Genomic DNA, 144,179 nt, shown 5'->3' with positions numbered 1-144,179 from the left:
GGCCAGGAGAGGATTCACAAACCCGGGAGTTGGATGTTCCCGATGGGCAGCTGGCACCCCTGCAAAGGAGGTACTCCTCCCTTCCTTCCTGCCTATTCATCTGATATAGCGAAGTAGCAGGCTTGCCTCCTTCATTCCACACTCCAAAGCCGCATGTATTATTGTGGCAGATCAGAAACAGGCCCTTAACTGGCGATTAAACTGTTAAGGGAAATCAACCTTGAGGGACCATTGAGATTCCAAAAGGAAGCAAGTAGCATTTCTGCTTTGGTAAAAGAGTGTGTAAAGACTCAATAACCTGAAGAATTCCAGGCTGTCTTGAGCCAAAACATGGAAGAACAGCAGAAGAAACTCAAAGAAAAGAAATATTTTTAAATCTTTTATGCTCCCCCCACCCCCACTAGAGCTGTACCTTGAGTGCCCTGCCATCCATTCTTAATTTGCACATTCGTTTAGATAATACCACCAACTTTGACACCTATGTGTTCTTTTGTTCTGTTGTCTGTGACATCTTTTGATGATCTGCTTCTATCACTGCTTGTTTGTCCCTGCAACCACACCACCCCCTCCACTTCTCTCCCCCACCCAACCCAACCCCCTCCCACCTTAAACCAGCTTATATTTCACCCCTTCCTTGGATTCACCTAGTTCTGTCGAAGGGTCATGAGGACTCGAAATGTCAACTCTTTTCTTCTCCGCCGATGCTGCCAGACCTGCTGAGTTTTTCCAGGTAATTCTGTTTTGTCAAAGAAACCATGCTTGATGACAGAGATTGAGATGAGGCGAACAACCTCTGAAATGAAAAGAAAACCTGTTAAAAGACCTTCACACACTACAAGGTTCCTTCAGCTCAATGTTTGTATCACTGGAAAGGTATGAAGAGAAATGGAAAGAATTTAGCACCTCTTTGATCAAACTGAAGGATGAGTTGGCAGAAAAGACACAACAATGCTTAATTTTCTAAGGAGCAGCAAACAAATGCAAAAAAGAGATGGAAGAGCTGAAGAATCAGCTAAATGAAGCCAAAGAGGCTTTGGAAGCAAAAGTCACAGAATTTCCTAAGAAGCAGACAGATGAAGAAATTCTGTGAGACACAACCATTAAGTTCACTCAAGTCAAGCTTGCACCTGAGATTAGATGGGCAAAAATTGAAACCTTGAAACCAAAAAGGAGGCTAAGATTAAAATCAGTGCTAGATATAAGAAGGCATGTAGAAAGAAGACATAGAAACACAAATAAGGCTTTAAATCTGGCAGCATGAGTATACTTTTGTACATAGGCCTGGTAATCAAATTGCAAACGCTGATGCACTTAGTCTTTTGCTTTACAAGAAAAGGATGTGGAAGTTTCAGTTCCAAAAGAACTTGTTTCGTTGTTGCATTTCTTAGATTCATCACCAGTATGTGTTTGACAGGTTAGAGACTGGACAAGTAGAGACCCAGTCCTGTCATAAGTATGAGAACAATGGTTGATCACAAGAGCCAGTACCTGACAAAATGAAACCGTACTTCAACAGAAGGCATGAAATAATCAGCTAGGATGGTGTCTTATTGTGGGGCACACGAGTGATAGCACCTCCAAAGGGTAGAGACCCATTGCTAATTGAACTACACAGCGCACATCCAGGAATATCTGGAATGAAGACCATAGATGCAGCTACCTATGGTGGCCCGGGATGGATAGTGAAATAGAGATCTTAGTAAAGAATTGTGTGCAATGTCAGCAACTGCAAGAGTTACCTTCAGCAGCTTCCCTACACCCTTGGGAATGGCCAGGAAGACCATGGTTGCAGTTACACTTTGACTATATAGGACCTGTCATAGGAACAATGTTTCTGCTCATTGGTCATGTCCATTCAAAATTGATGGACATCTATGAGATGAAATCACCAATGTCATCTGTTACAATTGAAAAGTTACGTCAAAGTTTTGCCATGAACAGACTACCAGAAGTGGTCATTTCTGATAACACACAGCATTTACGAGTGCTAAGTTTCAGCGCTTTATCAACGTTAATAGTATCACTCGTAAAAAATTCACTGTACCACTCTTCCTCAAATGGACTGGCCCGAAAGGGTGGCTCAAACATTCAAGGCTGGCATGAAGAAATTAACTGGAGATTCCTTAGCAATCAAGCTAGGCTTTCTTTTCCATTATAGGACCACCCCTCACACAACAACAGGTGTCACACATGCAGAATTATTGATGAAACACCATCTCAGGATGAGATTGAGATTAATAATGCCAAATTTAAGGGGGAAAGGTGGAAAGGAATCAGGGAAGTCAGAAAACTAAACACGACTGGCGAGAGGAAATTTACCATGGGAGAAACAGTATATGTGAAAAACTTCGGAGAAGGACCAAAATGGTTACTGGTGAAATAAGTGCAGTGACTGGACCTCTATCTTATCATGTGGGCATGGAAGACCGAGTCATACGGAGACATATGGATCATCGAAGGAAGAGAGAGATTATGCACCAAGAAATTATTCCACGTGTTAACGTCCAGGTCAATGTTTCCAATTGAGACAACTCAATCTAGTATAGCTGTGTCTGAAGTATCTGTTGTTCTTTCAAGATTGGAGTTTACAGATCTGCAGGAGTCCATTGATGCATCTGATGTTCAGACAGCCCTGGAAAAGGAAGTTCCTGACTAGGCATCTGAAGTTGCAGAGCTGAGATGCTCTACACGCATAAATAATTTGTTAAAGTTTCAATCCTAAAATTCAAGAGTTTTGAAAATGGAGATGCAGGAGTTTTAGTTTGGTCGAAACACAAAAAGTGTTTGAAAACTGTTTCCAAATTCCTGGGATGATCTGTATTCTGACAATGACAGCGCTCACTCCAATGTTAGATAGGAATGTATTGATTATGTAACTCCCTGGTAGAATTTAGAGACTGATTTTTAATTTCTTTGGTGTATAACTGTTGTATAAATGGTAATAAATGGTATGGTCTGTAAATTTATGTACAGACTTAATAGAATTTAGGATCCATTTGTGTTTAATTTTGACAGGTCGACAAGTAATATGTGATTGATTATGTCAAAGCCTTTGGGCTTAATTTTCCCAGGCTGTGGTAGTGGACTTGGAGGCAGGGGGCCAGGAAAATAGCGAGGAACTGCATGGAATGGTTTCCCAACACATTCCTGTAGCTTTCCCAAAGGGTAGGCTGGGGAATGGATTGGCTGCTCAGTCCATGGAGGTTGACAGCCAATAAACATTGTTTAGGCCCCAATTAGGGTCAGTTTTGCAACATTACTGGCACTTCGCTGGATGTAAGGTGGCCTCCTGCTAAGTGCAAAGATTGCCAGCTAAATGGAGATGACCTGCCTACAGCAAGCTGAGAGAGGCGTCAGAGCTAGAGGCCCCATGCCCTAGTGATGGAAAGACACCAGGAACTGGAGCAGTTTCCCCTCTGCTCTGAATGGCCTAACAACTTTGACTTTGATAAGTTTTTATTTGCGTTCACATTTCTAAGGGTGTTGCGGCACCTGCATAATATCCAACCTGCTTCTGCAGCACCCACTTCTCCCGATGGGGCTGTCGGGCTGCAGAACTGCTGACCCTCTGGCAGCAGAATCACAGTATTGTGATGGTGTAGAAGGAGGCCATTCGGCCCATCATGTCTGCACCAGCTCTCTGTGCATTTTAACTTAGTGCCAATCTCCTGCCTTTTCCCTGTAACCCTGCACATTGCTTCTATTTAAATAATCATCTAATTCCATCTTGAATACATCAGTTGAACCTGCCTCCGCCACACTTCCAGGCAGTGCATTCCAAAACCTAACTACTCATTGTGTGAAAAAGTTTTTTCTCACCTCACATTTACTTCTTTTGCAAAACACTTTAAAGCTGTACGTTCTGGTTCTTGATCCATTTACAAGCGGGAACGGTTTCTCACTGTCTACATTGTCCAGACCCCTCATGATTTTTACAACTTACATCAAGCCTCCTATTAGCTTTCTCCTCTCTTAGGGAAACAGTCCCAACTTCTCCAATCTTTCCTCATAACTGAAGCGTCTCATCAGTGGAACCATCCTCATAAACCTCTATTGCACTCTCTCCAAAGCGTTCACATCCTTCCTATAGTGTAGCGCCCAGAATTGTACACAATACTCCAGCTGAGGTCTAACCAGTGTCTTATATAAGTTCATCATAACCTCCCTGCTCTTGTACTCTATGCTCCAATTAAAGAAGCCAAGAATACTGCATGCTTTAGCAACAGCTCTCTCTGCAACAATTCCAGTTATCTTTTCATAGATAATTATTTAAAATTCCTTGATAATCACATAAAACCTGCACAAAGTAAAAACAGAATAAATTATTTTTCACTTTTTGCTAATTGCATCATTAGGCGACACCACACACATACATACACACACGCACACACTCTTCACTTTCAGGCTGTCAGTAGTTGGATACTTGCATTGCCTACTCCCAGTGTGTTAACAGTACAGTTCAAAAGTGCATTGATCATCCCTGTGACTCTCAGTATATGCAAAATATTCATAAATATGGAAATTATATTTGTAGTATTTTCCCATTTTTTTTATCCTCCATTAAATCTTGCTGATGAATGTTCCTAGAGGCAACACATTTTTATTCAGTATATAATTAAAGGCCTGATAGCTCTTGTTGAATGAGAAATCTAAAGTTGTTTGGAAGCAGGTTTCAGTTTATGGTTGATTAGGTAAATAGCTGTGGGCAGCAGACATGGCAAGATCTACCTGAAGGTGGACCTGAAAAGGGCAAAATCTCAGTTATGGACTGTATTTTTTGTCCTGAGTAATCTAAGTTCAATGTAGTGTCGTAATTTCCTGCGTCTCACTTTGCTATGACAATCTTGGAAACACTGCAAATAGTTTCTCTTCTTACATTACTGTGTAATTAAGTTGGGATGGTGTTGTTGCCTTTCATTTTTACATCTCACTTTTTTCACTTACCAGTTATTTTTTTATACCTTGCTCCTTCCTTAGAAGCATTGAGGTTTACAGTACAGGAGGCCATTGGGTGCAGCATGCCTGTGTCAATGCTTTCATGACAGTAATCCAAAATTAACACACTGGCTGGAGTTTTCAGCCACTCACGCCGGCGAGCTCTTCCGGTCCCACCGATGTGAACGGGGATTCAAATGGCTCGCCGGCCCCACCACTGAGGAACCCACCCTGGGATGGAGGGTGGGGAGGCTGGAAAATTCCGGCCACTGTTTTGCACACTATCAATCGCTGTGTGTTTCCCAATACAGGCCACCGAACAGTGAGAATGAGACAAAGGTGGAGATCTGCAGACAGTTCAGTGAAATATATAAGAACAACAGAGCAATAATATTTGCTGATTTCACCTACTTCAAGACAGTTTGGTCGAAGTGGGGAATACTTTTTAGAATGCAGGTGGTATTGCTTCTGCGATCAATATGTTTCCAATACATCAAGACTTAACAATGCTTGATTTAGATATGGTACATAAATTATCGCAAACGATTGATGAAAGAATAAGAATTGAGGAATATTGACCACTCACAATATAGTTAAGGCAAAAATGGAAAAGAATGAGCTACCTCTGGACATCCATTTCAGGTGGGTAGCCAGCTGGTGAAATTTAAATGAAGTCCAGCTGATAAAATAGACTGGACGTACACTGTATTTGCTGGGCGTGTGGCCAAGGACCTCCATCCAGGAGCTAAAATTTCCTTTTATGTGCCTATTGGGCCATTCTAATAATCCTGGGGTTCTATGCCTTGTTTCTCTCAGCTGCCCCTGTGCATGGTCACCCACTCTCCATTGTATTTTATCCCCATGGCCTGAACTGTCCAGTGCTACCTCTTGGGAGCACACTCTGGAGGTTTATGGCATGGACATTTCATGGGCAGTTTGCTCGATTTCCTACTATTACTTTTGTGGGAGAACAGTCGAATTGTCAGAGGAATGGTGAAAACGCCTGAAATATGCTAAGGCATCTGACCCTGGAATTTTGGTAGTGTTAGGGCTTATTCATGGGGAAAGTTGAAGCTTCCTCCTGTCTCCATCTGCCCCCACGAGAGCCAGAGAGGAATTTCAGGGCTAAGCAATCCAAACTGCAGTGGATAGAAAGGAGCATGAAGAGAATTTGTTTTAATTAAAACAGTAATTACCAGCTCGAAAATGTAACTTAATGTAGAAATAGATAAAAGAATAATGAAGAATAACAACATAGTGGGTAAGAAAATTGAGTTTTTTTGGCCTTATCATTTAATAAGGTATTTTTCATAATTTATCATAGCTAGGTATGTGCCTGCTGCTGCTGTTAACTGCAAATTCCAATTAATTTCTTTTGGTTTCTCTAATGATTTGAAATTGATTTTAGCAGAGGTACATTATAATGCAAAGTATCTCGCTTTGTTTTGGAGAAAGTGAAAGATCCCTTTATTTCAAGTCCATATCTATTTACAGAATAGAGTCAAGGACTGTTCAGATTAACATGCTTTTCAAGTACATTGACGGAAGCCAGAAGTCGGTAATGAGATAATGCCTCGACAGGCTAGTCTTTGTATTGACTGGCACCACCTACCCTTTAGTGCAGATTGGAAGGCTACTTCATGGAATTTGCTGCTGTCTGATAATTCCATTGAATTAATCCCAGACTTACTCTATGAATTGTGTGGTGTGTCCCATTAAAACTTCTCTGCATCTCACACAAGTTTAATTCCATGAGGAATGAAAGCAATAATTTAGGATGAACATGACAAAGAGATAATTTTATGACTCAACTGGAGTTCCTTGACATTCTTTCACGGCAGAGAATTGCCCAAAAAGCTCGACAAAAAAGTTATAAATGGGTATATTTTCAACGGCATCAGGCACAATAAGCTTTGTCAGTCTGAAATGTTGATCAACTGAAAGAATGTGTTTATATAGTTCCTATAAAAATCTCAAAATGCAGTGCACGTAGATTTTTATCGAATGGCAGCCACTGTTACGCACAAAGTGAAACAGTCAGTTTTTCATTTCAAGATGCAACAAGCCCTAAATCTGTGATGAATAACCAGATAATCTGTTTTAGATGGTGTTGCTTGAAGTAAGAATATTGGCCTGAGAAGAGACTGTTTTTCATCTTGTGCTTGGGATCCCTTATATCCACCAGAACAGGCAGCCAGAGGCTCTGTTTAATGTCTCAGCAAAAGGGTGACATCTCCAGCAATGCAGCACTCCCCCCCACATGCTGCACTGAAGCAGCATCTTCTAATATGAATTGGTAAAGGGCTTACACTTAGTAGTTGCTGATCCAGGAGAGCGATTGGCATCAACTGATTCAGGCAAACGTGATACCAAATGATCCAGGGAAGAGAGTGAAACTGACCTGCCCAGGGGGTTACACAATTAATTCTGATCGCTATTACAGTTCTGATTGCTGCTTTCAGATGTAACCAACTGAATACCCTCATATCTAATGGTAGCCACCAGTACTAAGTTACAAGTTTTCGAAGAGTTTAATTCAGCATTTAATGTCTCTGTTCCCACCTAAATTTATACAATCCTGAAAACTTCATTTGTTATCTTTAGGTTTGACCATTCCAATGAACTGGCTGGCATTTCACTTTGTACCCTCAGTAAATTTGAGCTGCTAAAAAAATTGCTGCCTCAATTCTAAAATAACTCTGAAAATAATTGAAAATAGACTATAATTATCCAAACCGAGAGCTGGCAAATACAATACATTCAGCGAGTTCTCAAACAATCTTGCTAACTTATTGTAGACAAGGTACTTTCTATTCATAAAAAATATTGGCTCATTCAGTGTTTATTTTTTATTCATTCACATGATGTGGCCTTCGTTGGCTGGGCCAGCATTTATTACCCATCTCTAGTTGCCCTTGAGAAGGTAGTGGTGAGCTGCCTTCTTGAACCACTGCAGTCCATGTGATTTAGGTATACCCACAGTGCTATTATGGAGGAAATTCCAGGATTTTGACCCAGTGACAGTGAAGGAACGGTAATATATTTCCAAGTCAGATGGTGAGTGACTTGGAGGGGAACTTCCAGGTGGTGTTGTTCCCATCTATCTGCTGCCCTGTCCTTCTAGATGGTAGTGATCATGGGTTTGGAAGGTGCTGTCTAAGGAGCCTTGTTGAATTCCTGCAGTTCATCTTGTAGATGGTACACACTGCTGCTACTGTGGGTCGGTGGTGGAGGGAGTGAATGTGCACAGGGTGTCACTTAAGTGGACTGCTTTGTCCTGGATGGTGTCAAGCTCCTTGAGTGATATTGGAGCTGCACTCATCCAGGCAAGTGGAGAGTATTCATTCAGACTCCTGACTTGTGCCTTGTAGATGGTGGACAGACTCTGGGGAGTCAGGAGGTGAGTTACTCATCGCATGATTCCTAGCCTCCAACCTGCTCTTGTAGCCACAGTACTTACGTGGCTAGTCCAGTTCAGTTTCTGGTCAATGGTAACCCCTAGGATGTTGATAGTGGGGAATTCGGTGATGGTAATGCCATTGAACATCAAGGGGTGATGGTTAGATTCTGTCTTGTTGGAGATGGTCATTGCCTGGCACTTGTGTGCTGTGAATGTTACTTGCCACTTGTCAGCCCAAGCCTGCATATTGTTCAGGTCTTGCTGCATTTGGACATGGACTGCTTCAGTGTCCGAAGAGTCACGAATGGTGCTGAACATTGTGCAATCATCAGTGAACATCCCCACTTCTGACCTTATGATGGAAGGAAGGTCATTGATGAAGCAGCTGAAGATGTTTGGGCTGAGGACACGACCCTGAGGAACTCCTGCATTGATCTCCTGGAGCTGAGATGATTGACCTCCAACAACCACAACTTTCTTCCTTTGTGCTAGGTATGACTCCTACAAGCAAAGAGTTTTCCCCCGATTCCCATTGACTCCAGTTTTGCTAGGGCTGCTTGATACCAGACCCGGTCAAATATGGCCTTGATGTCAAGTACAGTTATTCTCACCTCACCTCTGGAGTTCAGCTATTTTGTCCATGTTTGAACCAAGGCTGTAATGAGGCCAGGAGCTGAGTGGCCCTGTCAGAACCCAAACTGGGTTTCAGTGAGCAGGCTATTGCTAAGCAAGTGCCACTTGATAGCACTGTTGATGACCCCTTCTATTACTTTACTCTTGATGGAGAGTAGACTGATGGGGAGGTAATTAGCCAGGTTGGATTTGTCCTGTTTTTTGTGCACAGGACATATCTGGGCAATTTCCCACATGGCTGGGTAGATGCCCGTGTTCTAGCTGTTACTGGAACAGCTTGGCTAGGGATGCAGCAAGTTCTGGAACAGATGTCTTCAGCACTATTGCCGGAATATTGTCAGGCCCCATAGCCTTTGCACTAAACAGTGCCTTCAGATGTTTCTTGATATCATGTGGAATGAATTGAATTGGCTGAAGACTGGCATCTGTGATCCTGGGGACCTCCAGAGGAGGCCGAGATGGATCATCCACTCAGCACTTTTGGCTGAAGATTGTTGCGAATGCTTCAGCCTTATCTTTTGTGCTGATGTGCTGGGCTCCCCTATGATTGAGAATGGGAATATTTGTGCAGCCTCCTCCTCCAATGAGTTGTTTAATTGTCCATCACCATTCATGACTGGATGTGGCAGGACTGCAGAGCTTAGGTCTGATCTGTTGGTTGTGGGATTGCTTAGCTCTGTCCATCACTTGCTGCTTACGCTGTGTTATAGCTTCCCCAGATTGATACCTCATTTTTAGGAATCCCTGGTGCTGCTCCTGGCATGTCCACCTGCACTCTTTATTGAACCAGGGTTCATCGGCTGGCTTGATGATATTGGTAGAGTAGGGGATATGCTGGGCCAAGAGATTACAGATTGTGTTTGAGTACAGTTCTGCTGCTGCTGATGGCCCACAGTGCCTCATGGAATCCCAGTCTTGAGTTGCTAGACCTGTTCAAAATCTATCCCATTTAGCAAGGTGGGAATGCCACACAACACAATGGAGAGCATCTTCAATTTGAAGGCGGGACTTCATCTCCACAACGACTGTGCGAAGGTCACTCCTACTGATACTGTCATGGGCAGATGCATCTGTCGCAAACAGGTTGGTGAGGATGAGGTCAAGTATGTTTTTCCCTCTTGTCGGTTCCTTTACCACCTGCCACAGAACCAGTCTAGCAGCTATGTTATTTAGGTCTTGGCCAGCTTGGTCAGTAGTGTTTCTACTGAGACACTCTTGGTGTTGGACATTGAAGACCCAGAGTACATTCTGCATCCTTGCCACCCTCAGTTGTTCTTTAAGTGATGTTCAATATGGAGGAGCACTGATTCATTAGCTGAGGGAGTGTGGCATGTTGGAATCAGCAGGAGGTTTCCTTGCTCATGTTCTGTTTCATTCCTTTTTTGAGACTTTGTAGTGGTTTGATACAACTGAGTAGCTTGCTAGGCCATTTCAGAGGGCAGTTAAGAATCAACCACATTGCTGTGGGTCTGGACATGTAGGCCAGACCAGATAAGGATGGATGGCAGATTTCCTTCCCTAAAGGACATTAGTGAACCAGATGGGTTTTTACAACAATCGACAATGGCTTCATCATCAGACTTTTAATTGCAGATTTTTATTAAATCCAAATTCCATCATCTGTTGCGCCTGGATTTGAACCTGGGTTTCCAGCGCATTACTCTGGGTTTCTCGATAACTAGTTCAGCAACAATACCATTACGCCATTGCCTCCCCCTTAAAGAAAATGGCTATCATCAACAGAAAGTGCAGAACACGGATGGATGGAGAGGCAAAGAGCCCAACTTTTCACCCCTTCAGCTATCATTATCTTAAGTATAGACCAAGGGCTCAAACATCCTCATGCCATCAAGTGTTTATAATTATATATGTCAGCTTGAACTGGAGCCCAGGTAACCATCCAGACCACCGCCCCAAGCTCTATTTCTAGATTAGGGTAATGTCTTAAGAACCTTCAGTACCCAGGTATCTGAAATGTTATTTGACTTTTATGATTTGGTACTTGGAATGCAAAAGGAATGTTTCACTTAATTGGAATTCTGTCCATCATAAAATTAGTTAAAAATCTAGCAATTATATTTTCTAAATCATGCACCTTCAGCTTAATTGCATCTTTAAGATGGATTCATGTGCTTGAATTCATTACTTTATTTGGGTTCTTGTGATCATGTCTCCTGTTTAGGATTTAATTGGTGAATTTAATTGGTGACAAACTTAATGCCATGCATTGCACATCTAATTCAGAAGGTTCTGGGGGTGTTCTTATGTACAGTAGAAGGCTAAAGGAAGATGTAAAGTAAAGGTTTGATGTTTAAGCATAGTGAAATAACATTTTTTAGGCTGTGTTAAAGTTGTAATCTAATAGCTTAACTTTCTGAGAGAGAGGAAGTAACAGTATAATGATATTTGTGCAAGGTTAATTAAGATAAAATAATATTATAATGCATTAGGAAAGAATACATTGACTACAAACCCCAAATGTGAAGCTCAGGCATTCCAGAGGAAGGCAGTACAGCAAATGCTAAAGCAGCCAACCTACTACAAATAATTTGAACAAATCCACTGTTTTATGTTGTTTACAATTCATTTGTTAGTTTCATTTAAGTAAAGCCATGGCCTTTATTTTAACTCTGGCAGATGAGTGATGAGGTGGGTTAGTTCATTTGCTGCTTTGAGAATGATGCTGAGGTACCATTGGAATCCTACTGGCTGACCTGCAGCCCTTTCTAGTAGGATGTCAGTAGGAAGAGGTGGGAAACCATGGGAAACCCAACAGGTAAAAGGAGGTCAGAAGGGCTAACTCCATAAAGTAAATGCCTCAACAGAAGAGCAGGAGTGCCTCAATCCTCCAGGCACAACATGGCCTACCGTATAAATGAGCCGCCGCCTTCAAGATTTCCCCTAATGCTGTCATGATCACTGACTTTCACTGATTTCTGCCCCAAAAGCCCTGCATAATCGTTAGTTCCACCATGGCATCTCCATTTCTCTTAACTGCATAACATTTCCCCTTTCTTCACCTATCATCCGCGCATCTCTCAACCCATGTGACCTCCCCACTACAAAACCGTCACCAGCACTAAACCTACTTGCAACTTTTCTGACTTGACAGGGTGTGGGCTCGCATGTGGAGAGAAAGCATAAAATTGGGTGGGATGGGGGGGATTGCTATGTCCATGGCCCACCTGCCTCCACTGATATTTTATCAGTGGCAGGGTAGAGATCGGGTGGTCTGAGTGCCCTTGGTCCAATGGAGACCTTTAATTGGACAATTAATGGCCAAATAAACTCTGGTGCCCTGGCTGCAGGCTGGGGAGGGGTGGGGGGGCGGTGGGCGGTGGTGGGGGGGGTGGGGGGGTGGGGGCGGCATGCTCTCAGGCACCCTGTGCCCAAAGGAGAGTCTTCCCAGTGGGAAGGGCTGCCCCCACTTCAATCCCCTACCTCCTAGTCTCTGCCTTCTCTTCAGCCCCTCCGATTTGCTCTCCCGTGCCCATGTGCTTTCTGCCATCCCTAATTGGGCGGCAAAGTGGAGTTACCTTACTAATTTGTCATCTCCCATAAAGTTAAGCTGGCAAGTGCTGCCAAATCACATGGAGTTGTAACCCATAAATAGCCCCGATATTGGGTTCTTGACATCCAGGGGTACTCTTCAGCTCAAAATACCCAGTTCTCTTAAGGGGGCATGCTTTTAGTGTGGCTTCATGCTGGGAACAGAGTTGCCCCTTAAATGCTGTGCTAATATTTGGAATGAAAGGTCAAATTCATCTCTGCCAAAGTCAAAGAATCAGGGGATTGGCTGTTCAATATTATAACCCTATCTCTGACTTGCTGTCCATCCATGCACAGCTCCCTTATGTGAGTCTGGGATCAGTGAAACATTCCCAAGAGTTGATCTCTTGGGTATTCAGGTAATTACAATAACCAAGCCCAGAATCAGTTGTGGTTGCTAAGTAACCTTACAAATTGTGACAGCAATATAACTTAATTGCACTGAAATATGAAGGAGGAACATTTTCTACTGACTGGCTTATGTAGAGATGGTTAAATTTGCATCCTTTGGCAACAGTAATATTATTATTGATAACATCCAGTAGTTTTCTGTATACATCTGAAAGCAGCTATGGTCTGGCAAAAGTAAATGTTGACACTTCATTAACTGAAGGTACATAAAAGTATACAATGAGGCTCATTGGTTAGATCTAGGATGGGGAAACAAAACATATATTTCAAAGAGCAGATTTCTTAGAATGGACAAATTTTAAGAGTGTCTGACAGCATTAATCAGACCCATGTTATTATGTTTTATTTGCCCTGCTACATTTTCAATAACACATTGAATTCTAGGAGACTGGTTTGAGTGGAACAGGCATCAAGAAAATAACGTGACTTGAGTCAAATCTCAGGGAGCAAGTAGTATAATAAATTTTTAGCATTGAAAGTAAATGTAAAATATCTTGTTCATTTTCCTTCTTTAAACCCAGTATTCTAATTGAAGTATTGGTGCTCAACATTTGGAATTTAAGTTTAAGAATAAAGAGGCTGCTAATTTTACATCACAAATGACAGGTTGTGATGAGGACAGATGTGTTCTTTTCACAACACAGCAAATTAATCTGTGAATATTTTCCTTACAGGAAAGCAAATGTGAATCTTAAGTAATTAATTTTATTTGTTTCTGCCCTGGATTCAACAGATTGTTAGCCCATTTATTAGGATGCCATGTTGCCTATCCAAATACTGGTTGGAGCATAGGGTGGAATTTGACAGGGACCTAAAAGGTCAGTCATAGTGCAGAGCTGACCCACGATCCCAGGGACTGCCTGGAAGTAATTTAACACTGGGGGCAGCGTTAATTGCTTTAAGGAGGGATTTCTATCTCATCATGGTAGGAAGTCCCAGCTTAGAAAGTTGCCAGCCAATCAGATAGCCAGGAGACCTGTGGCCTTAGCGGTGCTAGCTGTGGGCAGTGGTCACTGTTGGGACTACAGGCAGTCCCACCATGCCGAGGAGCCCTGGTAAGTCCGGATTTGGGGCTCTTGATGAGGGGGCAGAGTGGAGTTCAGGGCTGGGTTCAAGAGGCCAGGGGTGGGGATGGGGAAGGAGGTGGGGAAGTGTTGGGGGAATGGGGTAATTACCTTGGGTGGGGGTGCCTCCGATGGACCCAGAGGGCTCCAAAGGAAGACCCCCACTTTGTCTGACATTAACCAATGCAATTAAATCTGCCGGCTTCCTACATAGAGTGGGCTTCCCCTGATACAGGCAAAATACCAGCAGCAGCAGGATGAGGCCCTTAGGTGGCCATTAAATGGCCAATTAAGGGCTTCAATAGGGCCAAGACCAAGGGCTGATACCTCTTCCACCCCTTGTAAAATTTCAGACAGGTCGGGGTGGGTGGGTAGGCGGGGGGAAGGCTACCTGCTGGATTTTACGTGCTCCCACCTTCAAACCTGATGGTGGGGGAGCCTAAAATCCAGTCTATAAGAACAGGCATCAACCATTCAGCCCCTTGAACTGGTTCTGCCATTATATTAGAACACATAAATGAACTCCCTTATGATTACAACTGGTATCAGAAGGGTATTAATCTGGGATAATTTATTTGCTGACCATGTGCAGTGATTTTCCTTGATCATATGTTTGGAGGATGTTGCTATCTCTGTTGTGAACTGTAGGTTTGAAGGACTGATCTTTACCTCAGCAATTACTTGCAGATGATCAGAATATTACTGCGATTAGGTGACTCAGTTCTCATTAAGAATTTTATTATGCTTTGTTCTCTTGAGTGGTTACAATAAAAAGAAATTAAACTGAAACATTGACTGCAATTGCATTTTTTATCATACTCCCATTCCTCTGATATTTTGCATTTTTTCTTCCTTCCTGAAGGACTCTTGCTGTGGTAGGATTGATGAGTTCTGCAGTCCTTCTTTTACCATTCCTAATGCCTCAGACTATGCAGTGTGTTGAAAACCATTGTTCTAATACCAACAGCCAATCCAGATCAAATAGGTACACACATTCACCCCTTTCATCATGATTCACTGAATTGCCATCAGAAATAGGTATTTTGGCTAATGCTTTTCCTCACTTGAGAAAACTATCAATCATAATAAATGCAATTGATATGAGAACTCTTCCTTGAATTGTATATCGTAGAAAAATCATGGGCCAGGATTTTACGGCCTTGCCATGGCATGTCTACCCCCGCCCCCGGCGGATGCAGCGAGCCATTTAAATCTCCATTCAGTTCAGCGGATTGTAATATCCCGCCGAGTGGGAGGAGCCGTCAAATCCTGGCCATGAAGTACCTCTGAATTCTGCAGCCAGTGGATCAAACATTAAGCTGAAATATTTGTGTTAACATGTTAATATGCACCTGCCTTTCCCAGCGGGATTGCATGAAATGTAGAATTCATAGGGTCCGAAACGATTTTCTGATATGGTGCCAATTTTGTTGGTTTTAATCACCAAACCACACCTGCCTCCCCGCTCCCAAACCCACACTATTTCACATAAACCACCCCCCTTTTTTTGAGACTTCTATAATTATATAATTTATTTAAGCATTGCAATATGAGTTATAGCCAAGAATCCAGTGTATCATTACAAGAAGGTGTAATGGTCCTTGCACTAGGCTCAGCTGGGATCTTATGTAAGGGGAACATAAGGAAAGAACTCACACTGAATTAAAGACATGTATGTGCTTGGTTTTGACAGGAAACTGCATGTAAAGAAAGCAGTCACTATGAGAAGATGAGAATAATTTCTGAAGAAATTGAGAGTTAACTGCAGATTCTGCTCTAAGTTAGTTATTACTGTCTGAGATATGTTTCTGCTGTTTAAATTTGTGCATGAGCAATGAATAAGGCTAAAGATTAATCAAAGAAAAGTTGCCCACATATCATGGGGTAGCTGCAGATTATATCAAGGAAATTCTGGGATTTGGCTAAAAGAAGTAGTACCTCTAATCAAATAAAAGATGCTTTTAAGAAAAAATCATTACTCTAAATATTGCAATCAACCCATCTCAAGGTGAAGTGTGTGCCAAATCTTAGCAGCAGTTATTTCTGTTGGTCCGAACAGCTCGACTTATTAACTGATCTGTTGGTTCATAATTTTCCTGCACACATATTCATCAATCCAGAAGGAAGGCTGAGACAAGATTTTTGCCTTTAGCACCGCGTTTTGCTTTAGGAGTGCTGAAGATGAAATTTTATACTTATGGCCCTTGGTAACTTCGTATATGATACTTTATTTTGGTTTCATTCACATTATGTGGGCTATCCTGAGACCCATCATTTACACCATTCGGTCAGCTTCAACAATCCTTTTGCAGTGCCTATCAGCTTTGATCTCAGCAGAGCTACTGGCTATAAATTCTACAAATTGTTACCTAACTGTACTTCTGTTCCAGCCCGTGGATTACAGTTAAATGTCACATCAGCTGGCATTTTGCCCAGACAAAGTGAGAGTAAGAAAAGACATTCATGAGAAAATAAAAGGAATCATTTTGAATTCTGAACGAATTTTGGTATAAACTATGCAGTGATCCTCCCTGATTTCAAAGCAGCTAAATGCCAAAATTTCCACTGTAAGTTTCATTACTTGTTCCTATCTTTACTAGTTAAAAAGTAATGTGAAAAATGCGGAGCTGGTGATTCATTTATACACTTAAATTGCCTAAATGACAAAATGCCCCTCGTTTTCCACATACTGTCTAACAGGAGTTAAAATGCTGAACTCGTCCTTCTCACTCATCTCTGCACCCTCTTGAATGTATCAAAAGCCCACTGAAGATATGCTGTCCAGACTTGCACACGTAATTCCTCACATGATATTCATGATGACTAGAACCATTAATTGACAGTAACTAAGTGATTCAAATTCCTTTGTTATTACATACAATGCTGAGATTTTTCCCCACTACATATTGTAATCAATGGTTCATTGCATTTATATTTAGGACCATTGGTTTCTGATGCCTAAATCTGCACATAGTGTATTAGAAACCTGGAATTCTGTCTGTGAAAGGCTGTGGATGCTAAGACAATTCAAGCTTATAATGACAGGTAAATGACAGGTAATTGAAGTTGAGTTGCAGATCAGTCATAATCTAATTGAATGGCAGAGTAGTTTCGAGGGGATGGATGATCCTACTCCTGTTCCAAATGTTCCTATGAATTGGGTGGTTTCCAATTTTAATATGCTAGATTCCAAGAATTGTATTTCTGTTTCCATAATCAAATACTGTCTTCTGACCATTTTACCAGGAAAACTGCAAATCTGTGGTATTGCAAATAAGCTATACAATTTGTTGCAAAAGCCTATTTTAACATGTGGTAAAATACTCCCAAATGCAAGGCATCAGGTTCTAACAGAGGACGATTTAATTTTGTCATAAAGTGGAATTGCTCCATTTTTGTATGTGTTTTTTAAGAATGTAACATTCTATAATCCTGTAATTAGGTCTCTCTTGCATTAGATGTGATAACCTAATTATGTTACCTACAGTTGGCGCTGAGTTTGTTCTTTCATTCCATGACCTGGAATTGCTAAAAGTAAGAATACATTGTTTAGTGAAGTAAGAGAACATGTGAAATACTTTGCTGTCAACACAATCGTTAGTCTGAAATAAGTATTGAAATTTAATATTGATCACTGCTCGAACAATGAGATATGAAACAAAGCAAGGATTTGGAAAATAATTTTCAGGAAGACTCAGAAATCACTCTGTTTTCCAAATGGTAAACTTTAGTTTGTTGCCAGTTGTAGAATTGTAGATAAAATCAAGTGAATGCAGATTAATTGCTTAATTTAAAAAAAAGTCCTAATGGGTTGAGCAGGAGTTTTCTGGGCCAGTTGGCAAGTTATGCTGTAAGTCACGCTGAGGCAATATACTTGACATGAATTTATGGCATAATTTGCTGGGTAGCTGATTTGCATCTTCAAATTATGTTGCACTTAAAAGTTATACAAATTGGTCCCAGTGAATCTCCACTCCTCTTCCATAAAGGTGAACAGGGGAACGTCCTGTGGGATGGCCATTGCAGATACTTTGCCCAGCTAATTGCATTGTGAGAGGTTGTGATGTTGAGGGAGTTGGGCTCTGTGGTAGGGGTAGTTTGGAAGTTGGGGGGGGGGGGTGGGTGGTGGGTGCGGGGGAATGTAGAGTGATGGCCTAAGATGCTTGCAGGACCCTGGACAGAAAACTGAAGATATCTGTAAGAAAAAAAAAAAAGTTTTGAAATAAATCACTGTCAAATTGAAGAGATGATTCAGCAGAACTTTCCGTGCCCGTTCGCGCTGGGCATCATGGCAGGCATGAGCACACAATAGGGTGAGGAGGCCAAAAATCAGTTTCATGGTTTGCGATCGTCTGCACCGCCCATCCATGGCGGGCCACATTTCCCACCGCCAGATATCAGGAAGTTCATTTTAATACACCTGCATATCATTATAAGCCCTGCTTACCGGAATCATCCCCCCATGCTGGATCGTCCGGGCACGGTGTGTGTATTCGCAACTGTACATAGGCAATGTGCACCTGATGAGCTGCACTTCGCTTGGGACTTCGAGGTTTGTTTACCTACCTTGACTTGGGCAGCACTCATGGTCGTCGGTGTCAGGCTTCGCAGCCAGCTCCACATTACTTTTGGAGGGCACATGGGCAGGTCTCTACCGACCAAAACAGCTGTAGGGCAGGGGTAGCTTTTCAACGGCTGCAGAGCTATGGCTTGCTTGTGGAAGGGGGAGATGGAGACTCAGGCAAGAGAAGAGGCTGCAGGGTGAGGGCTGTACTGGGGAAGGTGGGGTTTCCCCATGGTGGGGGCACATGTTGATCGGTGCAAATGGCCTCAAGATGATGAGGGCTGAGGAGGCAATTTCCAGACAAGTTGAGGCCAGATGGAGATGTGAGGGTATGTGTGAGAGAGTGAGTGGTGATGTCCCTTGAGCTGGCAGTGAGTGAGATGCCAGTGACTGTGTGATGGGCTTGAGTGTGTGAGCTTACAGTGATGAGATGGTTGCCTTACCCTGATGGCACGGATGAGATCATTCATCCTCTTTATGCACTGGATGGTCAACCCCTTCTGTGCAACATAGGCACTGACCACCACTGTCACTCTCTCCCAAGCCGGAGCGATGGACCTCCTGCAGCCAGAGTGGGGGTAGAGGACATCATGGTGGGTCTCCTAAAGGCATTCCAGTGACAGGTCACTGAACTCTTTTTGGCTTTCAGAGCCATGTCTTTACTGGAGCAGTCCTGGGCTGCAAGCATTGAGAATTGTGTGCGCAGCTGCAGTTTAGATATGGCACCCAGAGTGAGGAGACAGTGAGTTAACGGCATGCAGGGCGATTCAGAGGCCACCTGGCAGTGTTTCCTGTGGCTGCATAATTAATGAGGTGGGAAGTGGACGATATGGTGTGAGAAGCTGTCGTTGCAGCCAATGGGTAAAATGTCCTTTTTCCTGCTTGCTACCGCACTTATTACAAATCTGGGACAATTCCGCCTGAAGCTGCAAAATTTGAATAGCCCTTGCAGGCTGGGAATCAATGTGAGAGCCATAAATTTTGCTGCTAGCAGGTGAACCCAATTCCACTTATGCCTCAATTCTCAGCATAACTGCACAAGTGAGTAAATTAGTGCAAATCCAGGGAATTCATGCTCACAACTATTTTGATTAAAGCTGAAGATATATCATTGAGCTTGTTGGGTTTCAGCAGAGGTCCTAGTGAGATAATACAGAAGTCTCTGGAAAATACAGAGTACTGTGAAAACTGACTTAATTCAATCACACCATATTTTCTCCTCCGTGGAAATGATTTTCAACTCGTGTAGATCTCCTAGTTGGCTGTCATCACCCTTCAACTTCTTCCTTTGCTATTGTACATGATTGCTATTGTGCACATTGATCTTCCTAGGCTTCCTTGTTTATGAAGTAGGGAGACTGTAGCAGGCTTAATTCTTGCTGTCCTGTCCGTGGTCATACTATGATCTTGCAAAAGCAAAGTTACCACTGCAGTGATGAAAGATGAAACACCATCTCTAGTTGGATTCCTCAATCTGATCCTAAGGCTTCTTCTCAGTACATCTGTTTTGGCAAAACCTCTGTTTGTTGAACTGGCTTATTTAGTTAACTTGAAGAATGCAAAGCAGGGCAACACTTGTCAGTTCAGTTATTCTACGTTATTGACAATAAATAGATCTGTCAGATATTTACATTTCTGACACGCTGGTGGTGGTTCAAGCAGTTGAAAGTTGCCCCAAATAATTCATCAGAGACAGTACTACTAAAACATATGTTAACTGAATCTGAAACTGAATCGGAACTTCATCTGATTTCTCAGGAAATTGTTGCACATTTTTAGTGAACATCATCTGTTCTATCTGTCATGCCCAGTAAGGGCATGTCAAATTTATAACTTTTAAAATATGGAATTTACCCAGTGTACTCTTTTGGAACTGACTTTTCTTTTAAAATGAGCAATGGCCTGGATTTTCACCAGAGAATGCCTCCGTCAGGCAAAAATCCCAGAAATGGCTGAGATTTCCAAATCCCGTTCCTGAAGCAGACATTTCCCATTTTCTTGGGGGACTGGACTGGAGATGGGTCAGGCTTTGTGCATGCAGCTGACCATTTAAATCACCAGCTAACTCCACTGCAGTGGACTCTTGAAATAGCAGGAGTGTGGAATCTGGGATGTGCAGATTAGAACGGGTAAGAGGAGATCTAAACACAAATAAAAACAAAAAAACTCCGGATGCTGGAAATCCAAAACAAAAACAGAATTACCTGGAAAAACTCAGCAGGTCTGGTAGCATTGGCGGAGAAGAAAAGAGTTGACGTTTCGAGTCCTCATGACCCTTCGACAGAAGATCTAAACTTGGTGGATTCTCATGTACAGCCAGGGTACCCCTTTGGATGCGTAAGGTTCTTCTTTGGATAGGGTTCCAGGGCACCTTTGGGAGAGGTAAGACACTCTTTGGGAGAGTTAATGCACCCTTTGGGATTGTTAAAAGTGAACATGATTATGCATTTTTTTACACACAAACTTATTGGAACTGGCACACTGTAAACAACATGTGTGAAGCCTGGCCCGATTCCAGTCCGGCCCCCATGAAGGTGGGAAATGCCTGGACAAGGAACTGTCCAGCTATCCAGGAGATGCCCAGCTGTCCAGGAAATATGCAACTGTTCAGAAAATGTCCATCCTTCCAGAAACTGTCCAGCTGTCAAGCAAATGTTAAGGAGCTGTCCAGCTGTCCAATCTGTCAAAGCTATCCAGGAAGTATCAAAGCTGTCAAATGTGTAAAAGTTACCCAGGAAGTGTTAAAGCTGTCAAGGAATTGTCAAATGATGCTAGGTGAGTTGGCATGGAGGGCATAAGGGCTAAGGCTGTTGGAGGGCATGGGTTGGTATGAATTGGGACTAATTTAGCAACAGGGGTATGGGATGGGTAGAGGGACATTAAGTTAGAATAGGGCTGTGAGGGGCCATGGGAGAGTGGGTAAAGATAAACTAAGTTGACATTGGGGTATGGAGGTCATGGGGGGTGTTTCAGTCTGTCCCCACCACCAGAAATCCCACCTGCAGGTGGACATTTTTAAAGGCTGGGTTCATTGAGCCAGGAAATCTCCCAACTTGCCGAGCCCAACCTGGGAGCAAAAATCTGGGCCTATGTGCTGCAAAATATGACCGCCAACGATCTCCTGAACTGATCTGTAAATTCAAAAATTGCCACCATGTCTCTCAAGGACAAAAGGATACATTCCAGACTAAGAGGTGTCAAAGACCATCCAAAGGACATTGCCGAGTTGAACGGGTCTTTGGGAAACAAAGTTGGTGATTGTCTCCCCCCCCAACCTCCACCCTAACTCCCACCTCCCTTTGGATGAATGTCTTCAAACAATAAACCAAGGTTGTGTCTAATTAACCTGATACCAACAGCATATTTGGAAAAGGGAACTGCGAGAAGCCACATAGTAGGGCAGCCATAATAATCTCCTGTTTTAATCTTTAAATGCAGGCTGCAGAGACACACCAACAGCAGCAGAAAGGGCAATAACCTCTATGCCTTAAGAACCAGAGACTGTAACATCATACGGTCTCCAAGCCTGCTCCTTTTTTGGTTCACCAATACAGCAAACTGACCTCCTGGTAACAAGACTACAAGCAACTAACTTTATGACCTATAACAATTGAACTGTTAAGAGGATTCAGCCTTGAATAAAATAACTAAAGACACTGGCAAAGGTACAGGGTTATAAAATTTTCAAACTAAATTTATTGAACCATGTTTCAAAATCACTAGGATATGAATGGCACACTCATGGCTGATGAACAAATGAATAACATCATGCAGGACCTAGCAATGAAAAATAAAACTTACAAACTGATTTCTCAATTCACTTGTGTCCTCATTTTATAAATACCCCCCAGAAGCTGAATCCTCCCAATCAAGTTTATGTTTTAACTTTTAAACTATAGAACAACTGGCCTCTTTCATCCAGCTCCCTGTCTTATTTTAAACTATGAAATCAAAGGTTTACACATTCGGTTGTCTGGATGATAGCCACAAAGCTGAATCTTCCATGTAGTCCTCAGCCTTGCCCTTCAATCCCTTTTACTTTAACTAACAGAAAACACCACTGTTATCTTTTACCCAGGCCTTCTGTCTCTAATTCAACCAGAGAAATCCAATACTTCCCCTCCAGCTCTCTGCTTTAACTCACAGAGGAGACTAAAAGGTTACACATTCCTGAATGGTACTCACAATCTAGCTGGTTTCTTCTAGTCCCTGTTCACATCTGGAGCATTGAGCCCAGGGAAAAGGCATAACTTCTAATGCTGCATTGTTCCAGTGAAGCCCAACGCAAACTGGAGGAACAGCACCTCATCTTCCGACTAGGCACTTTACAGCCTTCTGGACTGAATATTGAATTCAACAACTTTAGATCTTGAACTCCCTCCTCCATCCACACCCCCTTTCCATTTCTTCCCTCTTCCTTTTGTTTTTCCAATAACTTATATAGATTTTTCTTATCCCACCTATTTCCATTATTTTTAAATCTATACCTTTTATGCCCTGTTAGTCTTTCCACCCAACCCCTACTAGAGCTATACCTTGTGTGTCCTGCCATCCATTCTTAATTAGCACATTCGTTTAGATAATATCACCACCTTCAACACCTCTTTGTTCTTTTGCCTGTGACATCTTTTGATTATCTGCTCCTATCACTGCTTGCTTGTCCCTACAACCACAAACCCCCCCCCCCGACTTCTCTCCCCCCACCCCACACCCCCACCTTAAACCAGTTTATATTTCACCCCTCTCCTAATATTACTCAGTTCTGTTGAAGGGTCATGAGGACTCGAAACGTCAACTTTTTTCTTCTCCACCGATGCTGCCAGACCTGCTGAGTTTTTCCAGGTAATTCTGTTTTTGTTTTTAACTTCTAATGTGTTGGCCAATGTCTGGCTGTATAGCAAGAAACAAAAGAAAGGTATGCCTTTCTTCTGTATATGTGTTCAGGACCTGTGGTAATCAGAGATTGATTACTCCCTGTATGGTCAGCTCTGTGAGTGCTCAAAGGTGATATCACCCCTTTTGGCAAAGTCCTTATGGACTGTTTTAAAAACCTGTTTGACTATTACAAAACTTGCAAAGATGCCTAGCATTTTACATAATAAGCGTCACCCAAGTGCACCTTCACACTGTTTCAATGTTTCCTGCTTTCCTGACCACAATGATAATGTACAAGATCAGAAGAAGTTTCAAGGTTCCCGTAATGAGATTTTTCCTGTCAATGTCTTGATAATTATAGGTATTTGCACCACTGGATTGCTTGCAATAAAAACCAACACAGAACTGACATCTTATAATTACAGGCTTTTGGATTTTTTTATTATTTATATTCTCTTTTAGGATATTCCACACTGAAGTGAATTGACCAGGTTTTCCTCACTATCTTTTCACTCCCTTAACCCTTGTGTCCCCACGAAGACCAAGCTAGCAAATATAACAGTGGCCATTCTAACTTTAATGTATCATGCCTTATGTACAATCTGTTAGCATAACAGGCCACTGAAAACTAATCAGTTACAGTCTCATTTCAGGGATGGAATGCAGGATGACAGGCACAGTAATGCATGCCATCTGTTTATTTTGGACCTGCATAGCTATATGTTATGGACAGGGCGAGAGAGAACTATTGCAATACCTGTTCCCCTTCCCCACTGTCCAAAAGCTTTTTAGAGGAAGATGTGTATGTGCTTTTTAACACCTGAGATGTGGATCATTTGAATAACTAGCAGCAAGTTTTTGTAGGTTTAAATAAAGAGGATTGTATATTCATGTGTTCACCTCAAAATCTAACACTATGGCATTTTCTCACACAAGTCACATCCCCAACACACTTAGGCCTTTCAGTCCATAATTACAGACCTGCTGAAAGTCCAGCTAGTCAAGAAAACCCTGAGAACCACTTCAGCACATCTTTCTGGCCATTGAACTTACCAAAACTGCACTTCAGGAGTGATGATGTTTTTCCCATCAGGTCTGCAATGCATGTTTTCCAGAACAGAAAAGTCACATGAATTGTTAATTATTCCTTTTCTTTATAACTTGTAAAAGTGCACTAGTCTCTTCAGCTATACTTTCATTGAGTGTGTTTGTGTGTGTGAATGTGTGAGAGAGTACCATAGTGTTAGATTTCACGGTGAGCACATGAATAATCAATCCTCTTTATTTAAACCCATGAAAGCTTGCTGCTGCTTATTTAAATTGTCCACATGGTCAGGCATTAAAAAGCACCACATCTTCCTCTCAAAAGCCTATGGACAATAGGGAAGGGGAACAGATATTGCAGAAGGGGAACAGATAGTTCTCCCTCGCCTTGTCCATAACATGTGGCTATGTAGATCTGAAATAGACAGATGGCATGTACTACTGTGCCTATCATCTTGTACTCCATTGCTTCAAACTGTAAGCAACTACTTTTTTTTGGAGATACAGCCAACTAAACTATTTCCTGATAATGTTTAGATAAGTTGCATATATTTTCTGAATAATGCAGTGCATATTTTAATTCAGTAAATCTCTGTTATTTATAGTATGAGGTAAACAGAATTATGAAATATTTATGTCCAGATTTATCATTTATAATTAAACAGAAAATTATGATTAATGGCCGTGGGTATGCTTGGAGACTGGTTACTAGTTACCTCGTTGGGGGTGGGGGGTGGAAATCAATCTTGGGGTTATTGCCTTTGACTATTTTCACAACTGATCTAACCTTTAAGGGAATGGTCCATAAATTTGCCGATGATACTAAAATTTGTGAGAGACACAGAGCTGAACATGGAAAAAATACTTTTGCAAGTGAATCTAAATATGCTGGAGGAATGAGCCAAACTATGGCAGATGACCTTCAACTTAGATAAGTGCAGTGTAATGCACTTGGACAAGTTCTATATCATGAGTACTTACTTATATACTACATGATACTGAACTAAAATCAGTTGAGAGAGAAATAATTCACAGTATTATTGTTCAGAACTCTTAAAGAGTTGTGGCCAATGCATAGGAGTCAGAGCCAAAAAAAACAAGGTACTAGGTTTTATAGATAGAACTGTTCAATATAAAACAGAGCTCACAGTCTTGTCCTTTAAAAAGATCTTGGCTAGATAACACTTGAGATACTAACTACAACTTTGGTCCCATCATATGCATTTTTAAAAAAATGTTTATGAGATGTGAGGATCATTGGTAACGCCAGCATTTATTGTCCATCCCTGATTGCCCTTGGGAAGGTGCTGGTGAGCCACCTTCTTGAACTGCTACAGTCCATATGTCTAGGTACACCCACAGTGCTGTTAGGGAGGGAGTTCCAGGTTTTTGACCAATCTGGGCATATAGAAGCCATGGCAGAAGTCCAGAGGAGGGCCATGTGGATGATCTCCAGCTTAAAAGACTTATGGCTTAAAATTTGTTTGTATGCTGAGAGGGGGGTGGATTGAGATTCACAATCTGCCTGAGCACAGCCCTGTTGAAGCAAGTTGCATACAAAATTTATGCTGCCTCCTGAATTGAATGATTTCAGTGCACAGCCCAGTGCAACCCATGCTGCTGGCTAGCTGCATTCTCAATGGGAATGAACAGTTGTCAAGACCAGCTCTTAAAGGTCTTTTAAAGGAAGCTGCATTGATTGAAAGGAGGCCATTGCTGACTGCCAGGGCTGCAAATGGAGAGAAAGGAAGTGGAACGCCGAAGTAAAGAGAGGGTTCCATACTTCACAGATATGGTGCTAGAGGCCTTAGTTGAGGAGGTCAACAGGAGGAGAGTACCACGTAAAATACCATGTTCTACAGGTTTGTGGGGGCTGGTGGGGCAGTGGTCAGGAGGCCCTCAAGGAATGCTCTTTGAAGGGAAAGGAAGCAGGTAGCCAGAAAAGTGAACTTACAGTGGAGCTGGGAGTTGTGCTGGAAAAATTGTAATGCCCGCATGAGGGTGATCAAGGTCATAAATGAATTTTCACATGCCATTTTATACCCACCACACCACCAGGCTTTCACAATACTCAATGCACATCACCTCCATCACTCATCCAGCAGCAATCCCAAACAATCAGGACTCACACCTAAAATTCACACCTTGCAATCACTCTGACATATCTTCTAATGATGCCAACCTCAAACTCACCTCTTGCTGCCTCCACTTCAGCTTCAGCTATTCAACTATGGCAGGCACATAAGCCAAACCTGGTGTAACACAGTCACTGACATTCTGCCTCTTTTTTGTAGGGTGAGGTGGCACGCAATAGAAGGGAGAAGAGCAGGACTGGCAGGGTCCAGACCCACTAGTACCCCTGAATCTGGTGGAGGAGAAGTTATGTCATGGGGCTAGCTGTGACAGAGCCTGTAGCACCAATGCCAATGAAAACATTCAGGATAATGGTTTGTTGCTGCATTGTTCCCCTTCTCTACTCCACCTCACCTTGTCCTGCTACCTGACATGCTGAGCAATCTGCTGATGGTGTGACCATGGGTCTCTTGTGTTCCACCCCAGTCCCTCCCCTCACTCAACCCTCTCTTTCTGAGCCAGCTTTCAGACAACCAGGAACTGCTGCTTGCCCAGCCACAGTGGCTCAGGACGGAAAGAGAACAACACCACATCACCAACGAGAAAGCACCATCACTTGTTCCAAGCTGGGCATTTCTGCAAGAGAAGTGGCAGTGAATGAAATACTAATATAAAACCAAAGCACAACAGATGCTGAAAATCTGAAATAAAAACAGAAAATGCTGGAAATACTCTGCCGGTCTCACAGCATCTGTGGAGATAGAAACAAGACCATCACTTGATCTCACACATACAGCCACCGGCTCAGATGCTGGCACTATGTGAACCATAGAAGCTAGTGTTGAGTCAGGATCTGCACATGGTGATTCACTAGGCATGAATGGGCTGCAGCCAGGCTAGGGAGAATGGATATCTCATGTACTAATTACTAGAGCATGAGAGCATTAGAACATGAACAGACCACCATGAACTTGGAGACATACTTCGGCATATACTGGAGGGCTCAACTACCACCTGTGCCCCCCAGGGGTTCATTGAGGCAACAGGAAAGATACTTCAGCGTGTTAATGGTCTGCTCCATGAGTTCCTGGTGGCTGGATGGCTCTCATTATGTGCCCGCTGACCTTGTGTGATCACATGGCAGATGGGGTTTATCCGCCATGCGTAGGTGAATTCTGCTAAAGGAGACTGGGCTGAGGATTCACAGGAGAATGCTGAGGAACATGTATGCTGAGATGCTAGGTACCTTGGAAAGGCTTTTGGACAACTTCCTGACACTGTCAAGGAACACGGAGGAGCCCGGCTTCAATTTGATAGAGGTGGAAGTCACCCAAGGTCTCAGTGTTGCAGTGGTGTCAAGATAGAGACCATGAGATTCATGCTTGCTGTCACATTCTCAGACTGCTGCCACCATTGTTGTGATTCCCATTGCTTAAAGGGACATGCAGGCTCAGTTCACTTCAGCAATCTGTCCACCAGCTAGGATTGCAGTGGCACCACCCTATGGGAGGGGCAGTAGCAAAACCCTGCTGTCATTTCTCAGGATGATAGCATTTGTACTTCTATCACTGCCAGTCTGCCAATGACCTTGATGATTCCTTCCAGCCAGCCAACCCAAACTGTTGTCACCCATGCCAAGGTGGCACGGTCCAGAGCTGCTCGAGAGCTTCCTGAAAGGCCATATGCAGTTTCCCCAACTGAAAGCCAGCAGCCTTCCACCAGCCGTGCTGCATAGGGCAGGCAAAGGCACACAGATGACAGGTACTAAGGGAATGAACATGGATTTTATAAGTGGATGTGTTTTTGGATAAAGTTGGAAAGGTTATTGTTGTTAGGTTTCATTGTTGGATCCTGGTCAAGGTGATGCTGCATGGGGACACCCCAGATGGATAGTGAGATGAGAATTAGTGTAGTCATGGTGGTAAAGGGATATTGTCCTATGGAGAGGGGAGTCTAACCAGGTGCTCTTGGACAGTCAGTCGGCGTGAAGGTGTTCCGGATGCCTCTTCCCTGCTTTCCCCTCTTCTTCCTCTTACTTCCCCTCTCCAGCAGCCCCCTCCTGAGGTGGCCTCCAAATTCTTAGTGGCAATGATTCCTCCTTGGGGATAGCAATGTTGTGGAGGATGCAGCAGACAACCATGAAAGTGGAGACATCCTTTGTCAAGTACTTGAGGGCTCTCCCTGAAAGGTTCAGGCAGCAGAAGCAATGCTTCAGCAGACTAATGGTCTGCTCCACGATGTCCCTGGTGGCTGCATAGCTCTTGTTATATGGTCACTATCTTCATGTGGTCAGTTGACTGGGGGATCATCAGCCATGAGTACAGGGGGTAGCCTTTCTCCTTGAGTTGCCACTCAATGGTTTTATTTTGAGCCACAAAGAATACAGGATTGGCACACTGCCTCAGAATGAAGGCATTCTGGCTGCTACCAAGATAGTGGGCATACACCAACATGAAGTCCTGTGCATGGTCATGCAACAGCTGCCCATTGATGTAAGCCTTGCAGTTCCTGTATTCCACCTATTGTTAATGGGATATCTACAGAACTTTGTGTACGGGGTTCCCTAAACCATTGAGATTCCTGCTATCTTGGCAATTTCCATGTGCCACTCTTCCTGCTTCTCCCTCTTTGGAGAAAACATGATGTAATCCCCTCGTTTGGCATTTCTGGTTTTCATTACCTCCCGTTGATGGAAGGCATACTGGTGATCTTGGATATGGCGCTTATTCCTGGCTGGAAAGACCTAGTTACACAGAAATTTAATGCAACTGTGACATCTATGACAACTGGCAGCACCATCTCCCATCTGGTTCAGGCTCCAGGTCATGTTCAAGGAGGTGGCATGATTTTGTAACCAGTTTTGTAACCACTCATGCAGCGAAATAGGTATTTAGCTCAGAGTGATTAGCACAGGGCATTCAGTGAACTTGAGCAGACCAGGTTTGAAAATGTGTCTCAAATCAGCTGGAATTGCTTGATGCACTATCGGACCACTGCCATTAATTGGCACTTAAGGGCCTCCAATGGGACAAGGACGGGCATGCTGCTGTAGGCCTCCCCTGTCCCCCATAACACGGTGGCCAGGTCAGGAGCATAAGGGTAGGTGCTGGGAAGAATTCTGGCAGAATGTAATGGGGTGGCCTCCCTGCCTGCAAATCAGCTGGTGGTGGATCTAAAATTCTGCCCAAAGTCACTCGTTCTGACACTTGCAACCACCACTCAGATACTGACACTGTGTACTTTATGGGCTAGCTGTGACGTGGTAAGTTACAGAGCATAAGCCAGGGCAGGGGGAATGATCCAACTGCTGTCATCATGGCTGCAGATACGAGTTCTCAAAGGGGGATGCAGGTTCTCACACCAGTCCAGCAATTTGTGCTCCAGCAGATTGCTAGGCTTGCTGAGGCCTGGGAGAGAGGCAATTTTTCCATGGAACACACACCAGTTGTTCTCTCTCAAGCTGACGGCACTTGTCCTCCCATCATTACCACTCCTCCATTGCCCTTGTTGCTGTCTTTGGGTCAGCCAGTTCAGATGGCTGCTGCCCATGCCAAGATGATGCAGTCCAACCGGGCCTTCAAGGGTTGCATTGCCTCTAGGGGTCCTGCAGTGCCAATTGCAGCCTCCCCAATTCAAAGTCAACAGCCTTTCACTAGCCATGCTGCAATCACTGGGGTAGCACTGCATGGGCGCAGTAGGATAGGCCAAGACACATAGAAGGCAAGCACAAAGGGAATGTACAAGGCTATATGGTGGACTTTTGCATGGAATATTGGAGGATTTGGTCCATAATGTTGGTTTGGAATGTTTATTTTCTGATGGCAATTATTTATTGTGACCAATAGGATGTTGCAATAGTCAGTAACAAAGAGATGGTAAGATGTGGGCTTGTTGTTGAATGGAGAATTAGGGTTGTGCTCATTGGTACTGCAGTTGGATGAGCTAATCATGGACAGCCTGGTTAACTCTTTTCTTCTACGCCGATGCTGCCAGACCTGCTGAGTTTTTCCAGGTAATTCTGTTTTTGTTTTGGATTTCCAGCATCTGCAGTTTTTTGTTTTTATCTTTTTGGCCAGAAAGGGACTGTGTTGATTTCCTCCCCTTTTGATCCTCCTTCTCTTCCTCCTCCTCAGCTGATGAAGATATACCTGGTGATAAGGGCTGCACTCTTATGATAGTGCAGCATGCAGGAGACCACGAACAATTGTGACACATTCTCTGGAGATTACCATGGAGCTCCTCAACAGCAGTGCATGGAGTGGAAATGTTACTTAAACACTCGACTGGTCTGCTTGATGACATTTTTTTATGTGGCAGTGTGGTTTTGTTACATGCATGTTGCCCACATGTGCATGGGTTGCACATGGGATCATGAGTCAAGGGGACAAGCGGTTAGCCCTTGTTACCCAGCAGCCAACTTCTGGTTTCTTGTTGTGGTTCAAATGTGGAGTGTATAGCGGACTGGTGCAGAATAAAAGTACCATGAATGCTGCCAGATACTGAGTATAGACCTGCATGATACTTTGATTGTGGTTACAAACCAGTTGCACATTATGATTGCAAACATCTTTGAATTTAGATGCAACACCCACAAAGCAGTAAATGGCACCCTGTCCTGCTGAACTCACATGCACACTCCTCCTGCTTCTCCCTGGAAAGACAAAAGGGGATGTTTTCTCCTCTTTTCTGCAGCAGTGGATGTGAACTGTGAGATGTTGCAAATGTCCTGTGCTCCAGCCTGGAAGGAGCCTGACACAAAGAAATGCATGGCCATGGTCACCTTCACAGCCACTGGCAATGCTAGTCTCACCCTGATTATACTGCAAGCCTGCTTGCAAGAGTGGCAGATTTCAGTGAGCATTTCCTTAGTTAATCAAATATGTTGCATACACTGTTTCTGGTTGTGGTTGAGGTAAGAGAATCATTCCATGAAGACCCTGCATGGATATGGTCTCTTTCACCCTTCTCCTCTCCTCTTTATGCAGTTAGATCTCTGTGTCATCTCTACTCATTTTCCCTGTCATTTGCAGGTCAAGGGGGACAGAAACTATAGTATCCATCTCTGGAAACAAGTGGTGTGAGCAGAAGCCTTTACGAGAGAACCAAGGCCTTCAACTTGTGCAACATGACTCTCTGCAGACTTCACCAATATTAAGTAATGGAATAAATCAACTTCTACTAACTCAGCAACAAGCTGTAAAAATCAATCAGCAACTAACCTGATGGTATTTGACGATCCCTTTAAATAGCACTGTTAGGGGTCCTTATTGCTGCTGAATGCATATTTATCTGGAGAATTGAGGTAGAAAATGGCATCAATGGTGTCAAATCAGCATTACACACTGACTGACCTCACAATGCGCCTACTCTGCATACTTCTAGCACATGCTCCCAATGTTCGTACCAATGAACTTACCACAATGGCATTCAGCGTGGCCCATTCCAGATGTATGTGCTTGCACGTGGACACCACTTTGGAATCAAAATGGTACCTGTAACACTAATCGCATGGGCCCTAAGCATCCAAATTTTATGGCGATGACACCTACACCCCTTCAATCCAAAAATTTCCAAGATGTCCATTTAATATGAATGGAAAAAGTTGTTCATTGCAGCAAATGATTTGTTATTGCTGAGATCTAATCAGAAGCTGGCACTGTGATTGCCTTTAGACATGATGTGTGAAATTGTGTCACAAATCTCGTTACACACAATTAAGTATGGGTATTAATTGGATTTTATACAATGGTATAACATTTACTCCAAATTATGATTTGTTGGAGTTCAGTGAATTATCTAATACAATAGAGTTTAAAGTCTTGGAAGTCGAATAGTCCTAACAGATGGGTTGGTAAAGAATGCTCATTGTATTTTTAATTTGAGTACAGTCCATTTGATGATTAAATTAGGCTTCTAAAGTTGGGCCTTCATATCTCAAAGTGTCCCGTTCAAGTTTATCTTGTTTCCTGATTTCTCCCCTTTCCACCAATTTGGCAGCTATAAAATTGGTGTTGGCAAATAGTTCATTATGTAAAAAGTTTTAAGCATATATTAAAATTTACAACTACGATTGAAAGGTTGCTGAATTTTTGTTCCACAGAATAATAGATTTGTGGAGTAAGTTAAATGTTCTTTAAAACCGAGGGAAAGCTTCCCTTGTTTTCAACGTTACCAAATTGCAGAAATCAGAGGAATTCTTCCCTTTAAGTTGCTTTACATTTTTTATTTGGATTCTGGAAAACTAGCCACCATGAGCTGCTTCCTGGTACTTATGCTATGAAATACAGCTCCCTGACACCAATGACAGATTTGTAGAGCCTATAGAAACTGGGTGAATTAAAACTGTCAGGATAGAAGTTGATTTTGAAGCAAGAAGCAAATTGAGGGATATGTTCAGATTGCAAATAGGTGGACTCAAGTTCATTCCTAAAAAACTTGGATAAACTTCAAATTGTTTGTTTTATTTGCATAAAAACAGATTGAAATTTTGATAGAAAGGTTTAATTAATGTGTCCTCAATTTAATCAACATCACTGTTCCTATGATTAAAAAGAATTGGGTTGACTCCCCTGCAGAGATTTATAGTATGATGTAGATGTATAAAGTGCATGATATCTGTTTTTCTGTTGTCAATTTATGTATATAATATGTGAGCTATTGATGATTAAAATCTCCTCCAGGCATCACACTGCTGAGGTCAGGATGGTGAGATAAGTTCCCATAAGTTGATAAGGCCATAAAAAAACTAATTGAATTCCAGCTTTTATTACAAGCGGTATAGAATATAAAATCGAAGAGGGAATGATGAGGCTATATAAAACTTTAATAAGATCTTAGAATATTGAGTGCAGTATTGGGCTCCACACTATGGGAAGGATATTGAGATTTTTGAAAGGGCACAAACAGATTCATAAGGATGATGTCTGGTATGAACGAATACAAAAATGGAAAAAAAAGCTTTTCACTGACAACACAGGTTATTAGGCGATGTAATAGATTTTTTAAAATTGTGGCAGAATGGAATAGGATGAATAAAAGACTGTTTTCAATAGTCAAAGAGCCAAAAAGAGGGGCCATAGGTAAAAGATTAACTGTAAGAGATGTATAACAGAACCAAAATAAACCTTTCTTCACCGAGTGTTGTGAGGCTGGGCTTGTTAATGAGGCAGAATATAAAAGCATTCAGCAATTAATTTTTCTGTGGCATACTAGCTTACAGATTATAGTTTTATAGTTTAACCATGTTAAATAGAATTTTGTTTCTGAAAATATTACATTTTCCAAAGAGAATGGCCAATAGAAATCCAGCACAGAATGATACGGAGGAGCTGAGCTGCAGGATAGTGAATGAGAATTTTTTTTTGTGAGTAATAAGTATAGGTCATTGTTGATGTTATTTGGTAATTTTCTGTTTGAATGAAATAGTTCATCTGTCATAGGACAGTGTAGTCTCTGAATTGAGGAAATGTAAGGCTCAATTTCAACCCTTGGTGCCCAGTGGGAATGGCTCAGGGAGGGAGTGTATCTGTGACATGTTTCCAATGTGTTTCTGCTCTCCACCATCTTAATTTACTTCAGGTTGGACAAGGAATAGCCACCAACCCAAGACAGTTAGGGCTACTTTACCTGCAAAGGTCATTCCCCAATAATGTCATTGGTGCTGCAATACCATTTTAACTAAAAATCTGGGGAAGCCCAATTAACACCAAACCTGACAGCGTGAGACAGCTGGGTGGCTAGAAGAGGTCAATGCCACTTTTCTGAAGGATACCTTTAGCCCTATTCTCACTGCCCCACAAAGAGTTCATGGGCCTAACCAGCACTGGCTTTTGCTCTCCTTCCCAACTTGCAGTCCCCTAATACACCTTCAGTCCCCAGCCTCCTTGGTCTCTTGATCCAATTTCTGCTCTCATCCGCCAGCACTGATGTCACTCCCTTGTGTTTTGGGAGAGACAGCGACGCAGCATTTAAACTGACCCCTGGAATTTAAAAGGGCCTCGGTCTAAACTTAACACTGCAGATTCTCTTCTGACCCCACATCCAGCCTCCCCAAAACATATCCTGAGTTAAAAGTGACCCTTTAGTATATAAATGCATGCTACTAAACTCTTACAAGTAGGTGTCCAGTGATTTACATTTTGTATAACAGCCTATTTTGCATAAGAAGGTTGAACTATATTTAACAAATGAGGCAGGAAATTTTTTTCTCTAATTAACAGTTCCTGTTCTGGCTGGTAAGGAGTTTGGGAGGTTGGTCTTGGGTTTGGGCATATTCGTAAGCAAAGAGATTGGGGAGAGTTAGAGTTTATAACTTGGGAAAACATATGACTGCTGCTCCTGGGAATACTTTGGGTAGTGCTGGGTTCTCATGGCGCTTTGGAGAATTTTGCAAGCTTGGACTGACAGGCTGGGGACATGGAAATCTGCTATTGGGTGTATTAGGAAAAGGGTCTTGGCCATGGAAGGCTGGCAAGTGAGACACAGAGAATAGCTAAGGCTTTGAAGTGCAATCAAGAAAGAGGTCATCGTGATTGCACTGGGTTAGAGGCTGAGTGTCAGTTGCGAGCTGGGCATAGATTAAATATTCATATCATTGAGTCACACATGCATGGAAACATATGTGACCATGGGAAAACTGGAAGGAAACAGAAAAACTATTGAAAATTTGGAATTGGATAAATAGATAAACTAAAGATCCATCAGAGGGAAGGCTCTGTGGGAGAAAGATGTTAGAATTATTGGCAGATGGGAAGGATAAATTTATGTGTGTTTATAACATAAAATATTTAACTTTCTCAGGGGTATGTCTTCTTATTTCATTGGTAACTTTTTTTTGAGACATAGTGAAATTAGCCTTAATTAGCTGTTTCTTAGTGAAGATAAGATTTGACTGTATTAGTGTGTCCAACACACTGTGTGCTACGTAAGATTTTCAATTAAACACATCCTTTTTGTTGTTATACCTGCAAAATTTGGGCCACACTTGATATTTGGACCCAAAAGTGCAGCAACATTAATACTTCATTAAGAAATACAGGATTTTGTTTCAGTTTTATTTTATATTGATATAAATCATAGTAAGCTTCAACTCCCTGTCTCCAGATTGTTTGCTTTAGGTCAGTATGCCTGATGGAACCTCAACTGCCCTGTGGTTGATCTTTAGTGTCTTAACTCTAAGCTGTACCCTTACAGCAGAATAATTGCATTTTTATACCTTGTAGTGATCTATCACACTTGACTGTTTTCTCTGCTGGTTTTGGTAAAAAGCTAGCAATAGCAGCTGGAATTTTTCTAATTTGCAATTTACAAGGACACAGCCCATTGTGCCTAGCAGCATTCAAATGGTTTTATTCACTGATTCCCTACTGCTATTGCTAATTTTGTTATTTCTTATAGATTCATAATTAAAGGTATGAACATCACACATTATCACTTGGGGGAGAATTTTCTCCCCGTTGGGGGTGGGATCGTGAGGGGAGTTGTGCAGGAGCGGAAATTGACAGGCGCGCAGCCAATCTCCGCTCCCAATTGGCTGGGTGCCACCATTTTATGTTGGCCAGCCCAGCGTGACGTGCACCTGTAAGTGTTGAGCGCTTCCTGTGCAGGCGGGGGTGTTGCCTGAGTCGGGGAGTGCGCTTTATTGTGTATGCGGCGAAAGAGCTCAGAAATCTCCCAGAGGCACAAAAGAAGATTCTTTCCACTTATAAAACATTGATTAAAAGTAAAAAAAAAAGTAAGGACAATCTATGGAATTCATTGGCACAGAAGGCTGTGGAGGCCAGGTCATTGAGTGTATTTAAGACTGAGATGGATAGGTTCTTGATTGGTAAGGGGATCAAAGGTTACGGGGAGAAGGCAGGAGAATGGGGTTGAAAAACTTATCAGCCATGATTGAATGGCAGAGCAGACTCGATGGGCCGAATGGCTGAATTTCTGCTCCTATGTCTTATGGTCTTATAGTCTTATGGACATGTCCTCTCATGTGAAACTGTCACATGAGCTGGGACGTGTCCATTAATTTTATTAAAAACTTTTAAAACACTTTAAAAATGTTCATGAAACCTCTGCCTGCTTGTGGATGAGGTTCCATGAAAAATGTGAAGGCTGCCTGGGCTCTTCCCCTGCCTGCCAACCTGAAGGTTGGGTGGGCAGCATAACTAACAAGTTTGACACCCAACGCCACAGTGTATCATCTTGCGCCTCAGCAAGCAGGCCCCGCCCCCGCTTGATGAGCCGAAGATTCTGCCCTTAATCTAGTCAGTTGTTTTCTCTGGCTTAAATTTATACTGTGGTTAATGACAGACAAGTTTACAGGCTGAATTTTACATGGCCTCGGTAGGTATGTTTCCCAAGGGGGAGGGGGCATGTAAAATAGGGCAGGTGCCCTCCCACCGACTTCCTGCCCATCCCCAAGCTCTCTGCCATAATATAGGGCTTGAGTGGGCGCCAAAGCCGGCAGCCTGCCTGCCATATTCAAATAATAATCAAGGCTGAATTAGGCTTGTTATCAAGCAAATTGCCCATGATAAATACACTGTCCATACCATAAAACGTTTAACGTGGGCAGCTAGGCGGGAGCGGGAAGCCTGATTTTTTTTAATATCGGATGCTTAAAGGGTGGGAAGAAGAGAGGGTGTCACTCTTCGGGGGCTGCCCTTTGAAGATTCCGGGGTGTCACCCTCTTAGTTTGAACCCACCCTTCCTTGCTACCCGCTCCCTCCTTTAAACCCATACTCTCCCCCCTTGCCCTTCTCCCTAACCTACCCAAACTCATCCGGCCCAAGACCCCGGAGTTACCTGCTCCAGGGATCCATGAGCATCCACCCACCCATCTTCTTCTCCAGTAGTCCCATCAGCTTCCTGATGCCTTCCTGGCGCTGCCGGGGCTGATGAAGCTGCCGGCCAATTGGACTGGCTGGCAGCTCCAGATGATGGGACTTCCTCCTCGATGAAGGGGGGAAGCCCCACTCGGCCCTCATTAGCCCACCTCACAGTGCTTTATGGCTGTGAGGCGGGTCGGCGTGGAGCATATCATCTGCATGATGATGAAGTTTCTGAGGGCCTGCCCGTATTATTCAGCCCCATGTTCTTCAACATCAACTTTCATTTATATAGTGCCTTTATACAATCTAGTAAAACATCCCATAGCACTTCAGAGGAGCATCATCTGACAATATTTGTCACTGGTTCTGATAAGCAGATATTTAGGCACGTGACCAAAAGCTTGGTCAAAGACGTGGGCTTTGATGAGCACTTAAAGTCAGATACAGCTCCAGAGAGGTATAGAGATTTGGGGAGGGAATTCCAGAGGTTAGGGAGAATGAAACTGAAGGAATGGTTGCCACTGGTGGAGCAAAGGAGATCTGGGATGTACAAGATGCTAGAATTGGAGGAGTGCAGAGATGTCACAGGGTTGCAGGGCTGGAGAAAGTTCAGAGATAGGAAGGGGTAAAGCAATGGCGAGGTTTGAACTCAAAAAATGAGACTTTTAGGTTCAAGGCTTTGCCAGGCTGCAAGTCAATGCAAGTCAGCAAGAACATGGGAGATGGGTAAGTGGGACATGGTATGGGTTAGGATAAGGGCACAGAACTTTGGATGAGCTCAAGGTTCAAGGTGGGGGGATAGCCAGGAGAGCATTAAAATAGTTGAGTAAAGAGGTAACAAAAGCATGGATGAAGATTTTACGAACAGAGAGGCTGATTCAGGGTCAGAGACAGATGTTAGGGAGGTGGAAGCAGGCCGTCTTGGTGATAAAGAAGATATAGGATTGGAAGTTCTGCTCAGGGTCAAATAGAATTCCCTAATTTTGCAAACTGTCTGATTTAGCCTTGTACAGTGCTCAAGAAAAAGAATAGATTTGGTGGCTACAAATGGAGTTGGTGGGCCCTGAAGAGAAAACCTTTGTTCTTCCCAGTATTCAATTAATTTAAATAGATTCTCCTTTGTCATTGAAGGCTCCAACAAGCTGATTATGAGGAATGTCTTATCAGTGTTGCCTTGGTGATCTGTCTGTAGTGAAGTGCTTGTTTGAGTTCTAAATCAGGCTAATTCTATTTTGCCATAATGCATATCATAACAGGCAGTTTATGTAATGCAAGTTAACCATTTTCTATTATTATCTCTAATACCTAAACTAGATCTCAAAATATTGTAGCTCTATTAATGCCAGTCATGTCAAATATAAATGAGTAATATGGCAGAGAGTGTTATTTGTTCTAACATGGTAACTCTCAAGGCTTCAACAATATCTGTTGCAAAGCACTTTAATCCTTACCTCAGGGCTACACAAAGATCATTATATTTTCATTACATAAAAGCAGCCCCTCTATAATACAGGGCTGAGATTACGGAGGTCTGTGAGCAATAATTCATTCAGAGCTAAAAATATTATCGAGAACAGAATATTGTAATTTCAAAGCAAATATGATGATAAAATGATAAACAGGTCTTCTGTTGCATTAAGATCAATCTATTCATAAATTTGAATTGAACAACTGCTGTGTTTATGCCATTTCAGGGTTCAAGTTAAGCTCTTTTAGGGCAGAGCTGAGATTTATCTGACAGATTAAACAATAAAATTTCAAACCAGATTCCTGGACTCGACAGAAGCCATGAGGGGATCTCAGGCAGGTTATAAGATTTCTGTCCATCTGTCATCAAATGTTTGCATTTGTTGACTTATTACAATATTATTCTGCAGAGTATACTAATTTGAAACAATTACCTTGCAATAACAATGTTTTCTCATGAACAGCTGAAAATTTGTTTTAGAAGTTTGAACTGGTATGAGCCTGATGGGCCAAATGGCTTCAATCTGTGTTGAAGGTGTCTATATTTTCTGTGATCTTTGTGAGCATGGTGATGATATTTATTGGAGGTTCTAGGAGTAGGGTGACCAGACATCCTGGTTTTTGCCAGGACAGTTCAGGTTTTTCATTAAACTGAAATTGCCTGTGTCCTGACAATTTCCCAGAAATGGTTCAAATGTCCCGGTTTTCACCTTTTCCCTTTTTGTCAAATATAACCTTGGGCCTGGGGAGAGAAATCTGTGTGAAATTTTGTCCTTCTTCCTGTAAATATCTATGACATTGCATTGCATTGCATGCAGCAAACTTGTATCCCTCACCCTACCACCACCTTGACATCCCCAAGGAGTTGTCCCTTTTTGGGGCTGACAGCTCCATTGCCCATGACATCCTTAAATGATCAATGGAATATGGCTGCCAAGTCCGGCTGGACATATTCCAGGCTGTGTCATCACATGACCTCCCACCTTCAACTGCCCCTCCCCCAGACTCCTGCCATTGGTCAGCAAACATGTCAATTATGATAGAGCCCCACCTTCTCAAGGTTTTTCAATGTGTCCTGGCTTTGACTTTTGAACACCTGGTCATCCTATCTAGGAAGGTATTGACCTTACAGATTCCTGGGAGTCGGTGAAAGGGTATCTTTGAGAGTTGATCGGTAGATATAGAAAATCTGAAGGATGGATATAATCAGAAGTGTGTGGCCCCCCTTCCTCGTGTCCTAGCGGTTTAAACTGATGATTTTTTAAACATAAAGATAATTGTACAGTTTGACTTTGAAGAGACCAAAGCTGCTTGCCCTATGAGCTCCCTTGATAAACTATTTCAAAAACCAATGCCCTCTCAGAGGAATAATGGACCGTAACTTATGATAGAATAGCAATTGAGTTGGATTGCTACTCCGCTCCGAAGTTCTTACCTTGTAATCCAGCTGATCCTATCTCGCCTGACCTTTCCACTCAGGCCGGGCAAGATCTGGGCAGTGCATCACTGCCCTGGGGTCTAGCATCGAGGGTTGTAGAATCAAAGGTAAGTAAGCCACACCCCCATTTTTAAGGCACCAGCTGCCAAAAACCAGGAACGTTTAAAGGTCCAGCCAGGTTTAAAGGCCTTTGACAAGGTAAGTGTATAAGGTAAGTGGGTAGAATTTGCAGGGGATGGGGAGGGTGGGGTGGAGGGCCAGGGGTCAGTTTGGGCCTTGGGATGTAGGGGGTCAGGTGGGGCCTTGGGGGTTGGGGGGTCAGCTTGAGCCTTGTGAAGGAAGGAGGAGGTCGGATCAGGCCTTGTGGGTGGATCCGGTCAGGTCAGGTTGTGTCTTGGGATGGGGTGATCCAGTCATGGCAATTACCATGCAAACCTTACCTGGGAACTTATGGGGATTGGGGGGATGTGGGGTACCATAATACGGCGTACTGGAGCTCGGCATCTACAGGCCAGCGCGTTCTTGGGTCCTACTTGAATCGAGCTATTTGAACCTAGCTATTTCTAAATTGTGTCCCTTGTTCTGTTATTCTGTAACAAATTAAATATCCCTGATTCATCCCCCTGTTGCCTAAGCCTTTTTAATTGAAATACTTTCAGTAATTTCTCTTTAATGATCTCTTCATGTGGTCAGTGGGCAAATGTCAGTAATTACAGAGTTCGGTGGGAGGCAGGGTTTCATCTATGCAGAGGAACTTGAAAACCATTGGGTTAAATGATCATGACTTGCACATTATAGATGATTAGCACTTGCATTGGTCTGAAACCCAGCATTATAATGATTATAATTTTGATATTTGAGAAATTCCAATATTCTTAGTGAAAGCAAACAATTTTCATAAAGCCTTGTATGCATTCAAGATTTATTTTAATCCTTTACCATAAAGAGATTTTCTCTAACAAGTGGCATTTTATGATATAACATAGTCCAGAAATTTCCAGTGAGGACATTTGGGGACAGATGTTGGGCATTCTGGAAAACCTACTTGATGCACAGCCACTAGATAAGAGGAGGGATTTTGCTGTCCTCTTATTTTTCCACAGTGTAAGTGTACTTTGACCCCATCCAAAATAATGGGGCAGGGTCACTTTCATTGTCAGGGAGGTGACCCGTATCTGTAGAGGCAAAATAGAGATGGATGTGATACAATGATAGTTTTTTGAAAAGTGTCCTACAATATCAATTGGAAACTCTGAGACCCAGGAAGGGCTGAAGAAATGAGAGCAAAAGAATATTTTTGAATGCTTCTGCAGTTGTAAAGGTTTATTCTTCTAAAAATAATAAATCTGGGATGGATTAACTTTTTATTTGTGCATGGGATGTGGGCATCGCTGGCTAGGCCAGCTTTCATTGCCCATCCCTAACTGCCCTTGTTCAGAGAGCATTAAGAATCAACCACATTGCTGTAGTTCAGGAGTCACATGTAGGCCAGGCCAGGTAAGGATGGCTGATTTCCTTCCCTAAAGGACATTAGTGAACTGCATGGGTTTTTCTGACAATTGGCAATGGTTTTGTGATCATCATCAGACTTTTTATTCGAGAATTCTATTGAAATAAAATTTCACCACCTGCTGTGGTGGGTTTTGAACCCAGGTCCTCAACCCTGGGTCTTCTGGAATACTAGTCCAGTGACAATACCACTATTAACTACTTTCCTAAGACCCATCATGGGAACTATCGGCTGTCACATTGGGCAGAATCTTTGGGTAGCCTGAAGCATCCCAGATGCATACAAAAAGCTGATAGTCATGGCAGAGAGGATAGAAGACTCATCCATTTCCTTCCATTGAAGTTTGAGGTGGATCATACATGGGATGGATCTCAGTGAACTTGAGCTCTACTCCAGGGATTTGGATTGTATGGCCTTCCTGCCAGGCATGTTTTTGGTGAGGGGGTGCACGTAAGATGTGATGGGTGGCTAGCCTACCACCATCCCGCCCACTCTGAACCGGTCCCCATAGAGAGGTAGGCGGCTCAGTGCTGAAAGTGGCAGCCTTCCTGCCGATTTAAAGAAATAATTAACAGGCAATTGAACTTGTTAACAAGGCAATTGACCTAAATATTATACCCCCAATACCATACTACTGAGTTGTGGTGCTGCTGGAACTGTTAGAGCTGCTGGCTATCAGCTCTTGAGGGTGGGAATTTCTCCCACTGAGGGGTGGAAGTCCCACCCTCACTTCCGGAAGGCTGTGTAGAGCATATTATTGCTGTGGGGTGGCCTTGTTGAATGTGGGCAGTCTGGGACAAACATTTCTTTTGAGGTGTGGGTGGGGTGGTGGTGGGAAAAGTGTCAGCCTTAAATATTTTTGACATGTCACATCTCAGTTGTACCCTCTCCCGCCTGGAAGAATTGCGGCCCCTGTATGTTCAAGGTGTTCATGAGTTGCTACGCCATTTTATTAACCCAACTGAGTAAAAGGCGGGGAGGAAGGGATATCCCTTAGATGGTTCTCTTTGGGCATCGGGGGAACATTATTGGTTTTACACCTTTCTTTAACTTCACCAAAAGTCAAGAGTGAGAAAGATAATTTTGCTTTCTTTCTTACTTCCATTTCCCAATAATTGCACGTGTTGACTCTTTAGTGTAAAATCATTAAATTGAGAATACAATTACATGTTAGGAACACTCCCCTCCAAGATGTTACCCACCCACTTTGTTACATCCTGCCTGGCCACCAAAACCCGCCCGGCACCCCTCTTAGCCCCCTCCCTGTCCAAAACCCCCAATTTACCTCACTCAGGAGACCATGTCCTCTTCTTCCCAGGGCCTACTTGCAGTTCTAACAGTGCCAACCACCAAGTTCTAACGCTGCAGGGACTGCTGGAATTGCCAGCCAATCTGATTGGCTGGCAGCTCTTGAAGGCAGGACTTCTTCCCACTGAGAGGCAGAAGTCCCTCCTGCACTTCCTTCAGCCCACCCAGAGCATGTTATTGCTATGGGGCAACTTTGTTTAACATTAGTTGGTCCAGGACAGGCATCTCCTCCTGGCGGCAATATGCCCTCCCCCCAATAAAATTCAGCACCAAATATTTTTGAAACTCCACATCTCAGTCATATCCACTCCCACCTCTAGGAAATGTGGCTCCTCTATGTTCAAGACTAAATTTTGTTATCCTGTCCTTCAAAAAATGTCTCTAATATTAAATACATAAATTCATTGCATTTACTGTCCATGAACTTGCACATTAAAGCAGGATAAATGTTCCTCAGTGTTCACAATTTCATGAACACATTATTGGTTCTACACCTTTCTTTAACTCTAACTTCACCAAAAGTGAAGAGTGAGAAAGATAATTTTGCTTTCTTTCTTACTTCTGTTTCCCAATAATTGCATGTGTTGACTCTTTAGTGTAAAATCATTAAATTGAGAATACAATTATGAGTGTTAGGAACCACAAGAGCGTGTAAGTGAAGAAAGACTTGCATTTATATAGCACCTTTCATGACCTCAGGATGTTAAAGCACTTTACAGTTAACAATGTGCAACCATAATTGTAATGTAGGCAATGCAGCAGCCAATATTTGCACAGTAAGATCCCACAAACAACAATGTGATCATAATGAGATAATCCATTTTTCGGATGTTGAATGAGGCATAAATATTGTCCAGGACACCAGGTTAACACCCCTGGCCTTCTTCAAAAAAGTGCCATAGGATCTTTTACATCCATCTGAGAGGGCAGATGGGCCCTCAGTTTAACATCTCCTCTAAACGACAGCATCTCTGACAGTGCAGCACTCGTTCAGTGCTGCACTGGAGTGTCAACCTACATTTTTGTGCTCAAATCGTGGATTGGGATTTAAAGCCACAACCTTCTGGCTTAAAGAGGCAAGAGAGTTACCAAATGAGTCACAGCTGACACCATACATAAAGCTGACATTTACAATTAGGAGCATAATATTTAATTGCATAATATCGAGACTCCATATTCTTATGCAGTTCACAGGATCACAGAATCACAGAATCACTTAGTGCAGAAGAGGCCCTTTGGCCCATCGAGTCTGCACCTGACCTACCTACCTAATCTCACTTACCTGCATTTGGCCCATAGCCTTGAATGTTATGATGTGCCAAGTGCTCATCCAGGTACTTTTTAAAGGATGTAAGGCAACTCGCCTCCACCACCCACCCACCCTCTAGGTAAAAAAGCTTTTCCTCACATCCCCCTAAACCTCCTGCCCCTCAACTTCAACTTGTGTCCCCTCATGACTGACCCTTCAACTAAGGGGAACAGCTGCCTCCTATCCACCCTGTCCAACAGCCTCATAATCTTGTACACCTTGATCAGGTTGCCCCTCAGTCTTCTCTGCTCCAATGAAAACAACCCAAGTCTATCCAACCTCTCTTCATAACTTAAATGTTTCATCCCAGGCAACATCTTGGTGAACCTCCTCTGCACCCCCTCCAGTGCAGTCACATCCTTCCTATAATGTGGCGACCAGAATGGCACACAGTACTCCAGCTGTGGCCTCATCAAGGTTCTATACAACTCCAACAAAACCTCCCTACTTTTGTAACCTATGCCTTGATTGATAAAGGCAAGTGTCCCATATGCCTTTTTCATCACCCCACTAACATGCCCCTCCGCCTTCAGAGATCTATGGACACACACGCCAAGGTCCCTTTGTTCCTCAGAACTTCCTAATGTCATGCTGTTCATTGAATACTTCCTTGTCAAATTACTCCTTCCAAAGTGCATCACCTCACACTTTTCAGGGTTAAATTCCATCTGCCACTTACCTGCCCATTTGATTATCCCGTCTATATCTTCCTGTAGCCCAAGGCACTCAAGCTCACTGTTAACCACCCGGCCAATCTTTGTGTCATCCACAAACTTACTAATCCTACCCCCCACATAGTCATTTATGTTGTTTATATAAAACAAAAACAAAAACAGAATTACCTGGAAAAACTCAGCAGGTCTGGCAGCATCGGCGGAGAAGAAAAGAGTTGACGTTTCGAGTCCTCATGAAGTTCTGTCGAAGGGTCATGAGGACTCGAAACGTCAACTCTTTTCTTCTCCGCCGATGCTGCCAGACCTGCTGAGTTTTTCCAGGTAATTCTGTTTTTGTTTCGGATTTCCAGCATCCGCAGTTTTTTTGTTTTTATCTCTATGTTGTTTATATAAATGACAAATAATAGGGGACCCAGCACAGATCCCTGTAGTATGCCGCTGGACACTGGCTTCCGATCACTATAGCAGCCTTCTGTCATCACCCTCTGTCTCCTACAGCTAAGCCAAATTTGAATCCACCAGTTACGAGAACTTTATTGAAATGAATAAAATATGAACTTCACCACAGAATTTCTCAATGCAAAATTTTTACTTTATACAAAGTGATGGGTACTTATCCATCAGACCACACAGGCTAGCTAGATCACAGGATGTTGTAAAGGAACATATGAAGAAAATTATACTATGGCCCATTTTTGTTGTGGGTTTGGAAGGTGCTTTCAGTGAAACCTTGGTAAGTTGCTGCAGTGCATCCATAGATGGTCAAATGGGAGGAGGCTCATGTGCAGCATATTCACTGGCATAGACCAGAAGAACTGAATGCTCTGTGACTGTGTTATAAGTTGTACAGAATTCTGCATAAATTACTGAATAATTCAATTATTTTCTGCAAAAAAAAGACTTTGAATTATTTGTTTGATACTGAAAACCAGTCCCAAGTCCTTGTAATTTAAGTCAATCTCAGAGCAACATATATTTGCATGCACATGAAACAGTGACATAAATCACATCAAAATGTTTCCTTGTGTTATTCATATGGTGACATCTCTGATGAATAAAATGGCACAAAGCTCTTGTGGCTCTTCTCCCTACCCAAAAACAAAAGGTGTACAGCCACTTATTTCACATAATGTACCTCTTACAGGTGTATCAAAGAAACTACTGCACCAAAATGAAAATATATCATGTAACTTCACACAAAGTGAATCACTCTGTTTTAAAAAGTTCAGCCTTTCCAAATGAATATATTTGATAAATGTTTATAATGGTACTCTGTTCCAGAAAAACAATTTCTTATTCTTTCTGGTTAAAGTTACTCTCCAAACTTGGGACATGACATGCTAACATCAGAAAATTCTTTACCTTTGTTTCAAACACTGTAATATTTTATTAATATAGGTGACTTCAAAATAACTGCTCTAATTATCAGTGATATTTACAGGCCTGTGCAACAAAATGCATGTTCAAATTTTAAAAAATGATTAAGAATGTTTATAAAAAGGACTATTTAGCTTGCCTAATAATCACATCATTTGCATTTCACTTGCTTTTTCCACTGAATTGCCTGAAATGAAACCTTTTAATTTAACATATTTATATGCATAGATCTCTAAAGCTTAGAAGAACAAAAGCAACAGATGCATGGGAACATGAACACTTGCAAGTTCCCCTCCAAATAATACACCATCCTGATTTGGAAAGATATTGTCATTCCTTCATCGTGGCTGGTTCAAAATCCTGTATTTTCCTACCTAGCAGCACCATGGGAATTATTTTTGCCATACAAACTGCAGCATTTCAAGAAAGTTGCTCACCACCAGCATCTTCTCAAGGACCATTAGGGTTGGGCAATAAATACTGGCCGTGAAATCGACACTCCCATTCCTTGAATGAATAATTAACAAAAAACTTTTTCTTGATTGGTTCTGAGATTGGGTCCTTCTGTCTTTGACTCTAAGTGTGGGACTTGGTTCTTAGACAAACTGTAGACATACTCTGGTATCTGCTTAACACTTGTTTATTAGTACTACTTCTAGACAGGTTACAGTGTAGGCATGTAGCTCTCAAGAGAGAGTGGTTGGAATCATGCCTCTCTTTCAAGAGTCCATCACATGACTGACAAGTGTTAGTGGTACATCATTTATGTCATATATTAGCATATTACATCTCTTAACCCTTTATACTACAAACAAGTTTGAAACTGTTCACTTTAGTGCTAATTTTGTCTTCCTGTTGACTTTTATGTATTCAGTTTGATAATGACAAACTTGACAGGTTCAATGGACCCTTTTGCTTAATTCTTCCCAATATGTTATACCGTTCGGTTTAAAAAGCATATTTTAAAAATAAAAACAATGGAAAATTAAAATAGAGAAGTTCTGGTATTTTTAACAGATAATTAAAATATGTTCTATGCTGCAAGTGACTCCTCAAATGGTAATTTTGTGTCAGACTGGAAGTAAAAGGGATGCTGCAGGTTCAATGAGGCAGAGCGTTTTTCTTTGAATTCATCAAACATAAGCTAGTTTATTTGTCACTGCTGCAACATTCCATAGAAAATAAATTACTTTCACTGGAATATGCCTGATGATATAAACAGTGGGAGATTGAGCAATGTTCTTCAAAGCATTCACTAAGCTTTGTAATTTTTTCAGCATTTTCCAGCTAATCAGGTTTTCTGTTGAGGTGCCACAAATCAACATCTAACTACATGGGAGTCATCTTGGTCATGTATAGGCAAATTAGATTTGGACTTATAAAATTTATAAGTGGCTTCATATTTGACTTTCCAAACCCAATGTTAGAATATTTTAACATTCAATACCAATAAAGTTTTCCCTCCTTGACCATCTCCTCACCTCCCTCATTGTTGCGCATCCTGACATTGTCAGACTGAGCATTAGTTGATATATATGAGTGGATCTCCCATGGCATTGCTCAGCACGTAGGCTAGAGGATACTGTAATTTTGTGGTGCACGATTACACTGGCTGAAGTGCAGCTGTCTGTAATTTAACTGGCTCCTTTAAGGCAAGATGCTTTAATTATTCTGGCCAATTCAAAGTTGTTTCTCTTAGTCAACTCCTCAGGTTAACTGAAGGTCTTTTCCCTCTTCTTGCATAAATGAGTGATCAGGTGCAAAATGGAATCTGTTACAATAATTACTGATACTCGCAGGCCAATCTTAAATTGGATGGACGGGCAGTAAAATTGCTTGGAGGGGACACTTATGATCCTTTTAAAAGGCTGCTCTGAAAAACTCCTATGCTGAATTGCACAGAGACAATATAAAAGTGAATGTTAAATTCATACTCAGACCTATGACATAATTAAATGACAAAAAGGCATGTTTTAAATTTTCAGCACAGTACACAATGTTGAAAAATAACCTAGAATTTGATACACTGTCCAATGGGCAATAAAACAATGCTTGAATATGTTTTATTAAAATGTCATTGTAGGAACAGTATCAATGAATTGTAACACTTTCTTGAGCATGGAACACTTTTTACGTGCCTGAACCGTTATAAAATTTTACTTATAGTTTAAAGGAAATAAAAGTGTAAGTAAGCCAATTGCACTTGTGTGTCATACTAATCAAATGTACTATGATTTAGCAACCTACTGACTGCACTTAATGAAATAGAAAAACTTTTCAGTTTATTATTTCTTCTAAAATAATACCAAGGCCATACTCAAAAGAGTAGAAAGTTTTTGATTGGCTTGTAAAATGAATTTAAGATCAATTTTTTACTCAATCAGGTGGCACCATATTGAAGTTTCATTTTTAAAAATTATTTCATGGGATGTGGGTGATTCTGGCTAGACTGGCATTTATTGCCCATCCCCTAATTGCCCTTGAGAAGGTGACGGTGAGCCAACTTCTTTTTCGCTGCAGTCCAGGTGATGTAGGTACACCCACAGTGCTGTTAGGAAGGGAGTTCCATGACCTTGACCCAGTGACAGTGAAGGAACAGGGAAATAGCTTCATTTCAAGATGGTATATGGCTTGTAGGGGTATTTGCAGTTGGTGGTGTTCCCATGCATCTGCTGCCCTTGTCCTTCTTGGTGGTAGAGGTTGCAGATTTGGAACATGCTGTCGAAGGAGCCTTGGTGAGTCACTGCAGTGCATCTTGTAGTTTGTACACACTGTTGCCACTGTATGTCAGTAGTAGGGGGAGTGAATGTTGAAGGAGGTGGATGGGGTGCCAATCAAGCGGGCTGCTTTGTCTTAGATGATGTTGAGCTTCTTGAGTGTTATTGGAGCTGCACTCATCCAGGCAAGTGGAGTGTATTCCATCACACTCCTGACTTGTGCCTTGTTGATGGTGGAAGGCTTTGGGGAGTCAGGAGGTAAGTTACTCCCTGCAGGATTCCCAGCCTCTGACCTGCTCTTCTAGATGCAGTATTTATATGGCTAGTCCAGTTCAATTTCTGGACAATGGTAACCCCCAAGATGCTGATAGTGGGGGATTCAGCGATGTTAATGCCATTGAATGTCAAGGGGAGATGGTTGGATTCTCTCTTGTTGGAGATGGCCATTGCCTGGCACTTTTGTAGCGCAAACGTAGCTTGCCACCTATCAGTTCAAGTCTGAATGTTGTCCAAGTCTTGCTGCATATGAATGCAGACTGCTTCAACATGTGATCATGTTAATCTGGGATGCTATTTTCAATCATCAAAGCGAAAACAGGGCTGTTAAGTAAATTGTGAAGGCTGTTCTGGCTGTCACACTCGGATGAAACAAGCTGCTGCTAGTTCCTTAAAATTAAAAATCAGTGGGGTTGAATTTCCATGGAGGTTTTTCTGCTTCTCTACTGTAATGTCAGTGGAAGAACCATAGAATTCTCCAAAAAGTAACAAAATGACCATTTCTCAAGTGTTTTCCACATCTTTTCCATCATGGTTATGACGAACGAGCACAATAAACCCCATGGGGATTAACCCTAGTAACTTGTTTCTTTAATATCACAAAGCAGCTTTTACCTTTTATTGTAAAAATCTTGCATTTGTTCAAGTATCTGGCTGGGTTGATGTTCACCACATACGAAAGTTAAACACAACATAACATTAATCATGGCAAGAGTGATCTCCTGGACTATTTTCAATCATCTAAAAGATGTCAGAGTAGAATTTCCAGGATTTTGCTTCCCCCCCAAATTGGCCTGGGCTTTTTGTGCATTTGTGCGCCGATCCCACGAGATCAGGTCCCTTTGGGTAGCGTAAGACCTGTATATATTGTGATGCTCAATGTGTCACAAATTGTGTGGGGCAGGACAGTCTCTTTCTGTCTGCCATTGCTTGTAGCTTGTACTGTGCATTGAAATGGCCTATTTGAAAGATTTTGCCGCATTTGCATCTAATTAGCTCACTAAACTTAACACTGTACATTTTAGGTTCAATCCTTAATGAAGTATTGGATTTTCATCTTCTGTATTCTAGAATATTTCTTTAATAGTCCAGGATCAAGGTAAACAAAGAGAGACCTAAGTATTGAACAGAAAAGACTTACGTCTGTATGTTATCTTGTTAGAATGGAGTAAAGCCAACAAGCAATTCTCTTTATTTTACTCAGCAGATTGAATATACATTATTATCAGACTGAGACTTGGGCAATAAATTAGTAGAGAATTTATTCACCATGAAACTGGTAAATAAAGAGTATTCAGTGCAAAACAATATTTATGGTAATTTGAAAACTTTACAATACATATCCAAAAACAATAACATCTCTCCCTGGGCTATCTCTCATCATACATTCAACCTTGAAAATTCATGTTCAGTTCTTACATGGTGCACCACTACCATAGATTCAAACTAGTTCCATTTCTCTGCTAGCTGCAGAATAGCAGGTTAGTAAGTACAGGCAGCACATTATAAACCCATACTTGGAAACCCTTGGCCATAGAGTTGTACAACAAAATGACTACAACAAACTATTGGGCCTGTCCTATTGACAGACACAACGCATGTGTTCACACAGCTATCAATCAAGAATTGCTACCACTATTGCCTTTCTTCTTTGATCTGTGTCAACTGGCTCCAGAACCTGCAAAGACATTTCAGTGTAAAATACATAAAGAAATGGGTACTTTTATTATAATTGCCATTCTTCATCAATATGTAGCTCAAGATATCTGTGAAAGAACTTAACGGTTCACCCGACAGCCATCAAAGATTCTATAAAGCAAGGAAAACCCAATGCTTCGACAATCAATTTATATTAACGTCTTCAAATTGCTTTTTGTCTCAACATGAGCTAGTCTTTTCTAACACACAAACATTCCCCATTAATACGCAGTCTAACACACTACCTGGGTTCACTTCAATATATGATGACAGAAGTCAGACTGTGCACACCATGGACTTCCAGAATTACTCATAACTCTGTATTGTCCAAAATGCAACTCTTAGCCAGACTGTAATGCCAATACCCTCTGCCTTGTAGAAAACAGCAATCAAGAACTGACCTTATTCTTGATTTTGTACTTTGGCCATCTGTACAGAATCCAAAAACTATCTCAATAAAAACAAAAAATGGTTTATTTTTGCCAGTGATTGTAACTCACTCCTTTAGGCTCACGAGTTTTGCTCTAAAGTTTGTCAAATGTGTAGATACACAGTTGTCTTACACGTTGCGATTCAAAAGTTATTTTTAAATGTTGAGGCACTCATGGGTTATAATGTTGCTTGAAGCAGGTTCTTAAGTCTCCACACAGTGTAAGTGATGGTGTGATGAAGGATTCTCACCAATTCATGCATGTGTACACAAGGACAAATGCACCAATTACAATGAAAGTAAATACTGAAGCTACAAACATAAGCTCAACAAGCAAGGAAACATTTTTTGAAGATATGGGGTTGAATTTTATGGAGACGGGAATGCATTTCTCATTCCCCCCCCCCACCCCCCCCCGCCCCCGGTAGGTTGGTTTTGGAAATCAAAGGGGAAGACACAAAATTGGGGTGCACTCTTGGGAGACAGAGGATCCCCCCACCCAAAAGGAGGTACTCCTCTCCTTCCCACCTCTTAGCCCGAGTTGCAAAAGTAGCAGGCTGATCTCCTTTGTTCTGCCTTCTTAAGCTGCACGTATTATTGTGGTGGAGGCAGAATGAGGCCCTTAACTATCTATTAAATGGTGACCTAAGGGCCTCAATAGGCCTAAGACTGGGTGGGCTGGCTGATTCTTCCATATTGCTCCCCCCCATAATATGGGGGACAGCTCAAGGGTGGCCAGGAAGGCTGCGGGCTGGCCGCCCATTCTATTACGTGTACCCGCTGCCTGCAATACACCTTGAGGGGGGCTATAAAATTTGCATGAATGTTATGAAGCAAATTCTTCCCTTCAGTACAGAGTAATGGTAGACATTTGTCCCACAGCCTTACCCCAACCCATGTGGCTGCATTGGGGTTTATGAATATGCATGCCAGCCTCCAGGCAGATTCCCATTGCTGAGAGTCAAGCTACTGGTGCCCAACTGCAAAATCCCAGCGGAGCTGCAGTGGGGCTGTCATTGCTGTGCTTGAAGATTCTCAAAGAGCAAGGGAGATGCAGCTGTATAGATATCAATAGAGATGTGTCAAGATCTATATGTAGGGCACAGGTGAGGAGCTAAGGACTTACCTTTAGGAACTAGCCAATGTAGGTCAGCGCATAGAGATTTATATGTGGTAAGCACGGATAATAGGATTCTATATAGGAGAGGTCGACATAAGTGAATGTGTAAGGACCTTTATAAAGGAAGCTGTCAGCGCAGTTGAATATATAGGAACATATATGCAGGGACAATGGGGTTGGGAGAGGTGACACCACTGTGATGGGCAGAGAGTTTGATGATTGTGGAGATGATAATTGTGGAGGTGGGGGCATGGACAGCTTGTGGGGCAATGGGGAGGAGATCAGGCAATGGGAGATTGTGAAGTGGGGGGGTGGGGTTGGACATAGTGATGGACAGATTGTGAAAGTGTGGGCTTTACAGCATAGCTTGCTGGGCTGGGAGGAAACACTTTGCTCTTCCTGGCCCACAAAGCAGGACTGTAATGATACTCGCTTATGGATAAGCCCCTCTTTCCTCCATTTTAGCTGTTGGATTTCCAGACGCCCAGGAAACACAGCCGACTCGAATTAAAATTAGAAAGTGTGTTAAAAAGGAGGCACGTAGGCTCCCTAAAAGAGTTCAATGACCAACTCACTACCTGAGAGCAGATTGGTCATTCTCCTCCCATCCATCCTATAACAGGTGGAATCTTACTACGTTCCATTTTTAAACATGGGCTGGAACCATTTCTGGTCTCTGATCCCGATGGTTTATGAAGTCCTCCTGTTTACACAGTCTTCCTGGAAGCGGCTGGAGCCCCATCCAATTAGGAACAGTGGGCGGACTGCGCAGGCAGGAAGATCAATTTGAGCACCCAAGGCTTTGGACAGCCAGCAGTGTCCCTCCTGGAGGCAACCTCTGAAGCCTTTTGGATGTTTAAAAATGCAGTGGCCACAGCTGCCAGGCAATCATTGCGGAGGGAAAGCCCCTCCACAGGATGACCTCTGGCCATTCCTGTAGCCCTCTGACAACCACAACTCTGGAGCCGGGTGTGAGGGGTAATTAAAGGCGGTCTCGCTGGTCTCCCAGCCTGTCACCAGGAGGTCAGCTTCAGCCATCTGCCAGGCTTTGGCCTCAGTGGGGGGCCTGTCTGTCATCAATCTGCTCCAAAGTGGGCATTTAATTAATGATAAAAGTAAAAAACTGCGGCTGCTGGAAATCCAAAACAAAAACAAAAATACCTTGAAAAACTCAGCAGGTCTGGCAGCATCTGCGGAGAGGGACACAGTTTAATGATAATCAGTTACCTGCCACTGCCTGGCATCTCCAAAGCTGCCTCCATGTGGCTGATAAAATTTTATTCATTAAAACTGGAAATGAGCAGATTTGAGGGGCTTTGGGTTCAGGTTTGATATTTTAACTTCCTAAGCCCACCCAGCAAGGGTTTCTGATTAAGACTCTACTAGGTCTTTTCCCTTGATTTCCTGAACTCAGGTCCACTATGGCCAGGGTCATCACCATCTACCACATGTTACCTCTAGTAAATGGCAGTAATTAGGGAGAGAGGAGGAAAATGAGCCTACTATCCTGGTGCCCTCCATTTGCTAATACTTTCAGTGAGTTGGAAAGGGGCAGTATGCAGCTGTCTCTGTTGGGGGTGGGTGGGGGGGGTGGGGTGGGGTTGGTAGGGGAAATTGAGGAAAAGTTGGTGAGGTTGTGCAAGGCTTCAGCACCCAATTTTGCCTTATTTGCCATCAGTAAGTCAACATTTTTGGTGAGTCCAAAATTTTGGAAAGTAGAATTGTATTGTCACCACTAAATTTGAACTAAGATCTGAAACCTCAAATGCAACTCTTTTTGATGTAGTGAACTACGGAGTTAGTTCACCTGAAACCACTTTCATGATCCAAAAACAGATATCTAAACATAATCTAACTGAAGCTTTGAACAATAAACTTTGTTTTCGTATGCTGGTAAGATATAAAGAAAATAAATGAGCACTGTGAGAAGTTTGTCCTTCTCAGGCTGTTTTCAGTCCATGGTGAAGCAAATTAGTTCCAATATTTCAGTAAACCAAGTTAATAGTTGGGGTTCTTGTGCTTAATTCCTTTGAAATATTTTATAAGTGAAACTATACAGGTGAAAGTATGCCGGCTGCCTCCATGTGTTCCTATTTTGCGTCAGATTTCTCAGTAGTATTTTTTTCAACATTGGTGGAGATTTTGTTACATAATGTTATAATGTTATAAATATATATATATCTATGAAAGATAAAAAAAAATGTTCTTGAAATGCAGTTTATTTTTAAGAATTCTACACAGCTATTCTTCATATGCTTATTGCAGTTTCTTCTGTGTTTTCTTCAACACGTTTAAGCTCTACAACTGTTCATCATTCCAGTCTTTTGTATAATAGTCAAGATTTATCTTTAATGGTATCTGGGCATCTATATAAAGTTCTTTTCTTTTGCTTTTCTTTTTCATGCTTAGCAGCATACAAAGAGCAACGGTAAAGAAAATAGCAGAGACAATGATCATTGTGATTGCAACGGGAATGATTGGAGGTGAACAGGGAATGTCTAATGTCTGTAATAATGGGCATGGATTTGGTTCAGTTTGCTCCACTTCTGTGAAAAGTGTTTGCCTGTGTACCAACTCTTCTAAGTAACTTCTATTACTCACAGTCTCGTTGACAAACAAATTGACCATTACGGTGGAGTGAAGCGGCTGTGGTTGCCCAATATCGCTGACTTTTACTAGTAGTTGATACAAACCATAGTCTTTGTGCAACAGTTTCTCCTGCAATGTAATATTTCCTGTTGCTGTATTGATTGCAAACACATGAGGGGCAGGACCATTTCTTCCAATAATATTATAAATCATGACAGCATTTATACCAGCATCGTGGTCGATAGCATAAATTTCAGCCACTGTGGCTCCTTGAGGTGTGGTTGGGGGCACAAGAAGCCACGATATATTTGATTGAGGAAGTAATACTGTTGGAGGATTATCATTTATATCTAGAACAAACACAGTTACTTTTGCTGTTGCAGAGAGGGATGGTTTCCCGCCATCTACAGCCTCAACCCAGAATACATGCATGGTATTTTTCTCTCTGTCTACCACAGAATTGCAGCGTAAGGTTCCTCTTGTGTTGTCCATTAAAAAATTACCACTACCATTTAGGATAGACACAGTAACATTTCCATTAGGCCCCACATCTAAATCTGTTACATTGATAACTCCAATTTCACCATGTCTCGGGAAGTTTTCTGGAATAAAGAATGTATAGTCATCAGTGAGGAAGGAGGGCACATTATCATTCTGGTCCAAGACATGAATGGTTACAATAGTACTCCTCTTTCTAGGAGGAACTCCATGATCAACAGCAGAAACAGTGAACCGGTACAGCTTCTCTTTTTCTCTGTCCAATGTAGTAGACACTGTTAAATTCCCTGTAAGCTGTTCAATTGAAAAGATGGGTAGAGCATCAGGTCCCAATTGGTAGACCACTTCCCCATTCTGACCGCTGTCTGCATCTGTTGCAGAAATCTTCAGTAAAAAAGCTCCGGGTACATTGTTTTCTTCAATGGAAGCTTCAAAAGAGCTTTGGTAAAATTGTGGAGTGTTGTCATTTTCATCAGTAATCTTGACATGTATTGTTAGTTCATGAAGAGTATGAGGATCTTCTCCCTTAATGACAATCTCATATTGGTTTTCAAACTCATGGTCTAAAAGCTGTGATGTGACAACCAAATGTTTATTTCTTGACCTTTCATAGGGCTTTAAATAGAAAGGCACATCGCCACTGATGTAGAGTGCCCCTTTTAGATAATGATCTGGGTCAGTTACCTCTAAGAGGGCAATTGGGGTGTTTTCAGGTGAAGTCTCCTTCAGATAAATCACACCATCTGCCTGGTTAGCTATATAGCTGATCTCCAACTTTGGACTATATTTGCTACTGTGAACAATAGACACTGTAAGTTGAACTATTGCTGGAACACAGCCTGGACCATTAGCTAAGATTGTGAGTTTATGTTCAGGAGGTGTCTCTGGACTTTTATTTCCAGAAAATGTGATAAGCCCAGTGGCACTATCTAAGGTAAATAACTTCTTGGATACATCCTGTACACGATTGCCATAAGAATAGGTGATCTCAGCATTAGGTCCTTGATCTGCATCCACAGCATGAAGCTGTGCAACCACACTGTTGGAGGACATATTTTCGGGGATCTGAACATTAAACTCTGATGCATTAAAAACAGGGCAGTTATCATTAATGTCTTGAATGTCAATCAGAAGTGTGGCGGTTCCAGATAAAGATGGTGTGCCACCATCCACAGCCACAATTTTCATCTCATACAAATCCTTTACCTCCCTATCTAGTGACTGCTGGATAACAATGGAGGGTGTTTCACCATTTTTCAAACTGAAAACATTTTGGCTATTTTCAAGATAGTAATTCTGAATGTTGTTAATCCCAGTATCATTGTCGGTAGCAAAATAGTCAATTCCAAATGACATGCCTGCAGTTGCATCCTCTGGAATAGAAAGTTTCATCACTTGTTCTGCAAAATACGGTGCATTATCATTGACATCGAGGATGACTATCTTAATCTTCACCATTTGCAGATACTGATCAGCACATAGAATAATCACATTGAATTCCTGGATACAAGGACCATCACGGAATTCAACTGGACATAAAGTTTCCCTGTCAATTCTCTGCTTAGTTGTATACAGCTCCCCACTCTCACTCTTGAGGATCACATAGTCCATTTCTTTCATGAATTTGTAAGCCAGTGAGTCACAATCAGTTTCTGATGGCAAAGATATATCACTGGCTATATTCCCAATAAAAACTCCTTCATCTTCATTCTCTTGCACTTTATATTCCAGTTCTGAGACCAGGTGACTATGTATCTTGTGGCAGAACATCATTAGAAGAACGTAGACAAGTTTCTGTGGAACAAAACATTTGTTAATTAATGTGATAATAATAAATGTTTCACTTGAATCTGCCACTATGGATTTCAAAAGAAACAAACACATTCTGCTCTTAAGTTTATACAGCTTTTTTTGGTTGTGAATTTTATATCGTTTAAGGGGAAGGAATTGAAACACTATTATTTAAAACACCCAGTATCGGCAATCAACACTCTGAGATGTGATATAGAATAGTTAAATGAAGAATAAGGTTTCCCTAGCAAGGTTGGACCTAAGCTGCGACCTTCAAAGAACACGCCCTCTTGCAACACCTTCTAAAACACTTGGTACCCTGAAAATACAAAAAGATGTCCATTGATCAGACAATGGCTGCATTGATGTGAAGAAGATGCTTAAGCTATAACAAGACCAAGATCTATCTCAGCAATAATAGGACTGGTGTCCTAGTGGAAAGAGTAAATAGGGAGGTGCCAAATGCTTTAAACTAGCAAGACCTGGCAAGGGATCGACAGGAAATTAAGCCAGCTTAAATAGAAACAAAACAGGAAAGGAAAGAATGGGGCATACTTTACCAACGAAGGACATAAATGGCCAGGGAATAAATAGAGTTATTGGATAAGAGTGTAAAAAGATAGTTAAAAAAAAGTGAGAGCAACTGTGATTAAGAATGTATTAGTTTGTCCGTACAGAAATGTGCACAGTGTTCATTGTGAAAAAGGAGAACTGGAGCAACAATTCATCTTGAGGAACCAGATATAGTAGCGTTTATTAAGGCACTAAAGACATGGATACAAAAAAATCAGGGCTGTGAAATTAAACATTGCAGGATATAACATATTTAGAAAGATGGAGAGGGAAAAAAGGGGAGGTGATGCTGCACTAACTACTGGAGATAAAATAATGATAGTGGAGAAAAGTGATACAGTTACCAGTAAGACAGAAATAGAAAACAAAAACAGAAATACCTGGAAAAACTCAGCAGGTTTGGCAGCATCGGCGGAGAAGAACAATGTTGACATTTCGAGTCCTCAAGATAGTTCTGTTGAAGGGTCATGAGGACTTGAAACGTCAACTTTGTTCTTCTCCGCCGATGCTGCCAGACCTGCTGAGTTTTTCCAGGTATTTCTGTTTTTGTTTTGGATTTCCAGCATCCGCAGTTTTTTGTTTTTATAGACAGAAATAGAATTCATGTAGATAGAAATAAGAGATAACAAAAAGAACTAATCACACTAATAGGGATGGTCTGCAGAGTGTCCAATGATGAAGGGAGCTGGAGGAAGAAATCTGGTAACCAAATTAGGGAAATGAGTAAAAAGCATAAGATAATAATCATAGGGGATTTCACCAACCTGACGTTGTTTGGCCAGTAGAGGTCTGTAACGGGGATAAGGGAATGGAGTTCCTACAAAGTGTGCAGGATTCCTTTCTAACCCCATCTATAAAAAGGGAGGATTCACTGCTGGATTTGGAAATGTGGAATGAAACTGAGCAGATAAGATAAGTTAAAGCAAGGGAAAACCTAGGCTTAGTAACCATAATATCATATGGTTTAGGAGAATGACACAAGCATGACAAACACCAGGGTAACAGATTGGAGAAAGACGATTTTGAGGAACTGAGAATGGAACTCTCGGGATAATAAAAATGGATGACAATATTAGCAAACAATGATGAAGAATAGCAATGGGAAACATTTAAAACAGTGCTCAACTGAGTCCAAGAAAAGCACATTCTGCTACAAAACAAGAACAAGCAACACAAATGAGGAGAATAACGACATAAGGGAAAAATCGAGGGTAGGAAAGAGGCAGATAAGAAGCTGGATTTTTAGCCACTGTTAGGGGTAGGTACAGAGGTGGGTGGGTATAGAATCTCACAGTGCCGGCCCATGTGCTGGTTCCCCAACTCCATCCTGACCCTGGGCAATTTTCTCGAAGGCAGGATTGTTTGCCAGGGCTACCCCCCAGCAATCAGTGGGTAGCCAATTGACCCACTTAAAGGCCACTTGTGGCAAAGAGCAAAACTAAAGGCCATGAATATAATATAGTCATGAAGAAATCAAAAAGGAAATTCAGCACAGCCTTCTTTAGCCAGAGAGTAAAGCGAATATGGAACTTGCTACAAGAGCGGCAAGTTAGAGTGAGTAATATAGATGCATTTAAAGGGAAACTAGATCAGCATATGAGGAAGAAGGGGATAGAGGGTGATACTGATGTAGTAAGTGGAGGAAGGATGGGAGAAGGCTTGAGTGTGGCACAAATGTTGGCATGGACAGGTTGGGCCTAATGTCCTGCTTGTGTGCTGTATTTTCTATGTAACCCTATGTAACCCATATTTCCTCAAACAAAAGTTGTCCAAAATCGAAAACTGTCTTCATGCTAAGAATGAACTTTGTTAATGGAAACAGGAGCCAAGCCAATGATATTTGTAATTATTTCCCTACAAATGCACTTAAAAATTGTCAGTTTGAATACTCTTCCCCTCCAGTATTGGCTCCTTTCTATTTATTCTGCATATAATAATGGCAATGACCATGGAGGTAAAACCGCTGCCATCAAGAACAATTTATACTTATATAGTGCTCATAGACGCTTCACAGGAGCGTTATAAAATAAAATATGACACTAAGCCACATAAGGAGATCTTCGGTCAGGGGACCAAAAACTTGGTCAAAAAGGTGGTTTTAAGGAGTGTCTAGAGGAAAGTGTATTAGAGAGATGAAGTGATTTCAGGGAGGGGATTCCAGAGCTTAGGGCCTAGGCAACAGTGATGGAATGATTAAAATAGAGGAAGCTCAAGAAGCCAGAATTAGGTGAATGCAGATATCTCAGTTGTAGAACCGGAGGAGTTTACAGAGACAGGGAGGCAATGGATGGATTTGAAAACAAGGATAGGAATTTAAAAAGTAGGAGCTAATGTAGGTCAGTGAGCACAGGGGTGACAGGTGAATGGGACTGGTCTAAGTTAAGACACCAGCTACCCTATGTTATTTAAATTATTATCTAATAGATTTGAGGGTTTTATGCTAGTTCATGCTAACTATTCCATACAGTAAAGCTCTAGGACTTGGCTCTATTTTAAATGTGCAGAATCTAATAGATATCAAATCTAATAGAGATCAAGTGCCTCCGAAAGGGCAGCTGGTGGGTGGAGTGTCTAGCATCTTCTTTCTGCCTTGCCACCTTGCCAGAGAGTGGGAAGATAGCATATGGCTTTCCTGCCCAGAGTCCAACTGAACCACTTAAGTGGGGCCTTTTCCCGCAGGGAGGTTCTCCACCACACGGGGAGATAGGGGGCCTTCCAGTGGGGCTCTGAGGGATGGCCCAACATTTTGGGCATGCTTTGGTCCACAGAAGGGACCCCTGCCTGCAATGGCTGCCCCCACAGCAATGGTGATGCCTGCCCTGACCGACCGCCACCTCTCACACATCCACTGATGCACCCTCTTCTTCCAGGTACAGATTCAGCAGTGGCCACTGTTCCTGGTGGTGCTGCTGAGGCTGCAGAGCTGCCAGTCTTCTGATTGGCTGGCATTCCTTAAGTAAGTGGCTGCCACTGACAAGATGTGGCCCTGGGCCGTACTGATAGCCAAAGCAAGTTCATCCACCACTTTTGGACCGGATGGTGGGACCCTGTCACCACCACTAAATCAGGCACGAATGTTTTCATTTGGTGACCTTTCAGCAGAACAGAAAAAAAGTTGGAGAGGTATAAAACAAAATGTCATTGTTAGTACATTGAAACGAGAATGACATCTGTGTGTCCTCAGGTGACTCAGTAGGCCAATCCTGGAGTCACAAGTCTTTGGACAGAGAGGGCAAGATTTGCCTTGAGGAAGTGGGTGTAGTTTCTACAGCCAGGGTTGAGATCTTTCTCCTTCCACTTTTGTTACTTCGCTGCAGCAGCATTTATGTAGCCAGTTTCCGACTATGTCGCAGTTTGTTGGATGTGACACAGCCAGGTGGCACGATTAGCGGCAAGTTGCTCCCATGCACTGATGTTAATTTGCCCCCTTTTCAATGTGGCCTTCAGTGTCCTTAAAACATTTTATTTGTCCTCTTTGAGATTGGGTGCTATCCTTAATTGTGAAGGGAGGATTTTCTTCAAAAGCCAATTATTCGGCACACAGATGCAGTGTCCAGACCAGCGAAGCTGATTACACATGATCTGGGTAGCAATGCTGGAGGAAGTGGCTTCAGTGTGGATGCTGGAGTTTGTTCGCCCATTCTCCAACTTGACTTTGAATGTCCTGCAGAGACATTGCTGGTGGAAATTCTCCAGCGCCCGCAGGAGTCTTTGGTAGGTCACCCAAGTCTTACTGCTGTTTGGAAGAGTGATGACGACAACAGCATTGCAGACTATAGCCTTTTTCCTCTTATGAAGATCCCTGTTGTCAAAGAACTTCCTTGAACCAAACATAGATTCAGGGAAGGGGTGGGGGTGGGGTGGGTGGCGGTGGAGGTGGGGGGAACAGAAAAGAACCAAAGGGAAGATTTGTGATAGAGTGGAAGGCAGTAAAGATTAAATACAAAGGCAGTGAGGAGGCAAGGCATCATCAATACCTGCTATCTAAAAAAAAATGTGGACACAGTCAATGATTTGTATTTGTTGATCTCAATGTTGAAAGCCTGTAAAGTACCTAATCAAAGGATGAAATGCTGTTCCTCAAGCTTACATTTGGAACAGATTAGAGGTCAAGGCAGAGAGGCCAGAGTGGGAGCGGAGTGAAGACTCAAAATGCTTTCCATCTGATTCTTCCCACATTCCCTGACCTCCCTTTCTCTGACTCTGTGCCCGCTTAAAACCTGTTCCATGTGTATTTTTTTTCTAGCACTGATGACCTAAAATTTGGGCTGAATTTTTCAAGGGAACTTTGAAATCCCGTCATTGGGGCCAAAAGTTTTTCTTTCACCTTTTTCCAGCTGGCGGTGGGACCCTGGGGTGGCATTTTGCCAGTGGTGCCCAATCAGAGGGCCGACAGCTCAGCAGCCATGCAGTGTCACTGCTGGTGGTAGCTTTGCTAATGTTGCATCACCATGGAAAGGGAGCCTTAACAGAGTTACACCCTCGAAGGGAAGTAAGTTTGGTTGGAAGCCAGGATGAAGAAGGCCCCCATGATTGCGGTGGGGGTGGGGGGGGGTGGGGTTGTCATGGCACGCTAGTAGTGTATTGACATGTGAGTGGCTATAATTGCCAGGGGCCATTTCCATGGTCTATGGAGTGCCCATCAAGGAGGCTCACCCACCCAGAATCTGCTGGGAGGCCATCACTCTCCCAAAGCAGGCAAAATGCCCACACTGTTGGAAAATGGACCTTAAATCACCACTTTTAATGGCCTAATTTGCTGCCCGATGGGTGGCCATGCCCCCAAGCTCCCCAGTGCTGGCAATGTCACAGACTCCCGTCCCCATGTCTCCTCCACTATGTTGACAGCCCCCCCAATATCCCTGTCCATCACTGATGCGCTGGAAAAATACAATCCATTAGCTCTGTTTCTTTCTTCATAGACCTTTCCAGCTCCTGTAGGTCTGCGGACCAGGCTAACCATCAACAACCCTCTAGAGCTATTCTCAAACTTGTGTTCAAATCTATTCATGGCCTTGCCCTTCCCTATCTCTGTCACCTTCTCTAGTACTGCAACCCTCCAAGAACTCTGCATTAATTTCCCAACAATGCTTTTGTACATCCCCCACTCCCTGCATTCCATCGTTGTACCTTCAGCCATCTGAGCTCTGGAATTCCTTTCCCTGCCATCTCTCTCTTCTCCTTTGAGACTTGCCTAAAATATAAATCTTTTACCAAGCTTTTAGTCAACCCTTCAAATATTTCTTTCTTTAGCTTGGCATGCATTTTCCTAATTTCTCTGTGAGGTGCCTTGGGGCATTTTTGCTGTGTTGAAATTGCTGTATCAATGCAAGTTGTTGTTTGACACAGTTCTGGTATTGCTTCCATTTTGAATTGGAGCATGCCAATGAGTTCTCCCCCAACATTGCAAAGTAACTGCTTCTCTGAGCAACAGACATGATTACTTGGTCAATGGCAGATTTGGAGCGCTGCACCTCTGACACAGTCTGATTGCGCCAGCGTTTCTTCTTTGTTCTTCGGTATCTTCCATTACATTTGGTAACAGGAGGCCACTGAATCAAATCCTTAAAACTTGAACTCAATTGCAATTGAACTGTTTGGAACAGCGTCTCCAGGACACGTTGAGTGCATTTTACGGAGCCCACAAGAGCGAGAAACAAGGTGTGCAGGGTGACTTCCTTAGGTGGGATGCGAAATCCCGATTTCCTGTTGATGAGTTGAGAGGCAGAGATAAAGTCAATGGTGTGTTTGGGGATGTTGAGCCTTATGCTGGTCAGTGGTGGGTTCATACTTGTAATACACTTGCATGCCATGATTACTCATTAGTGTAAAACTTTTTTCTGTTTACCTTCAAGATAGAGGCAGCGGAGCACGAGAATCTCATTGCACCCGGTTCATGCTTGTTTAAAGGTCATATATTCCAGTTGGTTTTATACAGTTGTGTCTAAGGTCAGTGGTTTTCCTTGTCTAACTCTATAGCACAAGGGAGGGAAGCAGGAGAATGGCAGTTTGCACGAAGGCTTGGGACCAGCATGAGTGAGTCGGTGATGAGGGGGTGGTCTTTGGAGTGGGGTTGGGGCATGGAAGAGTGGAAGAGGATAGGGGTGAACAGAGAATGGACTGAGGGGCACAGAGGAGTGAAATGGGAAGGGTCTGGTATCCTGAGTGTTGAGAACAGTCGGTCAAGGTAAGAAAATGAAGGGCCTAAAGGGCAGTGTCAGTACTGCCCACATGTGGGTCCATCTCAGGGTGTTGGCTGGCAGAGACCTTGCAGGGTTTTGAGTTCATTACAACATTTCAATTATCCCTGCTGAGAGTGATCTTGGACAATGTCCTTTACAATATACAGTAGGGAGGGCCAGCTGAGCCTGCAAGTTCAGCCATGTCCCACAGAGTGGTGAGTACAACACTGGACATTAAATGTGAACATTCCATAAAGAGTGAACAAAAAAACATAACATTATTTCTTCCATAATAAAGGAAATGTTCCTAACTCCTTTGTAACCATCAATGTGCGCCAACTATGAGGCATGCCAGTACATTTTGCTCTCTGACTAAGCCAGTCTTACCAAATAGCAATGATGCACACATGAATAAAGTGAAACCACTGTAATGTGATATGTTTACAAGTGAAATTTAATTTTGAAAAATTCTCCAAAGTCTTATGTTAATGGCAATGGCGTTGGACAGGAAAGTTTTGACCATCATGCAGAGCCTCCCTGTTTGACCAGGAGGCTCTTTTATAGCCCATCCATAGCCGTTGCACTGTCAGTTGATGGTGGGTTTCACCACTGAAAAGCCTTCCCCACCACAGAACACACATGTCTCCCATGCATGCCACTGGTGCTTTACATTTCAATTGTAATCACGTGGAAAATGGGAAAAAGCAAGAGAGCAGCAATAGCGCACACTTTTGGTTACACCATTGAGAATGGCACACTGTTGACAAAATCCCCTCCCTTTCCCTGTTGTAACTAATCATTAACACCTAGTTTCACTGGGTGTCTACTGAATGTTGGACCAACTTGCTATTCAGTTGCATTATTTCAGAAATGGAGAACAAAATACACTGGCATATAACTGAGTCGGCAATTTTGGACAGTGTGTTATTGGTGCAGGGACCAATGTGACTTCACTTGCCTCCCGAATTCTGGACTCTGCTTGCCCTGTTGACAACTGTAGATATTCACACACATGACACACCAGTTTCTATGTCTAAACAGGAGTTTTATTTACTATGCCTTTAAATGTTTGCATTCTCATGCTTCCAGCTTTCAGCTTAGTTTCTGTTTTACTGTAACAAAAGCTTGACTAATACCACACAACACAGTGAAGAGCCAACATACACACACAATCAAACACAAAACAATTGAACAATTGAATAATACACTAAGGTCTGCAAACATTCACACAAATATTAAATGTTCACCATTGCAAGGAATAATTAAAATAATGCTTTAAAAATCCCTAAAGCACATTTATTAATTCAGTGTATTCTTGGAATAAACAAGAATATATTGACCTGCATTACATCCACGATTGATACACAACAGTACTGAAAGGGTTAAAATATCAGAACTCCAAATGCAATCATTCATTTTGGCGAATGTAATATCAACTAAAACAATGACTGATTATGGTGTCTAAACTGATCAATCTCAAGTGAGAGGGTGCACCACTTGTCAGTGTGTGTTTATCATACCACAACATTTACTATGATATGTGGTACATGGAAATTTTAATTTACATCAACTAAGACTCATGCCTGTGGAAGCACTCCAGTATATAGAGGTAATATAATCAATGTCTTTCTGACATATTGAAAGCTCATGCTTGCTTTATTTTTCAACAGCACAGTGCTTCTATCATTTTTACACATTGGAATCATACAGGCTTTTAAACCATATAAAGTGTAGTCACTGATATATTTGGAGCAAAATTACCCAGTTCTCAATGGTTTCAATTTCATACTGAGCGTAAAAATTTGACATCTAATTCATGGGCTAGTTTTAACATTTCATAGGACATATTCTGAAATTGCGTTGTTTATTAAACTGTACATGTCAGGCTCCTCCTTGTTTGAAAGAATCCCCCAGGATAAAATATTTGTGTGATGAATTATTATAGTGGGACTGATTTTCCTCTGCTTGATTCCCTGTGAATGCTTGTTCTGGTGTGTCAGGCAGAGGAATATAGATTGGAGACTTGTCCTGCTGGACCTCCGACCATTTTGCATTTGACATGGAATTCATGGTTAGGGCATTCCCATCTAAGCTAGGCAAGAGTGTTTAAACAATATGATAATTAGTTGGAATTTGGTTGAAAAAGCTCCATGCATCATTTTCCTGATTTTCTGACTGATAAACAGCCAAAGAGAAGACAACAAACAACCGGGAGTCAGAATTTGCGACCAGCCATTTAAGATTGAAGGATCTGAAAAAGAGCTACCATTACATCTAGACAAATATTAATGGGCCAGCAAGGAGTACATAAACAGGGAAACTACCTGTCTTTTCTTTTTGAGAGTAATCAGAAAGCTGTAATGTAAGGGTCTGATATAGAAAGGGTTAATGTGGGACTGAGTACAGTACCACCGACACAGTGATGTAAGCGGATGCATGACCTGTACCTAGGGATCATTGTAGTGTTAAGCAGAGCCATGTGTAAAAGCAAGCATGGAGACAGCTCCTAGCTTAGACCTTTACTGTACCTATTGTATATAATTGCTAGTAGTTAATGCTTACCATTGAACTGCCTAAGACTACTCATACCTTAATAAGACCTACCAAACTACACCGAACACCTTACAACATGAAGGCAGTGGATGGAACAACTCAGAACCTCACAGAGACTATAGAGGAAAGTTAAAATCCTGGAATACTGAAGGAAAAATCAAAGAAGCATTCTGAGTTGAAGAAAAGCTCAAGAAGTGAGGAAATCATCAGAGAAAAGCTTCAAAGAAAGACTTGGAAGCTGAAGGCAGAAGCTAACGTTTCCACTGCAGCAGAAGGCACTACTGAATTCTGTGGAAGTCCAGCTTCAATATGCAGAGTGTGCAGAGTCAGCAGACCTATCAGAGGTGAGCCAAAAATTTAAAATTCCTGAACAATATAAGTCCCAAAACAAGTTAAATACTGCAGTGGCCAGAAATTGACCTTTAAATCATAGCATGAGAAACCCAATTCTTGAGCTCGCTTTGAACAAAGAAAAAAACAATGATTATTTAAAAATTAATTGCGACTGGGTAGGCAGTTTAAAAAACCCAGCAAAAGTTGGGATTTGACGCTTCCAAGACCTGAGAACATTGTGCTAAAGCGGGGGAGGTGCTAATTAGTCAACTGAGGCAGCCATTGTTGAAAAAATTTAAATGCTGAGATTGCAAACACTTTTGCTGCGGGAGCCCACAATAACTGGCAAGTGCAGAAAAAATATTTGTGAAGAAGCATACGACGATTTTCTGAAGCCTCTTAAAGCTCAACCTGCAATTTAACATTTTTAACCACAGGTCAGAAATACACTATTCCAGATCAATTTGGATTTATCCAAAGCCCAGATCAATCACAAAACTGGGGACTCTGATGAAAGAGATTCCTTAGATATGCCTCAGGTATGGATAAAAAGAGAGAAGCTGAACAAGTTAACACACTACTTTATTCAGTAGGGCCGATAGCAAACGGTATAATAGCTAGACAAGGAATCAACAAATCATCTGCAAAACTTGATAAAGTTTTAAAATCAGTCAACACTTATTTTGACCTCAGAAGTAACCAAATCATTTAAAGAGTTAAATTTAATAAATGTGTTCAGCATCCAGAAGAACTTGTCGACTCCTTTGTTAATGGAGTAGAGTACAGTACGGAGACCTGAAATTTGAGCTAACCAGGGGTTGAATAGTTGTACGTGTGGCGGATGGCACACTCTCAGACATGCTTTAAATGAAGGGGGATCTAACCCTTGAGAAAGCTATCCAGATTGTCAGGCAATCGAAATCCGTTTGCAGCACTGATCCATATAAAGAAGAAAAAACAATCATACAAAGTAAACCCCACTGTCCAGTTAATGAAACAGCACAGAAACAGGTGCAGTACAGGCCATGGGAAGCAATGCCCTAACCAACCAGTAGAGTGACCATGCCAACACTGTGGAGCAAAGCGCCCCCCACAGGCATGATCAATGTCCAGCAATTTCAGCTCAGTGCTTTCAATGTAACTGAACAGGACATCAGGAAGCTGTGCAAAGACAAAACATTAAAATGCATGGAAGATCCCAACAGGATTCATGAGGTTGAGACAGCACACCAAGAGGACATACAACAATGCTTCTTGGGTGAGGTCAAAGATCCTGGATTTTCATTTTGGAATTCATTTTGGCCATCTCACAAACTTTAAATTTGACATGGGAGCCAGTATTACAGTCCTATTGGATAAAGAACTGGCCATGACCAAAAGACACTTCACCTTATGGGATTCGGGGAATCTGATTTCTGGTCATAGGTATGATGCTGGAACCACTAAGATGTAGTGGCAATCAAATCTTCAAGCTGGCCTAACTCATCAATAACCAGTCTTTTTCTCTCTTGAGCAGAGATGCCTGTAGAGCCCTGAATCTCCTCAAAATGGCAGAAGATGTCAAGAAAACATGGTCATAAATTATACAGAACTGCAGGTTCCTGAGAGCTTCAACAAGAAAGATTCTCTTGGCTGGAACTTTAGCTCTGAATTGCCTTCTTTCTTTGCAGAGCAGGTTTGTCTACTTTTGTTCCAGGGGCCAGAAACTCCTCACTGGTCAGACCAGTCAACCACTCAGATGGTTATCACAACATCTCGAGTAGATGACAGTCAAGAAAAGAATCAGCAATGAAAAGGGCCTCAACCTCTGGCTCCGACGCCAGTTGGAGAGATAAACCCTTGGACCACAGAGCAGGCGCTGCAATTCCCAGCCAGCATGACAGCGCCACAACTGATACTGAAACCAAATAGCAGTCATCCATTGACAACAGCACACCACACAGTCAAACGCAAAGGTGAGCTTGCTACCAAGTCACACCTTCACAAAAGGAAGCATCATCTCCAATCCCAACGTGCATCACAGCGAGCTGCATGAAGGAAGAAGAGAAAAAACACTATAGAGACGAGCCTAGAGTTTGTCTGCCCAGTAAAGAGTGAAGTAAACCAACCACCATCTATCACTACAATTGGGGATTCAACAAAGAATGATTCAATGCCAAAAATTGTAAAAGGAGGATGAAAAGACACCCAGGTGCCAGAACATTCTCCAATTAAACAAAGTTTACCTGCAGCGACAGAGCTTACCAATTCTCCGACAGTAGTGAGAACAAGATATGGGAGGGTTATAAGGCCTCCAGACCACCTGAACCTATGAACTCAGAGATCTCAGGAGTTGGGAGGGAGATGAGGTTGTAGAAATGATGTAATACATGGGGTAAATTGGGATAACATGTAAATACATTGGATAAAGACTTTTAGGAAGGTGTAGTATAAGGGTCCAACCCATAAAAGGTTAACATAGGACTGAATATAGTACCACTCGCACAGTGATGTAAGAGAACATATGACCCACACTTGGGGTCAGTGTATTGTTGCACAGAGCCTTGTGCAGAAGCAAGCATGGAGACAGCTCCTAGCTTAGACCTTTACTGTGCCTATGTATATAGTTTCTAGTAGTTAATGCCTACTGTTGGACTACCTAAGACTATGAATACCTTAGTAAGACCTACAAAATTATGCCCAGCACCTTACAATAAAGGCCTTTAAGCTGGTAGCAGCTAAGACTTTGCAGGCCTTTGCCTCCCTGTCTGAGCTACCTGCCCATTCCAGTTGTGAGTTGTGCTCCCAGGCTATACAAATTAACAGATCCAAGGTCAAAGAAATACTTTCAGTTAATGGCATCTAATCATCTTTCTTTAAAGCCCAAAAGTGCTTAACTTACAGTGAGTTCCATTGAAGTATTTCCAGCAGGGCATCTAGCAGTCACTTTGTTCAAAATGGCAGCCATTTTGCACAAACAGCAATGGGATGAATGACTATTTAACCTGTTTGATGGTGATAGCTAAGGGAAGAATTTTGACCAAGGTATCAGGAGAACATTTTGCTCTTCTTTGAATGGTGTCATGAGAACTTTAACATCTCTAAATCATAGGAATGAACAAGTAGGGAAATCCTGCCTGTATTTGATAAAATTTATCAAAATAGCTAGAATTCAAATGGAACCTGTCTGGCCTCATCAAAATTCAGAACGGAGAACTGCAAATGGTTTGACTGTGGGATAGTTGTGAATGTCTGAACTCAGGAAGCAACAATTGTTTTCCAACCATTTATTTGAAATGTTAATATATTTAGATTGACAGAGAGTGACATTTTCTCTGAACGCGAAACTATTAGAGGAATCCATTATAAGGGGGTCAAGCCCTGTCTAGAGGAAATACATGAAGAAAATAACAATTTCTGGACATGAACACCTCACTTTACAAGGAAAACACGCTCTCTTGAAAAGCAATGGCCCTAACATGGATTTCCATTGTGTAAAACATTACTCAGCCTATTAGGCACTTTACAGCCTTCTGGATTTAAAATTGAGTTCAACAACTTCGGACCATGAACTCTCCCCTTCAACTTTAATCCCTTTTAATCCATTTTTAAATTGTTTTTAAAATCTTACTTTTAAGTTTTATTTTCATTTATTTATCTATTTACATTTATTTATTCATTTTTTTATCCTCCCTGCCTCCACATGGCCATCTGTCACTTATTTCTATGTAGTGCTTCCACAGAGCGCTGACCCTTGTTCTGCCATTAACACATTCTGCTTTTAACTTAATGTCACTATCAACACATTCTTTAGTCTTTAACACTATCATTAACACTCCCTTTGCCTTGTGTCCATTTCGTCTTTGCCAATCTCTCCTTAGCTCCCTCCTATGCCTGAACTTCTATCTTGCTCCACCCTCTTTTAAACAGTATACCATCCATCATATTTCTACTTCTCTTTAGCTCTGAAGAACTCATTCAGACTCAAAATGTTAACTCTGTTTGTCTCACCACAGATACCTGAGATAGACAGGCTTGGGGAGGGGGCTCAAAGGCAAAAGGAACTGGGTAGGGACTGGGCAGGGGCGCAGAAACGAACTGGGGGCAGGCCTTCTGGTGGGAACAGGAGCCCATTAACGAGACAACCCCCCCCCCCATCCACCTTGCCTGCCACTAACCCATGCTGTGAGAACTGCTGTGCTGGACATTTGGTGTGGACCTCTCTTGCCACTGGTTAAACCCCAGCAGCAACAGGATGAGGCCCACGAGTGACCATTGAAAGATTGGCGGCAGGCACAAACGTATGGCAATTTATGTGTCCACCTGCCTGCAAACCCTCCACCAGGGAACCATAACATCTACAGGGGCTGGGACAAGGACAGGGAAAGGTTATTTAGCCCCTCATGTCTGGTCCACTGTCTAATGAGATTATGGCTAAGCTGTGACTGAACTCCGTTTACTTTCCTTTGTCCTATGTCCCTTAATACTTTTGATGAACAAAATCTGTCAATCTCAGGTTTAAATTAACAATTGCCTTTTGCAGGAGAGAGTACCAAAACTTTACCACCTTTTGTGCATAGGAGAGTTTCCTAATTTTATTCCTGAAAGTTCTGGCTCTAATTTTTCATCTATGCTACTTAATAAGTTCCCCAACCAATGGAAATCTTTTCTCTTTAGTTACTCTACCTTGTTCCCATAAATGACTTGGAAACTTCAATCAAATTACCCCCTAACCTTTTAAGTTCTGGGGGGACAATTGTTGTTTGCGCAATCTCTCCTCATAATTTAATCATTGGGGCCCAGATGTCATTTGAGTGAATCTACAGCGCACTCCCTTCAAGGCTAATATATCCCTCCTAAGGTGTGATATCTAAAATTGTTCACAGTACTCCAGGCGTGATCTAACCTGAGTTTTGTATTGCTGAAGCATGACTTCTACCCAGTTGTATTCTCTTAGATACAAAGGCCAGACTTTCATTAATCTTTTTGATTATTTGCTGTACATGATCGTGACATTTTCATGATCCTCAATTCTCTTTAGACCCTCACTGTTTCTAGCTTTACATTATTTAGAAAGATCCAAAGTGGCTGATCTCACATTTCCCTAAATTGAAATGCATTTATCACAATTTTGCATATTTACTTAATCTATCAACATCCCTTCATAATTTTACACTTTCATCGACACTGCTTACAATGCACACAGTTTGCTGAACGCTTCCATTCAATCTGTCAGTATGACCCTGATTTTCTAGGTACCTCCCTGATTTGATGCCTTTGGAATCATGGCCCTAGTGAGGGAGAACTCCTATTGTGTGTTGCAAAGAGAAGCATTAAGGGTATAATCATTTATTTTTGTAAGTGGCAAACTGCCTTTTGTTTAAGGAGCAAAAAGAGCCAGCAGCTATTGCATCAGTTTTGTCACAAGTCATGTGAGACTGCAGCTTTCTGTCTATAAATTGAGATAACATTAAAATTACTCTGGAGCGTTTAGGTAAAGCACGATTTTGAAACAACCTGCGATTGCTCTGAATTGCCAATTGTGCATTCCACCTCCCTTTACTCTACCATGGGTAACCATGGTATTCTGGAATTTTCTCCTTAAATCTCTCCACCACTCCAACAACCTATTTTCATTTAAGCTACCCCTTAAAACCCAAGGGCCATATTAAACACTGTAGGCGGGATCCCCACACCCCAGAGTGAATGTGGGTGGAGAACCTCCGATTGGCTGGATCGTCCTGTTTTAAGTCTTGGGACAAAGATCTTTTAATTATTATGAATTGTGACTTTTGTCTCTCTCCAGGGTTAAGGTTTTTACTCACTTTATAATGTTCCTTCAAGTCTAATCCAGCTCAGAGAGCTGTCAGCCACTATAGTAGCAGTAGCACCACCAGGAGCAGTGGTCACTGCCAGTACAGCAGCTAAGCCATTCAGTGATGGACCCAGATCTCCAGGTAAGTTTAGGACCTTGGGCTGGTGTGTGGTGAGGGAAATGGGTGTGGGGGTTATCTTGGACAGGGTGGGGGGAAGGGTAGACGCAGGGAGGAAAAACTGTAGAGGGTCGCCTCCGATTGGCACTAGGCACCTGGAAGGGAGACAGCTCGTTTCCCTGACCAACAGTCCACTGGATCAAAGCTCCAGGCTGTACATTAAGCACAGACCTCTCCTGTCACCCATTAAATCTGAGTGGGTGGACATCCCACTTGAGGCGTCCTCCACTTCTCGTAAAATCATGCCGGGGTGGGAGCCGTCAGGCTGGTGGTGGGCATGTCACTGTTGGCACGATGCCCTATTTTAATGGTCACCCCACCTGCTTTCCTGTCTGTGGGTGGTCAGCAGCCCCATGTTTCAGGACATTTCTACTTATATCTGCTTTTGGTTCATCCTCCATTTTTGTCTGATTATGCCTCTGTGAAAAGCCCTGGAATGATTTTCTACTTAAAAGGCTCTATATAAATGCAAGTTACTTTGCTTGTCTATCATCTGCAGTGCCATTGTTCAAAATGTAATTGCTGGACTTTTATCTTAGTCCCTAATAAACATGTAGCAGACTGAAAGTGAGTAGCACATCACGAATGTTGTCATTTCAATTTCCTCTGTTTACTGTGCCAGGGGATTGAATCTGAATAGTTCAAGGGCTCTGAGAAGTTTGATAGATGTCCAAATGAATTTTATGGATTAGACTTAAAGGAACATTGTGAAATGAGTAAAAACCTTAATCCATTCATTTAGTTTTAGCTTCGATTTTTTTGGCCAAATTCCAACAGGTGTGTCTATACTGCCTTCACAGTGAAAATGCTCAGGGAACATTTAAAAATGGTTTGAAGACACAGGATGTAGTGATTCCTACAATCCATCACTGCTTTAATTGTGTATAGTGTTAGCACAGAAAGTCATTTCCGGCTCTTCTCCAAGAAAATACAATCACGAACCAACTTTTTCCAAAGAGTACCCCATAAATGATTGGATGTACAGCTTTGCCAATATTTGTGACTTGGCCAATGATTTATTGCTTTGGTATTATGAATGATTCAAGGGATAGAAGGAGGAGAGAAAGAGAGAGAGACATTAGCTGTCATTCTTCTTCCCTTTGAATTGTTCCCATTAAAACAATCAGATACAATTATTACAAAGCTGTGTTGGCAACTTGCATTCAAAACACCCCAGCCCAGGTTTTATGGTAGTAATGATGATGAAACTGTCAGCATTTGTCATCATGACTCCCCTGAAACAAACAGTCACTCCTGGAGCAGAATCATCCCAGATTCACACTAAGTGCGGTAGCGGGCGGGGAAAACAATGTCTTACCCATTGGCAGCAATGGCAGCTTCTCACGTCGTATCATCTCAAACCCACCGCATTAATTATGCATTCCTGGGAAACACGCTGTTTCAATGGCGGGCGGGCTCTCATTCGTCCGCCACATCATCACCTCGCCACGTCATCACACCGAGTGCAATATATAAAATGCAGTTGCATGCATCCATCTCAGTGCTGCCAGCCCACGACTGCTGCACAGAAGACACGATGGCCCCAAAAGGCAAAAGACTGCAGCACGTCGATTTAGTGACGCATCCCTCGAGTCCCTTTTGAATGCCTTGGAGGTCCTCTGTGATGTTCTCTGCCCTGCTTCTGGCCGCAGGAGGGGCAGTGGCATCACCAATTCAGCATGGGAGGTGGTGGCAGCGGTGGTCAGTGCCAATTCCCTGCAAACGAGGACAGCCACCCAGTGCCACCACAAGATGAAAGGTCTCATCCATTCTGCCAGGGTAGCTCACTCTTCTCATCACTCTTAATTCACAAAATCACAAGCCCACCACACATCCACAGGGATCTCATACCTCAAGGGACATCACCACTAACTCCCACATACACCCTCACATCTCCATCTGGCTCATATCCTCTTGTGCTTGCGTCCTCATCCCATCCAGTCTCTGCTCAAACATTCCATGCAGTGCCACATGTCCTGCTCACACTCTCTCCATCTGTTTTCATGCAGGAGAAGCCTGCTCACTGCAGCAGGAAAAGGTCCCAGACCAGGCGTGGAGTGGCTTACATTAGGCCCCTCACTCACTTTGAAGAGTGTGGCATTGTGCTGACTGGTGAGGACATGGACTGTGTCTGCAGTAACGATGAGGTCAACGGCGAACACCCTCATGAGGATCCTGCACCACATCATCCCTCTCTCAATGCAATTATGAGTGCTCTCTCTCCTGCTTTTGACTCTGCTGCCATGCACTAATTATCTCCGCTTTGGTTCACAGGGAGCTCTGCCAAGCAACTGACACTCTCAGCCAGCCAGTCCCTCAACCCCATCCAGGTCCTCATCTCCAGACAAGAGGACACGTCCTCCATTGCAGAGCTGGAACAAAGCAGCCTGGAAGACCCATTTCAGCACTTACCCACACCCTGCACCAGCGCAGAGACACACACCCCAGTAGGACCTAGATCTAGAGCAGGCTCGGGTTCACAATTTGGCGGTCACTGCAGGGACACCTTTCCGCAACAGGAGGAGGGAGGCCCAGACAAGCTCCCTGGCACTCGGAGGATTGCTGGAGAAGAGGCATCAGTGAGGTCCAAGTCAGATGACAAACCTCTGGATTTGGCCTTCCAACTCACCCTCGAGGGTCAGCAGAAGGCGTGGGAACCTTTGGCAGAGCTGTTGAAAGCCCTCAATAGAGTGGCTTGAAAATCGGAGGAGTGCGTCCGCCTGTTCTCTGATGAAGTGGTACCCACATGTGCATATGACAGACTCCATAAGAAAGATGGTGGATGCCATCAGGCACCCGGAGGGAGGAGGAATGACAGCTGGACATTACTGCTGGGCTCCAACAGTTTCTGCTTCTCAATATCCACTGTGTAAAGCAAGGCCCTGGTGCTAAGTCCCAATTTCTGCACGTCACACTTGTTAGGATGTGTTCTGCACCGGCGTGCAATCACGCCGACGTGGGTGGACGATCCAGTGGGGGTCGGGGTGGTGGGGGGTGGGGGGGGGTGGAATGATTATGGCTGGCCTTATAATGATATGCAAATATATGACAATGAGGTTCCCAATGTCCAATGATGAGAAATGAGGCCTGCCATTGATGACCTGAGCAGACAATTACAAACTAGTTTCAAAACATTGTGAAACTGATTTCTGGCCTCTTTACCAAATTGTCCACTCAGGCTGCTAAGCATGCCTGTGACTGGCAGGCATGAAAAGTTCTGCCCCTGGAGTCTGCACACATACAGTTAAATGCAGAAAGCCAGAAGTTGCTGTCAGTGATTCTAAACTTCTCCTGCGCTGTTGATGTCTCCCAGACTAGAATCAATTAGAAATCACTGATCTGACAAGAGCTTGCCCTTTTATGCTATTAGTGTCATTGTAAAAGGTCTTGAAAATGTTATGGTTTGTTGAATGGGGCGTAACTGGATTTTTAATGGTATAATTAATTCATAATTAGTGCTGATAAATCTCTCTGGCCTTGAAAACTAATTTTATATTTGTGGAATGTAAACTGTCTCCATTATGATAAAAATAATTCCCTAAATTTTTTAAATAATGGTTTTTTTAAAATGTTTGTTTATGATATTTCAGTTCCAATCATTTATTTTACTCTGTAAAATTATATTAAAAAAGTGGAGGATATTCAGGGCAAATGGAAGATACTTCCTTGTTTGCTGTCAGTGAGAATACTTTGGTGTGATTGGTTTCTTTTCCTGCTTGATGACATCTCTGTTATTGGTTATCTGCAGATCCCCTTGACTTGGCACTAGATTTAAACTAAAGTCAGAGAGGGAGAAATCCAAGCTATAGAGACCACTAAATATTTGTGGGCAGCTTTCAGGTCAGTGACAAGCACAGTCAATTCACCTATGGACTCAAAATTTTTAATATTGTTGTCTTTTTTTGGTACAATGCAGTTTTTTTCTGTTTTGAACTTCACGCTTGTTATTAACTAGACAACCCATGACTTGCACAAAAATTTCCAGAGTGCACAAGTGTCTTGTAGATTAGTCAACAATAATTTGCTGTTGACTTGTGTATTTGCTAACAGAAAGCATTATGAATGGGACATCTTAAAATGTAAACAACAGTATCCCTGCTTGGACAGTTGTCAATCTATTCATAACATCCTAAGGTTTTTCTGTGTATCTGTGCTAGTTTTAGCGTTGGCACACTGTGGAACAGAAGTTTTGGGCAGTATTCCTTTTTGTAGTTTTCAACGGCAGCAACAATGGAGTAGGGCCTTTAAACGGACTGGAAACAGGAAACTTAACTTTTCCATATCCTTTTGTTCACTGATGCTGAAGATTAGTTTACTGACCATATGTTAAGCATAAACCAGGATGTTAAGAATTGCCCAGATGCTGAGTACAAGCGAAACTCTGCTGGCAAGGATGGTTGGTCATTAATAGAACCTCTCTGATTTTCCTTTCATTTAAATAAATCGAAGTAAAAATCAATGTGTTCTCCAGGGGGTGTGTGGCTCCATCAAATTTCCACCCAGGTAATGCTTGACGTCCAGTTGGTAAAGATCATAAACCTAACCATCATCTGCCTCAATAAAAAGGGTGGAAAATTGTTGGTTACATTTTTTTGATAATCTTCTGTCGTTTATCAAGGCTTTGATAATGAGCTTTCAAAGAAAGTTGCACTAGTTTCCATTGGAGGAAAGAAAAATGACCAGGTAGGATATAGATCATCACTGAAGTTAATTCGCTAATCTAGCTACTAAACGTTTGAGCAAAATATCTGTTAACCTGGAATTTTCTGTAACTTAGACACTACCTGGCTAACTATTATGTTAGGGTCAGGAGAAAGCTATTGGTAGCTGTAGGTTATATTGGATGATAAATGCTCAGACAACCAACTATCATCAAGCTCTTCCACAATCTCCTATACTCTGCTCGTTAGCATGATTAAATAGTTGAGCCATGCTCAGTTTGGGGCACTTTGAAGAACTGATGAGTAAACAGTCTACTCCTCTTAAATCAATTCAGTCCATTTGAATTACCTGATCAGTCAATTTTTTGAGCACTAAATTCTTGCTTTACTATGTTTTCTGCTGGGATAATTTTTGTTGTGCAAGAAGCAAATTATCTATGTGAGACCATGTTTCTTTTCTCCCTCTGGAAAATTACAAATCGCAACATTTTGGATATTAAAGTAAGTCCCTTGCAAGTACAAGGAAGGTCAGAAATCACCACTAAATGAAATGTCATTCTTAATACAAATTTGCAAAGGAAAAAATAATGCACACAATGTTTAAAACTGATTTGATTGTTGCCCTTTGATTTCAAATCCATTTTGATTACACACGTTCCAACAGAATGCCTCTATAGATTGAATTTACAATCTATTAAAAGCCATGTCACTGAATTAGAATGTACAAACTCCCTGAGGAAGAGATGAAGAGGGTTGAAAGGAGGCTCACGTGGAACATAAACACCATTATGGGCTGGGGGGGCCAAATGATTGGTTAGCGTGCTAAGAAATTCTGAGAAAATTTACTACATTTAATTTCTGCCAATTTCCCATCCTCTGATGTGAATAGTTAAGGGGTTGCTAAGGTACTTCAGAGAGGTAAAATGAAATATTGCAGAGCTTCTGGTTGGCTAGGTTTCTGCTTGGTAAGGCCAACAAAATCCAATTGAATAAAATTATCCAGTGGAAAACTGAATGGATTAACATTTCCACTTGTCACGATTAAATAAACAAAAATTGACAGATTAATGCCCAGCTTTCTGAAATTGGAAATAAAACAAACACATACACCAGGGCCGAGATTATTCTGAGGTGGCAAGGGTCTTACAACCTGGGCTAAAATTGAGGGGGCAACCCTCCTTCATGGGTTCCAGGACCTGAGGATCCATTTTACAGGCAGCAGCCAAATAAGTATGGCAGCCTGCCCCCTGAAGCTGCCGGCCCATCATTGTGAGTAGTGGCCACTGCTGAGGCCACGTCTGGAGGAAGAACACACAGCACTGGTCGTGCGCCCTCACAGCCAGGTCAGTGGGATCTGGGAGTGCTGTGGCCAAGCAGGCTCCAGTGAGGGGTGGGGGTCTCGTTAGCACTGTGGGCATTATTGGTGGGGGGGCTGCTTGGTGGGCAAAAGAGTGCCCTAAAAGGAGGGACCACTCTCTGCCCTAGAGCGAGTTGGGAGATCACCAGGATTCAATTAGCAGTCACCTCACATGGCGGAGGGACCACCAGTGAAAATACCAGTGAAGGAGAGGAGAGGCCCTCAATTAACCAAGTATGTGACCCAATTTAGCACTGGCCATTTGCCACCTTCCTCGCCACTGGCAAAATGGCATGTTCATGGAAGGCATTGGTTTCCCAAGCTATTTTTCCAGCCTTCCTTCCTCTGACCTCGTCCTTGCAGGTCCTGTAAAATCCTGGCCCAGGAGTCTATTAGAATAAAGGCTGGGATTTTCTGGCCCTGCCAAGGGCGAGGTGGCGCCCCCAGCCAGAAATTCATTGACTTGCGGCAGGACTGGAAGATCGCGGCGGTGGGCAGGTGCGGAAAATCCCGCCCAAAGTCTAAGAAAATTCAGTGATCTGAGAGACTAACCATGTTCCTTTCTACACAGATGCTGTTGAGTATTTATAGAATTTCCTGTTTTTACATTAGGAATCTTGTTTCCTAATTTAAGACAAAGATCACCATCCTCACCAGGGGATTCACTCACCAACCAAAGGGTAATGGAGAAGAAAATAAACATTGGAGCATGAATAACCATTTAGAAGCAATTTGGTTTTCATTTCTCAGCATCTATCTTCTGAGGGACATCATGCTGGGCTTTAGTTGCACAGGTGTTTAGCCTTGACATTCTGGGTGCCAGTGCTGAGAGACATGCATTACCCTAGGTAGCCATAGTCTGGTGGGATCCGATCCTGCTGAGTTTCCATTCTGGTTAATTTTCACCCAAAATTCTACCCATAAGAAGAATTGGACAATCTGCTTACCTAGCCCATTGGGGTGGGTGGTGTGAGAGGAAATTGCACCAGTTCAGAGCTTGTCATTACCCAGGACTGAGAAGAGCTATATCAGAAGGATTGGCAGTTGAGGTTGGGACTGTTCAGGTCTGTATGGCTCCACTCCAAACAACTGAGCTGTCATGGAAGTTTTAGGAGTGGTTTTAAGTGACCTACAAATCATCCTCTTGATTGCCTAGGCTCTGATGGCAGGGAAAATTAAAAGCTTTGAATAGAAATGGGCTTTATCCCTATTCCTACAACATTTTTTACTGCTATCATGAGATAAGATGGGAAACTTTGGTCATAATTCATTTTCATGATTAATCATGGTTTATTTTAAATGGCAGTAGGAAATAATTTTCAAAGACATAATAGCTGTGAATTAACTTTATATATGGTGCAGCAAAAGCAAAATACTGCTGATGCCTGACCTGCTGAGTGTTTCCTGTATTTCTTGTTTTTATATATTATAAATAGCGAAACTACATCACTGGAAAGCTTGCAGGTAAATGTTTTTTTGGCAAAGGAGTGTTTTATAACTGGGTTTCATTGTATATTAATAATATGAATTAAATATTTACAGTATAGAACTCTCAATGAAACAAATAACAATTCAACATGAAAAAATTAGTAATAAATTAAAACATTGAAAAATCTTTATGGGTCAAAATTAACAATGGATATAATCTAGCAGTTAAGAGGCAGGAAACAAATAATAAGTCTGTGGAGAAATGTCTATAGACACTGAGCACTTGCTCTGACTGCCAGCTGGTCGTATGGACCCTATGTTGCCAGATAAGAATGTTTGTTTATATAGTGTTAGCTAACCGCTTTGATTCCAGTCACCAATTTTGTACCTCTTATTCTCACACATTTTGTTGTATTTAGGATGCTGCTCTTTGCAAAAGCTTAGAACTCAATACTAGTGATGCAGTTAGGAAAAATTAACAGCCACATTACACAAAATATATGCAGATTTTATTTCATTCTGAGTTGACTAATCAAATGAGAGGGCTAATCATTCTGGTCAGTTGGTATAATTTACTGGACTTCACCAAATTCTACATTGACAAGTACTTCAGCAACATTTGTTCACAGTTTTATGATGGGTAACAAGCAGAATGCAGACATTAATGTTGTAAATAACAGATATAGTATGCTTACATTTATTCTTTAGGCTTTTCTAAAGTACCCCCTGCAGGCATTTGAGATGTAAAAAAGCAAGGTGACAATAGATCAGTTTTACACAACATCCATAGTGCCCATTTTTCATTGTGAAACACATTGTGTAAACATAAATGAAATAAATAATGTTGAATATGTTGTGGAAGAAATACAGTGAAACAAACATCTTAAGTAGTGATAATCTTAAGTAAAAAATTGGTGTCCCTTTGTAACGGGCTTTCTGAACGCTCTCACACTTCTCAAAGTGGACAGAAAGAGATATCAGCAGACAAATAAAAAGATAAACAGAAACAATTACCTGAAGCACTGATCCTGTGCAATCCAGACAGAAGATACTTTTAAGATCCATAGTTTCAAGTAATAGAATTTACTCTGAACATAAGGAACAGTGTGCTTGCTTCAGCAGTCCCTGAAAATGTCAATGCTGCAGTGTAGCAGAAATTCATGCTTTTAATGCCAGCAGCTGTAGGTGGGGCTACGAGCTTTTTAGCATTTTTGTTTTTAATGTAAGCCACATAATCCAGGAAATTGGCAGGTATAGCTCCTTTTTCCAGTTTGCCTGCAATTTTATTATTCATACACAAACTTTGCAAACTTCACTGATAGGTCGAACATCATTTGAGCATGAGAAGTTTGTGTGGAAACCAATGTGGTGCCGCAAATCACTTAAACCTTTGGGTATTACTACAACATATCAGAAAGGTTTTAGTTCACCAAATAATTTTTGTCAAAAAATAATTTGGGCCCTGTAATTATTGGCAGAATTTTCCCGTTGGCATGCGGGGGCAGGCCCCACATGTCCGCGCGTAAAATGTCGCACGGTGACGTCAGGCAAGCGTCCCAATGACACCGTGCGCCACTGCAATATTTCGCTGGGCGGGCACGAGATGATACCCACTGCGCACCTGCCATTAATTAATGGGCCACTTAAGGCCCTTGACTTACCAATTGACACCGATTTTCTGGTGCCCATGCAATCTTCGGGTTGGCGCATGGGCGCAATGGGCAGGCGGGTAGGGCACATTTGTATAAACCTCATCTACGGGCAGGATAGGAGGGCTCACTGGGGTTGTGAGTGCATTCTGTGAAGTATTGATTTTTCAAAGTTATTAAAACTTGCCTGTGTGATCTGCAACACTTCAAAAAAATACCAGCTGCTTTGTCTGGACTCTTAACCTTCAGGTCAACACTCTGCAGTGAGGAATCTTTTTCAGACTTGCAGATTTCAGGAAGCCTTCCCATAGCCTGGATTCTCCACTGGAGGCACCTCCTCTGAGGAGGAAGGGAGGGCTCGAAGGGGGAAGAGGCCAGGAGTACACAGTCAGCCTCCAGGGGAGCCACTTTTGGAAGGACTGGCACAGGTACAAGGAGTGCAGGGCCAAGAGATAGATCAAGGAGGAAGGGGGCACAGAAGATGCCACTATCCTGCTGCCAGGGTATACAGGCGGAGAAGCAGCTACCTCAATATGTCTCAGGTGCAGTGCCGAAGGAGGCTCCGACTGTCAAGGGAGGCAGTCAACTATATCTGTCAGATGATTGGGCCTGTGATCCCTGCTAACTGTGTGAATGGATACCCCATGCCAGTGGCTCTAAAAGTCACAGCTGCCCTCAACTTATTTGTCTCTGGCTCCTTCCAGGGGTCGGTGGCTGATCTTTGTGGTGTCTCCCAATCAGCCGTGCACACTTGTGTCAAGCCGGTTACAGATGCTCTGTTTAGGCATGCATTGACCTGCATCCACTTCCGCAGCAACCAGGCAAGCCAGATGCTTCGCGGCCATTGCTGGCTTCCCCCGTGTCCAGGGTGCTATAGCCTGTACACAAGTGGCCATTGAGGCCCCAGCAGGTGAGCCTGGTGGTTTCGTCAACAGGAAGGGCTTCCACTCCATGAAAGTGCAGATAGTGTGTGTTCACCAGATGCTGATTTTTCAAGTCTGTGCAAGGTACCCAGGCAGCTCTCACGACACCTACATCCTCAGACACTCCCAGGTGCTGGGGCTCTTCAGTGCTCCGGCTCGGCTTGATGGATGCCTGCTGGGTGACAAGGGCTATCACCTCAGAAGGTGGCTCATGACATCTCTCTGCCATCCAAGAACAGAAGCTGAGCAACAATAGGAGCCACACCTCCACAAGGGCTGTGGTGAAGAGAACCATCAGTCTTCCAATGCCTGGACTGCTCAGGGGGCGCATTCCAGTACCCCCCAGATCGTGTGTAGCTGATAGTAATTGCATGCTGCTCTCTCCAAAATCTTGCGCTGGAAAGGGGGGGACACAGTGGACAACGTAGATGTCGACACAGTGGCTGCGGCTGCACGTGATGAGTCCAGCAGTGAGTCCGAGGATCAGCACGCACAGGGAAATGATGAGTGGGTAGACGCTGACCTGGGCATACTGCAGGGAGGCAGGGACACCCGGGAAGCTTTAATCCAATGAACCTTCAGCTAGCACACCACAGATGGACCTCCAGGAAAAGCCTGGGCTGTGGGCTCCATACTCGATACCTAAGTGCCAAATCTGCCAGGTTAGGAACAGTAACTAAGGGCCTTGTTAATATAGCTGAATGTCCCATTTTTGGAAACCAGACACATACAGAACTAAAGAGGCACTCTCAGCCATGGTCACATGTCTGAATTTAATATCACAAGCCAGGAAACTTAAGACAAAAAAATGACAAGGGCGTTCCAATTCAAAGCAAATCATAAAGACCTCAACTTGGGCCACCACAAAAACACCAGTGATAAACCAGTGATGTGCCTAAGGTGCCTTATGTTTTCGTTTCTGGATGCTATGTCTTGGTGCTGCCCCATCTGAGGCATCTGAGACAGCCTGCTGACTCTGCTCTCCTGTCGGCCTCGGTGACCTTGGCGGTCGACCTCTGGCGCATGGAGCCTGTGTTGGCCCTGCCTGGGAGGGAGCTGCCAGTTCCACAGCTGGTATCTCCCCAGTCATCGCAGCCTTGCCAGATGCCACGGTCACTAGGAGGGGCGGAGGAGCTGCTGCCCTCATCCGGAGCGCCCTGAGAGGAGTGTGTAGAGACGACAGGCAGCTGCTGCGCCAACGTGAGGTCACTTCGGACCTCCCTGCTCATTGTGGATGGATGGGCACTGAGCTGGGAAACTTGGTGCCCACACAATCTCCCACACTGGCACTAACCAGCTGAGGTCAATGCCAATGTGAGGGCTTGCTGTTCAGACCACATCCCTAGGAAGCCCCGATGGATATCCAGGAGGAATCTCTCCATGAGAGTCGCCACTCTATCCATGGAGGGCGCATGGCGCTCGGACATGTGGCTCATTGCTTCAGTGATCATGCGCGTAGACTCCTCCTTCACAGAGACCAAACCAAGCATAGCCTCATGTATCTCCCCCAGATGTTCCCACACACCCGGCTGCATTTCCTGCACCTGCTGCATCATGGACGACTCCAGAGGCACATCATCAGGCACCGATTGAGCATGTGCCTGGTCCCCTGCAGTCCTCTGACTGCTGGCGCTATGGACATTCTCTGTCTCTGCCAGCTCCTCCAGCGACTGTGAAGTGCCCTCACTGCTGTGCCCCGGGACACTAGCCGATGTTCTAACTCCCACTGAGGTGCTAGTGTCTGCACTGGTGCCTGCCTGGCAGAGATGGTGTGACGCTGGTGAGACCTCAGGGCCCTCAGGTGTGAGATGGGGCCCCTGCTGCTCCTCCTCCTGGCCCTGCTCCGCTGATGCTGAAAGGGAGAACAAGGACATTGGATCAGTTAACGTGGAGACAATGACAAAGTGCAACCCTGTCCCCTGGATCATTATGCACTTATCCTTCCATAAGCAATGGTCAAGCCAAGTTGCAAAATAAAATCACTGAACATTTAGCACTGCTGTTGGGAGAACAATGGTGACCTCACTGTTATGCAAACATACCTGGCCATGGCACCCCAGCCTCACCGACATTTGTGGACCTGGGCGCGTGGCACTTCTCCAAATCCGGGGCCTCCTGCTCAAACCTGCTGAGAGTGGCTGACTGCGCCTGGCCGCCGCCAGTCCTCACAAGCTCTGCAGCATTATGCGTATTCTTCTCCTGAAAGGGAGAGAAGAGCATTGGTGTGTGCAAATTGTACATGGACTCTCTTCCCGCATGGCCCACCCCAACCAGAGTGGGACATACCAGGGCTCTCATGTCTCTTCACCCCGCTGCTGCTGAACACTCACACAAAGGTGCTAGGCCTCACCACCACCACCTCACCCCCCCTGCCACCCCCCCACCCCCCACTTAGCCACATCCTGCCTGCATCACATTAGGCACCACATGGTATATCCTTCCATAGCAAGGAGGCACAAGCATGTGGAGCACATAGGGCAGCAGATACTTCGTTGCCACGCCACCTTGAAGCTCCCCTCCCAGCATGTCATCACCCTGACTTGGACACATCCTGCAGTTCAAGCACAGTGCCTAGGTGCAGCTCCTCCAGGTTGCTCCAGTACAGACATGTGGGTCACAGTGTACCACATGCTGCAGGCGCAGAACCCATCTCTTCACCACGCTCTCAGGCTGATCTCAGCATGGACAATATCTGCTGGCCCACCCAGCAAAGGGCACATGCCATCAATGATACACTGCAGTTACTGCACTCAGACTTGGGGAGGGGTGGGCAGCAGGGGGGAAAGCCGACCCGCTGGGTTAAGTGACCAATGTCAACATTGTCCTCACCTTTCCAGAGTGCAACAAGTTGTTGAAGCGCTTGCGACACTGGATCCAGGTGCACCGCACCACGTCACGGGAGCTCACCACCTCCGTCACCTCCTCCCAGGTGCGGTTCATCATGTGGGGGGGGCTTCCCCTCCCGTCCTGGCGAATCAGCACCTCCTGCCATGCTGCCACCTCATTGAGGAGGGCAGCAAGGCAGTAAACAGAAAAATGAGGGTCACACTGGCCCCCCAGGCATACCCTTCGGCCTGGCCTGCGCCGATGGCCTACTCTCCGGACATGCGTCACCTCCATTGCCCCTCTGCAGAGCCCTTCCCCAAGCCATTGTAAGCAGCCTTTCAAAGGCTGCCAGGCCTTCCTTTATACAGGCCGCCAGTTTGCTGTAGGACCCAACAGGCTGAGCATGCCCTCTGCCACCTGTCCACTCCCGCTATGCACGGGAGTTGTGAAGTACACTGGGCAGGCTTTAATTGCATAAAATGGCGGTGTGGACCCGATCATGAGTGGCGATCAGATCCATGCCAGCTCCTGCTCCGCACCCCCCCGCCATCCAGAAAATTCTGCCCTATGTTGTGAAATACCAGCATACAGAAGTGCCTTTCCCTGAAGTTTATCTCAGTGCTATTTTAGTGGAGGCAGTCACAGATTTTGCTCAGTTCAAGGGTTAAGTGTTCAAACATGACCATCCCGCATTGTAATTTCAGGGTATTAGTCATAGAGACAACAGTCATAGAATCATTTACGGCACAGGAGGAGGCCATTTGGTCCATTGGGTGAATGCTGGCTCCTTGTGTAGGGTCCTCTTCCATCATGCTAATGAGTTCATCAGGATCACCATAGATGATGATAGCCAGGCGGACTGAACAATGGACGTCGTGGCCATCACTCATTTTTTTCCCTAGGGTGAAAGGGGTAATTAACTGCACTCATGTTGCCATTAGCACTCCCTGGGAACAGCCAGTGGTATATGTGAACCGCAAGGGATTCAACTCTAAGCATCCAATTCGTTTGCGAGCACAGACGAAGAACCATGCAAGTCTATGCTTGTTTCCCAGGCAGCTCCTGTGACTCCTATATCTTGCGGAACTCGCAGCTTCCTGAGCTTTTCAAGACCACTGACTAGACTGATGGCTGGATATGGGTTCAAGTGCTAGCGCCTCCAGACCTGGTTGATGACTCCAGTGCCACATCCCCATCGCACAGTGGAAGAGCAATAGAATGCAGCTCACACCTCCACCTGAGCCATCATCGATTAGACCATTGGCCTGTGTTATGATCTTTGGCCAGACCCCGGGATGTGGGGTGGAGACCTGGTTAGGGACTAATAATGTTTTGTTTACAGTAGATAAGGTTTGAGAGTCATGACGCTTACTAAATGAATAAAGCCACAAGATTCCATGAGTTTGGAACAAACAAAAACAAACTTTACTGTACAAGGTTAGAAAGATAAAACAATTTACAATATCCCTCCTATGCTCTAACATTCAGGGTAAATATGAGGTATATGTGAATTAACAGGCAAATTGTGGTTGGACATACCACACTACACAATAGATGACGGATGCGACCAAAACAGATGGCATGAATTTCCCAACAACCCACCCAGATGTTTGTCACATTTGAGTCCAATCTCACTGAAACTTAAACTTTCTCACGAGGGTATCCAATCTCCACATCTGAAGATCTCACCTTGCAATTCTCTTCAAAAGTTGCTCCCACTCGGATGTCTTAAAAATGACCCACCTCACAGTTTCAATCTCACCTTCCAAGATTCTTTCCCCCGATCTCCAAGTAAACTCAAACTTCACCTTCCTCGCATAATCTCAGATTTCTGGTTGTGTTAATCAGAATACCACTGTTCCAAAAGGGTAGATTTGCCCCAATGGCCCACTTTGCTTAAAGCCTGTTCCCTGCAGTTCTTTCTTGAATTCAGAGTCTATTGTCCTGCTCCTTTCTTATAACTTTACTTAATGGGACCTATTCCTGTCGCTTGTCTTCATTCCTTATTCGGGACTTCCCTTTTGGATCTCTCCCTGTGCCCCCTCCCATGTCCTGCTCCCTGGGACACACTCACTATGATGGCACTCCCAATAAGGTCATCTGACCTGCCTCTTCACGCCGTTTTCTTTTTTCCCTTCCGTGCAGGCACACAGGGCCAGTCCCCAGCCTGAAGAATGTAAAAAAAAACCCAACTGTGCATGTAAGGCCGTTTCACAGCCGACGCATGCGCAAGAGGCCTGAGGTTCATCAGGAACCAAAGTTCCTGACCGATGAACTAAAGAAGGTATGTATTTGAGTTTCCTGAACACATGTTAAAAATGCTCTTCCACTGCCTTGGCAGGTCCAGAGTGGCTCTGCAACATACAATGCACAATGTTTCAGGGATAGTCATTGTACGTGTGGCCCTGCAAAGCGATGAACACTTGCATCAGGACGACAGGGAGAAGCAACACTCCTCCTCAGATGAGGATAAATTGGATGAGCCTCTAATGGATGCCAGGGCCGTGGCGAGACCTGCCAAGGATACCAGGGGCAATTTCATATATACGAGTTTCATCCAAGATTGAGGGACTTATTATCTCATCGCCAGGACAGATTTGCTTGCTCGGGGTATCTACCAACCCCCGCCATCCTCCACCCCAGGAGCTACCTTTGAACCCTCTACCACCTAGAATAGAAAGGGGAGTGGATGTCTGGCATACACACTCGCTACGAAAGAACAGATGAGTCAGTGGGAATATGTCAAGCAGCCTATAATGACCAAAATCCCAGAACCTGCTGCATTGTTACAGGTCATTGACTTTACATAAGATAGTTCAATTGGCCCTGTGCAACATAACCTCAGAAAATGTCCTTGACACTGCATATAATAGAATGTCTGCAGACCCTGCATCTTCCTCTCTGTCCCACAGACTGGCGCCCATCGAAATGGACACTCACATGAACATTAAATATGGACTTATCGCAAACATACAACACCATGGTCTCCTACACAATAAAGGAGATGCCTAACATCACCCTGTAGCCATCAATGAATGTCAACCATGAGGTATGTCAGTATAGTTATGTCCCTAATTAAAAAGGATAACAATGAATTCATGAATAAGGTGGAAACAATATATTGTGCAATATTTACAAGTGATAACGTGAATTTTATAAAAACACCTGTGCCACCTTTATGCTCTCATAAACTCTTAAGTTTCCTTTTCCCACCATTACATTTTGGTGTGAACCCAACATCAACAGCTGAGGTGGAGACAGGGGCAGACTGTGATGCCCTGTTGCCGGCGCTGAATTTGACAGATGTTCTTTGCAAGTCTGAGGCCTCGGGAGCTCTGTCCCAACTGGGGGTGCCCTGAACATGTACATAAACAATCTCCTTGGCCACACCTGCTAGAGGCAATGGGGTTGAAAGGCAAAGGGCAAGATGATAGGCTGCTCACCCTGCGAATGTCCTGAGAGGAAGCCTCTGGAGCATCTGGCCAGCGTTCCTCCTCCAGCTGGGTGCGCAATTGCGCTGCCCTGTCTCCGTAAGGAGAAGGGGCACCTGAAGGGAGGTCAGGGTGCCCCATCCCCCTCTCACCTAACCAATGCTGTGCGGAGCCAATGGCTAGAGAGACGGAGTGCAGTTCAGAGCTCAGATGGATCGATTGCATGACCGAGCTCTCCATGGCAGTCGCCAATGTCTCCTTGGAAGAAGCTATGAGCTCACATGCCTGAGACATGGCAGGACTCTTGGCATGCACTTGGACTCCGCGCAAAGCTGTGCATAACCCCTGGCATTTCCACCAATATTCCCCTAACTTCTGCAGCATTTTTAGCAGTTTTTTTGTGGTCACAACCAGAGGCTTGTCATCAGTGTGGAGCCTAATCACCAGTTCACTGAGAGCCTGGGGCATGAATGTTACAGCCTCCCTCGGGTGCTGGGACATATCGGTGCTGCGGTCACCACAATGTGTTCCTGATTCTAAATTCAATCCCTTCATGACCTGGGTGTAATGGTCTGTGCTGGTGAAAGATGTGGGAGAGGCAGGCAATGGTGCATCCTCTAGGTCACTAATGTCATCGTGCCCAGAGGTGGAGCCATTGGTTTCCAGTGGCTGAGGCCTGGGGTCTGGATTGTGGGCACCTGTAAAGGAGAACAAAAAGAAACACATTAAGGTTCCAGAGTCTATGAGCACAGCACAATGTCTCCTGTGGTCCTGAGCACCAATGATGGCAGCACCTGGTTAGATGCATTCTCACTCTGGTGCCTTGCCACTCCAGCCTTGCCGTCAACAATGGATTGGCTTCCCTGTTTCCAAGCAACCTGGAGGGCTTCTTCCTCTGCAGGGATGAGGACCTTGAGATTGGGCAACCCTCGGCCCATTCTCATTTTTCGTTTTAATTATGGGCCTGCTTGTCCCGCAGAAGAAAGTGGAGATGTAGTGATTTGACAAATGCCAACTGACCCCCTTGTCTGCATGCATCTCCATCACGCATGTGGACCAGCAACTTCCCAAAGCTCCTTCAACAGTACCTTCCAAACCCATGACCTTTACCCTTTAGGAGGGCAAAGGCAGCAGATACATGGGAACACCATCATCACCTGGATGTTCCCCTCCAAGACACACAGCATCCTTACTTCGAACTATATTGCCATTCTTTCACTGTCGCTGGGTAAAAATCTGAAAACTCTCTTCCTAACAACACTGTGGGTATTCTGCAGCAGTTCAAGAAGATGGCTCACCACCACCTTCTCAAAGGCAATTAGGCATAGGCAATAACTGCTGGTCTATTCAGTGGCGTCCAAAACCTGTGAACGAATAAATAAAAAAATAAAATGTTAGTTTGTATCCAATTGGTCAGTCAAGCCAAATTGTCACATGCTATGGCCCCAAGTGCCACGTGGTCCTGAGGCTGATCATGCATTCACCCGCCTTGCCTAACTGCACACACACACACATTCATAGCCTGATGCCCACATAAGTGACAAATCCATGCCACGGTGCATAACTGCACAGATTTAAGGAGGTCATTGATCCTGCTGCAGCCATGATCTTGGGTGAACTCCATCCAGACTGTCTTCCTCAGGCGGGAGGATCTTCAGTTGTCATTGCTCAGGAAGATCACCTCCTGCCATTCCCTTATGGCCTGGAGGAGAATCTGCAGGGAGGAGTCGCTGAGCCTTGGGGCCAGTCCATGTCCTTGCTCTGCCATCTTGAATTATAGAGGGTTTGGATGTGATGGAACAGGGATTGGAGGTTGGGGGTCCCAGGACAATAGATTTTAATGAGAGGGGATAGTGATGGGTGAATAATTTTGAGGGCGGCTGAGGGTTATGTACAGTTGCAGAAACAAACTGACCAAACTACAGAATGAATGGAGGTGGATGTGGAACATATGCCTTGACGCAGAGCCTTCTTTCTTGAACAGGCAGCTCTGATCTGCCACCTGATGACAGGATCCTCCACCTTCTGTGCCACGCATTTGCACGTATTACACATGCCCAGTTCCGACCCTTTAAATTTTTGTATGACTAACATGAGCACCATTAACTCCCGACACGATAGCAGAAGTGGCACCCTTTTCCGGTTCCACCATTGAGAACAGTGCATCACTGATTAAATTCTTCCACTTGTAGCTAAAAGCCCCCATCACTGGAACCATTTTGGTAAATCTCCCCTGCACCCTTTCAAGGGCTTTCATATTTTTTCTGAAGAATGTGATCAGAACTGCACGTAGTACTCTAGTTGGGGCCTAACCAGAACTTTATAAAGTTTCAGCATAATGTCCTTGCTTTTGTACTCAGTATCTCTATTTATGAATCTCAACATCCTATATACTTTGTTAGCCATCTCACAATATGTTCTGCCACCTCTAAAGATGAATACATGTGAACTCCAGGCCCCTCTGTTCCTGCACACGTTTTAGAATTGCACCACTGAGACTGGAGGAGGTGGTGGTGTAGTGGTGATGTCCCTGAACTAGTAATCCAGAAGCCTAGGCTAACTCCCTGGGGAGCAGAAACATTTTTCCCAGGAATGGTCCAACATAGTCAATGTGTAACTGCACCCAGTGTCTACCTGGCATCTCCCATGGGTATAACAGAGGTGTCACTGACAACTTTTGCAGTTGTTGATATTGCACACATTACTTTATTAAACTCTCTATTTTGCCATCCATCCCAGACCACCATAGACAGCTGCATGCTATGGTCTTCATTCAGAAAATTCCTGGATGGGCAACGTGTGGTTCAATTAAAAGTGGTTCCCTTTCCTTTGGAGGAACTATCAATTTGTGCTCCCCAAAGTAAGATGCCACCCTGGCTGGTTATTTCATGTCTTCTGTTGAAGTACGGTTTCATTTAATCAGATATGGGCTCCTGTGACCAACCATGTAGCACTTATTCTCTTGCTTGAAATAGGACTGTGGCTCGACTTGTCCAGTCTCTGATCTGTTGAGCACATACTGGTGAGGAATCGAAGAAATTTAACAGTAAAACAAGTTCCTATGGAAATGGGACATGCTCGTCATTTTCTTTTAATGGCAAATGACTAAGGGCATCGGCATTTGCGATTTGATGGCCAGACCTATGGACGAAACTGTATCCGTATATTGCCAGAATTAAAGCCATATTAGTATTTCTGTATTTTCTTTCTACGTGCCTTTATCTTTCTAGCACAGACTTTAATCTCGGTCTTCTTTTCAACTTCACTTTTAGCCAGAATTCTCTCAGATACAAGCTCAACTTGTCTGAGCTCAGAGGGTGAATCTCCCAAAATTTCATAATCTGTCTGCTTGGAAAATTCTGCAACTTTTGCTTCCAAAGCCTTTTTGGCTTCATTTAGCTGATTCTTCAACTCTTCCATCTCTTTTTTGTATTTGTTTGCCTCCTGGAAAACTGAGCATTGTTGTGCCTTCTTTGTCAACTCATTCTTCAGTTTGTTCAGAGAAGCACTGAATTCTTTTCCGTTCTGAATTCTGTTTTTCTTCATACTTTTCTAGAGGTACAAACTTTGACGTGAGGGAATCTTGCAGTGGCTGAAGGTCTTTCTTTTTCCCTTCAAAGGTTGCTCACCTCGTCTCGAACTCTGTCATCAAGGAGGGTCTCGTTGAATTTTTTCTGCTGTCCTTCCAGGGTTTGGCTTAAGACAGCCTACGTTTCTTCAGGTTGTTGAGTCCTTACACTCTCCTTTTTCAGGACAGGAGCACTTCCAGCTTCTTTCTGGAATCCCAGTGGCCAATCAAGGTTGATTTTCCTTAGCCAAATTCACCTTAGAAGTCTTGGTCCTCTGCCCCTCAACACTAACACTGGTGGCTTTGCCAATTGGCTTCCATAAGGGACAGTTACTCTGTTTGTCTTTTACTTGAATTTCTTCAGCCGTATATATTTTTAGCTTGACGGCTGTTTCTTTTAAACTTAATTGATGTTCAGCATTATTCAAATATCTGAAGGTATGTTCCCCAATTGTAATGAAAGCTCCTGTGTCCACTTCCATTCTAACAGGTTTGCCAGTTACTTTCACTGTGACATATATTGGTTCTGTCTTTCCAACTTTCAGATTAAACAATGAGTAAATGTCTGAATTTGTTGCTTTAGGCTCTTCTACATTGTAGCTTTCAATGGGCTTTTTCTTTTGTTTACAGCCTGCTTGAATCTTTCCTTGCACTGCCTCATTACATGTCCATTTCTGTGCCAATAGTAGCATTCATTTTTTTAAACTGCTGATCACTAAAAGACTGATTGTTTCCATCTCTATTAAAACTATTCTGCAATTTTGCTGCTGAGTTATTTTTCTTTATCCTTCGGCTAGCAGGGGCTGTTTCCCACTTCTTGGCAGAGTCTTACTTTTTTGCGACACTTTCGGCTGAGGTTTCCCCCTCGATGTGGAGGATGGCGCCATTTTGCACACCCTGTATTGCTTTTGAATCTTTTACTGCGCTTTCAATGGCCAGCGCTATCTCTAGTGCCTTCTTGAAATCCAGATTCACTTCAGACAATAATCTTTTCTCAACAGAGTCCTCTTTCACACTACACAGTAAATGATCTCAGAGCATGTAATTCAGAGTCGTACCAAACTCACAGTGTTCCATTACCTGCTTCAAATTTGCCATGCAGCATGTAATTGTCTCGCTCAGGGCTCTATTTCACGACTTAAACATGAACCTCTGCATCATGACTGAGGGCTTGAGTTGAAAGTGACCCTTCATGAGGTCCACCAATTCATTGAAATTCTTTGAATCTGGGGCACTGGGTGCCATCAAACTTTGAATCAGACTGTAGGTTTTGCTCTCACAAGTACTCAAGAGGATTGCTCACCTCTTCTCTTCCCTCATAATCTTGTTTGCTTGAAAAAGGAATGTGAGGCATGCTATGTATTGAGACCAGTTGTCTGTGTCTGGTTCAAAAGGAACAGTCCTCCCAAATCGTGGCATTTTGAGAGGGGATAACTTCTTCAATTCTAATGCAGCTTGCTACTTACAATTACTGGGTGAGGTACAGTGCTGATTTCTTTCTAACTTGATTTGTTCTGGTTGGAAACATTAAGTTTATTTACAATATACTCAGCAGCAACTACACGTGTGTTTTCAACTCCAACTCTAACTCTACACTGACTATTGAGGTAGCCCATGCTACTCTCCTATTGGTTACTACAGATCATGTGATCTTGCCTAACAAGATTCTTAAAGGTACATTACATACTAAATAAAACCATAATACTCAGAGGGTGGTGACAGTCTGGTATGCACTGACTGGGAGGGTGGTGGAGGTGCGTTGCCTCACATCCTTTAAAAAGTACCTGAATGAGCACTTGGCACGTCATAACATTCAAGGCTATGGGCCAAGTGCTAGTAAATGGGATTAGGTAGATAGGTCAGGTGTTTCTCATGTGTCAGTGCAGACTCGATGGGCTGAAGGGTGTCTTCTGCACTGTGATTCTGTGATAATTATCTCACACTTCTCTGTAATAAATTCCATCTGCTACTTTCCTGTCCATTCTGGTAGTGTAAATCAGTTTCTTCTGTGCATTTCTTTAGGTTATGTTAGGCAAGAGAAAAGCACAAAATCACAAGGAATTGTAATGTGGGCTGGATGTTGTACATAAGTCTCCTGACTGGACTCAAAACATATTTTCACTCGGGGGGAAACAGAAAATTTGATTGTTGATAACAGCAATAGCTAAGAAATAATTTTTAAGTAAGTATAATGATAAAAACCAAATACATTCAGAGATAAAAACAGGGATGGTGAAATTTGTTCTGGATGATAATGAAAAACGGGCAAGGCAAAATCAGCAGCTTGTTTTGCACTCCAAAAGAAAAGAACATTGGTCAGTCTGTAAAATGGGGATCACTGATTTGCTATCATCCATTTGTGCTTCTCCCGCCACCCAACAAAAGAGGAATTTTACACCCAGTGGTGTGGAAATTAATGGCCACAGCAGTGGGCCTGCCCCCTAGCTGGAGAGGCAGTGGTAACCCCATCACAGCCATTTCTGGGAGGCTCATCAGGATTAAATCCCAATCAGGCAGTCTGCTGTCAGTGTTCTCAGCTTCTGCAGGGAGAGTGTCCCACAGCAATTTCCCCTGCAGGGCATATGCCCCATCTCCAAGACCTGCCGACCAGTCAGAGGCCAGCAGCTTTCCAGTACTGGCAGCACCAATGGGAGCTCTAGCTGCTCTCCGATCCGCACCATCCTGAAATGCTGGATTCATGCTAATTCTCCCCTCGAGCACAAGAACCAGCTTACTGGCTCACTGTTGTGGTTCCCAAGAAAGTGGGGACCGAATATCCCTTCCGTGCACCATACCAATTCCACAAGATCATAAGGTTCTCTTTTCTGAAGTCAACTCAAAAGCCATTCCGTGATGTATGATAAAACAAATTGTCTCAAGTGAGATTAGCTCAGTGATTAATGAGTCGGTCCATCTTTGCAACATACAAAAATGAGACTTCTAACTCCCTTGCTCCCAGCCCTGGTGTCATGTTTTGTATGCCCACCTCTCTTCCAGCCTCAGTTGTGCCATTGCAGCAATAAGATCAAATTATGGCATGACAATTGGGCGGAAATTTGACAGCTCACAGCAACTTGACTGGCCAGAGAACCAACTGATGGAAGCTAAGTGCTCCTGAAGATAAGATACTTAAATGATCAGCAGTTCTTGAAGAGTCAAATGCAAAGATGGCTTCTAAACCAGATTGGATATATCACAGTGCCTTCAAAGAAATGAGTGAAGAGAAAAGTGAGGCTCTGGCTCACATTTTAAGGATCTTTATAAATACAGGAGATGTACCTAACTATTAGTTGGCATGATTTTGATATTCAAAAGGAATGATAATCGAATTGTAGGCACCAGTTAGTCTAACATAGGCAGCAGAGGAAATGCTTCATAACATTTTATGGGATGCTATCAATGTTCACTTTTAGAGGATAGGTTTACAGGAATGGGTTCTGCCTCACAACTCTACTGCAATTTATCCAACAGAGCACTAAATCAGCAGATGAGAGCTATGCAGTGGATATAATTTACTTGAATTTTCGGCAGGCATTGCATAATATTCTGCATGCGAGGACTTTTCAAGATGATTAAGGTCCATGAAATGAATGGTAAATTGACTAGTCTGAAAACAGGCTGAGCAAGAAAGAAATAGCAGCTGGTATTGAAAAAATGGGGAAACAGCTCTGACTGAAGGTGAGCAAAGTTAGGAACTAAACAGCATAAGAATCATGAGAACGACAAAAAGGCATTAAACCCATCATGTATTACCCAGACTATGCTCAATTTACCCAACACAGCAGCTATCCTACAGTAATCAATCTTCAGAGAGGCATTCTCCAAAATAGCACCTTGCTTCCAAAAGTGATCAAAGGAAAACTCTAGAATATCATCTGTTCGCATATTTTCATTAGTCAAACCTGGGGGCTATTTTAACAGATGATCCTGCTGGTCACAGCAGGAGAAGATCTACTGTGTTTTGGGAATTATTTGATTACCCCCCTTGTGTCCTTATAATCTAGTAACATGCCATTTCTTTTGAAAAAGTCAATCAAGAGTCAACCGTTCATCATTTACCTCAATGCTGATTGTGTAAGTTAAATAACATACATCTGCATTATTCATTCATCTCAGCGTTTTAAGCATGGAGTATGTGAGGTTGATGAAGTTAATCCTGGGTTCAGGCATGCTTGTGTATTATCTATGGGCGGAATTTAATGTAGGTGACAGGGTTCTTACCTGTCGGTTGGAGAGCTGCCGAGAGCCCCATGTCGCCTACTTTTGGAAAAGCTCATGAAATTGAATGGCAACCAGGAATTTAGATGGACAGCGGTAGGCCTTCCCAGGGATCAAGGACCGCGGGAATCCTTCCCGTGAGAGCTGCTGGCCAATCAGCTGCTGGCTGATCAGCACCAAGGGCAGGGATGGCTCTCTGCAGCCCAGCTGCTTCCCAATGCTGGGTGCCTCAGTCAGGCACTGCACATCTGACATCAAGGTATGCCCGCTGCTCCTGCCCATCCCTGGAAGCCCAACAGGGTTTGCTTTTTGGGCTGCCTGCATGGCAAGACCCTGCCTGCTGCTGGGTAAATACCAGTGGTGGCAGGGTGAGGCCCTTAGGTAAGAATTAATTGCCCATGAGTACCTCAGTTGGCAGCAGGTCAGGAAGGCCCTCCATGGGCCTTCCCGCCCAGAGCTTAATCAAGGTACAGGTAGGAAGACAGCAGGGTTCCCAGCTGCCACAAACAATACACAACCATACCTGAACCCAAGATTAACCTTATCATCCTCACGTACTCCATGTTTAAAATCCTTCCACCTGATTAAATGCCCCCTCCTCACCGATTGCCACTACACCAGTAATCCAGAGGCCTGGACTAATATTCCAGAGCACATGGCAGTTTGTGAACTTCAATTCCATTTAAGAGTTTGAATTCTTTTTTTTAATGTGGAAATACAAAGCCTGGTATTAGTAAAAATGACCATGAATTCGCTGGATTGCCATAAAATCACAATTGGTGCACTAATGTTCTTCAGGGGAAGTGTGGTAATTATGATTTTATCTAATGTGTAATATATCTTGAAGAACATTGCTGTTAAGGAAGATCACATGATCTTTAGTAACCAATAGGAGAGTAATGCAGGCTACCTCTGTAGTTAGTAGTCAATAATGTAGAGTTAGAGTTTGAAGTGAAAGCATGTAGTCACTGCTGAGTACCATTGTAAATAAACATAATGTTTTCCACCTAAGAAGTTTCTGCTGATCAACTCTATCTATACACCAACTTGGCCACCACTCAGAACAAACTGGCGACAAGGATCCTCAGGATCCAACAGGAGGAAATCTGCCATCCTTAACCAGTTTGGCAAATATGTGACTTCAGATCTACACCCCAATGTGATTGATTCTTAACTGCCCATGATAGTGGCCTAGAAAACCACACAGATGTAATAAACAGCTGGAAAGAAAAACCAGCATGAAACTGAGCTGTGACCTAGGCATTCTCAGAACACAACAAAGAGACATCTGAAACAAAAATAAAAAATACCTGGAAAAACTCAGCAGGTCTGGCAGCATCTACGGAGAGGAACACAGTTAATGATTCGAGTCCGTATGACTCTTCAACAGAACTAAGTAAAAATAGAAAAGAGGTGAAATATAAGCTGGTTTAAAGGGATGGGGAGGGTGGGAAAGCTAGAGCTGGATAGAGGGCCAGTGATAGGTGTCATAGACAAAAGGACAAAGAGGTGTTGAAGGTGGTGATATTATGTAAGGAATGTGCTAATTAAGGGTAGAAAGCAGGACAAGCAAGGTACAGATAGCCTTAGTGGGGTTGAAGGGAAGGGATCGAAATAGGCTAAAAGGTAGAGGTAAAACAATGGATGGAAATACATTTAAAAATAATGGAAATAGATGGGAAAAGAAAAGTCTATATAAATTATTGGATAAAAAAGGGGGATCGGAAAGGGGATGGGGATGGAGGAGAGAATTCATGATCTAAAATTGTTGAACTCGATATTCAGTCCGGAAGGCTGTAAAGTGCCTAGCCAGAAGATGAGGTGCTGTTCCTCCAGTTTGCATTGAGCTTCACTGGAACAATGCAGCAGACCAATGTCGGACATGTGGGCATGAGATCAGGGTGGAGTGTTGAAATGGTAAGTGACAGGGAGGTCTGAGTCATGCTTGCAGACAGACTGAAGGTGTTCTGCAAAGTGGTCACCCAGTCTGTGTTTGGTCTCTCTAATGGAGAGGAGACCACATTGGGAGCAATGAATGAAGTAGACTAAATTGAGGGAAGTGCAAGTGAAATACTGCTTCACTTGAAAGGAGTGTTTGGCCTTCCGGACTGAATATTGAGTTCAACAATTTTAGATCATGAACTCTCTCCTCCATCTCCACCCCCTTTCCGATCCCCCTTTTTTTCCCAATAATTTATATGGATTTTTCTTTTCCCACCTATTTTCATTACTTTTAAACGTATTTCCATCTATTGTTTTATCTCTACCTTTTAGCCTATTTTGATCCTTTCCCTTCACCCCACCCCACCCCCGCTAGGGCTATCTGTACCTTGCTTGTCCTGCTTTCTACCCTTAATTAGCACATTCCTTACATAATATCACTATCTCTTTGTCCTTTTGTCTATGACATCTTTTGGCTATCTCCGCCTATCACTGGCCCACTATCCAGCTCTACCTGGCCCACACCCTCCTTAAACCAGCTTATATTTCACCTCTTTTCTATTTTTACTTAGTCCTGTTGAAGAGTCAAACGACTCAAAACGCTAACTGTGTTCCTCTCCATAGATGCTGCCAGATCTGCTGAGTTTTTCCAGGTATTTTTATTTTTGTTTTGGATTTCCAGCATCCGCAGTTTTTTGCTTTTATCTTAGTGTTTAAAGAGACAGCTATGGCAGTTGACCCTACAAAGTCCTCCTCACTAAACTTGGACCAAATACTAATGATTTGAGCTGCTCCACAGACTAGTGAAGCAGTCTGAAATAATTATACTCACTGAATCATAATTATCAGACAATGCCCCAGACTCCGTCTCTAGATAGGTCCCATTGGCAGGACAGAACCACCAGTAGTGATGGAGGTGTTGGTGGGGGGGGGGGGGGGGGGGGTGGTGGGTGCAGAATCATATACAGTCAGGAAGGAGTTATTCTGGAAGTTCTATTATTTACTTTCAATACCATGTCATCGCATTGCTTCAAGGTTAAGCATGTGCAACCCTCCTGCTGATTGCCACCTACCACTCTCCCTCAAGCAGATGAACTCTTCCATGTTAAATATCAGTTGAAGGAAACTGAGAGTAACAAGGGGAAAGAATATATGCTGTGTGTAGCATTTTAATGTCCTGTATCATGAGTGAGTGTTGGAAGTATCGTCTTTTGGATGAAACATTAAACCAAGGTGTGGGGAGAATTCCCATACCCCTCCATGGGTAACACACCCCTGATCTGGCCAAATCCCCTGGGTTACACGTCACTGATGTGTGCATGTTCAATTCTCTCTTTTTAGTTCTTAAGCACTAGAATTGCAAGATGAGATGCCAACATCAGAATTTGGTTGAAAACCCGTTCTCAATGTTCTTTACTGAATAAAACTATAACAGACAAAATTTACTGTTCAGGTATGCTCACCATCACCCACCTGGTCAGTCTTCCATTGGTGAAGTGGATTCTGTGGAGCCAGTGACCAGTCAAACACCTCTTCCTGCACCTGTCTGCAGATTAGATGTCTTTTTTATCCTTCCTTTCTTCTCCCATTCTCTCTCTCTCTCCTGTCTTTCCCCTTCTTTGGTTTAAAGCTGACAGGTTTTATACCCCTCTTTGCTGCTGGGTTCCCTTCTTCATGTATAAAGGATTTCAACTGGTGGGTGACTCCTTCCATTGTAGCCACAAGTCACGGTGATCTAGTTAGCCCAGCAACTTATGCCCTGGCCTTTGTTGATTATTTATTATAATAGGGCACAGTAATGGGTGAAACAGTATGATTATTAGTATTTGATAGTGCTAAATGGTTTAGTAATGCCTTTTTGTTCTAGGGTCAAAGTTCCTTCTGCAGTTTGCTGAGGTCAGTTAAATTGTCCCCTGGTCAATGACCTCCTACAGAGGCCCTGTCATCTTTCTCAGGTAAACCTAAAAGATTCCATTATTTCAAAGGGTAGTTAAGTCATCCCCATTGTCTTGGCCAATATTTGTCCTCAATCAACATCACAAAAGCAGATTACTTGGTTCCCATCACCTTGCTGTTTGTGGGAACTTGCAGTGTGCAAATTGGCTGCTATGTTAGCTAGATTACAATAGCGACTACAATTCAAAATAGCTCATTGGCTCTAAAGTGCTTGGGAATGTCTTGTTTTCATGAAAGATGCTGCATCAATGCAAGTCTTCCTTTGGTCCTTATCACGAAAGCTCAATTTGGATTTTGCCAGGGCTGCTTTGGATTCAACCTTTTACAAACCTCATTGTTCAAAATGTGCACAGAAGAGCAGAATTTCAAAAGTGAATGATATTGCTTGACATCAAGGTAGCATTCGACTGAGTGTGACACCGATGAGCCCCGGTTAAGCTGAAGCTAATAGGGACTGAGAGAAAACTGCCCAGTAGCTGAATTCACAGGTGGAACAAAGGAATATAGTTGTGGTTGTTGGAGACCCAGGACACAGTTGCAGGAGTTCCTCTGTGCTGCACCTTAGGCTCAATAATGCTCAACTGCTTTATTAATGAACTTACCTCCTCACAAAGTCAGAAATTGGACTGTTTGCTGATGTTTATACAGTACATTCAACACCATTCACAATTTGTCAAAGGCCATCCTATTAAGTCCAGTCAGGAGATGGTGTCACCACGCTGACTTCCAAAGTTCACATATCAAAGGCTATGTCCTCACCCCAGGGTGAGTGACCTTGATTGAAATCTATTTTTTTGAAAAATGGGAAGCTCCTTGAAACCCCTCTGAGTAAATGTTCAGTGAGCAGCAACTTGATCTCTTAGATTTAAGGTGGTAGCTCTCACATAGAAATACAATGTCAGGATTGTCTTATGAGGAGAGATCGGGTTCGACTAGGCCTATACTCACTGGGGTTTAGAAGAATGAGAGGGGATCTCATTAAAACATATAAAATTCTGACAGGACTGGACAGACTAGATGCAGACGTGATGCTTCCTCTGGTAAGGAGGTCTGGAACATGGGGTCACAGCCTGAGGATATGGTGTAGGCCATTTAGCACTGAAGTGAAGGGAAATTTCTTCATTCAGAAGGTTATGAGCCTGTGCAATTCTCTTCCACAGGAGGCTGTGGAGGCCAAGTCACTGAATATATTTAAGTAGGAAATAGATAGATTTCTAGACTCTAAAAGCGTCAAGGGGCATGGGTAGTGAGCGTGAGTATGGCATTGAGATAGCGCCTCAGCCATGATCATATTCAATAAAAGAGGAGGCTCAAAGGGCTGAATGGCCTTCAGCTGCTCCAATTTTCTATGTTTCTGTAAGAGGAAAGGACAGCATCTTTATAATTCAGTCACCAGCTGTAATGTCAAGTGGCTTTAAGATTACGTTCCAGCTTAATAAATAAAGTTAGTTTATGATGAGGTTATTGCAAGTAAAAATGTGAAGGGGAAAATCTATTTCATAGAGCAAACTGTGTAATGTGCATTTATCTATTTCATGTAAATAATATCATTTCTTGCTTTGTCGCCTATGTGCCAGGTCACCAACAAGTGCTAAACCAATCTGATATCCATGAAGAGAGAAAATTTGTGTGTGATATATAACAATAGCCAGTGTACAGAATAAAGATTGTCTATCATGACTTATGGGTCATGTGATTATTTATCTAGATAATGTGAAGGAAAGTGTGCACTCTAAGTCATCGAGAACTTGAAGTCAGCTTATTGTAGTTACTGGTGATACAGAACCTCAGGAAATATGGAGTAAAAATGTAAAGATTGATCCCTCCCATCTAACATAAGAATGAACTCTCCCCTCCTTTTGATATTTATGGCAACTGTATTTCTGGTATGAAAACTCCCAGACAATTACTTGAATATTCAAATGGAACACTTAATACCACCAATGTAAAATGTGTTGAGTGGTTGGAAGATTAATTGATTGAAGGGAATTTCCAGCTGAGATTCCCCCATTGCCTTTTCTTCATTATAATTACAGCAGCATTGGGCATCTGTATGTGTCAGGCAACCAGCTGACCAGAAAGAAAAATCACATTTGGCGTGTTGGATAGGGGAGTGAGTGTAGTTGGAAAACTAGATGGAGTATAAGGCTGGAAACCAGGAAGTTATGTCCAATGGGCAGTAAGGTCTTAGGTGAAATGAAGTCAGAGGTTGGTGCATGTTGCAGTTTTTTTTGGCAGCTATTAATTCTAAGATAAAGTCAAATAATCCATCAGAGCATTAAAAATTAATATATCAAGTGCAGTCATAGATCCGATGTACCTCGACTAGGGTTGCAAGTAAGAACACTTGAAAACAGCTCCTAGGCATGAAGCAAATTAATAGGCTGAACAATGGCTGCTAGTCGATGAAACACAGCCTGTTTAGGTCACTTTACTAGAAGGCAGCCAAAAGATTTTAGAATTGCACAAACTTCGGACATTATTTATTTATTGCAGCATTAGAGAATAGTATTTATCTAGAAGATTTTTCAAAGCATGCTGCTGTCACAGGCTGCATGCTGAGATAGAGCATTCCCAGCACAGGAAATAATGGTAGCAAAGTTTGATGGTGCATGTCCAATGCTAGTGGAATCTAGTAGCACTCGAAGAGAAATTAGTTACATGTAACCCTAAGATAAACTCACGAAACTTAGGAATTTATTTCCAAATTATTTTTCATATGTTTTATTATAAATACATTTTTCAGGCATAGATAGCATGTGGTTTAAAGAGTATACTAACCACTGAAGGACATGGACCTGCTTAAGTGCTCACTAAATGCAGAAATCCAAAAAGTTGCCGCCAGGGAGATGCTGCTTTTCACAGGATACACTTGCAGTTTTCGTAGATGGAATCAGCTTAGAAATCATAGAATTCCACATCATCCCCATTATCTGTTGTGTAAAAAGTGCTTCTTGATTTCACTTGAATGGCCTTGCTCTAATTTTTAATTTTGTCCCCTTTTTCTGGATTTCTTCCAGAAGAGAAAATATCTAACCTGTAATTACCCTATCAACTAATTTTATTATCTTAAATATCTCAATTAGATCACCCTCAAGTGCCTAAGTTCAAGGAAACGCACACCTGTCCACTTTAAGACCTGGTAGCATTCTAGTGAATCTGCATTGCAACTGTTCCTTCTCAAACCTCCACCCCACCAATGCTAATATATTCTTTGTAAAGTGCAGTGCCCAAAACTGAATCAGTATTCTTGATGGGATTTGACCAAGACTCTTTACACTAAATAGGTGGTCTCATGGTGTTGTGGGTAGCACCCAGCCTCTAAGCCTGAAGCTCCGGGTTTGAGTTCCATCCCAGAACTTGATAGCTAAGGAAGGTGCAATCATAACATGGCCAAACAGGTTGAGTAACATAAAAAATCTCCCAACACGTGCTAATAGTCGTGGTAAGAGGGGTAGAGACTCCTGGTCAGCCATATGATGGAAATAAATTTGGAGTCTTTACTATCACTCTCCATGGTTCCAGACTACAATATACATGTAAAAGTGCATGTAAAAGAAACCTGGACTCCCTGAATGAACTGTAACACACCAACTTACAACTGAAGCATAATTTCCTCCTGTTTGCATTCCAGCCCTTGAGATTAACGTTGACATTCGTCTCGATTAATTATTGTACATGTGCACTAGCATTTGCTGATTTGTGTACCTGGAATTAAATCCCTTTGCTCCTCCATAGTTTCTCATCCCTCATTATGAAGGAAATATTCTGATTTGTCTTTCTTGGATATTGGATAACTTTGCACTTTTCACATTGATCTCCATCTGTCACTTGTAATCAGCCTACATCCCTTTGTAACTTCCTGTTCCTATTTACACAATTTAGTCCATCTCCTAGCTAAATATCATCAACAAAAATAGAAATGCTGCTTTCTGTTCCTTCATTCAAGTCAGTAATAAATATGATGAAAACCTGAAGAACACCTTGGCTGAGATTTTATCTGACTGACGAAGGGTCTCACCCACTGGTTAGAAAGCTGGTGGGGAAAACCTGTCAGTTCTGTGGGAAGGCCCAACGGAATCAAGCATCCTTCAGGCCTTGCCCTGATGAAGTTCCCAGGGGCCTTCGGCCATGATTGAGTCCCCGTCAGCAAAGACCTTCCTGCTGAGAACTGTTGTCCAATCAGAGGTTGGCAGCTCCTCATGCTGCCAGTGCTAGCAGGAGTGGGGGCTGCTGGCAAGCAAAACACCCACCCAGATGTCCAGGGTCATTGTGGGATCCCAGACAAAAGGTGAAGCATGGGGGGATTGGGGGGCACGATGTTGCTAAATGGACCCAAGCAAGACGATGAAGTACGAAGCAAGACTCAGGTCTTTTACTTGATAGTTGGTTTATTCACAGGATGCAGCATTACAGATCACTGTCTCCTAACTACTAACCCAGTGTCCCAGTTGAATCTCTTTATACTTTAAACCAATGGAACAAAAATAAACTTATTAACAAATGAATTCATTCAATTGACAGTCCTTGAAAGGGAAACAATGTCATCGCATCTTTTCTGAGAGGGCAGACAGGGCCTCAGATTAAAATCTCATTTGAAAGATAGCAACTTCAACAGTACTAACACCAGAGTGTTTGATTACAGTGTGTAGCCCTCAGGAGTGGGATCTGAACCCATACCCTTCTGACACAAAGCTGTGATGCTACTAACTGAGCGACAGCTGGATGTAAAGCCTACTGCACCTGGTATTCCCAGGCAGTCTCCCATTCAAACACATCAGGCCTAAACCTGCTTAGCTTCTGAGATCAGACAAGATTGGGAATTTTCAGGCCAGTATGGCCATAAGCTTGACTCTCCTTACATGTGTTCTTAGTCCTTTATCAAACAATTACTATTGCCTGTGTAACTTTAACAATATAACCACGCACTCACTAACAGGGTTGTGGGAGAGGAAAGGAGGGGGTAAAGAGGCAAGTGCATTGGGATGGCTTTTAGTGCTTCCTTGATTCTGGGTCCCTTGATTGGGCACTGAGTGCCTGATTATGAGAGGCCCCCTGTCCCCACCCCCCGGAAGCCGCTGGCAAGCCTGGTTTGCTGGGCAGCCTTCCAAGGGTAAGGGAAAGCCATGCAGCCTCCATTTAATCCCTGCACCATCACTGAATTACAGTGGGCTCTGGAATAATGGGTATCAACTCATTAATGGGCCTAATTGACATCTCATCACCGACAGCTAGGAATTCTGTATTAGCCCCTTTCGCCTTCCGACTTAATTGGGGGAGGTAATATCACTGCTGGGAGATTGATGTGGGGCTTTTCGCGTGATTAAGTGGGACTGGTTGCCATGGCTCCCGTCATGATGGGCTGCATTAAATCCAGCTGCACTTATCATATTCCATCATTTGAAGCTTCCTTCATCCCATCTCTTTGTCTCCTACCTCTCCAACAATTATCAACCAAGCCATGATGTGCTAGATTTAGAGATAGGCACTGAATTATTCTTCAGTTCTTTGTTGGCATCTAGAAAGTGCACATGGAGTGAAAAAGCAAGGCTGTAGTAGCTTGATAACTAATGCATTGCCTCCAGCACTTCACTGCAAACTTCCATTTATGAGCATTCAGTTTGTTTCTAGTACAATTTGTGGATCAAGTTCAAAATGATAAGATCTGCGTCTGGACAGGTTTAGTTATGGAATATTAACCCACATCCTCCACATTGTCCTTCTTTAGTCTGTCAACAGAAATATCAGAATTCTTTTTCAAGGCAGAGCTAAAATTTCCAAGACTATAATGTGAAACTGATATTATATTGCTATAATTTATTAAAGGAGATGTTCCTGCCAGATGCTTCATAAATGTAAATATTTTGCTTTCTTAGGCATACTGAAGGGTTTATTGGTGTACCTTAGTTTGATGTATTGATTCCTTCCTTTCCATTGCAGAATATATGCAGTGAAAAAAACAGATTTAGTCACAAAATATCATCCAGCTTATTTTGATACATAACCAGATACTATTCTCAGAGTCAGATATCCAAGGGCAGAGAACAAAACTATTTGATTCAAAATATTGTGTGCATTTTGTCTGAATACAAGTTCCATTGGCAGAATTTTCAAGTTAAGCAGATGGGTTTGTAAATTTACTCAGCCCTAGTCATTTAAAAAAGATACTCATCCCGTTTTATAACATTGAAAAGTTTGTCTGAAGAAGTCAGATTGAAATATGTAGACCAGAAAAACGGTGGATAGTCAGGATAGCTGCCAAACAATTTTAGTACTTACTTTGCAGCTTAAGCATCTTGTGTCATTTTACTTGTTAATTAAATGCATTGTGTAAATGTGACTTGTCGTAATGCTGCAGTTGTGACCCATTTTTATTTTCTGTCAATTAGAGATAGTTAAGCTAACAACAGTTGTTAAATTGACAGTGTGACTTTGCTACTGTTCACATATGTATTTATTATTTAATAAATCTGTTTTGTCATAATAACCGAATTCACAATCTAGTCCTGCATATTTTCCTACCTTCTGAATTCTCATGTGGGGACATGTGGTATAACAACTAAGCAGAATAATAAAGGTTTTCTCTTCAGTTCCTGGGCTTCAAAGAAGGAGTAATGCCTCAACTATGGGTTTGAACTTAAACACTGACCCTGAGAGAAATATGAAGAACAAAGCCCCCAAAATCTAACAATTTTTTTTTGATTGAAGGATACCAAAGTTACACAGATAGGCTTGGCATCTGGACCCATCTTTTGTTTCTTTACTTGTTCCATCATCACTCCCTTTGGCTATTCCAATCAACATTTTTGTCAGTTAACATCTCCTATCTTCCACTTTCCCTTTTGTTTCTTTTCTATCCTCGCTCATATCACCTCTTCAAAAGCTTTCCCTAGTTCTGATGAAAGGTCACAACTGAGGTGTTAACTCTATTTCTCTCTCCACAGATGCTGCCAGAACTGCTAAGTATTTCCAGCATTTTCTGCTTTACTCCAGATATCCAGAATCAACAGTATTTTGCTTTCGGGTATAGTTGGGTGGAATCCATTCAAATTATTTATGCTCATATCCTCTCAGCTGATGGCAAAGGCTGATTTGTTCACTTTTTTTTTATTCATTCATGGGACATGGGTTTCACTGGCTGGGCCAGCATTTATTGCCCATCCCTAGTTGCCCTTGAGAAGGTGGTGGCGAGCTTCCTTCTTGAATCACTGCAGCCCATGTAGTGTAGGTACATCCACAGTGCTGTTAGGAAGGGAGTTCCAGGACTTTGGCCCAGTGACAGTGAAGGAACAGTGATATATTTCCAAATCAGGAAGGTGAGTGACTTGGAAGGGAACTTCCTGGTGGTGGTGTTCCCATTTATCTGCTGTCCTTGTCCTTCTAGGTTGTAGTGGCCTTGGTGAATTCCTGCGGTGCATCTTGTAGATGATACACACCGCTGCTACTGTGCATTGGTGGTGGGGGGAGCGAATGTTTGTGGATGTGGTGCCAATCAAGTGGACTGCTTTGTCCTGGGCATGTGTCCAGCTCCTTGAATGTTGTGGGAGCTGCATTCATTGAGGCAAGTGGGGTGTATTCCATCACACTCCTGACTTGTGCCTTGTAGATGGTAGACAGGCTTTAGGGAGTCAGGAGGTGAGTTACTTGTCACACGATTCCTAGCGTCTGACCTGCTCTTATAGCAACAGTACATATATGGCCAGTCCAGTTCAGTTTCTGGTCAATGGTAACCCCTAAGATGTTTATAGTGGGGGATTCAGTGATGGTAATGCCATTGAACATCAAGGGGCAATTGTTGGATTCTCTCTTGTTAGAGATGGTCATTGCTTGACACTTGTATGGCGTGAATGTTACCTGCCACTTGCCTGGAAATTGTCCAGGTTTTGCTGCATTTGGACGTGAACTACTTCAGTATCTGAGGTGTCGCAAACGGTGCTGAATACTGCGCAATCATCAGCGAACCTCCCTACTTCTCACCTTATGATGGAAGGAAGGCCATTGATGAAGCAGCTGAAGATGGTTGGGCCTAGGACACTATCCTGAGGAACTACTGCAGTGATGTCCTAGAGTTGAGATGACTGACCTCCAACAAACACAACCATCTTCCTTTGTGCTATGTATGACTCCAACACACGGAGAGTTTTCCCACTGACACCCATTGATTTCAGTTTTACTAGGGTTCCTTGATGCCACACTCTGTCAAATGCTGCCTTGATGTCAAGGGCAGTCACTCTCACCTCACCTTGGGAGTTCAGCTCTTTTGTCCATTTTTGAACCAAGGCTGTAATGAAGTCAAGAGCTGAGTGGCTCTGGCAGAAACTGGGCATCATTGAGCAGGTTATTGCTACGCAAGTGCCATTTGATAGCACTTTCCCAGAGGTAAACTTGAAACAACAGTCATAATCCATTTTTTCCATTTTGTATGTTTTGAGATCCAGGCTTTGAATTTGGGAGTAATAAAACCACCGAGTCTCAAGAGGTTTTTTTATAAAACTAAATTAAACATTTATTAATACAAGAAAGATTGTAAGCACTTGCACATGTCTACAAAATTGCTAGTATAATAATGACAAAAAAACCCTAATTAATCTGACTCTCAGTTACACCCCTGTTAAGGCAACAGTAAAATTCATAGATTTAAAAAAGACCCCAGGCAAGGCACATTTAAACTCACAAATTCAAAATGAGATTCCTTACAGTCACAGTTGCAGGTGTACAGGCTGGTTAGATCTGAAATGCCTCTACCTTGCACACAAATATCCTTTCTGGTTATACCTAGCTTTTCCTTTGAATGTAAATTTTCCATTATTTCCTAGGCTTTTAACATCACATCTTCTAACAATAACATTTTCATCCCACTAATTTTATTAGCAATATTGCTTGGCATCACCCAGTTAGGTGCAAGATTTTACCCATTCTTTTGAATGGTTCATTTCAAAATGCAAATTGCCTCCTTGACACCTATGTTTCTAAACTTCTCCATGTTTATCTAATTATCATTTCAGACCTAATTCTTTCTATACAGCAAAGCACCCAGACTAGCTGGCTTTAATCCAATTAAGGCACACACGCATACACAGGCAGACACAGACACCACTAAACGCTATTTTTTTTAAAATTCCAATAACTTTATAGACATTAATCTCTTCATGACACCTCAACTGATCTAATCAGCTAAAATAAATACATTTATTGGAATCATTAAATAACTTGGAAACTCTAAAAAAGATTTTCAAATCACTATTACTTTATTGCTAGTGATACTTATTTATTTTAAATAATACCAAATCAGATCACCTATTATGCTTCCTCTACAAATAAAGTCTCTTGAAAATAGCAATTCAGTGAACATTAACGATTCCTCGCAATTTTTTATCGCAAAATAAGTTTATTTCTAGCAGCAGGTTAGTGGAAGATTTATGATTGGATAATCAGGGAGCAGGGAGGTTATGCTGGAACTATATAAAACACTGGTTAGGCTACAGCTAGAGTACTACGTGCAGTTCTGGAATCTGCATTATAGGAACGATGTGACTGCACTAGAGAGAGTGCAGAGGAGATTTACCAGGATGTTAAAAACAAAAAACTGCAGATGCTGGAAATCCAAAACAAAAAGAGAATTACCTGGAAAAACTCAGCAGGTCTGGCAGCATTGGCGGAGAAGAAAAGAGTTGAAGTTTCGAGTCCTCATGACCTTTCGACAGAACTCCAGGATGTTGCCTGGGCTAGAGAGTTTTAGTTATGAGAAGAGATTGGATAGACTGGGGTTATTTTCCCTGGAGCAGAGGAGATTAATGGGGGAGGGGGGGGGTCATGATTGGGGTGTATAAAATTATGCGGGGTATAGATAGGGTAGACAGGAAGGAACTTTTCCCCTTGGTGGAGGGATCAATAATCAGGGGGCATAGATTTAAGGTAAGGGGCAGGAGGTTTAGAGGGAATGTGAGGAAGAATTTTTTCACCCAGAGGGTGGTGGGAATCTGGAACTCACTGCCTAAAAGGGTGGTAGAGGCAGAAACCGTCATAACATTTAAGAAGTATTTGGGTGTGCACTTGCAATGCCATGGCACACAAGGCAATGGGCTTAGTGCTGGAAAATGGGAATAGAATAGTTCAGTATTTGTTTGGCCAGTGCAGACTCAATGGGCCGAAGGGCCTTTTTCTGTGCTATAGACTCTATGACTCTGTGACTATGACTCTATGGCACAAATTTGTTTATGGAAAATGGCAAATTTGCTTATTTAATAATTTTTGTCATTACTTCATGGTATTGCTGGTGCTTTGGTCAATTTGCTTTGAAACTGTTGTCTGCTGATAATTGTTTTAGAGGTAGCATTATTGGTTAATGCGCTAATGATGCTTCTAGCCTATTATTTAGATGCATTTTATCTTTCTTTCTGTAAATGAAATCTTTCAATAGAACCAAAGCCTATCCCTGCACCTGAATTACACTGCTAAAGTTTGTTCGAACTATTCATTCACCGGTGACAATTCCTGATCACTGTTCTGGTTTCCTGGGCTCCTGTGTCATTCAAACAGCATTCAAGCTGATCTAATCTCAGGTCCTGCCATTTTCTACATTTCAATTTTTGAACTTTGCATGCACATTGATATGAAATCTTCAAATAGGAACTGCTGAATTTCATGTTCTGATGGTAAACTAAAAGGTTTAGCTTCAGTGGAGACCAACAGTGACGCCCAAATATTGGTTGCGAATGTCAGAATGTAAGATGGAGAAATAGACTAAGGTCAAAACCACGGACTAGTTGCACTAATGCATAATTATAGTGAAATGAGAAAAACCCATTTTCTGTGCACTCAAGAACATAAGGGCTTAAGAAGTAGGAACAGGGGTAGGTCATATGGCCCTTCTAACCTGTTCTGGAATTTAATACGATCACTGCTGATCTTCAGCTTCAACTCCACTTTCCCATCTCCTTGATTCCATAATAGACCAAAAATCTGTCCCAGTCTTAAATGTATTTAATGATGGTGCATCCACAACTCTTTGGGGTAGAAAGCCCAAAGATTCACAACCCTCTGAGTAAAGAATTTCTCCTTATTTCCGTTCTAAATGGTCAGCCCCTTATACTGAGACTGTGGATGCATGTTCTAGTTTGTCCAATCTCTCAGTGTCTATCCTGTCCAAGCCCCTTCGGAATCTTGTATGTTTCAATGAGAGCACCTCTCATTCTTCTAAACTCCAGAGAATATAAACTCAGTTTACTCAGCCTCTCATCCCAGGGACCAATACAATGAATATTTGCTGTACCATCTCCAATGCAATTTTAACTTTCCTTAAATATGGAGACTAAAACTGCATACAGTATTTCAGGTATGGTCTCAACAAAGCCCTACACAATTGTAGCAAGGCTTCCTTATTCTTGTATAGTGTGGCTTCTGGCTACAGGTATTGCCACCTGTGGGGGAGAGCACCAAGTAGGGAAACTGGTTGGCCCATGTGGGCCCCTCCCTTAACAAGCTGAGCAGTGGCAGTAAATGCCATGGGATGAGGGAAAAAGCAGCAAAGACAAGGCTAGGGCTTGTGAGTGCTAGTATGGCAGGAACCCCATGCAGCTTGAAGCCCCTGAGGGTGGCTAAAGAGCCACGGAAGGCAAATGGAGACCTAGTCAGACCGATAGCAGCAACTCTGAGTCTAAGAAGCCTCATGGAGAGAGAGAGAAAGAGAACAGGACTGCAGCCAGGAGCTGAGGCAACTGAACTAGCCTGAGTCACTGTGTTGAAGAGCTGAGGTCACGAATAGGGCAGAGATCTAGAGCATCAGCAGTGAATATTCTCTGTAAATTGTTTGTTAATCAAAGTTCCGCTTTCCCTTGAGTTTATACAGTTCTGATGCTGAGGGAATAAAGGAACCTTGTTTTTTAACCTTCATGCAGTTTGTGTGCTTAAATCCCACATTCCATTTGCTGTCAGAAGTGGGATTCCACAACACAGGCACTGAAATGTGATGGACAAAATGGAAAGGGGCCTGGTTGAGATGGAGCAGATGGTGAAAGGACTGGAACTCGCCCTGTCACCAAGGAGGCCAAAGTAGCTGCAGCTCTAGCTGAGGCAAAGGCTTCACAGGATGAAGCTGGGAGTCAAAGTTGTGGCCAGAAAGCCGCTTCTAGCATTGCTACCTTTAAAAAAGCAGGGGCAGGACGGAATCTCCCATCATGGATATTCTAACAATGGGTAGGAAGCTGGAAAGATTTGGAGGAAGACCAGAGATGTCCAATGACCTGGCAGCTGAGGACTGGATTCAGGATGCACAGCTGGTCATGGCATTCAGGGGCCTCCATGAGAGGGAGCAGGTAGCACTTGTGATGGAACTTCTGTTCTGGATAGCTCATCAGGAAATGCTGGGGAGAGTTACAGATGTTCAAAGACATCTGTGGTGGATCTTTGAGGTCCTAGCATGGGTTTTTGGAGGCAGTAGTAGCCTGTTGCAGCTGAAACAGAGGTTTTATGAGTGCAAGCAAGCTGAAGCAGAGGACCTGATCTCTGTATCACTGGAGCTGGTGAAGTTGTTCCACCACATCATCCTCCTGGATCCCTCCTTCAGGTCAACCAGAGACACATAGTTGAAAAATCACCTAGCCTAAGTGGTGAGGGATGAAGACATCTGGAGGGAGTTGAGGAGACTTAACAGTGACAAACCCCAACTGTCCTTCTTTGACCCGTGAGATTACATAACCTGGATAATGGGGAAAGACTGGTGTCTTAAGACCAGGAAAGAGGCCATCATCATGAAGGTGACAAAAGAACCAAAAATTGTTGGAAAAACTCAACAGGTCTGACAGCATCTGTGAATAGAATCTGAAGAAGAGTCATATGGACTCAAAACGTTAACCTGTCTTTCTCTCCACAGATGCTGTCAGACCTGCTGAGTTTTTCCAGCAATTTTTGTTTTTGTTTCAGATTTCCAGCATCCACAGTATTTTGCTTTTATCAGGGAGGTGACTGTCAGCATAGGTGGGGATGTAGACCTCAGGCTGAAGAGGGAGGCAGAACAGATTGCTGCATAGCAAGCACAAAGCCAAACCAAGCTGTCCAACTCTACAGTAAGCTTCACTATTTAACATGCCCAAGGAGTACTCCTAGAACTGTTACAGAGTTGGGTACTCCCAAAGAGACTGCCCTCAACAACCACTGACGTCAAACATGGCGACCCTATCCATTGCAACTCCATTCTTCATCCTTCACCAGAGATGACACAGGCTCAGCAAACTTGGGCCCTTAGTCAGAAGACTGAACATGGAAGGCAACCTACTTTTGCCAGTTTGAAGAGGATTATGGTTGATACTATGCCCATGTCTCAAGCAGATGGCAGCATTCACACCCTGATCCTTTTCGTAATCCGGGCAGGGAGTCGTGAAAATATCACCGATGTGCTTATAAGGGAGATCCAAACGCGATCCAGAGGAGTAGAGCCAGGTGCGATTTCACTTTTACCATCCATCTCAAAAAAGGATCTCAGGAAGCTTCACCTGGTCAATGAAGACATTGGTAGATTTCGCTTCTAGTGGAAGACTAAACTAGGGGAGGCAGTGGCATAGTGGTATCGTCACTTGACTAGTGTTCCAGAGACCTGGCGTAATGCTCTGGGGACCCATGACAGATGGTGAAATTGGAACTCAATAAAAAAATGTCTTGTGATCACCATTGCCAATTGTCTTAAAAATTAACCTGGTTCGCTAATATCCTTTCCTGGCCTGGTGACTCCAGACCTATAGCCATAGCAATGTGGTTCACTCTTAATTGGCCCCTAAACAAGGGCAGTGCTGGCCTGAGTAAAAAAAAATCCATCGAACCATCGCTGCCTAATGAAGGAGTCCAAATGGACACGTAAACTTCTGGAAGAGGAGGAGGGTGGCATTCTCTATCAGCTGGTTCATGACACTGGGAGAGAGGTGAAGCAACTCCTCCTGCCTGGCAGTCTCCAGTGTCAAGTGTTCATCGTGGTTCATGATCAGGTGGAGAAGACAAGTGCTGGGGAAGACGGCTGCACTGACATCAAGGTGGTGTTACCAGCCAGGGCTGATTGCCGATATTGCCAACTACTGCCAGAACTGTAAGAGGTGTTCTTTGGCCAAAGCAGGAAAGTGGTTCGACACTGGTGGTCACACTGATGACATTGAACCTGCAGCTGGAGGGCAATCTCAGAAGACCCAGGGGGAAGCTGCTTGATGGCAAAAGTATGGTGGATGATGTGGGGCAAGCAGCCACTTAGCATTGGAACGGAACCTGAAACGCCATCTGGTGATGGCCTGAGTAAGGGGGAGTCAGATGGTGATGGGGAATCCTGTAATGTGCCTGTCAGGGATTCTGAGGGAACATCCAGTGTGAGGAGGCCACATCAGATTCTGGAAGGAGATGCCAAGATGTCAGGCATGGAGGTTGCAACTGAAGCAACCAGTGCTACTGACCATATGGCCGATCTAGACCTTGATGTGGCTGATCTATCACAAAGTCTGGGCTGAAAAATGCGCTCCCAAATTGGGAGAGCCCCTGCCCCTGTCAATGTATTATTGGGTGTGATGGTGTCGGATGCCTTCCCGACATCATTATGCCAGTTTCAAATAATACGGCAGGTAGGGGGGATAAAAATCAGGAGCCTGCCTGCATTATTCAGATTTTATATAAATAGGTATTTCAGGTCATTACTGATCCAATTGTCTGGAATAACACCTTATGTCAGTGATAAAACACTTGTAGAGTCTGGTGCCATATGACGTTCCCATTTTTTTGTGAGGCAGCTCAGCCAGGTTTAAAAGGTTCAGCTGAGGCCTGAGTCTCAGCAGTTCGAAGTTCTGTAACTGCTGGAAGTGCTTCATTCAAGAAGCAGAGTTTCCATTTAAAACTTATATTAATTAAGGGCTTTTATCCAGCTGCTGAGTGCTCTATTTAGTCCTTGTCCATCACCCCATGCTTTAAATTAGCTGAGAAAAATGGGTACTGTGGTGTCCAGTGAGGAGGAGGAGGATGAAGAGGAGGAGAGTGAGAAAAAGAAGGGCAGATTGGGAGATCCAAGAGGCTCTTGTGGTGCATGAAGGGGCCTGAGCTGTGCCAGACCCAGAGGGTAATGAAGCTGTTACACATCCTCAGTGGGTGTGTTGTCTGCAGATGTCAGAGACACAATGCAAGAGAAGGCTCAGGCTATCAGCAGCCACAACCACATCACTCTGTCACATGCTCACAGGGAAGATCTCTTCCAACTGCCTTTGGGGTACTTGATGCCGGTATCTCTGAAGGTCACTGTCATGGTCAACTTCTTCACGACAGGCTCCTTTCAGGCAGCATGTGGCATAATGCAGCCTGCTGCAGACCACTGCATCAAGGTCTTCACTGAGGCTATGTGTCGAAGGTCAGGGAATTAAATCTCCTTCTCACTGGATGAGAAGTGTCAACTGGATAGTGCCAGAGGGCTTGCAGCAATTGCAGGTTTCCCCAAGGTACAGGGTGAATTGCATGCACGTTACCATAAAGGCTCCTGCTGAACAGCCCTGGACCTTCATCAACAGGAAGGGATACCGCTGGGCTGGGCTGTGATCATGCAGATATGCACCAGGTAACCCGGGCAGCAGCCATGACTCCTTCATTCTTTGAAATTCACAGGTACCAGAACTATTCAGCAGCCCTGAAGGCCTGGCTTATAGGTGACAAGTGGTACCCATTGAAGAGATGGTTGATGACTCCTGTGAGGGTACCCAGAACTGAGGCAGAGAAGAAATACAATGACAGCCACAGATGCACCAAGGCCATCGTAGAGCAGACCATCGGCATCTTGAAAATGACATTCAGGAGCCTTGACAGTTCAGGAGGGACATTGCAGTATGTTCCCTCATGTTTATCCCTCATCATCTTGGTGTACTGCATCCTCCATAAACTTGCTATCCAAAGAGTTGATGCTCTGGAGGATGAGGGCATGACAGATAGGAATCATTCATCAGAGGAGGATGAGGTGAGGGAACATGGCAACGTTCAAATCGAAGGCGCCAGCCGTGATCACATGGATGGTGGCGACACCAGGGATGTCTTAATAAGGCAGAGGTTTCGATAGTCCTGCCCTCAGAGATGTGGATGCCATGTGTCCAAACCTTTGTCCATGGGCAATGTGAGACTCATGTCGCTGTCATGTCAACACACTTACCCTTTCCAAACATTAACACACGAACCATCATGCCCTGCATTGAAATTATGAAGCTTTCATCTATCCCTCGATACAAGTCCCATAGCCAAGGCATAGTATAAAAACATCAACATGAGGTCCTCATTTGTTCATAAACTTACAATGATTAGTTATATACAGAGGACTGAGCTAATCACCCATATGACCCTCTTGGTGACTATTGTGGAATTTTTTGATGCATTTACGAGTGCTCCGATGCAGTGCTCCTCCCTCAATTGCTATTGTACTGGAGAGAGCCGGCTGACCTGCCAACTCCCTTGCCCTAGATGACTTTGGTAGGCATCCTCTCTGCGGCTGCACCTTGAGTGTTGATGGAGCTGGACTCATCCAGGCAAGTGAAGAGTATTACATCACACTCTTTACTTGTGCCTTGTAGATGGTGGACAGACTTTAGGAAGTCAGGATTTCTAGCCTCTGACCTGCTCTTGTAGCCACAGTATTTAAATGGTTAGCCCAGTTCAGTTTCTGGTCAGTGGTGACCCGCAGGATGTTAATAGTGGGGAATGCAGCGATGGTAATGCCATTGACCATCAAGGGGTGATGATTAGAGCCTCTCTTGTTGGAGCTGGTTATTGCCTGACACTTGTAGTGCAAATGTTACTTGCCACTTGTCAGCCCAAGCCTGAATATTGTCCAGGTCTTGCTGCATTTGTACATGGACTACGTCAGTATCTGAGGAGTCGCAAATAGTGCTGTACATTGTACAATCATCAGTGAACATCCCCACTCCTGACGTCATGATGGAAGGAATGTCATTAATGAAGCAGCTGAAGATGGTTGGGCCTAGGACACTACCCTGAGGAACTCTTGCAGCGATGATTGACCTTCAACAACCACAACTAGCTTCCTTTATTGTAGGTATGGCTCCAACCAGCGGAGAGTTTCCCCCCTGATTCCCATTGACTCCAGTTTTGCTAGAGCTCCTTGGTGCCACACTCAGTCAAATACTGCCTTGATGTTAAGAGCAGTCATTCTTACCTTACCTCTGGAGATCAGCTTTCTTGTCCATGTTTGAACAAGGCTGTAATGAGGTCAGAAGCTGAATGGCCCTAGCGGAACCCAAACTGACCATCAGTGAGTAGGTTATTGCTAAGCAAATGCTGCTTAATAGCACCGTTGATGACCCCATCCATCACTTTACTGATGATTGAGAGTAGACTGATGGGATGATCATTGTCCAGTTTGGATTTGCCCTACTTTTTGTGTACAGGACATACCTGGGCAATTTTCCACATTGGCGGGTAGATGCCAGTGTTGTAGCTGTACTGGAACTGCTTCGTTAGGGGTGCAGCAAGTCCTGGGGCACATGCCTTTAGTACTATTGCCGGAATATCGTGAGGGCCCATAGCCTTTGCAGTATCCATTGCCTTCAGCTGTTTCTTGATATCATGTGGAGTGAATTGAATTGGCTGAAGACTGGCATCTGTGATGCCAAGAACCACTGGAGGAGGCCAAGGTAGATCATCCACTTGGCACTTCTGGCTGGAGGTTGTTGCGAATGCTTCAGCCTTATCTTTTTACACTGATGTGCTCGGCTCCTCTATCATGAGAATGGGGATATTTATGGTGCCTCCTCCTCCAGTTTAATTGTCCACCACCATTCAGGACTGGCTGTGGGTGGACTGCAGAGCTTAGATCTGACCTGTCAGTTGTGGAATCACTTAGCTCTGTCTATCACTTGCTGCTTATGCTGCTTGGCATGCAAGTAGTCCTGTGTTGTAGCTTCAACAGGTTGATACTGCATTTTTACATATGCCTGGTGCTGCTCCTGGCATACCTTCCTGTACTCTTCGTTGAACCAGTGTTGATCCCCTGGCTTGGTGGTAATGGTAGAGTGGGGGATACGTCGAGCCATGAGGTTATAGATTGTGTTTGCGCACAATTCTGCTGCTGCTGATGGTTCACGACACCTCATGGATGCCCAGTCTTGAGTTGCTAGATCTGTTCAAAATCTATCCCATTTAGCCTGGTGGTAGTGCCACACAACAAGATGGAGGATATCCTCAATGTGAAGACGGGACTTCGTCTCCACAAGGACTGTGCGGCAGTCGCTCCTACTGACAGCTCTCCCAATTTTGGCACAAGCCCCCAAATGTTAGTGAGGAGGATTTTGCAGGGTCGACAGGGCTGGGTTTCTGGTGCCTAGGTCGATGCTGGGTGGTCCATCCAGTTTCATTCCTTTTAGCAATTGGATACAATGGCTTGCTAGGCCATTTCAGAGGGCATTTAAGAGTCAACCATAGTACTCCAGATCTGAAGTCATATGTAGGTCAGACCTGTTGAGGACAGCAGATTTCCTTCTCTAAAGGACATTAGTGAACCAAATGGGTTTTTACAACAAGCGACAATGATTTCATGGTCATCATTAGACTTTTAATTCCACATTTTTATTGAATTCAATTTCCACCATCTGCCGTTCGAGCCTCAGTCCCGACAGCATTACCCTGGGTCTCTGGATTACCAGTTCATTATGCCACCTTTACCTGCAGGATTAACCAAGCTCTCATTCCTTACTGAATGCTCACTCAAAGCCAAACTTTCATGATCCTGTTTATCAATCAAATGATTCTTGTTCCAATCTACCTTAATTCACATAATGCAGCAATTGTAATTTTGAGCACTAAGCCCCACTTTTCTGTCCTGTTTAGTTTGCTTCAAATTGAAATAATTCAATTTTAGTACAAGAATTATTGGGACACTCCAGTTTATTCTTTATTTCTGATTTAATGCTTTGCAAAATGTCCAAACTCCTCTTTACGACTCACATAGTTTAGTGAGCTGAAACTATACGATGGCCAAGTGGCAGTCTGTCACCAAATACCAGTTTCAGCATTTACTTGCTCATCAGTCGCTTGAAGAAAAGTTATTCAACATTTATCACTGAATTCCAATTTGAAAACAAATCCTTCATGTGTGGAGGGGCTGTGGCGGAGTGAATTTCCACAGAGATTTCCTAATTGTCTGCTGTAACTTTTGACCATTTCTCCCACATATGCTGGCTGACTTGCTGAGTGTTTCTTGCACTTTCTGTTTTTGTTTCAGATTTCAAGCACCTGTTTTTCTTAAAAAATATCCCTTCACTTTGTTGCTCATCATTTCCCTTTGCTTTCAGGTAAATGATTTTAACTATTTTACACTTTATAATTTCTCCTGTTCTGCATGATGCAACTATTTGCTACCTTACACAGATGAGCAATCAGGGTAGTGGTATATATTTGATTTTTAAACATTATTTTAATTAAAATAATACACTAGATTTTCCAATACAGATGCAGTTGCAGTTTACTGCTGAATTGTTTGAAATGTGTGCTGCACTGTTAAGTCTAAGTTTGCATACAATTTTCGACAGTCAGCTCATTATCATAAATATAAATGGCTTTAGGTACAGAATTGATATGTGCAAAGAATGAATACCAGTGTCAGGAATATAAATTTGCACGTTGGTGAAATTTAAAGCGATGCAGACTCTTAAAGGCATGTGACAGACAGGAGAACATAAATGCTTACAGCTTATTTAACATTCCAACCCATCAGCAGCACTCTTTAAGGCTGAAGGAGAAAAAGGCAAAGAACTGAGAGGCAAAAGTGAAGGGAAAAGAACTGTAAAATGCAGGCATAAATCAGCAAGGGAATGAAAAAGTCATTCAGCGCCCACCTTCCCTTTGAAGCTGAGGCTATGTCAGGTGGTCACAAGAGAGTTGCTTTGTTGGGTACTCCATAGCGCTAACCCCATTGGACACCATTATAGCACACTTGGAAGGGGGAAAAGTCAGGCCTGAGGTTGCAGCTGACCATTATTGTCACTTTCAGTCAATCAGATTATGTTGAGTTAGCAAGCCTTCTTTCGCTAAATACCCCTAATTGAGATAGGACCATTTTTGAATAATTATCCAGCATTTTGGATAGTTAGGCTTCCTTGCACCATTTTTTGTGCAATTGGCTATGCTCTCTTCAGAACCAGGGACTCCAGAAGCACTAACCCTTTAAAGCACAGCACTTGTATTTGTATTTTTTGTTCTGTTTTGTGGTACCCATTGTTCAAAATAGTCACACTTTTAGACACAAGTGCTGGAGTTGACATTCAATATATTTCAAAGATTGAATCATGTTACTGTGGACTGATACACTATTGCTCAATACATTGATAGTAGTGCAGTAGTGAGTGATATGGCAATCTGGATATACATGTATACATGCTCGTAACAATACAGTTCCTAACTCTTTGCTAATAATATAACAATACAATACCTTTTTTAGCAAATGCAGGTGTGATTGTGCAGGTAGGTAGGCAGGCAATATCTCTAGTGCTCTGAAGCAGAAAATGCTGAAAATATGGCCAAGCGCCAACCTGTCTTTTTTCTTTCAGGTGCTGGTAATATCCTGTACCTTCTGTTTGTCTTTATTATTTCAAATTCAACATAGCATTTTCTTTATAAACATTTCTTGTCACTGCCTGACTAGTTTTTTCACTGTTCCTCTACTTTGAAAAAAACGCAAGGGATCAGGGAGATTTGCCATGTGCACAGTGACAACTCAGGTGGGAAAAATATTGTTGCTCCCCCGCCTCCACCCCCCAGCAAATGTCACTTGGCCGGGTGAATATGAAAGTGAAATGAAAAGGGAAACTAAACAAATAAGAGAGTCAGATTTGACCTTACAACTTGGGAAACAATTTTTTTTACTGGACTTCAAACTGGTTTCCAGCAGCTTAGCAGCAAGGTACCCTGGGTGCCTGTTATCAATGGGTGTCAACAGGGATGAATGTCCTGAATCCACAAATGTCACGTGTGCAGGATGCTCCGCATTCAATTTACGTATTCCAATGAAGCACCCCACTTGTTTCTTGGAAGTACACCCTTCCTTCTGTCTATCCACCTGCGGAAGTTTGCCTGATTTAAATCAGGGTCATCCAACTAAAAGGTCTAACCCATTGTGTTCAGTGAGTTGAATGTTCCTTGTTCTTTTGCTGTGAGGATTTTGCTTTTCTTACATCAAAAACGTTGGTGGACTGTCAAAAATTCTCATATTACCAGCTTCAAATTGGTGAAAACTCCTTTCATAATTAAACTTTTACTCAGTTTCCTGATAGTCTTTGAGCTGCATGCAGATATAAGTTGTGCAATTCATTTGACACAATGCCCAAGGCACATTTCTGGGTGTCATTATTAAGTCTGCAAACATGTCAAAAAGTAATTGAAACTGGTGATGCTGATTTATGGATAAATAAGAAAACTCAAATTGTGTATTTGCATCATGAATGTGTGCAAATTAAAACAAAGTTATAAGTGCCATTACTTTAGCGTATTCCCCAACTTTCTCACTTCTATCCTTCTCTATCCATAATTTCCCTAATGTTTGTTTAACCAGAGGATGGGGATGCAGGAGCAGAAAACTCCAGCTATCCCATTTTCAGAGTGAAGAGGAATTGTAATCTATTTGAAAATTGGAAGTGCCTAGTCAGGATAACTTGTAGGCTGTTTTAGTGTTGCGTAACAGACTTGAAAGAACATGCACAATTTGAAAATTAAACACAAGTGATTTATCAAATTCAAGATGCACAATGCCATTAAGGATATTCCAATCAATACTATTGCACAACATTTCATAAAATCAAAGGTAAGAGCTAATGAAGAGATTGTTATCCCACACTATCATATGCATCTATTTGTTTAAACATGAGGAAAGTTGACAAGCAAAAGAGCCTAACAGCAGGGACTTGACTATTTCAACACACTCCTGACTGCCTTCCTACATTCTACTCTTCATAAACTTGAGCTCATCCAAAACTCTGCTGCCGTGTCATAATTTGCAACCATCGTCCCTGTGCTCATAGGCCAACCCTGGCTCTGCTTAATCAATGTCTCCATTTTAAAATCCCATCCATGTTTTCAAATCCCTCCATGTTATATCTCTGTCATTTCCTCCAACACCACACCCCTCTGCTTTATGTCTTGAACCCATGAGTTCACTAGTCAAATGCAAATTGCATCCCTTCACATACACTCCTTAGTTGTTGTTTGCTCTCAATAATGGAGAGAGACTGACATAAGAACAAACTGTAATTGTTTATTGCAACAGAAGGCAGAGCACTAAATCCTTGCATGCTCCCACAACCACTTCCAGCTCTAGACTTACAGTTAACTAGTGGAGCCTGTGCTGTACAGTGATTAGTCAGTACTGTCACATGGTTAGTCCACTTACATTCTATTAAAGGTACATGGTACTCCACTTTACCACATCCCTCCCCCTTTACTTAAAAACATACAGTTGACAAACTTAATAATACGTGAACAATTTGCACTAATAACTATTTACAAATCAAGTCTCTCAGGAGGTTTTCTCAGATGTGTTGAGCATCGCAGTTCAACAACCTTGGCTGGCTTTTCCAAGACCTCCTTTACAGGGGACAGTTGTCTACTAGATTCCTCAGTGAATGGCATCGCCATCTTCTGGGCGCAGTCACATTCTCTCCTGCTGCCCCTCCCCTCCAAGCTGAAACAGATAAAGGGCAACAAGCACAAAGCAACGCAGATAATTTTTTTTTTCGAGGATTGCCCGTAATTCCTCTTTTTCTTCCTGCTTGTCATTTTCTTGGTAGCACTAATATGTATCTTGGTCTTCTCTTTAATTTCGCAATTGGCTGGATTTGACTCAGGTGTGAGCTGAACACTGAGTTTTCTGACAGCTCTTCTGAGAATTCAGGGCCTTCTAGTTTTAAAAGTTGAGGGCTTTTACACAGCTGCTGCTACAGTTCTTTCAATTCTTTCCTATTCTCATTAATAGTTTCCTGGAAAATCTCAAATCATTGCCTCTTTTCAGCTAATTCACCCTTAACTTGGCCAGAGACAGGTTTAATTATTCCTTTTCTTCTTCATATCTTTTCAGTGGCACAATTGGGAGCTGATTGAATTTTGTAGTGCACAAAAGTCCTTTAATAGGTTTTCCTTTTCTTTTCAAAGGATGCTGACTGCAGCTTGAAATCTGTCCCAGTGTAACACTTCTATGGGCTTCTCCCGTTGGGTCTCTCCGTACTCATTTTTCCTGCGGTAACACTTCTGGTTTCCAACTGGGAACTTATCATGCCCTCAAGGTTTATCTCTCCCAGCCAGTTCCTTCAGAGGAGACTTGGTCCCCTGCCTGACATTACAAATAGGGGTAAGTTTACAGATTGTTCCCCCGTACTGCAGCTTGACTTGCCATATCCCTTTCAGCCTTATTTCTTCACCTGTGTATGTTTTCAGTTTAATGTCCAAAACTTCCAACTTTAAATGATGGGTTCTTTTATTCAAGTATCTGAATGTATGTTCTCCAATGACGGATGCTCCAGTATCAACTTCCACATTACTGGGTTGCCCATTGACTATAATGATTACTTGGATTGGCTTAGTTCTATCCACTTTCAGGTTATATAAAGAATCAATGCCTGACTCTATTTCTTCTGGTTCTTCCATGAAACATATTCCATGATTTCTCCCTTTGTCTTTAAAATGCCATCTCAGCCTATCTCTGCAGTGCTGCAGTGGCAGAAAAAGCATTCGACTTATTTGAATTGTCAATCACCCACTGGATGCCTGGATGCATTTCTCTCATTCACTTTGTGGGTTTTCGCTGTAGTATTGCAATTTTTTACTGATCTTTACATAGGGGGCATTTTCCACCTTTCTGTGGGGTCAAATGTCTTTGCACCTTTTGTTGCCGGTCTGTCCCACCCTACCAGATGGACGGCGCCATTTTGTGTATCCCTTATAGCTTCCAAATTTCTAACAGCACTCTCCATGGCTGTGGCTAATTCTAATGCCTTATTGAAGTCTAGATTAGCTTCAGTTGGCAAACGCCTTTGAATAGTATCATCTCCAATCCGGCATTTCAGTTGGCCTCTCAACATATGGACGTTCCAAATTCACAATGTTCAGTTAATGCCTTTAAAATGGCAACATAGTCAGCTATTGTCTCCCCTAGAAGCCTATTCCTTGAATTGAACTTGAAGCATTGCATAGTGACTGAGGGCTTTGGCCTCAGGTGGTTTTGTACAATCTTTATTAACTCGTCAAAAGTCTTCAAGTTGGGGCGTGTTAGGTGACGTGAGGCTGAAGATCAGCCTGTATATTTTGTTCCTGCATGTGGACAAATGAATCACTCTCTTCTTTTCCTCCCCCACATTGTCATTAGCAGTAAAAAGGAATGCTAGGCATTCAACATACTGAGATCAGTCATCTGAAATGGTGTTGAATGGATCGACACACCCGAACTGCGGCAGAGTGAATGATCGCAAGGGGACTGTGCTTCCGATGGCTTCCCAGTTAATAACGAATTCGGGTGTTTGGCTTACCACAGTTTCTTGACTGCCTTCAATCGATTTGTGTTTTGCCTTCCGCAGAATTGCCTTCCCTCTGGGGCCTCTTATAATTTTCAGCCCATAGCCATTTTTCCTGTATGCACCACTTTAATTGTATTGCCACTTCAAGAGCAGTCACAGTTTTTTTTAACTCCATCTCTGCAGCTGTTGGCTTTTCTGTGCTGTGTTTCGCACTCTTTCTGAGTTTTGGTGGGATCCCTGCAATATTGTGATTCTGCAGGTTTTTTTTTCTTTTCTATTTTCTTCAAATTTAAAACTGCAGCACTGCTTTCTGCCCTGATTGCCACCTATTTTTTAACTTTCATACAGATTCTCTTTCTAATTTTTTATCACCCGTCTTGTGGATTCTTACTCAGGGGTCTTACAATTTTGCCAGTTTCATCCTTGGCACCAGTTGTATGTCTTGGGTCTATGAGTTCACTAGCCAAGTAAACTCAAATTGCATGCCTTCATTTACACTTGTTAGTTGATGCCCGCTATAAATAATGGAGAGCGACTGACATAAGAACAAACAGTGATTGTTTATTGCAACAGAAGGCAGAGCACTAAATCCTTGCATGCTCCCACAATCACCTCAGTCTCTAGACTTACAGTTAACCAGTAGCCCAAGCTGTACAGTGATTGATCATTACTGACACATGGTTAGTCCACTTGCATTCTCTTAATGGTACATAGTACTCCACTTTACCACACTCTGAAATATCTGTGTTCCCCTAATTCTGGCCTCTTCAGCATCTGCAACTTGAAATGCCCCACCATGGATGTCCAAAACCTCTAGAATTCCCTCCCTAAATCTCCCTGCCTCTCTACCTCTGTATCCTCCTTTAAGATGTATCCCTTCAACTAATTTTTCATCACCTGCTTTAATATCTCATTTTGTGCCTTGGTGGAAATTTTCTTTAACAATGCCCCTTGGAAGCCATTTGAGACATTTTTACCATGTTAAACGCACTATATAAATGCAAGTTGTTTTTGTTATTATTGTTGATACCAAAGGGCCATCTTATTTTTGCTTTGCTGTGGCCCAGATTTTCAATATGAACGTAAGGATAAAGGGACAAACTTTTGTTTTCAAATTTCCATCTGAAATTTCCAACAAAACGATTATCCAGCGAGCCTCAACATGGGCAGGAAATTGCCTCACTTGTATGTTGAGCTGGTCACTATGCCAGGTCTGGGGGTGATGGGGGCAGGTCCAGGGAAGAGGGGAGGGGGCTCAATTGCACCAGCAGTGAGCAGGAGACGCTTCAGAGTCTTATGTTACTATATGTATGTGGAATGCCTCTGCATAAATATGATCAACCACACTGATGGGATTGCCTAAACAGGTTGTGTAAACAATCTCACTTGGCTGAATTCAACAATGCAGATTCACAAGCTGACCAGAGGTAAGGAGCTGATAACATATCAGAAATTTTGTCTGGAAGGAAGATTTCACGGTCACTTTTAAACAAGTGTATTAATGCCCAAAATGGCATTTGAAAATAGATCATCTTGACTGACCTAATGATTCCTAATGATTCTATCAAAGCTTATAGGGTGGAGTCAAAGTTTACACCAGGCATGGTGCAGGAACACTTTCCACTGCAATCAGTGTTAGAAAGGCCCATGATGTAAAGTATATTTCTTGTGTCCATATGAATTGAACTCCAGTGACAGTAGATATAAATTAGAAAAACATCAAGGATAGGATAAGGTCATTCCTCCATAGAGATTGACCACCCCTTGTGCATGCACACTCCCATAATAACATTCATAAGAAAAGTAAAGAAAGTTAAGAACATCACATATAAAAGGTAAATTCTACATTCTGCATCTGGTAAAAACTCACATTAGCAGCAAACAGTAGTTTTATAAAGCATGAGAAAAATGTGATTCTTAGAAGGTCTCATTTTTTGGATCCATTTATATTAGTTTGCTCATGCTGCCTCAGGATAGCTGCCATTATTTATAGAACAAAATAAATCTTTGCCAAACATTGCTCTTGGGACTGCAAAGGAGAGATATGGATAATCATCAAATACACCATAGACCTATATCCATTTTATGATTTTTAATATTAGAAACACTCCAAATTGGTTTCAGATTCATTGGACAATCTCTAGGTAAAATGTGAAACCAAAATATCGCAGAAAGGTTACTTGTTACATGCCAGAATAGGATTATTATCTAAATAAATATCAATCCTTTTACTTCCTTTAGGGAACTGCACAACGTAAATATTTATCAAGGAGCTCTACTCACTATTTTAGATGTAATTGAAAGGTTCTTAGCTGATCTACGCTAAGGCAAGCAAAACTGCTTTTTCTCTCTAACATGAGTAGCATTGCCTCACTGTTGTTCCCTTCCAAAAATCAGTCATCAGTTTGATTTTCCAGCTGCAATTTGCATTTCTGCACTATCAAAATCAAATACAACTAATATAATTGGGACCGAAAAATGTGAGTCCCTCTAGAAATCAAATTCTTATCATGCTTTAAAGAGATACTGTTTGATGTTGATTTTAAATTACACTAGTGCAGAGTGTAGAATTTACTTTTTATCTGTCATGTTCTTAACTTTGTTTTTGAGCACAGGGGTGATGGGTGAATGGGATTTGTTGCAAATTAGGACACGATGAAAGAGTTTTTGATAAGTTCATTTATGGAGGGTAGAATGTAGGAAGCCAGTCAGGAGTGTGTTGAAATAGTCAAAACATTGCTGTTAGGCTCTTTTGCTTGTCAGCTTTTCTTATGTTTCAACAAACAGATGCATATAATAATGTGGGATAACAATCTCTTCATTAATTCTCACATTTGTTTTTACCAAATACTGTGCAATAGCATTGATTGGAATATCCTTAATGGCATTGTGCATCTTGAATTTGATAAATCACTTGTGTTTAATTTTCAAATTGTGCATGTTCTTTCAAGTCTGCTATGTGACTCTGAAACAACCTACATGTTATACTGACCAGGCACTTCCCATTTTCAAATAGATTACAATTCCTCTTCACTCTGAAAATGGGATAGCTGGAGTTTTCTGCTCCTGCATCCCCATCCTCTGGTTAAACAAGTATTAGGGAAATTATGGGTAGAGAAGAGTAGTAATGAGAAGGTTGAGGAATACATTAAAGTAATGGCATTTATAACTTTTGTTTTAATTTAAACATATTCGTGATGCACCTGTTCAATTTGAGTTTTTTCATTTACCTTTAAATCATCATTACCAGTTTTAATTAATTTTTAACATGTGAACACACAATAATGATACTCAGAAATGTGCCTTGGGCATTGTGTCAAATTAATTGTGAACTTAAATCTGCATAGCTCAAAGATGATCAGGAAACATAGTAAAAGCTTAGTAATTGCAATTATGAAAGGGGCTTTCACCAATTTTTGACAGTCCACCAACATTTTTGATGAAAGAAAAGCTAAATCCTCACTACAAAACATCAAGGGCTATTCAATTCACTAGGCACATTGGGATAGTGTCATGACTCACTGGGGATAGTGCACTGTAATATTAATCTCCACTGTTCCTCGAGCCATGACAAATGTGAAAAGTTTGACCAAACCAACAGCTTGCCCCAATCCCTAACTGTTTAACTTAGGTTAAAAAAAATATGAGCACTGGGTTTATAAACTTAATAAGTAAATAACTGTTTATTGAACAACTTGTCTTTAACAAGTGACAAAAGGAAGAAATATGAACTGCTAACTCCTAGCACTATAACTTAAACTCCAACCCCTTCTTAAATCCCCCCCCCCCCCACCCACCCACACACATACACATAGACACTCCTGAGTACAGGATTCGATGGGTTGATTTTGATCGATGTCTTCCAAGTCCCTTTCAGTTCTTGTTGATGACACAAGGTAGTCTTCCAGCACTTTCAGCCTGTAGTTCACTGGTTGAGCACTTGCCTTTCAATGTCTCTAACAGTGATTTTCCCCTTTGCCTCTTGACAGGGATTTTCAGAGAGAGCAGGTTATAGAGACATGAGGGAAAAAAATGCAGCTAGCTATTATTGTGGAATTACTGGAACAGTCCACACACACGAGAAAGCGGTTTTATGACTTATTCCTTTCAGGGTAGGAGCTATTCTGCTCACTGCTCTCGCACAAAGCCCTGGACACCCGGTCAGGAGTCAATTAAAATGCTGTTCTCAGGTAGTTCCCTTGGTCCTTTCCAGCACCACCCTACAATTCATGGGACATTCTGTTCCAGGACTGCAATATTGTACAAATGTCTCATCCTGTTCCAGTGGACATGTCTTTCAACCTTCAGCCATGGTAACTTTACTACAATCCAACAGAAAATAAAAAAGATATGTTCTTTACAATAGTTCAACAGAATTTTAGAAAAGTTCCTTACAAAAGATCTTTTAATTGGTTGACTCTGATTTACATGTATAAATCAGGCAAACCTGACTTCTGCAGGTGGATAGACAGAAAGAAGGAAGTACTTCCAAGAAACAAGTGGGGTGCTTCATTGGAAAATGTAATTTGAGAGAGGAGCATTATGCACACGTGACATTTGTGGATGCAAGACATTCATCCCTCTTGACACCCATTGATAACAGGCACCCAGGGTACCTTGCTGCTGAGCTGCTGAAAACCAGTTTGAAGTCCAGTAAAAAAAAGATTGTTTCCCAAGTTATAAGGTCAAATCTGACTCTTATTTGTTTTGTTTCATTTCCCTTTCCATGCCACTTTCATATTCACCCGGCTGTGACATTTGCTGGGGGTGGGGGTGGGTGGGCGGGGGGGAACAATATTTTTCCCACCTGAGTTGTCACTGTGCACATGGCAAATCTCCCTGATCTCTTGTGTTTTTTCAAAGTAGAGGAACAGCGAAAGAAATGGTCAGGCAGTAACAAGAAGTGTTTATAAGGAAGATGCTATGCTGAAAATTTGAAATAATAAAGACAAACAGGAGGTACAGGATATTAGCAGCACCTGTGAAGAGAAAATACAGGTTGACATTTGGCCATATTTTCAACATTTTCTGCTTCAGAGCACTGGACATATTGACTGCCTTTCTACCTGCACAATCATACCTGCATTTGCTAACAAAAGTGTTATATTGTTATATTATTAGCAAAGAGTTAGTATTGACATGAGATTTATGCATGTATATCCAGATTGTCACTTCACTCACTACTGCACTACTATCAATGTATCGCACAATAGTGTATCAGTCTGCAGTACATGATTCAGTCTTTGAAATATTTTGAATGTCAACTCCAGCATTTGTGTCTAAAAGTATGACTATTTTGAACGTTGGGGACCACAAGATAGAACAAGAAATACACATACAGTACTTTAAAGGATTAGTGCTTATGGAGTCCCTGGTTCTGAAGGGACATTTGACAGCAAAGCCAATTGCACAAAAATGGTGCAAGGAACCCTAATTATCCAAAATGTTGGATAATTATTCAAAAATAGTCCTACCTTAATTATGTGGTATTTAGCAAAAGAAGGCTTGCTAACTCAGCATAATCTGATTGACTGCACCTGCCAAGACCCTGCCATCTCTGGCACAATTATTTGGCACGGAGTGGGAGAATTTTCTTCACATCTTAACATGGTCTCAGAGATCAGAGAACCAAATACATGGCTATGCGATCCGCTGCAAGTATACCTGCAGGTAACATGCACTATTGGGCTGACAAATAAAGTGACAATAATGGTCAGCTGCAACCTCAGGCCTGCCTCTGCCTCCTCCTGGATGTGCTACAGTGGCGTCCGATGGGCAGGGCTTTTGAGCGTGGGGTGCCAACTTTGCCAAACACCAGGATGGGGGCTAGGGAGGCCTGGGCTCTGTGTTCTAAATGGAGTTTCTCGTTGTCTAGACTGAGCAGCTAGAGCTGCAGATCAGCTTAAAAATATGAGTTCATTTTTTTTAAAGCTGGCCTGTCAGTGTCAATGTCAACTTCACTGAGGTTGTTGCGCTGTTGCTTTTGACCTTCAGGAAGCCTCATTGGTCTGATTTTGCTTTTGAAAAACTTGCCAGAAAACTGAAGCTTCCTGAAGGTCAACAGCAGCACAGCAACAGCAGTGCAGTAATAGCACCTCAGCAACAGCAGTACAGCAAGAGCAGTGCAATAACAGCATTATAGCATCAGCAGTGCAGCAACAGCAATGCATCTACAACAGTGCAGCATCAGCAGCAAGCAACAGCAGTGCAGCAACAGCAGTGCAGCAACTATCAGGACAATGTTCTTACTTGAAAAATGGTATGTGAAATCCCTGCAATTTTAGGACCAATTGGATGCTGTGTTTGTGTGTGTGTGTGTCTGTGTGTGTGTGTGGTGGGTTGAAAGGAGTGGGGTGGAGGGAGGTTGTGGGGTGATTGGGTGGTTTGGAGAGAAGTTGGAGGCAATTTTTGTGGGTGGGAGTGGGTTGAGGAAGGTGGGAGGTAGGGTCGGGAGGGTGGGAGCAGGGTTGAAGGGGTGGGAGGGGAGTTGGGGGGGAAGGCTAGGAAGGTTGAGGTAGGAAGGAGGTGTTGATGGTGGTGGGAGGGTTAAATGGGGGTTTGGAGCGGCAGTTGGGGGCGGGAGTGGGATTTGCAGGGTGGTTGTAGGGGAGATTGGGGAGGAGGTTTGAGTGTCGTTTGGGGGAGGTTGGAGGGGATGATGGAACAGGGGTTAGGAAGTGATGAAGCATTGATGGAGAGGAGGTAGGGTTTGTGTGTGGGTTCTGGGATGTTGGAGTTGGGGTTGGAGGGGATGTTGTAGGGGAGATTTGAGGGTGGGTTGGAGGGGGGATTGGAGGAGGTTAGAGGGAGGAGGTTTGGGGGGCACCTGGAGGGAAGGTTTGAATACGGGTTGGGGGGTGGTTTGGGGGGGTTGGGGGAGGTTAGGGGTGGTTGGGTGGTGGAGGTTAGCTACAGAGTTGAATTGTTTTGTAAATGTAGTGGTTTCTTTGTCGCCACTTTGCTAACATCAGTTGATTGCTCTGTGATTAATTATCCTTACAGAATCATTGGGCCTCCAATTTCACCATTGTTACAGTCATTCTGCTTACTGCATGCAGGTGTAATGAACGTCAACATCTACATTTATACAGCACCTTTCACAATATCCCAAATCACTTTACAGCCAATTAAGTATTTTTGAGTTTTAGGCACTGGTATAATATAAGCAATGTTATCAAATGGTGGAGCATGCTCGAGGGGCTAAATGGCCTACTCCTGCTCCTAATATGTATGTTCATATGTCATTCTGAGATGGATGAGATGAGCTAGGCTAAATGGCCTCTGTCATCCATAACTATCTTGCGAATAGAGGGTGGAATCATGACTGGAATTCTATTTATTTTGTTTGCTAATGGAAGTTTACTGTGAGCAGGAATAAAATCAGAAAATGCTAAAAAAAAATAGCATGTCTCTGAAGAACACAGACTCAAAAGGTTAACCCTGTTTCTCTCTCCACAGGTGCTGCCAGATCTGCCGAGTTTTTCCAGCCCTATTTGTTTTTATTTCAGGTTTCTAGTATGTGCAGAATTTTGCTTTAATCTTACTGTGAGCAGGATTCGCTGGTGAGATTGCCAGGATGGAAGTGCGTACTGGCTGATAGTGAATCAGCAACCTGTTTTACCCTGCACATGGTTCTCAAGTGTCTTTTCCATTGACTTCAATCTTGTCCTTTTGTCTACTTACCTTTTATCCCACTCTATCTTGGTGCTTTTTATGAGTTTTTTGAGGTATTGAAGTATCGTGATAAAGTTGCATTACATAGTAGATGCTGAAAATATATCATAGTGAGAAGCAGCAATCAGCAGAGTCTTCAGATAGAATTGTAAACCACTGAGTTTTATCCTCTGGCCTCCTAAAAGTTGTATTGCACAGAGACTCCTGAGGGCTCCAATACTTCTCGCTGACAGTGAAGGCCTATGTTGTTCAATCATTGCACTTTGTTGCTCAAGAGTCATTTTATCTTTACCCTGTGAGATTATTGATAAAATAGAATCCAATTGTACCCCTTATATGAAATAATTATAATGAATAATATGCACCCAGGCACAAGAAAGTCTTCTTCTACCTATACAAAGGAAAAGATCTTTTGCAGTTTATCTGGTTGCAAGTATTGAATCTTCCTCCCAAATATGAATTTACTGTCACTGTGTCCATATGGTGCAATGTGTAGACATGTTAATGAGAACTGAGGCAGTCACCAAAATCAGTGATATCAGCTACACAGTGTTATAAATAATGAATGGGATACTTCCTGCAAAATTAACAACACTTCATGATGCTGTTAAAGTAAAATTTGTACTTTCTGTTTTGTTTAATAGTCACGGTGGGATTACCTATAGGGCACAGAAAAACTAATACTGCATTGTGTTATCGTTGCTCTTAATATTTATGATCCAAGCTGCATGTATATCGGATGATATTTATAACCAGATGCCAAAAATGGGCACCATCATTTTACTAGGGCCTTTCTGTGATTGTTTGGTGAATTGATTGGTGAATCTTGAAAGGGGAAAAATATCATACATAACTAAGGGGGTGAGTTCAAGTCGGGGGCAGGGCGGATGGCAGGAGAGGAATAGGGGGCCCAGAAACAGGAAAAGCACTGGGGCCCATGATTTCTCACCCTGGCCCTGCCTATGGGGACAGTTCCGTGGAGTTCCCAACAAAGCAACACTTATACGACTATCTGACACAGCAGCCTTGGCTTTAAAGGGAATTTGGGAGCTTAACGACTTTTCATTTCCTTCCTGACTTATTCCTACATTTTAGGTTTATTTTGCCTTCACTTTTGCCTGTCAGTTCTTTGCCTTTTTCTCATTCAGCCTTGAAGAGTGCTGCTGACAGGTTGGAATGTTCAATAAGCTGCAAGCATTTATGTTCTCCTATTCTGTCACTTGCCTTTAAGAGTTTGCATCCCTTTAAATTTCACTAACATGCATTTTATGTTCCTGACACTGGTATGTATTCCTTGCACATATCCAAATCTGTACCTAGAGCCATGCAAATTTATAATAATGAGCTGACTATCGAAAATTGTATGCAAACTTAGATTTAACACTGCACATATTTCAAACAATTCAGGAGTAAACTGCAACTGCATCTGCATTGGAAAGTCTAGCACATTATTTTTATTAAAATAATGTTTAAAAATCAAATATATACCACTGCCCTGATTTCTCATCTGGGTAAGGTAGCAAATAGTTCCATCATGCAGACCAGGAGAAGAAGTTTGGTTATTATAAAGAGTAAAATAGTTAGAATTATTTACTTGAGATCAAAGGCAAATGCTGAGCAACAAACTGAAGGGATTTTTAAAAGAAAAACAAGTGCTTGAAATCCGAAACGAAAACAGTAAGTGCAAGAAATAATCAACAGGTCAGCCAGTATATGTGGGAGAAATGGTCAAAAATTACAGCAAACAAATAGGAAATCTCTGTGGAAATTCACTCTGCCACAGCCCCCTCCACACATGAAGGATTTGTTTTCAAATTGGAATTCAGTGATGAATATTAAATAACTTTTCTTCACCAATGTATGGGTCGTTGAGATGCAAAATTGAAAAAGCAACTGGTTTAAACCTGTAAATGCTGAAACTGATATTTGGTGACAGACTGCTACTTATCTCTTGTATAGTTTCAGCTCACTAAACTGTGTGAGTGGCATTCAGGAGTTTGGATGCTTTGCAAAGCATTAAATCAGAAATAAAGGGTGAATTGGAATGTTCCAATAATTGGAAGTTGTTCTTTGTGCTAAAATTGAATTATTACAATTTGAATCAAGCTATCTAAACAACACAGAAAAGTGGAACTTCGTGCTCAAATATTAGATTATGTGAATTACGGCAGATTGGAAAAACAGTAATTTGGCATTCATCAGGCGACACTCATCAACTTCTTGTAGAGTCAAAGGTACTTGAGTCATTAGCATGTTAAAGTAATATACCTGCACAGTAGCCCCTCTGTTCTGATGTGAACAACCTGTTACTCCAGGCTGTTGCTGCCATCAGGGCTTTGCTGCTGTGTGGGCACATTTATCAAAATCCATCTGGTTTAAATACTGCAATGAAATGTTATTTTGCAAGCTAGAACAAGAGCATGAAAGTTTGGTTTTGAGTGGGAATTCAGTAGGGAATGGGAGTTTCAATGATCCTGCAGGTAAAGATGAAGTAAGAATTAATAGCTTATTAAATCATTAATATGGCAGGACTGTCGAGGCAAAACCAATATTGCGAGGAACATGTACACAATGGCAGTCTTTGGAAGCCGTAAGTGAACATTATGACCACGAGAAAAAGAAATATTTCACGGTGAACTTGCCCAAGGTCATGTTCACTGATTTTAAGTAACAGTTGGAGACACCCTTCATTCTATGGGATCAGGATATGTTCTTGTGGAGGCAGTCCCTGGGGTTCTGAAGTTGTTTGATAAGCGTGTAGTGTTGGTTTTTCTATTTCAGTTTTTCTAAAGAAGATGATATGGATATATCAGCCTCCATTTGGGATAAGGATTCAAAACTGTAAAAGGGCAGAAGTTTCCTGGTTGTGGAGTGGCCTGCTCAGAGGCGGGGATGCTGGTAAAAAAGCAGGGACCTGCATTGGGACAGCTCCTCCATGCATTCCTGCTGCTGGGAAAGTTTTTCAGGGGTGAGTAGGAATGCAAATGGGCTGCCTGCTCCAAGATGATGGGCATCCAATTTAAATAATTAAGACCCCAGTTAGAGGTGATTTAGAGGGCCCATTGACATTTTGCTGCCATGTGCAGACACCACTAGCAAGGCGGGCTCCCTGTGAAAGTTGGGTGGGGTCTGTATTTCACAAAGAGGGAGCTGCGGACAGGAAAGGCTGTTTATGTGGCCCCAATGATCCAAGTGGAAGTGTTTCTCTATCAACCAGGTGGTCCTACTGCAGTCCTCCTCTCCCCATTATATAACTATACATTTTCACAGCTCTGATGGCACTTCCATGCTGAGGTGCCCTTTTGCTCCCCAACTTTGCTCAGCCATGTCAACCTCTTGGTGGGGCTGCCAAAGCTATGGAACTGCCAGCCCTCTGATTGGGTTGGCAGCATCAGGAGCCTGCTTGCATTCCTTAAATGGACAATGAGTGCATAGGTGGACAAATAGGAGGCTACCTCCGAGTAAATAGCTCCCCTGGTCTGGATCCAGGCAAGTGCTGGCTCGGGACTTCAATTTGGTCCTGAAATCAGGGTCTCTAAGCTCGTGGAAAAATCCTGCCCAAAATATCTGAGACATTAGAGGCTGAGATGGTATGCATTCTGCAATATACTGAAGGAAGCTAGGAAGGAGATAGCATGAAACTTAATGAAGTATTCAAAGGCTGCTGGTACTTATACACCCATGCACCTAGCGTGATGTATGACCTTCAGGTGATAAAATATTGCACATTTCTACTGTTTGGTGCAATATAGACAAGCATAAGCTGTATTCTTCTTCAAAATATAGATATTTAGACTTGCACTGTGCTCAAAGGATCTGGTAGAAAGCTAAAAGAAACAACTGCAAGGTGACTTGAAGAGCACAAATATAAAAACAAAAAAACTGCGGATGCTGGAAATCCAAAACAAAAACAGAATTACCTGGAAAAACTCAGCAGGTCTGGCAGCATCGGCGGAGAAGAAAAGAGTTGACGTTTCGAGTCCTCATGACCCTTCGACAGAACTTGAGTTCGAGTCCAAGAAAGAGTTGAAATATAAGCTGGTTTAAGGTGTGTGTGGGGGGTGGGGGGGGGGGGGTGGGGGGGTGGGAGAGAGAGAGCGAGAGAGAAGTGGAGGGGGTTGGTATGGTTGTAGGGACAAACAAGCAGTGATAGAAACAGATCATCAAAAGATGTCACAAACAACAGAACAAAATAACACATAGGTGTTAAAGTTGGTGATATTATCTAAATGAATGTGCTAATTAACGAGTGCCCTACCATCCATTCTTAATTAGCACATTCGTTTAGATAATATCACCAACTTTAACACCTATGTGTTATTTTGTTCTGTTGTTTGTGACATCTTTTGATGATCTGCTTCTATCACTGCTTGTTTGTCCCTACAACCACACCAACCCCCTCCACTTCTCTCTCTCTCTGTCCCCCCCCCACCCCCCACACACCTTAAACCAGCTTATATTTCAACTCTTTCTTGGACTCGAACTCAAGTTCTGTCGAAGGGTCATGAGGACTCGAAACGTCAACTCTTTTCTTCTCCGCTGATGCTGCCAGACCTGCTGAGTTTTTCCAGGTAATTCTGTTTTTGACTTGAAGAGCACTATGCATTTAAACTGAAAAAAAAAGCATTTTCTTTTACTTTGCTAAGGCCTAGTCTGAAATCAAGTCCAAAAGTTCAGACTGTAAAAGCACTGAAGTAAATTGGTTCATTTGTACTTAATAAAGTTTCTTGTGTTTTAAAGATTAAGTTGAGAGATTTTGAGGTGTGTTCTACAATACATGACAGAAAATTCTGGCAGACTCTCAAGAGCATTTTTCTTGCCTTGTAAGTTTGCTCTCAGGTAGGTTGAAGCCTGACTCATAGCAACTTATAGCAATCTTTTGTTAGGCAGTTAAGAAATACAGGCCCCCATCTTGACAGGTGGGTTGTGAGGGTGAGGAGCAAAGTTTTGGCTGGAAAAAACAGAAACCCAATTTTCCCTGCATGCTATGGAGTTTTATTAGGAACCAGCCCAACAATCAGCCTGATTGACAGGCGGCTTCCAGTCCATGGAGAGCGCTCTGGAGTACAGCACCAGACCAAGGAAGGGAGGCTGAAATTGTTGCTGGGAGCATGGGTGAGGGGACTGATCCTGGGGTGGGGGTGGGGGGGAAGGAACATGGGGAACCTTTGTATGGTTTGGGTGCCTGATGGGGGTTCTGGGCTCCAAAGCAAGAGAATAAGCTTGGGGGGAGGGAGCAGAAGATTTAAGTTCAAATGACAAGTATTTCAAGCATGAACATATCAGTCAAGCTATAGTACTTATGTAGTTCATTTAATTTTTCTGTTTTCTTAGCACATCAAGAAAACATTTTTAGCAAAACAGAAGAATGCCCATTATTTTATATGTATTTCCTTTTGCATCATTCAGCATTAAATAATAATTTTTAAATGCTTTCCTTCTCTCCAATTGTAAAATCTCTATTTTTCTGATCTTAGTTCCTCATCATTCACAGATAATCTGTGACTATGCTTGCGCCTAGCACACTTTTGAACCAGCAATAGGAGTTGCTTAACAGATGGCCCGAGGTGATTAATGTTTTGATTATTTTTCCTCCATTCTGCAAAATAATGTAGTTTGATTCTGATCAGTGGCACACACAGATAGGAAACAGAACTTATGAACTTAGTAAATTGGAATGAAGGTGCAAAGTGTTACCTTACCACTGAACGGCACAGAATTGTTAACATCCTCTATTGCCTCATTCACTGCAGTACAATCCACATTTTAATGCCACACATATCCACTTTATATGCTCTTATTAGACCCTTTGGAATGATGTTAAAAGCAACTTGAAACATCTAATATTGACAGTTAATCATAAAAGCAATAATGCTGACAAAACATGTACTTTAGTTTGACCATCCAGAATGATATTTATGAGATAGGTTACAAAGATGCATTGTTTGACTGAGGACTTATTTCAAGGCTTGAGAAGTGTCATGTAAAATATAGATCATGCTTGGACATTCTGATTCAGACTGTTTGCCAATCCAGAATACTGCCTCTTGCCTCCTCATAACTAATAAATCCATTTACCTAAGTAGGGGAAACTTCCATTTCTGTTGAACCAGACACTTCCAGTTGGTGCCCACATATTGATCTGAAACAAAATCCAGTGCTAAAGAGTGCCAGAGCTTACAACTAAATCTTATTCAGTTTTTTTCTTTGCCCTTTCTAATATCTAGGGACATTCTGTGCAAAGTATCATTTGCTAGGGGTATTAATATAGACTATAGTGAATAGAAAGGGTTATTTTGTGATACTCTGCTCCCAGAATAGAGCCTTATTAGACTAAAGCCTATCCCAAGACAGGCCCATACAAGGATAGTGCCAATTGTGTGATTGATTTCCCATCCATTGAATACCTGGAGGGGAGACTTTCAAGAGAGTTGACCATCCATTTCAATTCAATATATTTTCTGGAGAGTAATTCTTTATCAATTCCAATGATTGAGAGATAATAAACTGGAAAATGAATAGCACTACTAACTCTTGAGCCCAGACAAAGGAACAGATGACCAAGATTGCAAAATAAGCATTTTCTGAAAGGTTTTTTCAAATTTGTTCTTGGGATGTGAATATTATTGCAAGGCCAGAGTTTATTGCCCATCCCTTATTGCCCTTGAGAAGGTGGTGGTGAGCCGCATTCTTGAACCGCTTCAGTTCATGTGGTGTAGGTACACCCACAGTGCTGTAGGGAGCTTTAGAAGCATTAGGAAAGTGGTACCAATGTGCTGAAAATTTGCAGTGATACTGCCTCTACCCTGCTTGTTTTTAACAACCATGAAAATACATTACATTCACATTATGCAATCAATTGATGTGGTACAGTATCAATGGTACATTCTATGGTATTGAGTGAGCTTTGCTGCATGGATATAGTTGTAGACTTTCATCTCACCTCAGGAATTCAGCTCTTTTGTCCATGTTTGGATGAAGGCTGCGATGATGTCTGGAGTCACATGACCCTGACTTAACCCAGGCTAAGCATCAGTGAGCAGGTTGCTGCTAAGTGCTGCTCGATAGCACAGTCAATGACACCTCCCATCACCTTCTGGCAGGTTGAGAATAGACTGATGGGGAGGTCATTGGCCAGATTGGGTTTGCTGCTTTTTTTGGCAAAACATATCTGGCAAGTTCTCCAGCCCAATCAGTAGGCTAACAGTTGCTGGGTAGATGTCAGTTGTAACTAAACTGGAACAACTTGATTAGGGGCACATCTAGCTCTGGAGCACAAGTCACACTACTGTTGGGAGGCTCATAGCCTTTGCCACATTTCTTGATTATATATGGAGTGAATTGAATTGGCTGAAGACTGGCATCTGTGATGCTGGGGGCCTCAGGAGGAGGCTAAGATGAAGCATCCACTTATAACCTCTGGCTGTAGATAGTTGCAAATGGTTCAGCCTTTTCTTTTACACTGATCTATTGGACTCCAACATCCTTTAGGATGTTTGTGAACCCTCTTCCTCAGCTGCTTAATTGCCCACCACAATTCCTGACTGGATGTGGCAGGACTGAATCTATCATTAAAATGCCAAATTGTACACATCAAATTAAAATAAAATTCATGTCTTTATTCAGAAATGCACTTCATATCATGGTATGCATTGAATGGGATAAAACATGTACTAATTTTGCTGGGTCTCCTGAATCATAACAGCAGTAAAAGATCTAAAGCTTTCATCAGAGTTTCAGTCTCAATCTTTCCTATTGTTTTCAATTCAATCAGCTGTGTTCTATTGCAAGCTTTGAAAATCATACTGCCTAACTCCATGAATGGCTATTTGCTGAGACTGAAGTTGCTCTTCATGAAACAGATTATTGGGCTTTAAACATGGTAGAAAATTTCTGGGAGCGATTGGCAGGAATTTGTGTTTCACCAGTTCTATTCAATTCATCAAGCAACAGATTATGTAGAGTTTCTTTTACAGTTCATTTCCAGTAATTGCCAAATTGAATGATCCTGGCATCAAGGAAAATTCTTTTCAGGAGGTTCTTTTTTCCTTCGAAGCATTAATGCATATATTTTTTTCGGAAGGGGAAAATTCCGACGCTGGGCCACATGAGAATACCAAGTCCACGTGGATGGGCAGCGGGACTGCATCAGCAGTCTTCCTGGAGAAGACCCCCTTATTAGCCACCAGATGGCCCGCCATCCAATCAAGGATGACAGGCAAGTTCTCCAGCCCAATCAGAGGGCTAACAGCTCTGAAGCCTTAGCAGCCCTACCAGGAGACGTGGTTGCTGCTGCATCAGGCAGTAAGTAAAAAGAAATACTCATGGGCCCCAGTTTCAGATGGAAAACCTATTGGAGAAATCAAAAATGGATCTTCTCAAAAATAATCCTGTTTGCCAATCTAAATAATTAATCACCGAATTAAGAGTCACTCCACTATAGGCAAAATGCTAACAGCCTGGGAAAATAACCCTTAATTTGGTGATTAATTATTTAGATTGGCTGTTTGCCATCAATCAAAAGGCAGCCTCTTCTGATGCTTAGTCCAGCACTAGAAAATCTGCCCAGCAGCATGACTATGTCAGAGAGCCACCTCTGACACAACTCCCTGGCATTTTACCGCCCCACCTGCCTCCCAGCCCTGTTGCTGTGAGGTTGCTAAAACCTTAGCCAGTGTCCCATCTAACATGAAAATAATATTTTGGCAAACAGGATTTTTTTTTGAGAAGATCCATTTTTGAAACAGAATGGAAAATTAATAATCTTCAGAAGCTGACAAGTTAAGTGAATTTCCATAAGGAGATAAAATATTTTTTGTGGTCTATCTGCTTTTTTTTTAGACAGCTATGATCTTGAGAGCACTGTAAGCATGTTACTTCTATTCCCACTAATCCCACATTGAATACAGATGAAGTGCGCATCCACTGAACACAGGTGAAGTTCTTAATGCTAATAAGAGGCTTGGTATATGAATATTAAAGCTTCAAAGGGAGTGCAGTGTGCAATCAGGGTATATTTTAAACTTTTATCTACAAGGTACTAAAATGAAAATTAAATAAATCAGATTGTTTTGTCAACAGGGTTTTTTCAATACAAATTCATATTATAATGTTGCCATGAATATACCAGGACTGTTAGCATTGAGTTTTATCAGCATTTATTATAATTCCATGCTTTGTGGAACACACAAGTTAAGAAATGAATCATTTATTTCCCCCCTGGTGATAACAATATATCTTTTGCCAGTGTCATTCTGCCTTAGAATAATACAAATTTGTGCTTGTTTATTCTTTGCACCCACCAGAAACAATGTGGCAACATTATCAGTCACTGGTGCTAATAAACACATCATTCATTTTTTGTGGATATCATGCATCGTAATAAAAAGATGCAGTGGTAGAAAAGTACAAACAGATATCATAATGTTGATTATTGCTGAAAACAGACATGTTGTTGAAGCTTTTTGTCTTGCACTCATCAGGATAATCACAAGAGTACCAATGTCAGGGGAAGCAACAACTTCATGGCCTGAATTTTTCCTTTGTCGGGAGGGCTCGGTGGGAGCAGGTGGGGGCGGTCGGGAACACAACCACCGCCTGCAATCGGGTGCGCACCACCATTTTACGGGAGCAGGCCAGTTAAGGCCCGCGCAGCGTAATGCGCATCTCCCGAGATCAGCGGGAAGGGGTGGGCCGGGGCGGGCAGGGGCGGGAGCCCAATGTCCGCCGGGTCCAATGGCAATCCAGCGGCCTATTCAAAAACGGCACAGGCAGCCGTGCTAAGGCTGCCATTGGCTTTGCAGATCATCAAGGATACAGAATGTTGTTGGAGAAAAGGGCGGGCTGGAGGGCAAGTCAACGGGGCATTCGGCCCCGAGGTTTTCTGATGAGTACACCATTGCCTTCCTAGAGGAGGTGGCAGCCTGCCAAGATATCCCAAGGGACAGGAAGAGGAGCCCCTCCCACCTAACCAAACATGACTGGGAGGAAGTGGCATCACGGGTCAGCTCCCATGATGTGGTGAGGCGCACACGGGTGCTATGCTGCAAACACTCTAATAACCTCCTGTGATCAGGAAGGATGAATACCATGTTGGCATGGATCACTTAGCATAGCAGTTAGGTGGGCCCCCCCACCCCAGACCTCAGAGGTCTTAGAGTGTGAGTGACAAATGTCAATGAGGCAGCATCTGAGCAAGGGGCTGAGCCCTGGCTGCATGAAATGAGTGTTTTGCAGATCCAGGGTCAGGAATCGGCTGCGCCCTGCAAGGTATTCCTCAGGTGGGGGTTGCAATACGGGTCGACTAATCAATGCTCCTCTCTCCTTTCAGGAGAAGACAGCACACAATAATGCAAAGAGGATGCAGACTGGTGGAGGGCAGCCCCACCTTTTAATCCTTACCAGGTTCGAGCAGGAGGCACTGGAGCTGGAGAGGCGCCATGCGCCTATATCTGCCGGTCGCGGTGAGGTTGGGGTGCCACATGGAGGTAAGAGTGCAGTGCACTGAGATCAGAATGTCTGTCATAGCAACCATTCCACTGTTGTCTGAATATTGATTTTAGCCTCCAACACGGAATCCCCATTGATAATGGAAAGACGAGGGTACCCGGATCCAGGTACCACGCATGCACAGTAACAGTGTACCTACTTCAACTAATCACATGTCCTGGTTCTTCCTTTCAGCCTCACCAGAACACCCTTGGTCTCAGGACCCTGAAGGACAGCTGCTCACCCCTGAGGACATGGATGATCTGAATGCACCAGCATCACACCCTCTCAGCCAGGCAGGCACCAGCGCAGATACCAGCACCTTGCTGGGAATAAGGTCATCAGCTAGTATCTCGAAGCACAG

The 144,179-nt window shown here is 42.7% G+C and overlaps 1 protein-coding gene and 2 pseudogenes across 1 annotated transcript; 1 reads left to right on the top strand and 2 right to left on the bottom strand.

Annotated features, from left to right (window-relative positions):
* Nucleotides 1-54,964: 54,964 nt before the first annotated feature.
* On the bottom strand, nucleotides 54,965-81,762 carry LOC121282265 (protocadherin-20-like). The gene is made up of 2 exons (XM_041195897.1): nucleotides 81,647-81,762; nucleotides 54,965-57,576 (listed from the first exon to the last, which is right to left on the bottom strand). Exons 1-2 carry the CDS (start codon nucleotides 81,695-81,697, stop codon nucleotides 54,994-54,996), a joined length of 2,634 nt encoding a protein of 877 aa, XP_041051831.1. The 5' UTR covers nucleotides 81,698-81,762; the 3' UTR covers nucleotides 54,965-54,993.
* A 24,113-nt stretch (nucleotides 81,763-105,875) lies between these two features.
* Nucleotides 105,876-105,992, bottom strand: LOC121282679 (annotated as a pseudogene).
* Nucleotides 105,993-135,458: 29,466 nt separating this feature from the next.
* LOC121282666 lies at nucleotides 135,459-135,682 on the top strand (annotated as a pseudogene).
* Nucleotides 135,683-144,179: the final 8,497 nt, after the last annotated feature.

This window comes from Carcharodon carcharias, chromosome 9 (assembly GCF_017639515.1).
Source record: "Carcharodon carcharias isolate sCarCar2 chromosome 9, sCarCar2.pri, whole genome shotgun sequence".
Classification (NCBI taxonomy): Eukaryota; Metazoa; Chordata; class Chondrichthyes; order Lamniformes; family Lamnidae; genus Carcharodon; species Carcharodon carcharias.
Note: the sequence above shows the minus strand (reverse complement) of the source record. Positions and strands in the feature narration are given on the sequence as shown.

What these genes read in the sequence shown, in the direction of transcription:
- LOC121282265 (XM_041195897.1), bottom strand. Translation starts at nt 81,697, where the DNA reads ATGGATCTTAAAAGTATCTTCTGTCTGGATTGCACAGGATCAGTGCTT. An exon ending in GCACAGGATCAGTGCTTCAG is followed by an intron (nt 57,577 to 81,646) that starts GTAATTGTTTCT and finishes TTTGTTCCACAG; the next exon opens with AAACTTGTCTACGTTCTTCT.